Here is a 121,311-nt window from a genome sequence, read left to right on the forward strand (position 1 = left end):
GATTACAGGTTCTTAATTTTGTAAATATGAATCTTAAATCATTTGGAAGTTTCATAAGATAAATTTCCTGTCCAAAGCTTTTCTTAAAGATTCTGTAATTTAAACATTTGGGTGAAGTTTCTACATTCCTGAACCAATCTTGTAAAAACTGATTTATGAGCGTCTCTTTAACAATAGATTATAGCCATTTGATACTAGAAAAACTTATTCCAGACATAGGAAAGACCACATGAGTTAAGAATATCTCTAACATATTTCAACCATGGGTGCATAAACGAACCCTCAGAAAAACATTGATAAAAATAGCGATACATTATATACGTAAGTTTACAATCACGCGCTACTAAACGTTTAGCCCATAAGTTATTTGCCAATACTTAGATGTAAGATTTTACCCTTAGGCTACCCAGGTTCTTCCTGAATTGAGAGACGCAGCATAATATTACATCGCATTATGCTATGAAGCCATGAACGTAAAAGATCTTTACATGGGAACTTGTGCGATCAGGTATGCATACTCTCTCTCTCTCTCTCTCTCTCTCTCTCTCTCTCTCTCTCTCTCTAAAAATAACGTGGATAATCGGATTCGCATCCAACTTTTGTTGATTCAATTTAATAGCTGTTTTTAATTACTTAATATTATAACATTGAAAACACACGGACCATTTAAAGGGGCATGAACATGATTTTGGTCAAACTCAATTTTACTGTTTTTATTATTTACAATGCTTTAGGAATGTATTTCTAATAATCATGTGAAATTTGACACGTCAGGCGTAGAGTTTTGAGCCAGATCCAAGACTCACAATTCGTTGTCACGTAAACAAGGCTAACGTCCTGTTTTTTGTTTACGTAGGTACAATATACCTGTCAAAAAAAATTTGTCATGCTGATTTGTCTATCTTCTTTTTCATTTTAAGCAAAATTGAACAGTTCTTAACGTTTAACACAATCATTTCAGGTCTACATGTAAAACTGGAATTTTCACTTCAACATTCAAAATGTAAACAAAACGGTTGTTTACATAGCAAAGAATTGTAAGCTCTGTAACTCGCTTATAAATCAACGGATGATACTCAAATTTTAGTTGCCTATTAAAAATGCCTTACTGAAGAATTGTGAACATTAAAATCGGACAAATAATTTTTGACTAAAATCGTGACCATGCCCCTTTAAGTTAGCTGCGCTAATTTGAAGATTAGTATTAACATCGGCATGTTTTAAACGTTTTACAAGACAACAAATGATTAATTATATTGATAAATATACATAGTTGATAGGTTTTTTTTTATATTTTTTCAGTTACCTAGATAAGTGTCCTACTAACAGCATTTATCCCGCCTCATAGGTGTCGGAACCGGGGGGAGGGCCCCACTTTATTTGCAAAGTTAGACCTAACCATTATACACATAGCATCATAGAGGGTTCACCCCCCCCCCTTTTTTTCTCGCAGGAAAGATAATTGTTCCCAAATTTACCTTGAAAAGATTGAAGTCATAGGTGGAAAAAAAATTTAAGTAAGATTTTTTTTGGAGCTATAGATATACTCCCTACCCCCCCCCCTTGCTTATCAAGATTTCTGAGGATTAGTCTAGCCCCCCACCCCCACCCCCACCCTCACTTTCAATTTGACGCCACTGCGCCTACTCTTCGTTCATGTTCTTTAAGCACATATACACGGATGTTCAAAACATTTGTTAAAATACTATATTTACATTTATTGAGTATGATTCCTTCCATTTCTTACGGACAGTTATTGTAAATTCATAGGTACATGTATATAGAAACTGACATAACTGAAATCTACATGCCCCGATTATCGATTGGTCGAAACCAAGAGCGACCTAAAACAAGAGGCCCATGGGTCACATCGCTCACCTGAGCAACAATAGCAATAATGCAGTGCTCCAAGTTGCGACTAAAACGGCCATTTGCCAAATTTTTTACCAAACTCTCGGTCAACGTTACGTTTGAAAAAATAAACTCAGGTAGTAATAAAAGCGTCATTAGGATTAAGATTGAACAGTGACAGCATGGCGGAAAGAGGAAAACTTAATTTAATGCAATTTGGATAAACGAAGAAAGGAGATAATGTTGACAGCACTAAAAAAGATAAAAGAGAAGAGTAAGAAAAGTCATTTATTTGAATAAATACAGACCCCCAGTATTTATATGGCATTAGGAATTTTGTAGTTAACCTACATAGAGGAGACCCTTTTGTTTTTACTTTATGAGGTTTTTGTATTATCCACTTGCCTCTTTGGTAAACATGTGGGGTTTTGCTACAACTTGATGTACTTCTCACGAACATGAAACTGTCATAATGCACAAGAAAATTAAGGGCTTGTCATAATGCGAGACAATTTCTGATCACCAAGCAAAACATGATCGGGTCTTTCTTCATAATAATGATATAAATACAGAAGGTATACACGAGTTCATTCCTAAACTTCATAATAACTCTTGTCATTAACACATGCATTTATTATTATCGAGTGGAATATTTCGTGATGGAGACCAAAATTTTTGAAATGGTCATCAGAAATAAATTTTGGTCACCATTTAGCGACTAAATAGTAAGTGTGACTTTGAGCCATGTAATGATATCAGATTTATGGAGTCATATATTCAAATATCTGGACAAAGTAGTAGAATAAAGATGTAAAAAGACTTTCAAATTTTTCTTCAGATATTATGTTGAACATTGAGCAAATTTTGAACAGGATGATTTCAAAATCATATCACATAATGAGTATTACAGTTTTTAAGAGTGTTTACAGATCTATACAGATCTTTACAGATAAGCAAATGTCTATAAAAGCATACGTCAAACTTTAAGCCCCTGGTGGGCCACAAAAACTGTCCAGGTTCTAAGCAATTCTAAATAAATAATATGTCAAAATGCTTGCATTTTAGTAAAACCATGTACAATGGTTGATCCAAAAATAATGTCACACTATGCACCGCATTTACATTGGCGCTGTATTGTATAAAATAATACATCAAATTTTCCTTATCTAAATTTTAATTTTGAGTAAATTTCATTGAACACTTAACAAGATATTGATGTTCATACCATGATATATATCGCCGAGTCATGAATTTACGTCTATTTATGTAAAAATTACATGCTTCAAATTTTGAATAAAAACCCAAAAACACAATATTTTGAAACGATATAGACTTTTTCTGTTTTAAAAAATTAGAGAACGCAACCATTCATTTCGGATATCTACGTAATTACATAATGCCTTTTATCTCTAAGGAATAAAAAGACTGGACATGCGAATGGTGATTTTTTGCTTCGATGGATAGAAATCACCAGAAAATGTTCTGGAATTGACAGAACAGGGTACCCTTATAGTGGTTCCAATTTTAATAAAAGCTTATGTCCTGTTTATAAATAAATAAAATAGACAGGAGATACACGCTCTGAAGGAAAGTTAAACCTATCGTTCTTGCGTTAGAGCCAACCCGCGGGGGTCATGATTTGTTCAAACTTGAATCTAGACATCTAAGGATTCTTCCACACGAGCTACAGCTTTTTTGACGATTGGTTTTTCAGAGGAAGATTTTAAAAGATTTTTCTCTAAGTATTCTAATGCAAAATTCGACCCCCATTATGGCCCACCCTTTCCCCGGGGATCATGATTTCAGCAAATTTAAATTTACCCAACCTAAGGACCCTTCCTCACAAGTTACATCTTTTCTGGCCGATTGGTTTTTGAGAAGATTTTTAAATACTTTTTCTCAATATATTTTTATGTAAAAATGTTACTCCCCCCCCCCCCCAATTGTTTGTCCCACCCTATTCCAGGGATCATGATTTGAACAAACTTAAATCTACCCTACCTAAGAATGCTTCCACGCAAGTTACAGCTTTTCTAACCGATTGGTTTTCTGAGAAGATTTTCTTCTATATATTCCTACGTATAAATTCAACCCCACATTGTGGCCCCGCCCTACCCCCAGGAATCAGACTGTTTTCACACAAGTTACAGCTTTTCTGGCAAATTGCTTTTTGAAGAAGAAGATTTTCTAAGACTTTTCTCTATACATGTATATCGGTATTCCTGTGTAAAATTTAACCCCTACCATTATGGCCCACCCAGGGGATTATGATTTTTACTTTGAACTAACTTTTTGAACTTTGAATCTCCACTTCCTGAAAATGTTTCCACATCAGCAACTGCTTTTTTGGTCAATTGGTATTTAAGAAGAAGATTTTAAAAGATTTTTCTAAATATATTCCTATGTAAAAACTCCACTACGCCCCCCCCCCCCCCCCACATTGTGGCCCAACCCTCTCCTTTGGGATCATGGTTTTAGAACTTTGAATCCCAGAGAATGCTTCAACACACGTTACAGCTTTTCTGGCGAACTGGTTTTTGAAAGGAAAATTTTCTATGACTTTTCCTTATATATCACTATGTAAAATTTGACCCCCCCCCCCCCCCCAATGTGTTGCCTACCCTGTCCCCGGGGTCATGATTTTCACAACTTTGAATCTGCACTACCTGAAAAAGCTTCCACATAAGTTTCAGCTTTCCTGGTCAAATTTTCCTTGAGAAGGTTCATGAAAATTTCTCAAAAATTTTCAATTCCGAATTATTTCCCCTTGAAAATGAGCGTGATCCCTAATTTTCACAATTTTGAATTCCCTTTGCCTAAGAGTGCTTTGTGCCAAGTTTGGTTGAATTGGCCCAGTAGTTCTGGAGAAGATACTGAAAATGTAAAAGGTTTACGGACATAAAGACAGACTTACAGACATAATGTGATCAGAAAAGCTCATTTGAGCTTTCAGCTCAAGTGAACTAAAAATCACAGACTGCACGAAAAAAATGTGATGATGTCATACTCAGATTTCCATAGGATATGATTTGGCTGTTTCTTTTAGCTCTACTGATGTACATTAACAGTAATTTAGTTAATTTTATTTACTTTTTACAATCATTTTTTTTTAAAGTTCTTTAAATAGATGTAAATATGAACAATTAAATGCTTTCTTTGTTGGTTCTTGTGGGTAGTAAAGGTAGCAATCATTGCAGAAAAAAATTACATAACCCGATAACGAGGGTAAAGTATTTTTTCTGCAATGTCGCCAGCTGCATATCCCGCATGAATCACTAAAGAAAGCATTTAATTGTTTAAGTAACTGCAACTCATGACTGAAACTTTGCTTTTTCAGAAGAATAACTTCTCTCCGGACAGACATGAAATATTTGAGTGAACGGATCGATAATGCATGTATTTAAAGTCGACAGAGCAATAGATGCAATCTGTCTCATTATAAAATTCTAAATGTACCATTAGGAACACATATGCATTTATGCAAAAAGTAAAACAAAGATTGTAATCTATATATATTCATTTCTAGTTGTATGAATATTTTTCTCGTCATGGTGCGTGTCACTAAAAGTTAGGGAGGTGTTAACCCAGTGGCCAAAAAAGAGAAATAACATGAAATCAAAATGGAGGCGAAGTCTACTCGTTTGCATATTTATGTATCTCTCTTTGTTATGTATATTTAGAGATCATCTCTTACCAGAAAATATATTTGGGACACACAAAAAGCTCACTATTTCACCTGAACAAAACTTCAAGTGCATCTGGAGTGTCGTGGAAAACCGCGAAATATGTAAACCGGTGTGTAATCATGGCTTCTTTGGACTTTATGGAATGGCAAAATGTCACCCCTTACTCACTTGTGAGGATATTGAACAACTCAAATTCAGCGAGGAAATAGGACACATGGGATATGTGAAAGAGGTAAGATATTATTCTTGTATTCTTAAAAGGGTGCTTTTATTCATTTTCATTTGGATTTCCGTTTTGGATCTGAATATCGTAACGTAATATAATGTTACCTTTCTCAATCAATATTAGATTTAATAATGACCTATCGTGAATTTCTATCACTGCTTACTTTATGTTACACTGTGACGTGGTCAAACTTTTACAACACTGATATTTTCTATTTTTTCTTTGGTTTGTTTTTAGGTGTGGCATTCTTATTGGCAGAAGTTTCCTGTTGTAGTAAAGAAATTAAGGACATTTGATTTGGCGGGGGAGATTGCAGGCCCTGGTTATCTCCAGGGAATAAATCTAATGAAAAACTTCTATAAGCCCTCTGTCCTACTACAGCTTGTGGGCCATTGCAATGATACCATTGTCACAGAGGTTCACAGACTGCTTGATGCAAGGGATTTGGAGATTCGATTTAAGGAATATCCCCTCTATAACACTTTACAAACCAGGATGCAGTTATGTGTGAGCTATGTAGATATACTAAGAACCCTGCATTCTGGACACCATGGAAAAATATACGTCCAATGTGACGCAAAAAATCTCCAAAAATTAGCAGGACAATTTCTTTTTACTGAGGATTTCCGATTAGTTCTTAGTGACGTCGACTCCATGGAAACCATACTAGTGAACGGAACAAACAGAAAGTTGATTAAGTGCAGTGATTGGGGCGAGGTTAAAGGTTACTTTCCTGCTCCTGAGGAATTGTGGCCTTACAAAGGGGGATACGATGCTTCCAAATTGCCGCTATACGACGAAAAGATTGAAATCTGGAAGATTCCAGACATGTGTCTGTACTTTCTAGGTGATGATGGTTCTACACTTAAACTTAAACGTTCCTTAAATGACATCCACAACCAGTGCAAGAACCGCAACCCGAGGAAACGACCAACCGCTGAACAAGTGTATGAGACATACCTGACAATTTATCAAGATATTATAAAAAAGTAAATTTTCAAATAAATCAATTGACTAGAGAACAGTTGTAAGTTTATGTTAACTCTTCTTAGTTACCATAGTTGGTTTTGGGCGACAGAAAGGGTAAGAAAGACTTAAATGCAAAACGAACAATTTATTTTTTAAAACATAGCCTCAGTTGCAAAATCAACAGACACCGAATGAAAACGAATGATTACCGATGAAAAACCAACAGTCGTGCACTGAATAAACGCTGGATGGCGTGCAAAGAGGTATCAGAAGAAATCGTACCCTGGAAAAATCGTAACCAGGGGAAAACGTACGTATAGCCTTGAAATACAGGGTCTTTCTATGCGTGGATCCAGAATTCTTTTCCAGTGAGAAAGTAGAGTTCGAGGGATATTTAGGGGTATGGGGGGGGGGGGAGGGTCCGAGCCAAAAACCTGGATTCGCGCCTAAAAACGTTCCCTTTAGTTCAAGGGTATACGTTTTCTCTTGGTTACGATTTCTCCAGGGTACAATTTGTTCTGATACCTCTTTGCACGACATCTAACGTTTATTCAGTGCATGACTATTTGTTTGAATCTGTGGTCGTTTGTTTTTACATTTGTGTCTGTTGATTTTGTAAAATAGGCTGTTGGTTTTGTTCAAGCTTGTCTGTTTCGTATTTTAGCATGTTTTTAAAAATAAGTTGTTCGTTTTGCATTAACGTCTTTTTTTGCCTTTTCCGACGCCCATACTTTACAGTCCAATAAATTCCAATATTATATATTGTATAATTAGGGTGCAAGCGGGGTTTCCTTATTAATATTCAAATGTATGAAATCGTAAAATTGCTAAAAATTATATAAATATAAATAATAAGGAATCACTCTTTGAATATTATGAGATAATAATTCGGTCGGGGCGTGATCAAATCATTTTGATTTGATCACGCCCGACCAAAATTATAACCTCATAATACCCAAAGAAGGATTCCTTATTCCTTAATTGTAAGCATGCTTTGTTTGAGAACAAAAATCATTTAACTCTATGTTACTCGAGACAAGTGCACGTAGAAAATAATGCTGAGCAAAAACCACAGGTGCTTGAAGATAGGACCCCCTTTCCCCGAATTTAGACCCCGGAGTAAATTACTTAATTTTTTTTGTTTGAAATTCCATTAAAGTCAAGTACATATCATGTTTATATAAAACATCTAAAAATTGATTTAAAAATAAACGATTTATTCAAAACAACCCCAACCTCAATATATAATGAGGAAAGGTACGCCACTTCGCATAAGGTAACTGTGAGTCTGTGACGGAAGTAAACACCTGTCGGTCACTTAAGTATAATAACATCCGAGAAAATCGATTAATTTGTATTGACTCCTCGGATTTTATTCGTCAAGAGTATATATACCTTACGTCACCGAAAGATGTTGACTTCCGTCTCAGTTACAAAACTTGTCTTAGGAAAAGTCGTTTGAGAAGGTATAGTAGGATTACAGAAGAACGTACATTCATTTTAAAAGCATACAGTGGGTGAGATATATTTGCTGCGATAATATAATCCCGTGCTTGGATATATGTTAAAGCGGATACATGTGTTATAGTCCCAAAATGACGAAGGGGTTGTAATTTAATAAACTGGAGTGACATATCTTTCTTAAATTGTATGCAAAAGGAGGGGGAGGTGATTTTCTGATTTACTGTATTAAGTTTTTTATTTTCCGTTAAAGGTTTAATTTTTTGAAATGGAACATGATGTGAACATGACTGTAAAGAAATTTCTATTAAAAAGAAGTCATCTTCTTAGGACTTTTAACTCGGGAGGTGGGGGGTGGGGTAGGGGAGGACTGGCTCCTGTCCTCGAGCACCTGTAGGAAAAACTGATGCGTTTGCCATTCAAAAACAACTCTTGGAAATAGTACCATTGTGGGATAAGTATTGAAATATACATGTAGTACATTCTTCGGAAAGAACGTGTGCATTGGCGACATTATGGACGGATGGGCAAAAAAGCAATCGCAAAACAATGTTGCAAACAAATTATAGAAATAATCCAAACAAATGGTAGCTCCTTTTCTTTAAATAAAACTTCATTTGAATTTGGAAATGCTATTTGGGGGAAATAGAGTAACAAGAGTTTCCACAATAACTCAAAACTAACTTTTTTGAAATATTTAGCCTTCCGTATTCCGTTTAAAGTTCTGCATTTTTAAAGGGGCATGTCAAATTTCATTTGATCATTAGAAATGCATTTTCAAAGCATTGTAGATAATAAAAACGAAAAATAGAATTAACGAGGCTGGGGGGTGGCTGCCATATTAAAGCGTTTTTATCTCTACACAAAAAAGATTTTCACTTTAATGTTCTATAACTCTTACGTCGTACTGAAATTGTTTTTGTAAAAAATGGATATCATGGTACTGAAGCATTATTTAAAGAGTCAATTGATGGTAACCAAGGGATACAAGATGCCAAAAAATCATTTTAGCTGTTTTTCAGCATCTTTTTTACTATTCAAAGGGAGGAAACTTGTAAAACTCCCAATATTTTGTTCAAATATTTTCTTTCTTTTTATTTTTTTTTTTGATTTCACCATCAAAAATCTTTTTTAATGCTCTATCTTTATTACATATGTAATGATTATTATCATGTTAAAATTTGGAAGTAATTTTGTGGCTACTTTTTTTTCTTTACATATTTGCAGTTGTGTGTCAAATATATTTTTTGGTAAAATTGTAAAAATTTTCTTAATAACAAATAATGTTAAGTTTTTGTTATTGTGTTTATTTTTAGTGATGTTATTGGTATCTTTTTTTGGCCTTAAATATTTTTTCATATATGTTTCATGTTTTTTTTTTTACATAATGTGCAATTGTTTCAGATGCAAGAAATGATAAAACTAACGATGATTGTGTTGTGGTCTTTCACATTAAAATGTAAATTAAGAGTATATGAGACATTTCTGCAAATTTGGAGACAATTTTTTTGGACCCCCCAGCCTCCTTAAACAATCGTGACCATGCCCTTTTAAACAAACATAAGAGTATCCAAATCAACAAAGCTACATGTAGTAATCAAAATCAAGCACATTTTCGATAAGCACTTTCTAAACGGTGAAGATGGGTTTCTTCTTTCTTCTCAATTTTATCATAGGCCTGGTGGGAGTACCGATCTCTTTCAAATGTGTTGCTTGATATTTTGTAAGATGTTTAGGCCACTTTACACATAGTTAACTTTAAGTCAAGATAGACAAGTTCAAATTTGATACTTATTCTGCAATTTTCTCTTGAACCTAAACGTTATTACATTGCATGGCAAAAATTGTAAGCTGTGTGTTTGTATTTTAAACATACCGTAAGGGGACAGGCGAGGCATGTTCCTGTCTACAACTTTCAAAAGTGTCCCCTTCCCCTTCTTTATTTTTAGGCACTTAACTTATTGCATACTTGTCTGATACATTCTTTGTAATAAAAAGTTATAAATTTAATCTTTCCGCGATTCAGGCCAACTATAAATTGGCGTACTTTGGGTTGAGTCGTGCCTCTCCTCCATATCTACCTCCAGCCCTTCTCCGACTTCCTACTTATCATATTATGCCAATTTTTTTTTAAACATTGATTGCTATGGTTATTTAACTACTTTTGGGCTTGTCTTGTGACGACACCCTACCCTCTTTTTAAGATACAATGTACGGTTTCACCCCCTCCATTTAGGCATGTTCAGTCCATTTTTGGTGTTTGACTATAAACCACTTTTTATAATCAATTGCAACGGAAAGAAATTTTCCTAGGAAACATATCACCTGACTTTGGAGGAAGGGAGTTGAACTGACAGTTCATGTATCCATAAAAGTATCCTCCGTACTTTTTGTTTAAGTTTACATTCCAGCGTGCTAGATATTGAACGAATGGTCTCGTTATTAACCTGTAAGATCATCTTGCGTGACGAAGGGTCATACAAAAGATTGTTGTTTTTTTAAATCGGCATAAACATACATAACACTGGCACTTCAAGGGACGGGTCCTTTGCTATTTTAAGAAGTTGAGAGCCTACATATAGAGGTCCGATCAGCACCAAGACCGAGTGACAAGCAAGGTAAATACGCAATACACAAGTGGGACTGTTGTGTTACATAATGTGTGCAGTTTCTCTATCAAACATTTTATAAAATGTAAATCAGCTTTGATTCACGTCTTTTGGAAATCAAACTTATTTTAGGCATTCCCAATACATGTATACCATTTCAGTTACAATCCCGCTCCCGTTTGCCCATCTCAAAATAGATTTATATGTTTTGGTTTTTTTTATTGACGTGGTAAAACAGATTAATCTTCCATGCATCTACAAATTCATCCTATTGCAATTGTATTTACTGTGTCATTCCTAATGAGCTGAAACTGATCATTAACAAGACGGGTGGGATAGACTTTTTGGAATTTTTGAATTGTACATTATTTGACAGTTGAAGTAATTTTCAAATAATAATTCGCTTATCTGTAGACGACGTAATTAACTTTTATGTAGACGTCGAACTACTGTAAAAAAGACAGAAAAATGTGAATAAGCAAACTGGATGGTAAACATGTTAACCATCAGATGTACTTAAACGTTTTGGATATGATTTTAAGCCAAAAACTATTACATGTATTTTGTTGAGAATAAAAATTTTCTATAAGATTTAATTATACTAGTATTTTTATATCTCCGTATAAAGCTCATCTTATAAAGGTAATAAAGTCTAAATATGGCAACGGCCATCCACTCCTCCAAAGTAACTGATTATTTCTCTTTATTTCAGAAGAAACTTCAAGAGAGTAACTTGTATGGTTAGATCTTGATTTCTTGATTAAGCTTTTTTAGTGGTACATGTGTCTAAAAAGATCGAATTTCTTCCAAATTGAGAGAAATACTGCGCAGTAGATACATGTATCATATGCTACTTATTTCGCAATATTTCAAACTAGGTTGGAAAATGGAAATGCAACATACTTACGTGATACAAATATATACCCGGGTCATTAAACAAGTGTAAAGGAGATACGGGTTTAAAAGCTCCGACTGCATGTAGTCCCATTGTAATCTGGCCTTGTCAGCGGACAGTGAGTTACATCTGGGCCTCGGAACAACAGTGCTAGCTTTTGTAGTGAATGATGAGACTGTTGGACTAGGAAACAGAAGCAATAAGGTACATATATTCAAGAGGCCGGCCATATTTTACTCAGGTTTGTTTGTGTTTTTCCCCAAAACTATAAATGCAACTTCGATCAATTTTGAGAGATAAAGTCAATAGTTTAATATTAGACTACACTCGTTTATTTATTTATGGACCAAGGGATTTTGAAGAGCTTTTTGACTATCAAATTGCTAATTGCTTACTGATCTAAATAGAAAGTATTTCATATTAAAACTAGATCTACTAGAAGAATTGAATTGAAGAAAGTTTATTTGTTTCTGTTATATTGTGGATCTCCTCCTTTTTGTTGTATATTTGTGTAATGTTTGTTAATGTTTTATTATGTTTTGTGTGTGTGGTTTGAGAGTTGTTTGTTAGTTTGGGATTTTTATTTTTCATTTTTTTCTTATTTTGTTTGTTTTTTGTGCCCCCCCCCTTTCAAAGAAGGGAGGGCATATTGCTTTGATGCTGTCTGTCGGTCGGTCGGTCCACCAACAGTTTCCGTTCATTTTCTTCGCAAAGAATGCACATATTGAAATGAAATTTTGTATACAGGTTTATCATATTAATATCTAGATCAAGATCGATTTTCGGCGCGTTCAATCAATTTTCGACAGAGTTATGCCCCTTTGACGTAGAAAAATTCCAATTATTTGTAGTTTCCGTTCATTTTCTTCGCAGTTTTTTTTCAAGGGAGGGGGGCATTAGTGTTTAACAAACATCTCTTGTTTTATATTTGGTTGGGGTTTTTTTTTGGGGGGGGGGGGGTGTTTTGAGGGAATTTTTTGGTAGGAGACGTAATCAAACTCAACTTCTGATATATCGTGGCTTTTTTATGTTTTTTTTAGGAAACTCAAGGGGGTACAACGTATAAACAATAAATAGTTTCTTTTAGACTATGAACATAAACACGACGCTATTATTGTAATACTATACAGTGTAAACGATTACTTTATTTCGCCCACTATTGATCTTGGTTTTTTTTTACGGAAAGTAACTTTAATATAACTCTCTAAAAAGGTTACCCGATGTTTTTTACTGAAGTAACTTAAATTTTTAAACTTCTGTATTGCTTTCAAAATGGTATTTATGAATTCTAATCTTGCAAAGATTCAGAAAGTTAGCATCGAAAAATAGTTCTATATGTAAGTTTTCAAAGTCAATTGAGTTGAAATCTTATACCATGAAATGACGATGCAATCAGGTTTAAACTGAGAGTAAGATACTATTGACGAGGGTGACAGTTGGTTTTCTTTGCGTACATTCTGTTAATAATAACCTTTTCCCTTGTTTATGTATATATTTCCGGGGGCCAAATTGATATGACTAGTTATGAAAAACTTCTTGGAAAATTACAAAGTCATCACTGTAATTTCTACATGCCATGTATCTTTGAGTTACTGCTATATATATTGTAGAATGAATTTTCATATTTTGGAAGCCATTGTACTGTTCGCCATTCCTTACATGGGCCGAGCTTTGACCCCATTCTGCTATCCAGGGGACCCCTGTTTTCCCAAAACAACTACCATCAATGCATTTGCAGCCTCTCTTCCTAACGGGTTTGTAGTGTTTCCCGCAGACACACAAACATACCCCACTGTGACAAGAATGCGAAATCTTGTCAGAACCAGTTATCCTTTTGCCGTTGTGATGGCCAAGTCACGTGAGGATGTCAAGGACACAGTAGCTTTTGCCAGTAAATATAACCTCCATTTGACAGTCTATGGTACTGGCCACGATTTCAATGGACGTTCCACTGGGAACAATACATTTCAGGTTACTCATTTCAACCTCAATGAATTCAATCTTTTTAGCAATTCTGATAAATATGTGTTTGATATGGGGTTTTTTCTTGAGTTGTATGTTATTATTTTTTGCAGTTGAACTTAAGTCTGATGAAAGACAGGGTAGTTGATCTGAATTCCTGGAGACATGAAAACGGAACAATATCTGTAGGACCAGGAAACACGTGGATAGAAGTGTACAGAGAGGTAAACTGACAAACAAACAAGAAAACAAACAAGAAATGTCCACTTGAACAGAAAATACAGTAGGCATTAACACAGGAGGAGGATGTTCGATATGCAAAGTGTATTGTAGCACAGCGCGATAACGCTTTGAACAATTTCGTTTACGAGGTTATTCTTGAATAGCTCTTTTCATTAACATTCAAACAATATACACATTAGCCTTTAGCTACACTAAGTTTTAAACTTGAATCAGCCAGTCAGTGACTACTGTTGTTAAAATGGTTTGGAAACGGGTTGGGAATATTGAAAAAACTAGATACGATCTCGTTACGAGTAACGAGTAGGTCTTCCTTGCGATTTCTGTTTTAAATCATACCATGAATAATCCATACAATTCTAGAATTATCCCCCCCCCTACTTTCAGATAATGTATACAAATCCATTATTACGTAATAAATGGGTGTGGCAATGAGTTTTCCAGATAGATATTGCTACAATTAACAACTTTGCTTTTATAATGCATTACGAAATCTTAATCGTTTTTATGTAATTTGTAATAGACTTTACGAGTTTCTTGCCCTCCCCCCCCCCCCCAAAAAAAAGGGGCCAGCCCCTTTTTCTTGATTTCTTTGAAAAGGTCTTAAGAATATTATCAATTTCTGTTCTTACACCCATCTAAAATTGTTGATCATTTTTGAGATACAAATGTATGAATATTTTAGGGGCCAGCCCTCTAGATCCTTAATGGGGACAGAAATTCGTGCTTTGATAAGTGGAATCGATTTAAATCATAAATTCAAACATTTTCTCTTCTATGATGTCTAACAAAATATGTCTACTTCTCTAGTTATATTGAGTCAAAGTTTAAGTACTCTGGCCCCTAAAAATCCCTAATTACGTAATAAATGGGCGTGGCAATAATTTTTTCTAATAGATATTGGTACGATCAACAACTTTGCTTCTATAATGCATTACAAAATCTTTATCGTTTTTAAGTTATTTGTAATAGGGTTAACGAGTGCCTTGGCCCCTAATTTAAGGGGCCAGCCCCTTTTTCTTTATTTGTTTGAAAAGGTCTTGAGAATACAAATATTTTTTGTTCTTACACCCATGTAATATTGTTGATCATTTCTGAGATACAAATGTTTGAATATTTTAGGGGCCAGCCCTCTAGATCCTTAATGGGGACGGAAATTCGTGTTTTGATAAGTGGAATCGATTTAAATCATAAATTCAAACATTTTCTCTTCTATGATGTCTAACAAAATATTTCTACTTTTCTAGTTATTTTTCGTCAAAGTTTAAATACTCTGGCCCCTAAAAATCCCTAATTACGTAATAAATGGGCGTGGCAATGATTTTTTCTTATAGATATTATAAGAATTTGCTTCTATAATGCATTACAAAATCTTTATCGATTTTAAGTTATTTGTATTAGAGTTTTTAAGTGTTTTGGCCCCTAAATAAAGGGGCCAGCCCCTTTTTCTTAAATTTGTTGGAAAGAACTTTTGATTATCTACCACTTTTGTTATATATGTCTTAACAAAATATTAACTGATAAAAAGATACAGATCAAAATGTATGAAGTTTTTGATGCAAAATTCGTATCAAATTTTCGAGCCTCGGCGAGCTCAAAGGAATGGCGCCACTGGCGCAAAAAAAATACGTTCTGCACATCTTCAAACTATGGTCTACCTATCCTGAAAATTTCATATTTATATCTCTTATAGTCTCTGAGTTTATGTCTGCACAAAATGGGTCGTAAAAACTTACAAAATCGGCCGTAAATCGGAACCGGAAGTGACGATTTCAAAATTTCAAAAAACTTCTAGAATTATGACCACTGGCAATCATCTGTAAAAAAAGGTTGAAATCGGCCGAATAGTTTTCAAGATATCGCGTGCACAAATTTTGTGGAAAAAAATAATAATAACTAGATACGATCTCGTTACAAGTAACGAGTAGGTCTTCCGTTCAATTTTTAAACGATACGATTAAAATATAAATGAAATTTCAAATTTCCCCCTCAACCATTCCCTTTCAGATAATGCATACGATTGTCAATATCCCTTGAAATGCTTAACAAAGACGTTTACTTTTTCACATACAGCACATTAAAGGTTTAAGATTTTAGTCCCTAAAATCCCTAATTACGTTATTAATTGGTTTAGAAATTAGTTTTATAAAGTGATATTGTTACGACCAACAACTTTGTTTCTATAATGCATTAAAAAATGTTGATGGTTTTTAAGATATGTGTAATAGACTTTCCGAGTATCTTGGCCCCTAATTTAAGGGGCCAGTCCTATTTTCTTGAGTTCATTTGAAAGGTCTCACGAATACTAACATTTTTTGTTCTTACACTTATCTAGAATTGTTGTTCATTTTTTAGATACAAGTGATTGAATATCTTAGGGGCCAGCCCTCTAGATCCTTGATGGGGACAGACATTGGTGTTTTGATTAATGGAATCGATTAAAATCATTAATGCAAGCATTTTCTCTTCAACAATGCTTAACAAAATATGTGTATTTTTCTAGATAAATTGCGTCAAAGTTTTAGTACTTTGGCCCCTAAAAATCCCTAATTACGTAATAAATGGGCGTGGCAACGATCTTGCCTGATAGATATTGCTTCGGTCAACAACTTTGCTTCTGTAATGCATTACAAAATCTTTATCGTTTTTAAGTTATTTGTAATAGAGTTTATGAGTGTCCTGGCCCCTCATTTAAGGGGCCAGCCCCTATTTCTTGATTTTGTTGAAAAGGACTTTTGATTATCTACTAATTTTGTTATATATCTTTTAACAAAATATCAACTCATAAAAAGATACAGATCAAAACGTATGAAAAATTTGATTCGAAATTCGTACCCAATTTTCGAGCCTAGGCGAGCTCATAGAAATGGCGCCACTAGCGCAAAACAACACAATAGTGCACAACTTCAAACTATAGACTACTTATCCGGAAAATTTCATAGTCATATCTCTGATAGTTTCTGAGATCAACTCTGCACAAAATAGGTCGTAAAAATGTGCAAAATGGCCGATAAATCGGTACCGGAAGTGACAACAGGAAAAATCTCAAAAATGTATGAAGTTTATATCAAGTCTCATCCTCTGTAAAAAAATGGTTGAAATCGGTCGAATAGTTTTCGAGAAATCTCGTGCACAAAATTCGTGGAAAAAAATAATAATAATAACTAGAGCAAAGCTCGTTGCAAAGCAACGAGTGGGTCTTCCAGTGGTGTCGAGAGTAAAGATAGAAGTTCCTGTAAGAAGCAGAGTTCTAAAACCAACTACAAAGAAAATTTAAAAAATATTTTTAAAAAATCGAATAATTCTTAGTACGACTTAACAATGTCTGAATGATTTCAAGAACGAATTAACAAAAACCTTTACAATTTCTTGAACGACTTAATAAAAAAAAGTCCCGAATGGCTTCAAGTACGAATTAACTATTTCCGAATTATTATAGGTACGAGTTAATCTAACTTTTAACAGAACACTATTTTCTTTACCAAGAAGGTGGAATTAAAATGTCCGGAAAACTCAAATTTTCAATCCCAATATTTTTGTAATGCATCGTCCGATTTTAAAACGGATTTCAGCTTTAAATTAAGCTTAATAAAAGCGCCTTTGTTGCTTTATTATTTATATCAGATTATTGGTCAGAAAAGAGTTATTATAAAAAGACTTAATAGCCCTTCTGGCCCCTAATGTGAGGGGTCAGCCCCTTTTTCTTGATATCAAATAAAAGGTCTTGCAAATATAAACATATTTTGTTCAACAAGTGTTCACGAAATGTTAACCGTTCTTAGGATATCTTTATAAATGTGTTTTAGGGGCCGGCCCTTTATCTCCTAAATGGGGTCATGAACAAAAAAAAATTAAGGTGGCATATTGTACAGAACATTATTTAAGCAACTTTTGTTCTACAATGCTTTTCAAAATATTTCTCCTTTTTCGTATATTAATGATCGAAATTTTGAATTTCTGGCCCCTTGAAACCCCTAATTACGTAACATATGACTTAAGTATGGAACTGTATAGATAAACAGCCCAACATTGAACATTTTTGCTTCTATAATTAATAGCAAATTATTATTCAGTAAAGAGTTATTGTAAAAAGACTTTACAGCCCTCTTGGCCCCTAATTTGAGGGGCCAGCCCCTTTTTTTGATACTAAACGAAAGCCCGTGTAATTTGAAACAACTTTTGCATTACATGTTTTAACAAATTATTTATACATCAAAAGATATCACAGAAAATGTGTAAAAATTTCGTGAAAAAATTTGGTGCCAATTTTCAGGTTCAGGCGAGCTTTGAGGCCTTTACAAATTTTCATCATTGGAAGCATGGGGGTACATCTACAAACATTCATCTACAATCCCTGAAAATTTTAAGCTTCTATCTTGATTAATTTTGGAGAAGTTGCGTGGACAAAATGACCCTTAAAAATTTACAAAATCGTCAATATCTGAAACCGGAAGTGACGTCATCAATTAAAAATTTTATAATATGTAGCACCGATCATGCTCTATCCGTCCTGTAAATTTTGTGCGAATCGGTTGGATAGTTTTTGAGAAATAGCGCTCCAAAGAAGTCAGAAAAAGAAAAAAAAGAATAACTAGAGCAAAGCTCGTTGCAAAGCAACGAGTTGGTCTTCCATTAATGTCGGAAGTAAAGCTGGAAGTTCCTGTAAGAAGCAGAGCTCTTAAACCAATAACAAGAGTAACGATAATAAAAAGATGAAAAAAATCGAATTATTCCTGGTACGACATAACAAAATCCGAATGATTATAAGTACGAATTAACAAAAACCTTTCTGTTTTCAAGAACGACTTAACCAAAAAATCCGAATGTGTTCAAGTACAACTTAACAATTATTTTTGGTACGAGTTAATTTTACTTTGAACATAACGCTATTTTCTTAACCAAGAACGTGGAATCAAAATTTCCGGAAAACTCAATTTTTAAATCCCAATATTATTGTAATGCATCGTCCGATTTTAAAACGGATTTTAGTTTAAAATTAAGCATAAAAAAGCTTCGTTGTTGCTTTATGATTAATATCAAATTATTGGTGAGAAAAGAGTTATTTTAAAAAGACTTAATAGCCTTTTAAGCCCCTAATTTGAGGGGTCAGCCCCTTTTTCTTGATATCAAATAAAAGGTCTCGCTAATATAAACATATTTTGTTCTACAAGTGTTCACAAATTGTAAAACTTTATCGAGATATCTAAACAACTGTGTTTTAGGGGCTGACCCTTTAACCCCTTATCGGGGCCACTAACAACAACATTTTTGGTATCATTTTGTTAAGAACATTATTTTGAACAACTTTTGTTCTATAGTGCTATTCAAAATATTTCTCCTTTTTCTGATATTAATGATCAAATTTTTCAACTTTTGGCCCCTTGAAACCCCTAATTACGTAACATATGACTAAGGTATTGTGCTGTATAGATAAACAGCTGTACAATGAGCATTTTTGCTTCTATAATTAATAACAAAATATTGTTCAGTAAAGAGTTATTGTAAGAATACTTTAGAGCCATCTTGGCCCCTAATTTGAGGGGCCAGCCCCTTTATCTTGATATCAAATTAAAGGTCTTGCAAATATAAACATATGTTGTTCAACAAGTGTTTAGGAATCGTTAACCTTTCTCAAGATATCTGTATAAATATGTTTTAGGGGCCGACCCTTAAACTCCATTCCGGGGCCACCAACAACAAAATTTTAGTATTCGTAATGTTGAGAACATTATTTTAAACAACTTTTGTTCTACAGTGCTATTCAAAATATTTCTCCTTTTTCTGATATTAATGATCAAATTTTTCAACTTCTGGCCCCTTGAAACCCCTAATTACGTAACATATGACTAATGTATTGTACTGAATAGATAAACAGCTGTACAGTGAACTTTTTTGCTTCTATAATTAATAACAAAATATTGTTCAGTAAAGAGTAATTGTAAGAATACTTTAGAGACATCTTGGCCCTTAATTTGAGGGGCCAGTCCCTTTTTCTTGATATCAAATTAAAGGTCTTGCAAAATTAAACAACTTTTGCATTACATGTTTTAACAAAATATTTATACATCAAAAGATATTACAGAAAATGTGCGAAAATTTCGTGAAAAAATTTAGTGCTAATTTTTAGGTTCAGGCGAGCTTCGAGGCCTTGAGCAATTTTCATAATTGGAAGCATGGGGGTACATCTACATACATTCATCTACAATCCCTGAAAATGTCAAGCTTCTATCTTGATTAGTTTTGGAGGAGATGCGTGGACAAAATGACCCTTAAAAATTTACAAAATCGTCAATATCTGAAACCGGAAGTGACGTCATCATTTGAAAATTTAATATTATGTAGCACCGATCATGCTTTATCAGTCCTGAAAATTTTGTGCATATCGGTTGTGTAGTTTTTGAGAAATAGCGCTCCAAAAAAGTCAGAAAAAGAAAAAAAAGAATAATAAAGAAAAAGAAACCGTAGAATAACAAGAGGGTCTTCCGTTGGAAACGGAAGACCCTAACTAGATACGACCTCGTTACGAGTAACGAGTAGGTCTTCCGTCCGATTTTTTTTTTTTTTAGATAAAATGATACCATGAGATATCGATACAATTTCAAAATTCCCCCCCCCCCCCCCCCCAAAAAAAAAAAAAATTTGAAGATAAAGAATAAAAACTCTAATTACGTCAGACATGGGCCTGACAATGACTCTTTCAAACCGATAATGTAGAGATCAACAACTTTGATTTTTATAATGCATAACAAAATATTTATCGTTTTCAAGTTATTCGTAATAGAATTTACGAGTCTCTTGGTCCCTAATTAAAGGTGCCAGCCCCTTTTTCTTGATTTTATTGGATAGAACTTTTGATTCTCTACTACTTTTGTTCTATATGTCTTGTCAAAATATCAACTGATAAAAAGATACTGATCAAAACATATGGAAATTTTGATTCGAAATCTGTACCCCATTTTTGTGCCTAAGCGAGCTCCAAGGAATAGCGCCACTGGTGCAAAACAACTAAATAGTGCACAACTTCAAACCATGCTCTACCTATCCTGAAAATTTCAAAGTCATATCTCTTATAGTTTCTGAGATCAACTCTGCACAAAATTGGTCGTAAAAAATTACAAAATCGACCGTAAATCCGGACCGGAAGTGACGACGACAAAAAATTCAAAAACATATAAAATTTAGATAATTTCCCATCATCTGTGAAAAAATTGTTCAGATCGGTTGAGTAGTTTTCGAGAAATCGCGTGCACAAAATTTGGAGAAAAAAAATAATAACTAGATACGATCTCGTTACGAGTAACGAGTAGGTCTTCCGTTCAATTTTTAAACGATACGATTTAAATATCAATGAAATTTCAGAATTCCCCCTCAGCCTAATGCATACAATTGTCAATATCCCTTCAGATATTTAGAAAAGAGTTTTGCTTTTTCACATACAGCACATTCAAGGTTTAAGATTTTTGACCCCATAAATCCCTAATAACATCATCAATTGGTTTAGAAAAAAGTTTTACAAACTGATATTGTTACGACCAACAACTTTGCTTCTATAATGCATTACAAAATTTTTATTGTTTTTAAGTTATTTGTAATAGAGTTTACGAGTGTCTTGGCCCCTTATTTAGGGGTCAGCCCCTTTTTCTTGATTTCTTTGAAAAGGTCTTAAGAATACTAACATTTATTGTTCTTACACCCATCTAAAATTGTTGATCATTTTGAGACACAAATGATTGAATATTTTAGGGGCCAGCCCTCTAGATCCTTAATGGGGACAGAAATTCGTGTTTTGATATGTGGAATCGATTTAAATAATTAATTCAAACATTTTCTCTTCTATGATGTCTGACAAAATATTTCTACTTCTCTAGTTATATTGCGTCAAAGTTTAAGTTCTTTGGCTCTTAAAAATCCCTAATTACATAATAAATGGGCGTGGCAATTTTTTTTTAATAGATATTGGTACGATCAATAACTTTGCTTCTATAATGCATTACAAAATCTTTATCGTTTTTAAGGTATTTGTAATAGAGTTTACGAGTGTTCTGGCCCCTAATTTAAGGGGCCAGCCCCTTTTTCTTCATTTCTTTGAAAACGTCTCAAGAATACTAACAAATTTTGTTCTTACGCCTATTTAAAATTGTTGATCATTTTTGAGATACAAATGTTTGAATATCTTAGGGGCCAGCCCTCTAGATCCTTATTGGGGACAGAAATTCGTTTTTTGATATGTGGAATCGATTTAAATCATTAATTCAAACATTTTTTCTTTGATGATGTCTAACAAAACATTTCTACTTCTCTAGTTATATTGCGTCAAAGTTTAAGTATTTTGGCCCCTAAAAATCCCTAATTACGTAATAAATGGGCGTGGTAATAATTTTTTCTAATAGATATTGGTACGATCAACAACTTTGCTTCTATAATACATTACAAAATCTTTATCGTTTTTAAGTTATTTGTAATAGAGTTTACGAGTGCTTTGGCCCCTAAATAAAGGGGCCAGCCCCTTTTTCTTGATTTTGTTGGAAAGAACTTTTGATTCTCTACCTCTTTTGTTATATATGTCTTAACAAAATATCAACTGATAAAAAGATATAAATCAAAACGTGTGAAAATTTTGAATGAAAATTCGCACCCAATTTTCCTGCCCAGGCGAGCTCCAAGAAATGGCGCAACAGGCATTAAACAACTACAAGCTGCACAACTCCAAACTATCGTCTACCTTTCCTGAAAATTTGATATTCATATCTCTTATGGTTTCCGAGTTTATAGCTGCACAAAATTGGTCGTCAAAAATTACAAAATGGCCCACAATTCGGTACCGGAAGTGACTACGAAAAAATTAAGAAAAATGTATTAAGTTTAGATCACGCCCTAACATCTGTGAAAAAATGGTTGAGATCGGTCGAATAGATTCGGAGAAATCGCGTGCACAAAATTTGGAAAAAAACTAGATACGATCTCGTTACGAGTAACGAGTAGGTCTTCCGTTCAATTTTTAAACGATACGATTAAAATATCAATGAAAATTTAGAATTCCCCTCTTAACCACTCCCTCTCAGATAATGCATACCATTGTCAATATCCCTTGAAATGCTTAACAAAGAGTTTTGCTTTTTCACATACAGCACATTTAAGGTTTAAGATTTTAGTCCCCTAATTACGTCATCAATTGGTTTGGAAATGAGTTTCACAAACTGATATTGTTACGACCAACAACTTTGTTTCAATAATGCATTACAAAATCTTGATCGTTTTTAAGATATGTGTAATAGACTTAACGAGTGTCTTGGCCCCTAATTTAAGGGGCCAGCCCTTTTTTCTTGAATTCATTTAAAAGGTCCCACGACTACTAACATTTTTTGTTCTTACACTTATCTAGAATTGTTGTTCGTTTTTTAGATATAAATGATTGAATATTTTAGGGGCCAGCCCTCTAGATCCTTAATGGGGACATACATTGGTGTTTGATTAATGGAATCGATTAAATTCATCAATGAAAACATTTCCTCTTCTACGATGCTTAACAAAATATGTCTCCTTTTCTAGATATATTGCGTCAAAGTTTAAGTACTTTGGCCCCTAAAAATCCCTTTTTACGTGATAAATGGGCGTGGCAATGATTTTTCCTGATATATATTGTTACGATCAACAACTTTGCTTCTATAATGCATTACAAAATCTTTATCATTTTAAAGTTATTTGTAATAGAGTTTATGACTGTCTTGGCCCCTAATTTAAGGGGCCAGCCCCTTTTTCTTGAGTTCATTGCAAGGTCTCACGAATAATAACATTTTTTGTTCTAACACCTATCTAAAATTGTTTTTCATTTTTGAGATACAAATGACTGAATATTTTAGGGGCCAGCCCTATAGATCCTTAATGGGGACAGAGATTGGTGTTTTGATTAGTGGAATTGATTATTATTATTAAGACAGACATTTTATCTTCTACAATACTTAAGAAAATATGACTCCTTCTCTAGTTATGTCGTGACAAAGTTTAAGTACTCTGGCCCCTAAAAAACCCTAATTACGTCATAAATGGGCGTGGCAATGATTTTTTCTGATAGATATTGTAACGATCAACAACTTTGCTTCTATAATGCATTACAAAATCTTTATCATTTTTAAGTTATTCGTAATAGAGTTTACGAGTGTCTTGGCCCCTAATTTAAGGGGCCAGCCCCTTTTTCTTGATTTCGTTGAAAAGAACTTTTGATTTTCTACCACTTTTGTTATATATGTCTTAACAAAATACCAACTGATAAAAAGATACAGATCAAAACGTATAAAAATTTTGGATAAAAATTCGTACCCAATTTTCGTGCCCAGGCGAGCTCCAAGAAATGGCGCCACTGGCGTAAAACAAAATAATAGTGCACAACTTCAGACTATAGACTAACTATCCTGAAAATTTCAGAGTCATATCTCTGATAGTTTCTGAGATCAGCTCTGCACAAAATAGGTCGTAAAAAACTACAAAATGGCCGATAAATCGGTACCGGAAGTGACGACAACAAAAATTTCAAAAACATATAAAATTCAGATCATGACTCATCATCTCTGAAAAAATGACTGAAATCGGCTGAATAGTTTTTGAGAAATCGCGTGCACAAAATTTGGAAAAAAAAATAATAATAACTAGAGCAAAGCTCGTTGCAAAGCAACGAGTGGGTCTTCCGTTAATGTAGGAAGTAAAGCTGGAAGTTCCTGTAAGAAGCAGAGCTCTTAAACCAATAACAAGAGTAACGATAATAAAAAAATAAAAATAGAATTATTCCTGGTACGACTTAACAAAATCCGAATGATTTTAAATACGAATTAACAAAATCCTTTCTGATTTCAAGAACGACTTAACAAAAAAATCCGAATGTGTTCAAGTACGACTTAACAATTATTTTTGGTATGAGTAAATTTTACTTTGAACATAACGCTATTTTCTTAACCAAAAAACGTGGAATCAAAATTTCCGGAAAACTAAATTTTTAAATCCCAATATTATTGTAATGCATCGTCCGATTTTAAAACGGATTTCAGTTTAAAATTAAGCATAAAAAAGCTTCTTTTTTTGCTTTATGATTAATATCAAATTATTGGTGAGAAAAGAGTTATTATAAAAAGACTTAATAGCCCTTCTGGCCCCTAATTTGAGGGGTCAGCCCCTTTTTCTTGATATCAAATAAAAGGTCTCGCTAATTTAAACATATTTTGTTCTACAAGTGTTCACAAACTGTAAAACGTTATCGAGATATCTAAACAACTGTGTTTTAGGGGCTGACCCTTTTACCCCTTATCGGGGCCACTAACAACAACATTTTTGGTATCATTTTGTTAAGAACATTATTTTGAACAACTTTTGTTCTACATTGCTTTTCAAAATATTTCTCCTTTTTCAGATATTAATGATCAAAGTTTTCAACTTCTGGCCCCCTGAAACCCCTAATTACGTAACATATGACTTAGGTATGATACTGTATAGATAAACAGCTGAACAATGAGCATTTTTGCTTCTATAAATAATAACGAAATATTGTTCAGTAAAGAGTTATTATAAAAAGATTTTAGAGCCCCCTTGGCCCCTGATATGAGGGGCCAGCCCCTTTTTCTTGATATCAAATTAAAGGTCTTGCAAATATAAACATATTTTGTTCAACAAGTGTTTAGGAATTTTTAACCTTTCTCAAGATATCTGTATAAATGTGTTTTATGGGCCGACCCTTAAACTCCTTACCGGGGCCAACAACAAAATTTTAGTTTTCGTATTGTTGAGAACATTATTTTAAACAACTTTTGTTCTACAGTGCTATTCAAAATATTTCTCCTTTTTCTGATATTAATGATCAAATTTTTCAACTTCTGGCCCCTTGAAACCCCTAATTACGTAACATATGACTAAGGTATTGTACTGAATAGATAAACAGCTGTACAGTGAACATTTTTGCTTCTATAATTAATAACAAAATATTCTTCAGTAAAGAGTTATTGTAAGAAGACTTTAGAGCCATCTTGGCCCCTAATTTGAGGGGCAGCCCCTTTTTCTTGAAATCAAATTAAAGGTCTTGCAAAATTAAACAACTTTTGCATTATATGTTTTAACAAAATATTTATACATCAAAAGATATTACAGAAAATGTGCGAAAATTTCGTGAAAAAAATTGGTGCTAATTTTCAGGTTCAGGCGAGCTTCGAGGCCTTGAGCAATTTTCATAACTGGAAGCATGGAGGTACATCTACAGACATTCATCTACAATCCCTGAAAATTTCAGGCTTCTATCTTGATTAGTTTTGGAGGAGATGCGTGGACAAAATGACCCTTAAAAATTTACAAAATCGTCAATATCCGAAACCGGAAGTGACGTCATCATTTGAAAATTTAATAATATGTAGCACCGATCATGCTTTATCAGTCCTAAAAATTTTGTGCATATCGGTTGTATAGTTTTTGAGAAATAGCGCTTCAAAAAAGTCAGAAAAAGAAAAAAAAGAATAATAAAGAAAAAGAAACCGTAGAATAACAAGAGGGTCTTCCGTTGGAAACGGAAGACCCTAATAATAATAAGAAACAGTACGAAAACTATAAGGTCTTCCGTTGGAAACGGAAGACCTTAATAATAATAATAATAAATAATAATAATAAGAAACAATACGAAAACAATAAGGTCTTCCGTTGGAAACGGAAGACCTTAATAATAATAAGAAACAGTACGAAAACAATAAGGTCTTCCGTTGGAAACGGAAGACCTTAATTAGAGCTTAAATGAAAGTTTGCACAAATCTCGGTCTTTCGGTAATGCAGATTGAAAATTCGTGGAAATAATTGAAAGTGGTGACAGATACACGATTTGTGAAATTGCTTAAACTGTCATGTAGATGGGTGAACCGTCAGAAATTTCATTTTAAAATTTACATGAACATAATTAAAACTTTACTTAATTGGTAACTTTGGTTTTATTGTGGCCAGTTTACTAATATTTACAATTTCTAGCACTGCTTTGTATATGAATCGAGATAAAACTTGGTAATCAAAGGATATAAACAAATTAAAATACAGGGTTAATTTTGTTGTTTTATCGATGATCACATTGCTTCGACTTACTGTTTATGACACTGCATTTTGACAGGTGGACAAGTATGGGAGAGTCATTGTTGGAGGTAGCACCCACACAGTAGGGATGGCGGGCTATACACTCGGGGGAGGACACAGTCCAATCTGTCGATACTACGGAATGGCCATTGATAATTTACTGGAGGTAGAAATGGTCATGGCAGACGGAAGAATCGTCACGGCCACACAAGAGTACGTCCACACACTCTACAACAATGGAAGCACCTCTAACGTCAGTGATGCGGATTTCTTCTGGGCAGTGGCAGGTGGTGGGGGTGGTACTTTTGGTATCTCCACCCGACTGTTATTCAAGCTCCATCCACCGCCAGAGAAAGTTATCAAAGTTATCATCATTTATCCGATATATACGTTTTTTAAGGAGGATGTCTTCTCGCAGGTGTCCAAAAAGATTGAGTTACTGTTTACCAACAATTTGCCAAATGAATGGGGAGGGTACTTGCTGCGAGAGCTCATAGACTGCGGTACTGCGAGAGCTCATAGACTTCCTTCCAGACAAGAGATATTTTAGTTACGAGGAGTACGATACATTCTTGGGATACGAGGAGACAATCATCGAAACCTATCCTTATTATCTGACCTTTATATTCAATTCCCTGATTCCCACCACTAGCTTTACGTCAACAGATTTCTTTGAATTTGTACGCTCGGCAGTTCTCAGTAAACCAACGGAAAACTCTGTAGTCTCTTTCACAGCTACCTTAATTGGTGGTAGGTTTATCTTTGCATATATCTACTGAATCTTAGCTGTATTCTATACCTTACAGCCACCATGCCCATTATACTGAAAAAATAATTGTTTATAAAGTAAATAAACGAATAATTCTTAACTATACCCACCTCAAAACGATAATAACTAGTAGAGCATACTGTATGTTTAAAAAATCTTAACGGCTAGGTAATGATATGTTTTTTTCTTGCATTATCACCGGTGTTAGATCGGTTTGTCCAGTGTGAGACAGCAGTGTGAGATTTTTCTGTCTCTCACTGTGTATTACTACGCCGTTTTAAAACGTAAACAAACGTTGTCTGCTGTAGGGAAAGGCAAAATGGTGGATTGAGATTATCCACTAAGTAATTGTTTTGCTTAATTAATTGCAATTTATCATACTTTAATTTTAAAAAAAATGTCGTTTGCTGTTAGTTTGACTTGCACTATTTGAAGCACGCGGAGGGATAAACCGAAAGTAATCTTTTGAACGTTGTCAAACATCATTTTTAAGGTAAAATATATACTCGTGTTGGATAGTGAAATTCCACCTCGGGGCTATATTCACGGTCTAGGTCTCGGCGGCAAAGCCTCGTCCTAGACCGTGAATCTTGGCCCCGAGGTGGAATTTCACTATCCAACACGAGTAATAATGAATGATTCTATTAATCCCAATTTTTAACTTTTATTGTAATATGTTTTCTTGGTTATATTTCAGGGAAAATGCGTGAGATTGGATCAAATGACACCTCCGTACACCCTGGATTTAGGAAGACTCTCTTTTCAATGTCTGGCGGTGTTTCATTCGGTGAGGCCGGGATACCTGAGGCAACAACACTCTTCGTAAAAACTATGGAACTTAATGACAAATTTGCACAGTATGGTGACGGAATGTACCCGAACGAAGCCGCCCAGGCAACCCCAGATTGGCAATCCCACTTCTGGGGATCGAACTACAATCGACTGTACCAGGTCAAACTCCGGGAGGACCCCGACGATTTCTTCACATGTGATCAGTGTGTGGGGTCTGAGGCGAGGCTGACTTCCTTTGCCACAGAACCGGGAAGTTTCTCTTTATTACCGGTCATCTTATTTTGTATTGTCAGTTTCTATAGCAAATCTTATTGATGAATTGAAACTATCAACCATTGAAGGAAAGAACCACCGAATCGTATGAATTGAACATATTTTATTGATTTAATCAAATGGATTTGATAGAAGTTCTAGAAACTTACGTAGTCTTCTCCCAGTTTGTTATCTTCGTTGTGTACAGAAACAAACATTTCACTTGTATTCTTTATGACAGAAACAATTGATAGTGCAATATCTTCCATTTGGTATGCAGGTTTATTCTATATTGATTTGTTTGAATGACATTATTATATTATAGAGTATAACAGTTAGCTCTATTACTGTAAAATTGTTTCCTTGGTATATTTAGGTATTAACAAAGTATAGCCAGTCCCAAGTTGATAGTGTTGTTAAGGTTTGTTAAGCCAATTCTAATGACAAATTCAAAGAAACAATTATCTATGAAGATACTAAACAAGTTAAAGGTGTGTATATATATATATATATATATATATATATATATATATATATATATATATATATATATATATATATATATATATATATATATATATATATATATATATATATATTCTGACAATTAACAAATTCTTAATAATAGATAAATTATTGTTAATATTTTTATTGACAAAGACAGTTTTTAATGTATGGGCGTGTTTGCAAGTTAAGTTAAAATGCCCAATAACTTTATGCTTTGTATTCTGTGCACTTTATCCAGTTTTATCATTTAAAGTTTGAATTTTAAAGAAATCTTGACCTTTTAATATATAATGTAAATAAAATAAAATGATAAAATTTCTAGAAGAATAAAATTTTTAATGAATGTTTGTTCAGCATTCAAAAACTTCTACAGACTTTTTTCTATATTTTTTGCAAAAAATACAAGTCCTGCATTTTCATAAAACTGTCAATTAGATGTGTCGTAATGAAAAAGACAAATTTTCAAAAGTGCACTTGGTCTTCTATGTACGTTGAAATTATAACTGTAAAAAAACTAGCTTGTTTGCATGGCATACCGATAATGATTGGCAAATCCATGAAGCTTAACAGAGATTCCGCCATGGTTAAAGCCCTTCTGTGGAGGAAACCCATTGGTTAGTGCGAGTCTGGCGGAGTATCCTGGGTAGCACAGGGAAAAACAGCCTATAAAAATGCATCTTTGATCAAAGAAATTTTTTTCCACTGAAACGGTCAAATGTAAGGCAAGTTAGAGAAGTCTTTCCTAGACCAAACGCTGCGACAAAATCTATGAAAATTTATATAAACTAGGCTGGATGAGGAAATCCTTTAAAGAGAATTGATTTCGAAGAACAGTATGTCCTTTAAACTGTGTCATTTTTTTTATTATTTCAATTTCATGGTTTTTTTTTCTATATGTATTAATTTCAAATAAATTTTGGAAGTTGCAGTCTTCTCATACGAAGTGTGTTTGGTGGGGAAAAAGGGGAATGAACTTGTATTTGTAAAACGAAAAAGAGAATTTTAGAACAAAATTGAATTCTACTAAAACTGAACAAATATTTCCTGCCTAGTGAGGTATCAAACACTCGTAATTAATTATTTTCATTCAATTTGCCCAAACATTAAGCATTTCTTATCGCTTTACAGTCTTAAGTAATTTTAAAAGCATTAATTCACCTTCGTTTATCTTAGTAAATGGTCTTGACTGATTCAAAACTCATTTCTTACTTCATAAATTATAGCACTTCACATTTCTGGTAAACGAATATGCCTCTCTGTGTTAATTTCAGACATCAGAAACTATTTTAGGATGATGCGCCATCACAAAAAGAAGTGAGTAATATGTCGTTCACACCAAATTTCTGTCACCGCCGCAAGTCTTACATTTTACAGGTATCGGTGCATTAACAATCGTCGCTGCTGTAAGGGGTCGAATCTTATTGACTGTTTGTATGTCGGTCGGTGTTGAGTGATTTAAAACTGATATGGAGTGTCTGAGGTTCTAAAGTAATTGAAACACTCGTACTAAAATCGGGAGTACATTTTTGTGTATAGAATTATTCCATAATATATATTATCTCCTCACATATTACAATTAGTATAGATATAACAATTTAAAATTTAATTGTGCCGCTATTGTGTAATTTGTGAAAAATACAAGTTGTTCAATGAAGTTTTTTAAAGTATTGATCATCAAACATCAGGTCATATATATCGTAACATTTTTAAAAATAGCTGTTTGGTCTAACTTATTTATCTTTTTTGTAGAGTAATATATCTGTACTTGAAAAAACCTCAAGGAAATTGTAATGAAGGTATTTTAAAAAGTTGTAAATACTGCTGAAAAATACAATAATCCTTCTATTTTTCAAAACGTTTGAATTCTATTACAGAAAGAAAAGACACATATCCTACATTTATTTTACGCTAGTAATCAAAGTAAAACCGTATTTTATTTCCATATAAGTTTTGGACTTTATTGGTTATAATCCATATCAAAATCGTCTTTGTGCGACAAAGATCTAGTGAGCGTCAAAATTACAACCATTGCGAACTCTCACAAACCCAAATTAAAAGCGGTTCACAATTTCTAAATTTTGGTATGAAAACTTTCACATTTTTTTTTTCATCAGAATTAATAGAAATAGATCAATTTAATTGCCCATCCCCTCCCCCTAGACCATGACCCATCTGAGTTAAAATACCAATTATAATAGATTACTTACGTATTATTTTTAAAATTCCTGTACTCTTTCTTACTTTGCTATGCAATTGTACATTTGTAAAAAAAAAATTTGTACCTCATGTACCATTGATATGGTTTGAGAAAAATAATCATTCATTCAAATATTTAGAATAAACAAATCATTTATCATTGTGACTGAATGAACCCAATGTAAAGTGTCAATCTATATTACTTTTCATTCAATTTTTTTCACCGATGACCTCCTAGTTAAGATTATGATTATTGTGTATAACCAATTTGTAGAAAGAATCATACATTATTAAATATTAAGCCAAGTCATTATGCTCCCTGTTAAATTATGACTTTTAACTCTACAACTCTCTCATTACACATAGATTACAAAAGAATTATACTGCGTAAGCATACTATGCCGAAAAAGTGCACGGCGAATGTTTTGTAGGAAAATCTAAGAGTCCATAGCGGGTATTGTGTTGTAAATGAAGAACACTTTTATATAAATATATCTTGATAGGTCTATACATAGATAATATGAGTGCGGTTTTGTTGGGGTTTTTTTTTTGGGGGGGGGGATGTTTTGTTTTGTTTGTTTGTTTGTTTGTTTGTTTGTTTGTTTGTTTTGTTTTTGGGTTTTTTTTAAAATGAATACAGGTCAGTAATTTTGTTCTCAAGTTGACAATATTTAGATCAGAAATCATATAACGTTTTTATCCATTCAAGTGAAAGAATTATAAATTCTCAAAATATTAGTTACCAGTATGAAATCATTAGTAAAATCACTCTCAAATGGTTAACTTTTGACATCTGGTTAAACTCTGTCTCACCCGGGTACAGCTTACACAAGATTTGAGACAGAGTTACCTTAACTCACCTATTTAATTGAGTCTACCTGAGCTTCGGGTATGCAGCTTGAAAATAAATTTTATGTTAATATTCTCTTGATACCCAACGTTTGTTAATCTTTATTCATTTTTATATCTATTAATCATTCACATTAATCCTTCCCAAAAATATTAAAGCTTTCGTGTTGAAGGTATCTTTACATCTGATTTGGACTTCATGTTTTGACCACTTCCCCGTCCAAGACATTTCCATGTCACGTGACATTGAGACACCCATCCCCCCCACCCCCCCACCCCCCCCCCCCCCAATGATTAGGTAGCTCATCATTGAAAAGTAATATTCTTATATACTACCCACTTAGGTCGGTTAGGTCAATCAAAGTATGACGTATCAGCATGAAAAATTAGGTGACATATTATATTACATATATCGTTCATATCAAAATTCTGTCAACGCCGTAAGTCGTACATTTTACAGGTATCAGTGCACGTTGCTGTAAGGGGTCGACTGCTATTGGGTGTCTGTATGTCGTTCTGTAGTGAACAGCTCAATACTGATGTGGAATGTAAAAATCATTAGATTCACGAACGTCCTCAAGTATGTGAAACTCTTGCACAAAAAATGTATGTATATCTTTGTGTAAAAATAATACTTTATTGCAGAATATATAAATTTTCATCACACATAATTATTAGTAAAGATCTATATAACAATTTTTAAATTTCATTGAAAAGCAAGTGTGTCATATGCAGGAAAGATGTATCCTTATATAAGTAGTTAATTGAAGATTTTTTTTAAATGAAAAGTACGCCCTATATATCATATATAACATAAAGGTTTAATTTTATTTTAATTCTTAAAGGATTATTAGAATGAGAGAATCTAATTGAAATTGCGATTTAGGATAAATATAAAAGACCTATATTAATTGGTTAATAATGAAACAATCCCTCTGTTTCTTTCTTTGCACGCTGAAAGTCAACATAAAAAGTAAAGTATAGAATGTGCGATTCAAAAAAGTGCTTAATTTGGATCACTAGATATATTACTTTTGGTACTCTTGTGTATCTTTGAAAATGCAGAACATCAAATTGAGTAAGGAAGGATAAGGTATTTAGGAAGATTAGTTTTTTGTTATTATGAAACGCCTTGTTACTCAATTTTCCCGAGAAGCATAACTACACGACTAAAAAATGGTGGTGGTATAGTTGGGGGGGGGTGGCTTCTTTGTCCAACAAAAAAATGAATGTAGTTTTATTTTTTTCCTTATTTTCTTTATTTTATTTTATTTTAAACTTGTATATGTGAAGATAAATTTCGTGTGAAAAACTCTAATCAAAAAAGGGATTCATTTGAATTACTAGATGTGTTGCTTTTGGTACTTTTGTGTATGTTTGAAAATGCAGATCATCAAATTGGATCAGGAAGGATAAAGTTTTTAGACTATTTAGTTTTTGCTGTTATGAAACGAGCTTAAACTTCCTTGAGTTAATGCTATAGTTTATTTGCGATTGCCATGCCTTTTGGCATCCAGATAACAAGTAATGAAGTTTTATTTATTATATTACGGGTATTATATATTTATAGTAGCGAGACATTTATTTGTTGGAAAATTGTAAAAACAGTGTAAAAATTGTAGAATTTTATTCCATGGCCTATCATTGTTGGTGTTATTTATGCTTTTGTTATAATGGTTGAGTCAGGTTTAAACTGAAATGTAACGCTTATTTGTATCAGTGTGTTATTTGGTTCAATGTGTTATTTTAGTTATTCAAGGAGAGACATGATGCTGATCACGTGGCTTCAATTGATCCTGACATTTATTATAGAATATATAGTAATAGCTGTTAAAACATAGCAGATATTGTTTGAATCGTATATAAAATGTATGGATATATATTTACGGAAGACATCCTCATTTTTAGTTTTACATAATCTCTGAAAGTTTCATTGAAATCAGTTAAAAAACTTTTTGAGTTATGAAGCCCCCTTTAAGGTTAAGTTTTAAACCCTGTATTGTTTTTATTAGTTATCAATTATTAACCCCAATTTTCAGTTCTTTTTTTTTAAGTAGACTGGCACATTCTGATCAGTTGTGTGACAGAACATTTTCTAATTTTAAAAGTACATAAGTTGGAGGTTTAACGTTTATGATTTTTTGTAATGTAATTTTGTTAGTAATGAAATTAATAATTGATAGATATATAGTCTCATTATTATCAAAGTTAATTAAAAATTACACAAATGATACAGTTTTAATTAAAGTTAATTAAAAGGGTTTTAAATGGCACTTTTGTCTAAATGTGGAGACAGTTAATTCGAGTTACCCAACAGAAGCATAGCCAGTGATCCTAATCAAGCACATGTTCGATTAGCACTTCTCATGCAATGTAATCTATGTCGGACAAGTCTGTGTGCGACGAAGATTTAGTGAGCATTACATTCACAGCTTTTAATCTTCTTAATTTTAAAAAAGGAATGGTTCATCTTCATTTTTATGTGGATTTTTTTTTCCAAAATGATCAATAATGTAATTTTTCTTTATCTTACCGTATTGCTCAGTTTAATCGTCACTTGTGGTAAAGAGTTAATAGAATTTTTTTAAGGAATAACAAATTGCAAAAACGGAACCTAAGTGGAAAATTGTCTTCATGTGTTTCTTGTTGTTTTGAGCAGAGAATACACTGAAGAATCTGAAGTCATGATTATGGCAATAAGAACGTCATGCGCCTATGTCGGGTTCTTTGTCTTTCTCCTATGCATCACCTCAACTAAATTCTACTCATACAAGTATAACGTCACATGGAATCAGATGGCAAATCGAAAACCAGATTTTAGATGTATATGGAGTGTTGTCGACAATAAAACGAAGTGTAAACCAGTGTGTGACCACGGCTACTTCGGACTTTATGGAATGAAAACTTGTCACCAATGGTTAAACTGCACTGATATTAAGAGTATAAAGGGATTTGAAAAAATAAAAACAGATACTATTGGCTACGTAAAGAAAGTAAGGGTCATTTCAAAAACTCTTGCTAAACTGATCTTTGACATAAATAAACACTTGTAGACGACTCAAAGCAGCTTCATTGATTTCTTGTATTTCAGGTTTGGATCAGTAAATGGGATGGTTATGAAGTTGTTGTAAAAAAGATCAGACAAAACCTTAATGGACCAACTTCTCACGATGAATTCCACAGTGGTGTACAGTTTCTACAGGACTTCAGTAATCATCCGGACGTTCTACAAATTGTAGGCCACTGTAATGAAACATTGGTGACAGAGCTGCACGCCATGGCAGATGCCACCAATCTTGAAAAACACCTTCGACATAATAAAGAATTTGATAATGTCTTTGTAAGATTTCAACTGTGCATTGACTTTGTTCGTATAATGACTACCCTTCATTCTGGTCATGGCGGGAAAGTTTTCGCGCATTGTGATGCTGGTAATGTGAATATCATGCTCCAACAGTACCTTTTGACAGACGACTTTAGACTAGTCATCAGTGACGTTGACTCACTCCTTGGTTTTGAAATACGTGATGGCGTGTCGCAAAAAAGAATGTGTCCATTCAAATCTGATCGTAATTACTCTCAACCATTTAATGCTCCGGAACAATATTTCAATCACAAGCTCAAAACATTCCCCTACGACGAAAAAATTGATATTTGGAAAATTCCGAATATATGCGATAGACTCCTGTATCGTAATTCAATTAAAAGGGAGGTGTTACCACATTTGACGGCTTTACACAAAAGGTGTGAAAGCAGTGATCCAAAAGGAAGACCTACTGCGTTAGAAGTACTAAAAATATACGAATATACCTACAAGATTTTGAAAAAAGACTCGCAAATTTATTGATTTTTTTTTCTTCAAAATAAAGATTATTGATGAATTTACAATTTCCACACTTTAATTTTTTTAGTTTGGGTTTCATGAATACTCGATTGCAAGAAAAAAGTTCATATGTGTGTGTGAGTGTGGGGGGAGGATATCATTTACACAACATTTAAGGAAACTAGATAGCACTTTATTTCCTGTTGCTACTGATAAAAACCATGCATATTTCTGATTTCAAGTCTAGACATATAAAAAGCCCCCGGGCTGCAGTATTAACCTGAACAATACTGTTAATAATGTGAATCTAGTTTGCTGTATACATGTATAACACAAAAAATGTTAGATTGGACACGTAAATCAAATGCACATGTGAACTTTAATATATCCAAACACTGTTCATACTTTTGATGATCAATTTTGCATATCTGCGAGAAATCTTTTTTTCGATACGTATCTTTACACCAAGTTTGACCTTTTTGTACACTTCTCATATCATTTGTGGTTTATTCTACATGTAGTATTTTAAAAATCGTCTTGATTTTGATATATACATGAACATGTGCTAGCAAGTCTAGACTTAGTCCATACCTATTTTAAAAACTACGGTGTCCACTCTTTTTGTTCACATATTTAAGGAATAAGGAAACATTTTGGGGGTATTATCAGAGGATAATTTTGGTCGGAGCGTGGTCAGATCCAACTAACATGATAGACTTGATCACGCCCCGATCGAAATTATCACCTCATAATATTCAAAGAATGATTCCTTATTACTTATATTTATATAATTTTCAGCAATTATGCGATTAAAACATAGAATATTGACATATTTTTGTGATTTTCATTTCTTTTAATTATGTCAAACCCCGTTTGCGCCCCAACAATACGTCGTTTGAGTTTATTGGACTGTATAATACAAAATCGATTTTTAGTGTTACCACAGACAAAGACACTGAAAAATGTAAATATTATTGTTTATATGCTGCATATCTATGTGAAAATCTATGGTTCCCCTGTTATGGGACCTGTCTAACCATTGGAAAACATACTCAAATGCTCTTAAATAGTAATTCATACCAAGTCTTAGTTTTCATGTAAGAATCGTAAGTTAGAAATGTAGATTGGAAGCAATACATTATATTTACGTAGATTATTAGCAAGAATTGGAGCGTTACTTTTTAACTCTATGTGAAACTGTACATAAAGGCTAAGTAACGACAGTCATGTAGTCTCAAACGAGAGAGAGAGAGAGAGAGAGAGAGAGAGAGAGAGAGAGAGAGAGAGAGAGAGAGAGAGAGAGAAAGAGAGAGAGAGAGAGAGAGAGATCTGTAAAATAGTTTGGGTCGGTAATAAAGTTTACAAGCGTTAATTAATAGTAAGTATATCGTAACTATTTTGACCGAAGAAAGGTAGGAGCAAAGCCGGGGAATTAAATTTTCTAAATTAGTTGTAAAGATTTTGATAATCTAAATAAAAGTCCATATCTTACGAATATCATCCGTTTTCTAGATTTAAGACTATTTGCATATATTTACATTAACGTAACATTTCGTCAAAAGAAAGTGGAAATGGGAAACCTACTTAAAAATTTGTACCACCCTTTCCTCTAAATTTTAGATATAAAAAATATTATGCTCTGCATTCTCTGATTTATACTCTGTCCCAAGATATCCTGGATTTACATTTGGCTTAATTGCTTGATATTTATAAATACCTCAAGGTTCAAACGATGCTCATTCAAAAGTATGAACAATTTCCAAGATTTCTCAGTCGAAACGCCCCTGTTAGCTTATCAAATTTCAATACAATACTAAAAAATGCGATGTCTACGGAGATTTTGTAATGCAGCAAGCCCGGATGATAACGTTGAAAAATTGCGCGATGTATTCCGAGTGTATTCCGAATGAAAGAAAGATGTAAACATTTCCCATTATAAATCTCCGTAAGGAATCTGTTTTCGTACCTGTGAATTTTTCCGAGTGAAAGATGATAATGTGTCAATGAAATTATCTTGGAAAATATCCCTTTCAACTATTTCAATTGCACTTCTTTCACAGGTATGTGTATTTTTATTAAAAATCGTCCAAATGTGCTGCATAAATATCTTGGGACAGACTATAGAGTAAGAGGGCAAAATTGGGCTTTTTAAATTTAATACCTTGAATAGCAACAAAACAAATCTCTATAATTTAAAAAAAAAAAAAAAAGAACGTTTTTATAATACAAAAGCAAAATTTAGAAGTATTGTTTTTTACAGGCCAATGCTATACAGGGGTACACGGGAGGCCTTATAACTTCGAATTCATAGTAAAGATATGCTTTTTTTAATCTCTGTATTATTTTCATGCTCTCCAAAATTGCTTTTTCAGAAATGTAAGCTACTAGTTTTAGCTTTAGAAGTCTAAATTTGATTTTTAAGTGATTGTTATCACTAAATAAGTGGAACGAGTTAAAAATAAATGACGTCGTACTCACGACGTCAAATACGAAAAATACGGCAATTTTCAGTAAAATTATCAAAAATAAAGATAAAATAGCAAAAAATCTAGCGAGAACACATATAATTTTTTTTACATTAATTTATTTTAAATCACTTTTTCTTTACGCACAGAAACAGTTGATAAATTTGTCTAAATTGTTTTAAAGTTACTCGCAATTTTAAAAAAACCTCAATCTCAAAAAATGCTTATTTTCCTATGTAATCATTAGAAAAGCGTCAAAACAGCACCATCAACAAAACCAAGTTCAAGGCGGTATTGCATAAAAATGGCGTAGGCAAATTTGATGAATATTTTATATAATAAACTGTAAATACTACAGAATGATTTGACAAATTTTTAGGGTATGTTTTCTCGTGAGATTTTTTATGGGGTAAACCCGCAACCCGCCTTAAGTTGCTTGTACATCATTTTCGCACGTCTTTGCCTCGGTATCCCTGACAGGGTCATTTTCTTATACATTTCTGCTTACAACTACAGAGATCTGAATCCTCATGGTGGCCAATTTCTTGCCAATCTCCTTCCCCTAGACCATGATCCACATGAGTTAAAATACCAATTATACTCGATTGCTTACATATTAATTTAACAAGATATTAATAAGCTTCTAATGTTTGAACCTATTACCAAGAGTATACTTACTAATATTTAAACAGGTTAAAATAAATCAATTATTGTGACAGACTGAACCCAAAATATTGTGGTCAACATAAAAGAAGTTTCAATCTATAGATTTTACCTCTCCCGATCGTATTTGATCACCTCATAATACTCAAAAATTGATTATTTCTTAATTACTTCTAATTCATGGTTTACCCATTACCTGCTCGTGCAACCTCGTAATAGCGGCGAGTCCTCGTAAGATACGAGTCTCATTTGGGCGCTGGTAGAAATTCAGATCGTTTGCGGGTTATGCATTTTTTCGGCAATGACGCCACTTTCATATCCCGCACAAATTACCAAAGAAAGCATTTTCTTGTTTAAATAATCTACAGCTATCTTAAATTAAACTGCTAACAACGCTTGCGTCCCAACGGAACGTCCTTTGCGTCACTGATGACTGGTGTTGGACAATGCGTTACAATTTTTATTTTTATTACAACGATAGAGACACTGGAAAATGTACAAACAAAATTTCTATGTAGAACAAAGAACCATACATTTTTAATTACGCCAAATTATTCTGCTTCCCGACAGATTATAACTATAAACTCAATAACAATCTTATTACACAGAGAATAGTCTTATTAAGAATTTATTCAGCATAATATAAAGCCGAAATAATGCATGGCGAGTGTTGTGTGGGAAAAATTAGAATAGCAGGTATCCTTGTGATGTACGTGCACAATACAACACTGTCATACAAGTATATCTGATAAAATAAAACGGTATAGATAATATGAATGTTTTTAATAAAGATTGGTCATTTTGTTCACAAGAATACAATATTTAGATCAGAGATCTTATGACCTTTAACATGTACAAGAAGTTGACATATTGAATAATAAATGAATAATAAATTCTCAAAATGTTGCATGGCTATCTAGCCATAAAAATCCCTTGTCGAATGGTTAAACTGTTGACCACTGTTCAGACTATGTTGCTTTTAAACAAGAGGCCCAGGGGCCACATCGCTCACCTGAGCAACAATTGCCTTAATTCTGATCGAATTAGCATTACAGTATCAAAATATCTTGACAACTGAGTACAGTAGATCTTGCTAAAAAAAAATTGAAAATCTGCCAATTTTTATCCACCTCTTATTTTTTGGTAAATACCAAGCTCCTTTTGTTGTTGTACCTCTAAGATTTTTCTCTATTCCTATATACCCCCCCCCCCCCCCATTTCGTGGTCCCACTTTTCTTTAGGGAATCATGGTTTCATCAAACTTAAATCTACATTTAATCTCATAACCTGTTCTTTCACACTAAGTACTGAGTTTTGGACCAAAAACTTTCCCAGAATATTTTTAAAGATTTTCTCTATATATTCCTATGTAAAAATTCAAACCGCCATCACGGTCCCGCCCTACCACTAGTGATTTTGCAAACTTGAATTTACACTACCCGAAGATGCCTCTACACAAGTTTAAGCTTTTCTGGCCAAATAGTCTTTAAAAAGATTTTGAAAGATTTTCTCTATATATTCCTATGTAAAATTTCATCCCCCATTGTGGCCTCACCCTACCCCTGGACTATTATTTAAACAAACTTGAATCTATATGATCTGGGGATGCCTCCACTCAAATTTGGGCTTTCCTGGCCTAATACTTTTGAGAAGAAGACTTTTAAAGATTTTCTCTATATATAAAAATGTATACCCCATTGTGGCCCCGCCCTACCCCCAGGGATCATTATTTGAACAAACTTGAATCTACATTATCTGAGGATGGTTACATGCCAATTTGAGATTTCTTGGCCAAATAGTTATTAAAAGAAATTTTTTAAAAGATTTTCTCTATATACTCTTATGTAAAAATTGATCCCCCAATTGTGGCCCCACCCTACCCCCGGGGACTATGATTTGAAGAAAAGTGAATCTACACAACCTGAGGATGCTTCCATTTTAATTTGAGCTTATCTGGCCTAATAGATTTTGAGAATAAGATTTTTAAAGATTTTCTCTATATATATTCCTATGTAAAACCTGATCCCCTAAATTGTGGCCCCACCCTACCCTCGGGGATCATGATTTGAACAGACTTAAATCTACACTACCTGAGGATGCTTCCATTTTAATTTGAGCTTTTCTGGCCAAATTGTTTTTGAGAAGAGGATTTTAAAAGATTTTCTCTATATATTCCTATTTAAAACATGACCCCCCTATTGTGGCCCCGCCCTACCCCCAAGGACCATGATTTAAACAAACTTAAATCTACACTACCTGCGGATGCTTCCACTCAAAGTTGAGCTTTACTGGCCTAGTAGTTTTTGAGAAGAAGATTTTTAAAGATTTTCTTTATATATTCCTATGTAAAACATGATCCCCCTATTGTGGCCCCGCTCTACCCCCAAGGACCATGATTTAAACAAACTTGAATCTACACTACCTGCGGATGCTTCCACTCAAAGTTGAGCTTTCCTGGCCTAGTAGTTTTTGAGAAGAAGATTTTTAAAGATTTTCTCTATATATTCCTATGTAAAACTTGATTCCCCAATTGTGGCCCCATCCTACCCCCGGGAACCATGATTTGAACAAACTTAAATCTACATTTCCTGAGCATGCTTCCAATTTAATTTGAGCTTTTCTGGCCTAATAGTTTTTGAGAAGAAGATTCTTAAAGATTTTCTCTATATATTCCCATGTAAAACTTGATCCCCCAATTGTGGCCCCATCCTACCCCCAAGGACCATGATTTGAACAATTTTGAATCTACACTTCCTGAGGATGCTGCCATTTAAATTTGACCTTTTTTGGCCAAATAGTTTTTGAGAAGAAGATTTTTAAAGATTTTCTCCATATATTCCTATGTAAAACTTGATCCCCCAATTGTGGCCCCACCCTACCCCCAAGGACCATGATTTGAACAATTTTGAATCTACACTTCCTGAGAATGCTTCCATTTAAATTTGACCTTTTTTGGCCTAATAGTTCTTGAGAAGAAGATTTTTAAAGATTTTCTCTATATATTCCTTTGAAAAACTTGATCCCCCTCTTGTGGCCCCTCCCTACCCCCGGGGACCATGATTTGAACAAACGTGAATCTACACTACCTGAGGATGCCTCCACACAAGTTAAAGCTTTTCCGGCTGAATAGTTTTTGAGAAGAAGATTTTTGAAAAATACCAACAAATTTTTAATAATTCTCAATTATCTCCCCTTTAAAAAGGGCGTGGCACTTCATTTGAACAAACTTGAATCCCCTTCACCTAGTGGTGCTTTGTGCCAAATTTGGTTGAAATCTGTCCAGTGGTTCTTGAGAAGAAGATGAAAATGTGAAAAGTTAACAACGACAACGACGACAACGACAACAACGACAGACAACGGACAAATTGTGATCAGAAAAGCTCACTTGAGCCTTTGGCTCAGGTGAGCTAAAAAGTTGACAATTGGTTACATTGTTAAGTTTTGGTTATAGAATAGATATCAATTCTTCATATTAAGTATTATTTATACTAAATACTGTGGAATCATTAGAATTTGTGGTGGCTCAATTTTCGTGGGTAGCCCACCCCCACAAATTCAAATCCTCAACGAAAACAATTTTAGAGTTATCTTTGTTATTGAAACAGTAACCGACACATCCACGAAATTACATCTCCTTAAATGAACATAAAAAATTCACAATCCATGAAAATTGGCCCCCACAAATTTAAATGATTCCATAGTATCCTTGTAAATGTTCCTTGATCCACCTTATTTACAACCATCAGGTAAAGTACTAGTACTTTAAATTAAGATCTGGTTTTCCAGAGAAAGGTTTTCAAGTTTTTGAAAATAATGACAAAGCATTCATTCTTTTTTTTAAACTTTATTTTGTACTGCTAACACTTATATCTGTGATGGATACAGCATCTACAATGACAAATATACCAAGATGAAGCAAAAGAATGGGTTTTTTTTTTTCAATTTAAACAGACTGAAAATATCATGATTGATATATACACAGGTCTATCTATTTCTAATATTGAGAATTAAGGATACGCAAGTATAACAATATTGTGTGACAAAGATATCTATTTATGCCAGTTGATAAATTGTATGCATGTGATACAATGTACAGCAGTCTCACAAGTAAAGCATAGGTACAGTAAAATCATTAATAAAATCTTATAATAGTTATTAGTACATATTTCAGACAAATGCCTCAGTAGCCTCATAAAATGCAAAGTCAGACCGATACACAGAACAAAAACTGCTCTGCGAAGGGACATAACTCTCTATCAGACTCGTCATCTGGTGTCATCATCAATATAACGCAGTGTCAGGTAGAACTGATCTGAAAGGTCCTCATTCTACCTTAAACTTTTTATTGAGAGTATGTCACAATACAGGGAGACAGGACTGTTTAATGAACCTATGTGGATAGAGCTTGAGACCAAGGACACATTCAGATAAGTTCAATAGAAGAGGGACTTTTATTTTCTCTAGTATGCAAATAATCTGTACATTTTGAGGTTTTTAATTTAAGGCTTCTATCTTTTTTTGGCTATTTCTAAATCCTACACACATAAAAATATGTATGTGTAAGGAATGAAGCAGTTTGTACAGATTTGAAAACCTTTTTTTATTTAACATGTGAAAGACTCATGAAAGAATTAAACAGAAAAAGAATTAAGTTGTCAACTTGAATATTATCAGGGCCATAAAAAACCATGAAATATAAGTATTTTATCCAGACTATAAATCTAAATCAAAACTTACAACTCTGATTCTTTTTCCCATTGCTGTTGAGGGGAGATTTTTCCTGAATTTGGCCCGAACAGCACCACTGTTTCCATGTGATCGGGTTATCTTGCCCCAGATAACTCTAATGCGACTAGCTTTGTCATGTCCAGGGCATGCTGTCTTCCTGTAATCAAAACAAAATAAAACTGAAGCTGTTTTCAAATTTCTATAACAATAAATGAAAAGTTTTGGAATGATGCACACTTACTTGGTATTAATTAAATGAAGTAAACATTAGAATCATTGTGTGTATTATAACCGTCATACCTAAAATTAATCTGGTTAAATATAGATTTGATAATAAAAGACTTGTGCTCTGTCAAGAATCATTCAATGTCGATAGACACCTAGACTTTTAGAATACTACTCCATACTGGCATAGACTCAACAAAAAATTTCATGAATAAGATATTTTGCAACTTAGACGCCCTACTCATCAGCATTATGAGTATATACACCTCCCTATATAACTGTCATACACTACTTAACATGGATATCACAATAAAACCGATGAACCTTGTTCTTTTGAAAACCAACAGGAGTAATTTACTTGCATAACCAATACTTGAATAAAGATTGAAGACCTTTTATAAAATTGTGCCCAAGATGTTGGCTGATCAACATCTGATCTTCTGCAAACACCTGCGTACTAAAAAGTATTTCAGACAAATGCCTCAATTAGCCTCATATTGACACAGAATTCTACTCAGTAGACTCAACAAAAACTGTTCAGTCCACAAGTGAATCTGTAGGTCAGACTCGTCATCAGTGTCATCATCAATACCGTTACACAACATCAGTAAAACTTCATTTAACCATTGTATCTCATAGTTCAGAGAATTTTCTTCCTGTTCGAAATATGAAAGCACAGATAAAACTTATCTCCACTATAAAAAGAAAAGACCAAAACTTGCATTCAACAGATGCATATCAGGGCCATAACTAATCACTTAACTAACCATTGCTAATATTTTCATTTGAAGATATCAATGGTCTTTTTACAAAGTGTGTTTATGGCAAGGAAAAATTCAAGACCAGGGAATGTAATGCAAACTTTCTTTCCCCACATATCAAGATTCAACAACACCACAATTTCAAATAAGCAAACTTATCCCAAGTTTAACGGCACTGACTGATTGGTTAAGGTAGTCACTATGGCAAAGAGATGACCAAAATCAATGATCAAAGAGTTAAGATTGTATTTCAGACAAATGCCTCAATTAGCCTCACATGGACACAGAATTCTACTCAATAGACTCAACAAAAACTGTTCAGTCCATGAGGGAATCTGTAAGTCAGACTCGTCATCAAGTGTCATCATCAATACAACATCTCAACATTAGTAAAGATTTTCTGTTAAAAAAACTCAATAAATTATATTCTGACTCTGAAACATTGCTTAAAGGGTCATAGACATCATGGACAACTATGAGGGGAAAAAACTGGGTCAAAACGTTCATCATAATCTCTCGGAGACAATTCTTTGATAAGTTGGCCTAATACCATTAACAATCAACATCTCTGGCTTAGAACAAACACTAGTTGAGTGCTAACTAAGTAGGAAACTATGAAGACCCTAGAGACTACGAAGGTGGATAGGGCACATATATGCATGCTACATAGCAACATTACTCAGCAAGTCATATTTTGAAATCCTGTTGTGAACCTAAGAGGATTAGGCCAAGAAACACCTGGAGGAGAGAGCTGGAGGCTGACACCAAAAGTATAGGGATGTCATGGCACCAGCTGGAACAAATAAAACAGAAAAGAGAAGCCTGGAGAATTTTGTAAGTGACTTATGTCCGATACTGAGTTGTAAAACATAGGTAACTTCCCAAAGTAAGGGGCACAGAATAGTTGGGTTTTTTATGAAACAATATCACATAGTATGATAGGAAGTAGTAAGACTGTATTTCAGACAAATGCCTCGATTAGCCTCATATTGACACAGAATTCTACTCAATAGACTCAACAAAAACTGTTCAGTCCACAAGTGAATCTGTAAGTCAGACTCGTCATCAGTGTCATCATCAATACCAAATTAGTAAACTTTCATCTCAACAAGAATAGAATTCCTGGGTCCCCCGCTGGTCAAGCAGTATACTAGTATCGACCAAGGCTGATTTAGGAACTTGATCAAGGTATTAGTGGTATAAACATTTAGTATAAATTTAATGAAAATCCGTCAAAATTTGTAGGCATGAGAGCGCTTACAAGGTCAATTTTTGGATAAAATGGAGTCATTATTGTGGTCAAAGTCCCATAACTCCAACAAAAAGTATCGACCAATGCTGATTTTCGAACTTGATCAAAGTATTGGTGGTATAAACATTTGGTATAAATTTAATGAAAATCCGTCAAAATTTGTAGGCATGAGAGCGCTTACAAGGTCAATTTTTGGATAAAAGGGAGTCATTATTGTGGTCAAAGTCCCATAACTCCAACAAAAAGTATCGACCAATGCTGATTTTCGAACTTGACCAAGGTAATAGTGGTATAAACATTTGGTATAAATTTAATGAAAATCCGTCAAAATTTGTAGGCATGAGAGCGCTTACAAAAAAAGTGTGACGGACGGAAACACGGACGCACAGACACACGGACGGACGCCCGGCCTTTCTATGTCCCCGCTCCGCGTTGCGGAGGGGGACAAAAACACAAAAATTTACAAGTTACACAAGATCACAGTATTGACAATGGTACCTCTTAGCTTTGTATACATATGCACATCTTTTGCCATAGTAGAATGGAGTTTCTGATTTTGAGCCAACACCATCAATCTTTAACAGTGCAGTATTTTCATGCTGGTTTCTAAGTCCTCTCTTGTATCCAGTGAAAACAGCTTTACAATACAACCTGCAAAAAAAAAAAAAAATTGATTTACCTTCCAATACAATGTATTGAAAAGTTTCATCACTTTTATAGACAACTAGTGTTAGGTGCATTGGAAGTTCAGGATATTTGGAGTAAATCAATGATAAAAAATATTGTACTTCACCTTCCCAGCTTCTTCGGTGGATTAGCTGTACTTGTTGCCTCCGCCATTGTCCTTGTTACCTAAAAGATAGAAAACATTATTAGCATGGTTGTTTCACAACTAATCTAATTAATTTACATGTTTGATGTACTCAGACCCAAAGTTTTCAAGTATGTGGGTACCTTTCCCTTTCGAATTCAAATTCAAAATGCTGAATTAAATTACTGGATAGGGCCAATTTTGATTGATCAGACAGAGTATATCTAACAACTCGATTTTTAATTTAGGCCCGAGAAGTGCAAATTTTATAACATGACTCATCCAAGACCAATATGAAATATTGCCCACTACCTCATACAATAGTAATCCGAGATTCCTCTGACTCTAACTCCCACTTTCCACGCACACATATATATATCTATAAGGGGTGTTTGAGTCAGAGGCATCTCGGAAGTGCGATGATACTCCAACGAGTCCTGCACTTTATCGGAAGAAGAAGAAGGATCAATTGAATGGGTACTTGGCATGAATTGTCCTTGAATACCACTCATTTCAGTGTATTTCAATTGTGGCGTTCTCTTGCAATGATGAGAACTATAGTACTTGGTGAGAACAAATACTAAATTTTAAGCCAGGATCATTTGTTGCATCTTCAAATATTCTGAGTTTAAGATGTTTGTCTATTTATGTTTCAGATTAAGAAGAAACACGCCCCGTGACATTCTTCTCTAAATGTTCAGTCGTCTAGCAAGTACAAGACTGTCAATGTTGTCACTTAAAAATATAACGTTTAAACAGCTGAGAAAAAGTTGAAAAATTTTATTGAAAATTTCACATGTCCTGTTTATCTCCTCTATGTCAACAATTTTTCACAACATTGATAAAAAATTCAAAATTGCAAAGGTTTTAAGTCTTTCAACATGGTATATACTACACATTTAAAACTAGTGTTGCCGACAATCTTCCAAAAATCTATCAAAAGGATGTCCATCGGGTGATTTGATCATAAAGGGGGGGTTTGATCTAGAAGACATATTCTGTGTGTGCATTGTAATTGATTTAAACTATGCTTTAATGCTCTAATATGCGCAAAAATGTGAGAAGAATAATCATGTATTACCAAAACAACAACGGAAAGTAGAAAAAGGAAGCGGATCTAGAATTCAGTTCCGGTTACCATTTTCCACCTAAATGTTCAAAATATGCGGTTTGATAATTTTGATTATGATTATGCCGTGATATATTTTAAATTTTTAAAAATTCAATGAGATTACTTTTACAAAATATCCGAATTTACAAACCTATAAACCGGAAGTACATCAAAGAATAAGGTCCATAGAAACACTAACAACATGGACGTTAGCTGTAAGAGCGATTCCCGTTAAATAATTTGTCAATTCAGATATCCAACCTAAAGGTAAAGTGCAAGAATGATAAATTGGCATGTTTTAAGATTATTTGTAAATATGGTCCACATAACATTGTACAATGTCAATTATAGATGAGTTGTGTACCATAATATTTATTTTCCGAAGACGTTTACAATTACAGTACTGGTATATGAGTAAAGATCGGGATGGGATGTAGGGTATGAATTGATCAAAGGAACTTTTTTTTGCAATAATGTTTACTCCATTACTTTGGATTAATCCCTTGGAAAGTTGTAAATGGTGTTTAGGGGTAATAAACGTCGACAAGCGTCAGTCATTTAACATGATGGAGTTATAACTTTGTCGAACAAAATGGCTGACGATATTAGGGCGCCCAGGGCTGGACGAAATTTTTTTAGGCCCTTGTCCCCCTGATTCAACTTTAGTTTTCACTCATTTTCTTATGAATATATATTATACATGTTACCATAAAGCCTCACTTCATTAGACGGGCTTTACAGCCTCTCGCTGCACTTGGTATAGTCTGTCCCAAATTATTGCTTCCATCACTTTTTGATGATTTTTATTAAAAATACACATACCTGTGAAAGAAGAACAGTTGAAATCGATGAAAGGGAAAATATCAAAAATATCTTCATTGACAAATTATCCCTTTTCACTCATCAAAGTTTACAGGAACAAATACAAATTTCTTACGGAGATTTATAATGGGAATTGTTTACAACTTTTCTCCATTTGGAAGTACTCGGGACACCTCGTTCAATTTTTAATGTTATCATCTGGCCTTATTAATGGCTGATGCAATGTAAAATCCCCGTAGACTTTGTATTTTGGGATGTGTATTGAAACCTAAAGTGGTAGAGGGGGCGTTTCAAAACAGATAATCTGGACATTTTTTATATTAGCTAGTGGATGAACGTAGTTTCAGCACACAGGTATTTATTATTATCGAAATATCAAGCAAAAAGTGGTGGAAGCAAAAACTCGGGACAGAGTATAGTAAAATACTTGGTCCCCAGTTTCTGTTTCCACCACTTTTAGTTTCAGTCCTATTTTGATACCTGTAATCATGAATACCTTTAAAATACAGTGTACCTATATATAACTACGCCTTGTAATGACCAATTTTCAGTAACCATATACACTTAATTTGTACGTGTTAGTATGTTGATACTATCAGCATACTCTGGAATGCAAAAACAAGTGTCTGTGGGTGTGATGTAAGAGAGCATGCTGAGAAGTTTGTAATTTACCGTAGAAGCACATATTTTCGTTGGGTCAAAATTTCATTGTTTTTGAAACAAAATAAAATTCCATTGGCATTTAATTTCGTCATATTGTAATCTCTTTGTATTCTTTAATACTTCGGTTAAAAATTTGTCATGGATTTAATTTCATCGATTTATACCACCAACGAAAATAAGGAAATTAAATGCTCAACGAATATTTCTGCTTCTCAGGTACATTAATTTTAACAGAGTTTAATATAACTATCAAAATATCAGGTCAGAATTTAGAATAAATATTTCTGAAACTGTAATTTTTATATTTATCAAAAGTAGAGTTAGAGTTTTCTTATGTTTGACCACTGAACAAACACTGTTTATCATCACACCATATCATCCACAATGACACTGCCTATAAATATATAAGCTAAAACCCATGGAATGATCAAGATTCACATATCTGACTCTCTGCTTCTTCAATAGAGAAAAAAAAATTATTAAGGAAAAAAATTGAGAAGTTCTTTGTAATTGAGTTTTTTCTTACTTTAAATGAACTATACCTGCTCTTAATAGGGACTTAGACCAGAACCATGGGCAAAGGACAACAAGGTATGCTGTTAGTCTTGTATGAGTATTTGTGTGGGAATGGTGTGAATTAGCAGCATGCTTGGGGTCAACAACCTAACCTCCATCATTCAAAACCCTGGTCCGTCTGTACCAGGTGTTTTTCTGCTATAGATTAGAGAGGTTTAGCAAACCAACGTGTACGCGTACGTGTACATGTAGAAAGGAAAATATGTGCGTTATGTCATCAGTTTTTGTAATGATTAATTTCTACACGTATGTACCAGAATGAACATACGTGTAAATTGCAAAGTACCCATAAGGTCGAACTTTTAGCTTCTGTTTCCCTGTTGGCTATTTATTTTAACAAATAATATGTTTATTTTTCTTAAGCCTGAATATTAAATGCGAATACTGATATCAACAAATATAAATTTTCATTGAAATTTAATATGTACCGGTAATTGGAGTTTTAATACACGTATCTCTTCCTTCAAAATATGCAATGGCTCTGTTATTTTATTCATCTGTGATAAATAAAAATATACTTATGTAAACAATAAAGTATAATAAAATTAACACATGCAGAATTCTCAATTTTTGACTGTAACTAAAATTCTCAGCTTAGTAGGAGAGGATATCTACAATTACATTAAAACATTTACACATACAGGTACCCCTTTACAACTGCAAAACAAGAAAAGTAATGTGAGCCGGTACGCGTAGATCTAACTTGTAACCTACATGTACAAGTACGTGTACTCGTTGGTCTGCATGCTAAACCTCGATCTCTATTAAATTATTTGATAGTATAAACACAGATTTATAAAATACATGCATATGCTTTTCTCCCATTTTTTTTAGTTTAATATTCCAACCTACCTGGGTTAGTATTCTAAATGGCAAGACTATATAAAATGAAGAAAGGGGAACATGTAATTTTTAAAAGAAAAGAAGTATTGTCTTTTTACTAGAACTGTAGAGTCATAGAAGGGACCTAGATGTTTGGTTTTTGAGTAGCTTATTAAAAATATCATATTCCCTTGCTTATTTTAATTTCTGAAAATGATCTTATCATTTTTTTTTTTCAGAAGTTAAATATAAAGTAAAATGTTTGTGATAAATATAATTAAATATATATAACAGTACTGGCACTTGTCAGAATGTGTACCAGTGGAATAAGAAGTTACTGTAGATCCCTAATTAAAAGCAAGAAATTGATATTTGTGTAAAAAATTAGGAGAATTGTTAATTCTTGCTTTTGTTTATATATATATATATTTTTTGTATACTTTATGGAATTATCATTTCATCAGATCAGCACTCCCAATTTCATGTTCTAATGAATTGATACAGTGCAATTGCAGAATTAACTACTCGCATGATAAAAGGAATTTACAGTACATGTACTATTGATTTATAAGAAAATTATTGCTCAAATTAAATGCATATATTCAAGCATATCTTTGAACCAACAGGTTGTTTTGATCGTTTCAGCGGCAGGGATGTTGAGTGGAACGGATGCTATCCACATTGCCACGGTCCTTGAGGACTGTGTGGATCAGCTGGCGGTCCTCGGGCGGATCATGCCTGCTTCATTCGAGGCGCGATCAGATGCGGTAGAGGTTAGTACGCATTCACTTACAACTAATCCTTGATCTTGGAAATAACTCATGTACTTTACTCAGCATCACTGCAAACTATATATTTGTCATTCCACAAGCTGAGTCATCATTAAAATAGAATATAATTGAAAAAAAATTGATTACAATAATACATGTATTAAGTTTATCTGCTGATGCAGATATTTGTGTTTATTCCAAAATATATCCATTTACTTCTATGGATAATGATTTCATTTTACTGTGTATTCTAAACTTGCTTTAAGATGTAAAATCACAAATATTGGCAAAAAATGACATACCCCAAAACAATTTATGCAGTTTCATGGCACTTATACAAGTGTAATCTTTCATAGCTGTAATAATTAGAGTATATACTGTAGGTACATGTATTTGTACATGTATTATGTTGAGTATACACTAAGTGATACATCTTATTGATGACAAGGACATTTTTATCTTTTCATTAGATGGTCAGTAATGAGCTGAATCAGCTAGTATCAGGACAGAAAGAGCTGGAGCTGCGATATCAGACAATTCTTGCCAAGAAACTGGATCTGATGAGTAGTACCAAAAACCAGGACCGTCTCACCGAGGTGGAGAAGGAGGTCATTGAGGCTGGGGCTGACCTCAAGAACAGCACTCACGTGTTTGGACGAAGCCTACGTCAGAATCCATTAACTGGAGACAACATGGTCAAAGTTCAGGAAGACAGGTATTCTATGTGTTGTCAAAAAGAGGACCCCTGGCAGGTCATTCAGCCCAGACCATTAAAAGGGGAATTTTGAAGTTTATGTACCAACTTTCTTATTTGATTATAGTGATAGATTCAGTCCTTTCTTTATAGCATGAAAGTGATCAGTTTGTTGATTGATATGTACTCTACACTTTATGTATTGTTTTCTCAAGATCCCTGGAAAAATCTTCAATCAGCATTTCATATTTTCATATACTTATATAACATTTCTTGAAAACGATTGATATCACATTTGATGAACAAGTGTAGAAAAAAATTTTTGGTAGATTTTTTAATTTTAATGGTTTAAAATCCATTGCAGTATAATTAGCTATCAATACATTAATGTAATATGAGTTGTGTTTCTGTAACAGGATGTTTGTTGAGAGATGTATGTCGGACACTCTGTCCGAATGTATACAGAACTGTAGCTTCCAGGCCCTGGCCGAGACGGTCCGCACACAGAAAGAAAGGAAGGCGCGGCTACAGGAGACCATCCTTAAGTAAGCACTGGCCCTCCCACAACCACTAAACTTTTGTTCTTTTTCCTCCTGAGGAAACATTTTAGTTGATTTATTAATATGCGTCGTTTTATTTGAAAAAGTGGGGGTTAATATAGCGTTGCACAACTTGTTATTTACACCTGTCATCCTTTTGTATGCTTCCAGACATGTTAGAGCCATTTTAACTTTATAGATGTCTGTGTTGATGTCTTAATTAAAATTAAGATTGTGTTAGCCATTTCTGCAAAGTTTTGGCTGTAGCATGTGTAAATGTAAAACACACCAAGATTATAAATACATTTAGTGGTAAAATAAACTAAAACTTATCAAATTAATACTGCTTTGTACAGAGAAGAAAATGGCAGAAAGCATGTGAAGATGCTACATAAGAAGCTGATAGACATTCAGAAGGAGAAGGAGATAGAGCTTCAACAGAGGAACAACATGATCGCTCACTTCAAGGACCAGCTGCAGGAGATGAAGGCCAAGACGGACATGGAGGGCAAGTACCTGAAGAAGAGCGCCGAGGTTACGGTTGCACAGACCCAGAAAAAGTGCACTCTCTCCGAGAAGGCCATGCAAGATGAAATTGAGGTCAGTATGATGGTCAAACAGACAAAATAATTGTCTTCTTCAAAAATCTTTAAATAATGAAGGTACTACATGTACTGGTGGATTTTTTTTCAATTTCTGATGAAGCAAGACCTCTTGGCAATTCAAATACTTCATATAGGTTTTAATCAACATATATGATGTAAAAAAAAGAAAGATCTTTAAAATAAAGGATCTGATTTTCTGTTGGTGTGTTGATAATATTTTAGTTATTGACTAGGTGTGAGGGCAGCATTTGATTGCTGGCTGGATAATACAGAATTAGATTGGTTACATATAATTTGCATACAACGTCTCATTTTTTTAAACATCTTTCTTCTATCAGAGTTTGAAGCACCAGATTGAGGAGGAAAACAGGTGTAACCAGGAGATAGAGAACTACCTGAGGGCTCATCAAGAGGTTAGAGCGTTCATGTCAACTTACAGAAACACCCTTTACTTCTAGAGAACAATCTACGTACTACTGCAACCAGAGTGAAAAAGAAAACATGCACATTAAGTGCATGTTTTCTTTTGTGTTCGATATGCAAATGCACAAATCTTGAGGGGAATTTATGGGAGTCCAGACCCCTTCCTCTGCAAAATTAAAATTTCTATAAATTAACCTTATAAAATTACAAAAAAAATGCTCCAGACACCCCGGCAAGCCTCGCAAATATATACACCATTTCAACTCGATGGATAAAGCAAATATCAAATCACACAATATAGATATCCTCTATATATCTGTTTGTCTGTTATGACACATCTTGTACACTTCTATATGACCTTTGACAGGAGCTGGAGAAGAAGGTGGATTTCTGGATGGAGAAGTATGAGAAGGATGTAGAGGCCAAACAGCATGAACTGGATGTCCTGAAAGCCTCCAAAGCCAAGGACCTGGACAAGCTGCAGGAACTCACCAAACTTGTAAGCACCTGTCTGCTGCCCCCAAAGATTAGAAAGTTTAATACTATAGAAAAATATTCACTAGCTATTCCCCTCCCTCTCTTTCTCTGGTATTATCCATTTCTCTGTTAATGAGAAACCTATCTTTCATGGAACATATTTTTATTTTCCAGTATAAGGAGTATGAGCAAGTTGTTGTAGAAGACAGAATAGAGAAAGAGAAAGCCCGAAGAAAGGCAGACCAAGAGGCCATTGAGCTTAGAGCAGCAATCAGGGTAAGACAACTCAGTAAACAAAATCATTGATTACTGCTGTTGAGCTTGTGACTTTTGATGAGAATGGTTTTGAAGATTTCACCTTGATCATATCCAAAAAAAAAAAAATTCGAAGCTGAATTCAAAATTGTGATATGCCCCCAAATTTGCATTAAAGGACTCCAGTTGTTACTTACCCTAACGGTGTCATAAAAGTGGAGTAGCCTTTTGAATTGCATTAAAATTAATTTTGATCTTGAACTAGGCATTCACATCCTATCCATATGTCTTGAATTGCTTCTTTGCTCTCATTACAAGTTGTTTAATTTGATTGCTTACACCTCATCAGTCCTGCTGTAGAAGGAGACAGTGTTATTGCTGCATTTTTTTTAATACATCCTTTTATCTTTTTAAATTAGGTTCAGTCCTGGTGGCGTGGTGTCATGGTTAGAAAAGGATTTGGACCATACAGTAAGAAAAAGAAAGGAAAGAAGGGCAAAAAGGGAAAGAAAGGCAAAAAGAAGAAGTGAAATCCCTGACTGTGGTTTATTTTTGTTACCAATTATTACATGTACTCTTTGATTTATTGTTCCGTCCAAGATTTGAGAGAAGTCACAAGGAAATGACATTGATGAACTTTAAGAGTTTTTTCTAATCAATGCTGAAATGTTTAACTAAGGATACAAGCGTGGTTAAACATTTTTTTTTTTTTCCTTTTGCATATCAAATTTTGATGCACTGAAGAGTATTTATACATGTTTATATATGTTTATGATATTTTGAATAAAATTTTAACTCTTAAACTCAGTCTTTCTTTGGACATGTTTTTGTTTGGGGGGGCTTTCTCATTCAGTGATATCCCTGTTATGAAATTTTATGTATTTGTTAAATACAATTAAGATCAACAATATTTTCTCATGTGTCAGGATGGTTTATCCCCACTTAACCAACATTCTGAAATGTTTTAATTGGATGTATATAATATATATACATAAATATGATCAATCAGCAGTTTTTAAAAAATAGACTAGAAATATGTATTATAGTTTTGTAATATAATATAATAAGACCTTTGACATTACAATTTAACGCAAATAACACAATTTTGTTCCTCATGTTCATGTGTATTTTAATAGTTTGAGAGAATAAACAAATTGAAATTGAGAAGCATTATTATGGCCATTAATTTACAGAATTGAAAGCTTGAAAATTATGAGTTCTTAATTGTTTTATGGACTGCTAGTTGAAAGACTTAAAAAATCAAAATGCCCAATCTTCAGGTGCAGGCCAACTTTATAGAAAATGACAATGGAGGATTTTATTTTCATAACTAATGATGTATTGATCATCATAAAATGAATCTTATTAAATATGAAATATACACCATTAAAAATATAAGCACTTTACTCTAGCGTTTTTGTGTTTTGTTAATTTCATATTCTGTAGATTGGAATTAATCAAAATAATCATAGAAACCAAAGAAAATTGTAAAAAAATAAAAATTGATATATGACCCATATGATGTATAGTTAAAATTTCAAGCGTGATTCTTACACATGTCATTACAATATTTTTTCAATGCCAAGTTAAAGTTATGTCAGCTTATATAATTATCTCAATTTATGATGAAAATAGACAAACCATGACATTTGTATTCTCATTAAGGGCATGAATTATTGGGAAATATGTAACAGTTCATTTTTTTTAAATAACATTTTCATCTGAATTTATCTAATAAAAAAAAAATACTGGGACAAAAGCTCAATTCATATGTATTCTTCTGTAGGCTAACAAATACATATTATTTCTCCTACTTTCATTTGAAAACGGACTATAGCTTACCTGTAATTAAATTCTTTTGTTCTCCACCTGCACCCCATTCCCACTTAGCCAACACAAATCTACTTGTATTTTACCTGTATTTTTCAAAATGTTGGCTAAGTGGGAAGACACCGTCATGATTTTATAATTCAATTTCCAAATATCTTTCTTATTATACAGCAAAACTCAAATATAGCGAACACGGGCATAACGAATTTATGGCTATAATGTATTATTATGCATGTCTCGACAAATCTCTAATATATTAACTTAAAAGAAATTGCAGTATATAACGAACACGGTTAAAGCGAATTTACAACTATAACGAAGTAATTTCAGACCCCTGCTGGCAAAATTTTAAGGTACTTCATCATTTATATAACGAATATTTTCCATTACAAATTTCATTGAAGATACATTAAACTTTAAGATGCATAGAAAAAAAATAAAACTTATAGTCACATATTATTTTTATTGAAAAGAAGAGATTATATTGACATTTTTGTAAGTGACATTAATATTGATTATATAACTTACGGTGATTTGGGGCCAATTATTTTATACCGAATCCCCTAGAAATTTTCTTACGAATTTGCTTTAACCCTATAAAGAATAACGTCTATAAAAAGTCATTTCTATGGTCCATTTTAATTTTGCTATAATCGAGTTCTGTTGTATCAGCATTCATAGAAGCAAAATGATTCATTTCTGTGTGAATTTTTCTATATATAGGGCCAAGAGTTCATAGATTTGTCACCACAGTGATAAGCTTATAGTTTGATGCTGTAGAGATATTGCAAGGATTGTCATTCTATATCTTACTGTAAACCAACTTTTATTTGTGACGACAATGTATATTTTCACGATTTACTTTCAATAAACTGTTTGTGACCAAGCCTTTTCTATACCCATTATATTATAGCAACAATACGACAATGATTAGTTCGCGATGAGAAATATTTGCGACGATGTGGCATTCGCTAGTATCGCGAAAATTTCTCGCACGCGAATTGAAGTTGGTTAACAGTATTTGTCTTTATGTAAATATACATGTATAAACAATAAGATAACAATGTTGAAAAAATCAAAGGGGTATTAATTTGGTTGGTCAAATGATAAAATCTGAGGATTCCCAGGGTTTGATCATGTGACCTGGTCACCAACAAAGTTCATTTACAGGTTAACTTTATAGCATTGCTATTTGTTATCTTATATATATATATATATGCATTTTTATTTGGCAAAATGATTCATCTAAGACAAAGTTTTTCAAGCCAAAATTCCAAATTAAATATAGAAAAAAACCACAATAAATTACTTTCTTTGGTGATTAATGCGAGATATGAAGGTGGCGACATTGCAGAAAAAATACATAACCCGCGTTCGATCGCTATACCCCTTCTAACCCGCAAAAATCACCAAAGAAAGCATGCATTTTATTGTTTATATTTACATCTTTCTTTTAACAAATTAATAAATTGATTGTAAACAGTAAGTTAAATTATATACGTACGTACATTAATTATCAAATTAAAAACAATAAAATGCTTTATTTGGTGATTCATGCGGGATATGAAGGTGGCGACATCATGTTGCAGAAAAAATACATAATCCGCGCTAGCGAGATATGTATTTTTTCTGCAATGATCGATACCTTGTTATGAATCATTACCCGCATGAAAGCATTTACATATATAGTTGTTTAAATATTTACATCTTTCTGTTAACAAATTAATAAATTTATTGTAAAATTAAGTAGCTAAAGTTATATGTTTCTGTGAAGATGGCATGCATGTTGTTCTTCAAAATTATTTAAAAAAAAATCAATACCAATATACGAAAAATAAAATGTTAGAATCAAAACTCGCGAATTCTGCAAAAAAATTATGTCTCTGACACCATAACTCTGGGACAATATCGATCTATTGTTTTGTTTCTATTTAATTCTACTAGGGGTGGTCATACACCAGGCACGTAGGTAGCATCGTTTTTTGAGAGCGAAAAAAAAAGGGCAAGTTTGAAAATCATGATCATGAAAATCTTTTAAACCGTGGGGGAGGGGGGTGGGGTGGGGGGTGTACTGTTAATCTCCTTGTCTGATTTTCACTTCAAATTTTACATGCTCCAAAAAAAGTGATGTCGATTTTCTACATATGTAAATTTGTGAAAACTGTTTGCTGCGAGAAAAAGTTACCCCCCCCCCTCCCCCTTTGCTATGGTGAATAAAAGTAACCTTGACCTTCCACGCGCCGGTGTGTATGGGAAAATGTGATTCGCAAGCACGTGTTAGTTCTAATTCAGGTTAATTTGCATATTATCCTGACTTTTCAATGCTTGTATATTGATAGCAGCATATATTTTTCAATGTTGATTTTTCAAGTTTATTAACAAAAACAGAAACTTTTTTTACCAGTCTTTTAATGATAAAGCCTCTTTCAACGTGAATGATCGGCTCGTGTTCACTTCACCGTCATGATCAATACACGTGACACGTGACCAAACATGGACGATAGGAAAACAAACTTGTGCACCTCGAGCTCAACCGCTGCTTAAAACGATGGAAGAATCAGCTACAGGTACATTTTTTTAAAATAATGTGTTTGTTTCAATCAAATTAAGCTTTGATTTTTTTTTACAAGTACAAATTTTGCCCGTGTGGCTAGTGTTGACAGTGTGTATTGTTGACTATGTACTCTTTAGTAAATTGTTATGTAACATTGTGAGGTCAGGCTTGATTACGATGCAGACTTCTCTTTAAATATTATACCCCTTTCAGTGTTTAATGATTTATAATAGTGTCCCTTTAAACAGCTGTTCAAGGTTTGATAATATATTCTTTGCGTAGAAAAGTGCCCTTTTCACCACCCCATCCTTTTCAAATCCTATAGTATAGTCGATTTAACACGGTAACAATGTATGTTACCGACAATGGACATATTGATATCATAGGAGCAATACAATCAGCTGTTAATACTTTAGATAAAAAATTGTACTAACAATTAAGTTGTGCCTATTCTGGGATTTCGATATAATCAGGGACATTATATCCCAGAGTAATCAAACTCCGTCACCATAAGCAGAAAACCTCCGGCGTTTCTCTGTAAATTATTTTTTGTGGTTTTTATCATTTGCAATCACTAAATATAATCTGAAACAATATAATTTATAGAATTATTAACAAAAATATTTTTATTCAAATAAGTCCTCTGAATACGACGTTTATCACGCGTGCTTATAATATCTTATGAACCTAACTCCGTCACCCACATGCTCTATGATATGACAGGGAATGAAGACACCTAAACAATTTAGTTAAAACTCCATTTGTATCAAGGCCAAGTTATGATAAGTAAAAATGGTGCATACAATTTAAATTGTATTTAATTTCATCGAAATGAAATGATCTCCAGAATAAAAAATGGGTCCATGTAACAACAATCACAATGGCCTTTTCAGAATGTATGGATGCCGTTTGATTTATGTCCTTACATATTTCAAATATTTTATATCATTAATTAATATATTACTTATTACATTATTTATTTATTACATTTTTAGAAATGTAGCATATTCTAAATAGCGATATACCGGATATATCTATACCCTGTATAAGGCAAAAGTATCGGCATGAGCGATTTGACGTTATCATCAGGAGTAGTGCACAAAGGCTATTGCGAACAGAAAAAATAAATATGTGTCTCTGATATAATCGAACATAGTTTGATTTTGGCTATTCTCTATTATCACTTCTCAGTGAACATCTATTCTGTTTGCCGAAACATTGGATATTTGGGTTTAACTTTTGAGCATGACGGATAAGAATACTGGTAATTCCATCCCAAAACAAACTGTCATTTTGTCAATCTGTCTCCTATATTCTGGCTTATATATCCCCAACATTTAGTCAAACCGTTCGTTCCCTTGTAGAATTATAATGAAATAAGCTTTGTCCTAATTAAAGTGTCCTCTTTTGCTAATCTATCGCCTAATTTTGGTCAAACTATCCTGATCTAATATGTAGGATTTGTGACATATTTGGTTGAACTGTTCCCATGCTACGGTCAGTCTGTGCACTGACAAAATTATTTAGTTCTTTTTTGTTTAGGGGGGGGGGGGGGGGGGGGGGGCAGATCCCTGCTGGAGGTACCAGAAGGTCAAAGAAATGTCTTACTTCAGCTATAAGTTCTAAATAAACGAAAACTTGTTTTATTTAACAATAGATAAGTACAACTCTTGATAAATTCAAGAACAAACAAAACACCAAAACAAAATTTTCCTATTTAATTCACATACCTGTAGCTAGCAGCTGGTTATAGTATCGTATGATTAAATAATATGAACAAAAAAAGAAATCATGCGTCATACATGTGCATGGGAAATCACAGATATAAAGCAGTAATGTGCATCTTGGTTTAATACATAACAGGTATTATTGTCTTTTTTGTAATCTTTAACAGTATTGGACAACTAACTCTTTATTCCATTTATTCAATTTGAACATATTTTATTATATATATATATATGACATACATAAACAAATGGTAAGGACACAAGTCCTAACAACTTACGAGGTCTTCACCATGTATTCCATTATGCATCTTCAAATACAGGGATAAGTTGAAGATCCTGTGTTTGTGAGTGTTTTATTTAGACCGAGTATTGATTGGGGTATGCATAACTGTCTCAGCCACTATCACTTTTCATCCTTCTTTTAAAATCATCAACAAAAGATGGATTTGCTAGTAAACGTGGATATACAGCATTGGATGGATTTACCAGTACTAATGAACTGATATAATTGGAGTTGATGCAGTAGTATAAATGAATAGTATGTCCAGGAATGTAGTACTGTTAGCAGTACCGCTCGGCCACACTTGGGGGCCACATCAATTGTTTAAAAATGAGAAAATGGGGCCACCAAATTCAACCATAGAATTTTGAGTTAATTTTGTTGACGTATAGTCAGTTGAAGGATAGTTGCTGCCACAGGGGACAATAAACATGACCAATAATGGTCAGTAAATAGAGGAATAATTATGTTTCTCAGGTTTTGATTGTTTAATGTTTATTATTTAGAACAGTAACTTCCTACACTATATTATCACTTACCTGTGTATTTAAAGTTCATGTAGTTGCTGCTTAGTAATCAGGTAAATCAATTATATTTACTTCATGTACCCATCTTTTAGTGGATCATATTATATAGGGTACAAGATACAAGATATTTTAATAACCAATAATCATGATTATAGTATATACTTCCCTATTTATCAGAGATATTAGATCATATTTGGCTAGAACCGTCAAATAGGTCACATGAGGGGGTGGTTGGGTTAAAACATGTCATAATTAGGTATATCTGCATTTTTATTTTTTTTTGGCAGGATATATTTTGCAGAAAATTAAAAAAAACAAAAACCCATGAAAACCTATTTTAGTTTGAGGCAGAAAAGTAGACAAAATCTTACAATTTGATTTATACAGTGCCCATTGTGAGTCAGAAAGGACAACAATTCACTACTTAACATTCAGTGTTTCCCTTTATTTCAAATTTAAGGGTTAAAGGTCAGTTGTTACAGGGTAAGGGTTGATGTCTACATTGATCTTCTATTTAGCCTTTCACTTCACTATTCATTGTTTTGTGCTTGGCTTGGATTTCAAGACTCTTTTTAAAAATGTCAAAACAAAAGAACATATTAGTGAATACCATTAACAATTACAAATTTCTGACCTTAACATTTATATGACCTTCACACCACTATTTATTGTTTTGAGTTTTGCTAAGTTTTTAAGACATTGTTCAATATTCTTAAAAAGAAACTTTATAATAACTTTACTATTCTTTACCTTGCATTTAATTAATTCAGTTTCTTAGAAAAAGGGATGTGATTTTAACACCAAAACAAAGATTTCCGCCAATTTAAAAGTCAAATTTGTCAATTTTGGGGCCAATGCAGACCCCTGACTGATTTGACTTCCTCCCTTTTCTCTTTCTATGCCAACCTCAACCTTGAAAAAAATGTTCAAGACAATTTCAATTTTCACCAAAATTCACTTGCCAGTAAAATAAATCAATAATATTTCTTCATCTGTCATCATATTTTACTGTGAACTCTGAATTCACTATTCTTGAAGTTGCATTTAACCCCCCAAGAAACTGTTCAAGACAGTTTTGTCAAACTTCATTTAATTAAAAAGATTAATAAAATTTTTCCTTCTGTCAACATATTTTTCTGTGAACTGAAAGACTTGAGTAAAGATATCTTATGTATATTTAATACATGTAATGCAATGTACTAACAGCCCAGCTAGGTGGGGCATGAATGCCCTTGGTATGGACATATTTTTATTATTGTTTCTAACAAAACACACAGGAGGGTATGAGAAATTGAACAATTTGAAGTTGACAGTAAGAGTCAAACCGCCATAGATGTGTGTATTAAAACATCTTATATTGTAAAGTTCACAGGTACTTTAAATAAGTAGCTCTGACCTTTAGCTGCCAATACTGTCCAGTATATGTACATATTGTAAATTTTTACAAAAGGCATTGCCTTAATTTGTATTTCCTATTCAAATATTGGTTTTTTATTTTTCAATCATACGATAAACTATTTCAAATTTGTATGTGCATTTGTATCTTGACATATTTATGTATGGTGTTTAACATAATTATATAGAAGACACTATTTTGAATGTATGGAAACATACATAATTATACATATATATATACTTATATACTATTTAATTGTTCATGTCTGTCATAGTTCTTTAAATCATCCAGCTCTTTCCCTCTTGTATATGTTTATTGAATGTTTTATGTTCATTGGATGTTGTATGTCAACAGTCTTCATGTTGCCCCTTGAGGGCCCTTAATTGGTTAATAAAGAAATTGTAATTGTAATTGTAATTGTAATTGTATTAAACCAACTTTGCACATGATCCTTGACCTTGTATATGTCAAGGTTATCCAGGAATTCCGTTTGTTAAAATAAGAAGAAAAAAACTTCATTATTTTTTGTTCTTGATCTTCGATCTCTTAACACTTGCCAATTAAGATAAAGAAAATGTTAAAGTCTTTGGTTTTTTTCATTGTCTTTTCTGTACAAATTAAATGATGTGTGGATCAATTTATGTTCCCTGTAAAAAAAAAATAGATGTTCAAAGTGAGGGAAGTTTGACATTAATTGAATTTTACTATAAATAAAATGTAAAACATGGGGGGTGGGGTGGGGGTGTCTATGTGCATTAAAATAGCTATATACATGTATTAGTTTTTCAATAAAGAATTACCTTGTAACCTAAGTAACAATATTTAGTTTTCAGTTATTATTTTTTCCTGAGAATGAATGCTTATTGAAGTTTTGTTTGGAGGTGGGAATGAAGGGCATTATTAGGCATCTTGCATTGTTCATTGTTTTATTTGACTTAGAGATTTTGAGTCATTATTTACCGTACATTTTTTTTTTCAGATACCTAGAACAAAGTTCATCAACTTGGAAACAATTATGAATATGTGATTACCAGTAAGGAACCTCCATAACTTAAGAAACTACAAGGTAAAATAAAAAAGTTTTTATTGTTGCTTATTAGTCCCCTACTGGTTTCACGGGAGCTTTCCTCTGCGTCTGTCTGTCTATTCCACTTCAGTTTTCCACACTTTTTTCTTTATGCGTTTGAGGAATAATATGAAATTTGCTGAACAGCTTCCAAATGTCAAACTACAGATCAAGTTTACACTTTAACAGCGTCTGGTTGAAATATTTTCAAGAAAATTAATTTTTTTATATTCCAATTTTTTAATGTTCGAGTTCGTTATCGGGATCGGTGTGTATTGAATAAACGGGGAAAGTATGTAGTCAGTAATAATATCGTGCATTACTTGTACCATTCCTTTTATTAGCTCACCTGAGCTGAAAGCTCAAGTGAGCTATTCTGATCACTTTTTGTCCGTCGTCCGTCCGTCCGTCTGTCCGTCCGTCTGTCCGTCTGTCTCCGTCTGTAAACTTTTTACATTTTGAACTTCTTCTCTAAAACCGCTTATCCAATTTCAACCAAATTTGGCACAAAGCATCCTTATGGGAGGGCGAATATAAATTGCAGAAATAAAAGTCCGATCTGTATTCAAAGCTGAGAAAACCTTGAAACTGTAGAAAAAGGGGGGTGCATTTTAAAAAATCTTCTTCTCAAGAACTACTGATTCCAATTCAACGTAGTTTAGCATAAATTATCCTTATGGGAAGGAAGATATAAATTGCAAAAATTAAGGTCTAATTCTGTTTCAAATCTGAGTTATTACGAAAATAATAATAAAGGAAAGGCGTGTTTCAATCAGTTTAATAGCTTCGGATTCGGCATCCGGTAAAATGGGTAGACAAGACTTGGCCTGGGCAAAACAAAAGATTGACAGTTATTAATCTGCCAATCTCATTAAAATTTCAGGATATATGATGGACCAGTATATTTGTATTTGCTGTAAATATTGCTGCAAAATAATGCGTATTTGGAATTGACGATTGCCGATCTGCCCCGGCTTTTATTTTGCCACGGCCCGGGTTTGCGTACCCATTTTACCAAGTCTCGTATTCCATACATCTAAAACGAGGTTCTTTGTTTAAAGCAGCCATGACATTATACGAAAAAGGGTCGATCTGACTATGATGAATTTTCTTGTTGTGCAACAGTTCGCGAATGATGGGAAATTTTTGAAACATGCAAAATATATTGGTGCCGATTTTGTGTAGTAAATTGAGGCTAAATATTTCAACGCGTTGAAAGTTTTCACACATGACGTTGGTGTTAGCTTGTTCTGATTTTCGTTTCGTTTTCATTATTTATGCTTTGTAACCTGGGAACTATCGTCTGTATTTCGTGATTTTTACGTATCAAATCAAACAGAGACTATATGATTCATTTCGAAAAAATAAATTGTGTTCTTTATTTGTTATAGTGCATGTTTCTTGTGTTTTAATTGTGTACAATTTCTATTTACTAACCATATCTTGCTTCGAATTATAAGCAAGATACAGAGATTTGCTCACAATTCTATGTTTGTACACAGATCTTAAAAACTAAAGATTAAAAAAGTAAAAAAAATTGTCAATATTTATTAAGAAAATTTTCAAAGTCTCTTCTTCCAGAAACTTATTGTATTGTAAACTTAACCTTTTTTAGCTCACCTGAGCCAGTCTTCTTCTCAAAAACTATTAGGCCAGGAAAGCTCAAATTTGAGTGGAAGCATCCTCAGAAAGTGTAGATTCAAGTTTGTTCAAATCATGGTCACCTGGGGTAGGGTGGGGCCACAAAAGGGGGATCATGTTTTACATAAGAATATATAGAGAAAATCTTTAAAAATCTTCTTCTCAAAAACTATTAGGCCAGGAAAGCTCAAATTAAAATGGAAGCATCCTCAGGTAGTGTAGATTCAAGTTTGTCAAATCATAGTTCCCATGGGTAGGGTGGGGCCACAATTGGGGGATCAAGTTTTACATAGGAATATATTGAGAAAATCTTTAAAAATCTTCTTCTCAAAAACTATTAGGCCAGAAAAGCTCAAATTTGAGTGGAAGCATCCTCAGATAGTATAGATTCAAGGTTGTTCAAATCATGGTCCCCGGGGATAGGGTGGGGCCACAATTGGGGGATCAAGTTTTATATAGGAATATATAGAGGAAATCTTTTAAAAATCTTCTTCTCAAAAATATTTGGCCAAGAAATCTCAAATTAGCATGTAACCATCCTTATGGAAGTGTAGATTCAAGTTTGTTCAAATCATGGTCCCTGGGGGTAGGGCGGGTCACAATGGGGGATGAATTTTTATAGATAAAGAAAATCTTTAAAAGTCTTCTCCTCAAAACTATTAGGCCTGGAAAGGCCATATTTGAGTGGAAGCATCCCCAGATCATATAGATTCAAGTTTGTTTAAATAATAGTCCAGGGGTAGGGTGAGGCCACAATGGGGGATGAATTTTTACTTAGGAATATATAGAGAAAATCTTTAAAATCTTCTTTTTAAAGAATTTTTGGCCAGAAAGGGTTTAAACATGTGTAGAGGCATCCTTGGGTAGTGTAAATTCAAGTTTGCAAAATCACAGTCATTAGTGGTAGGGCGGGACCGTGATGGTGGTTTGAATTTTTACATAGGAATATAAAGAGAAAATCTTTAAAACTATTCTGGGAAAGTGTTCAGTTCAAAACTCAGTACTTAGTGTGAAAGCAAAGGTTATGCAGATTTAAGTCTGATGAAACCATGATTCCCTACAGAAAAATGGGGCCATGAAATGGGGGGGGGGGGGGGGTATATAGGAATAGAGAAAAATCTTCTTACAGGTACAACAACAAAAGGGGCTTGGTATTTACCAAAAAATAAGAGGTTGATAAAAATTGGCAGATTTTCAATTTTTTTTAGCAAGATCTACTGTACTCAGTTTTCAATATATTTTGATACTGTAATGCTAATTTGATCAGAATTAAGGCAATTGTTGCTCAGGTGAGCGATGTGGCCCCTGGGCCTCTTGTTGTTTCTTACAAACAAATAAGTTCTGTACAATAGTGTCAAACATTGTGTTGTAAATTTTAATCAACAGGGTTTTTTGTATTATTACAATCGGGTTCGTTATCGAGTTAGTCTGTTTATTTGGGGTATATACAGAAGACGGTAAGAAATGATACTCTGCATAACAGTGCATTGTTTTCGCAAATTTCTACCATCAAATATTTAATGGACTTGGCGAAATTACAGGAGATAAAACAAAAGGTATTTTACCCATTTTTTATTTCATTTCCATATCAACGATGTAGTTTGAATTTCCTCTGTTCTTTTATCTCTGATTAAAGCATAACATCTCGTTTATAATAGCTTTCATTGAATAATACAGACCGGTAGGGGACGTGTATTGCATATGCAATACTCTCAGAATGCTTGCTCAAAATGGTACTGGTACCTATTCATTTGGGGAAAATAGTGTTGAAGTACTATCATATGAATTCGAAGAAGTGACTTTTCTTTTTCTAAATTTAATACCTTACTATTGATGAAAGTTTTAAAGTAAACAAGTAATTATTGAATGAAAATTTTACCATACAAATTAGGATTTATCTATCATATGAAGAATTGACATTTCTTTTTCTAAAATTAACACCTTTAATACTATTGATAAATTAAAGTTTTAAAGTGAGCAAGTAATTTTAGCATTTTGTTATCACCAAAGTTACGTAACATGCACTAGTGGCATGATGCAAAGGGTGAACAACCATTGATTATTACCATGCTATTGTGCCTGCAATAATTTACATGAACACATGTTGGTACTTATGGACATATTAAGAAATTGCAAGTTGAAGACAATCCTTTTGCTGAGAGCGATGCAATATGTCAAAGAGTCTTGGTCAGTGAATCTGTTGGACAGGTTGAAATGACACTGATCAAATGTATGCTAATCAGACAGTAGTTCCCAAGATTGACATATTCTGATAATGCAGAATGAATATATGAAAACTAGTATACCGTGTACTATAGTCTGTCCACTTGTGGCAAGCTTGACCACACAGGTCAAACGCAGGCTAGCTGGTATTGACAGGATAGATAAAAGCTACAAGGCAGTGACAGCTTATCTAAGTTCTACTGACAAGTCTTGGTGCTGGAGACATGTGGAAGTACTCGCACGTGTTGCTATCTTTACATTCCTAATGTTTCAATACACACTGTTATCTGCGATATGTGTACAGAGGTGGTAATGGATTTAAATTCAAAATTACAGATAATAACACAAATGTCTATAATCACAAAATGTTTTTAATGAAAAACATAATTATCAGTTTTATGATGTAGAAAAACATGAATTTTTGCAGGTGGGAAGACGGTTTGAATTTAATGTGAAGAAAGAATTGAAAAAAATTATTTATACTTAACATAGACATTGTTGATTTGATATTGTATGTGTAACAAGAAAATAAAAAAAAAATTGCTCTATAGTTTCTTTGGGAGTTGATTTTAATCAACTCTCCTATGCAGTTACTCTGGCAAACCAGAAAAGAAAGAGTGTTTGGACCTAAGCACAAATCATCACCGCTGACAAGACTTAGTTCCTGAAAATAATAGAAAATTCAATGTAATGTATGCTGAAGCATTGTTTTTCAAGGAAACTTATCTATAAACACTTTGAAAATTGTCAGATTTTATATAATACGAACAATTTAGATATTTATGTAGTCTCATTTGTTCCTATGCCAGAGTTGAATAAAGTCTTGTTCGACCAGACGCTCGGCTGTCTCCGTAAATCTCCGACAAGCAGAGAGGCTCTCTTGCTTGTCGGAGATACAGGGAGACAGCCGAGCATCTGGTTGAACGAGACTAGAGTTCGATATCAATAATGCCTGGCTCCATACGATTCTTAGAATTGTTTCGATTACTAATACATAGTTTGAAATCTATCTTTAAATATTACACAACATGATTCATATGGGGTTTCTCGAAATTCTTGTCGGAAAAGTAAAAAAATTCATATAATAAAAAAAAGCGTAATTCAAATACAGACTAGAAACAAATTGCCATGCAAGATAAGTTGATTTTAAAATAAATGATAATCGATGAAATCAACTCCCGTCAGTACTTCAGTACTTTGATATTAATACGATATATTTTTTTATTTTCATGAGGAAAATAGAAATGTAATGCCTTTTCTTTTAAAGATAATAAAGAGTTTTAGCCAGGCAAAGATCAAGTGTTATACAATATAATTTGCTATTTTAATGTTAAATAGTGTTATTATCAGTGAACTGACAACAGCAAATATGACATTCTGTAAGAGAAATTTTGCCTGCTCTGAGATGTTGTCTTTGAAATTTCCCTGGTGTCGGGTCAAAATCTCACAGTACAGCAGCAATTTTGAAATTATGTATTTCATCAGACTGGTGCTATACCAACTAAAATCAGACTTCCAGATATTTAGTTTGCAAGAACAAAGGTATTACATCTCAGCACTTTTTCATACTTAAGTTTTTTCAATTTTAGGTCAACTGAGTCATTCGGTTACCAATTGCAATTGGTCTTAAAGTGTCCGTTGCCATGCATGAACAATTTTACATTTTTAACTTTTTCTTGAAAATGCAATATCACAAATTAATGGCTTTACCACTCCCAAGGGTCTCATAAGTTGGACCAAATATGTAAAAAATGCCAAATTTTCAAGAAGAAAAATATTAAATGCATGGTTATGATGTCCAGGGTGCCCTTTACCATAGCTCCGAAATTCATGGCCCCTAGGTCAGGGGTTTAGGCTTGGGGGGGGGGGGGGGGGGGCAAATATGGCCACAAAGTACATTGTAAAAATGTATTGGTTTAAAAAAGATTTCTTCTGTACTATCACAATCATGGGAGATTAAGTCATGCATTGTGTTATTACCACATATTTATAGTGTCCTGATGTCCAATTGTGAAATCACTGCCTAGGCCTCCATTTTATTGGGGAGGTGGGGTCGGGGATAAATATGGTCATTTATGGAACATAATTTTACTTACTAGGGTAATTGCTTTTGTCATCCATTAACAATTTTAATATCATCTTGAAAACTACATGGTAAATTTTCACTTAAATTTGGCAATATTGAATTTAAGATGTGTTCTATTTTTTTATTAGGAAAAATATATTTAAGTTAATAAATACCTTGTGCATAATGTATGTATTTGTATGCATTATAAATAAAACTGAATATTATAAAATATTGACCATTAAAGGAATGCAGGTGTCTTATTACCAAAAATTGACAATTTTTGTATAATTTCTTTGTACATTTTTACTGGCTTTTGTATGTGTTGCTATTGTACAATATCATTGGGCCAGCACCATCTAAATTAAAATATAATGATATTTAAATGAATCCTTCATGTTACGAAGTTTTATATATTCTTAAACAAAGATTCGTCTAATTTATGATCCCCTCAAGTTATTATACAGTAATTAAAGGTGCTATATTTAGTAGAAGATTCTTAGTTCTTAAGAATAGAATATCATTCAGTTTTGAATATCTTTTGTTATTACTTTCATATTTTGTGTTTTGCAGATTAGCAGAGATTTGAACGACAACTGAAGCAGCCACCATGGAGTGGCATATAATGAATGTTGGGGGGGTGAGCAGCCTGGGCAGTAACCTGGGCTGTCTGGAGGAATCTCAGTACATACCCTCTGACGAATGTAAAGGTAAAACAGCTGTTTCTTTCTTGTTTTGATTTTAACATATTTAATTTTTGTAAATATATGTATATTACCGGTACATAGATGAAATAGGCAGTTTATTCCTTGTTTTCTTTCTGATGATAAGTAGCAGTTCATTTTGTGTGATGTGGTGGGAGCATCTCTGGGCTCTGGAAAATTTTAATTCATATGATAAGTATCAATTCATATTTTATTTGGGAGGGGAGCGACTCCAGGCTTGAGTTAGGGGATTTTGTTCATAATAAGTATCTTTTTATTCTTAAAGGGGGCATGTGGCATGTTATTTCTCTGTTTCATCTGTCACAAACAAGGCATAGGAGTAGACCTACCCTAAATCTTTCTTTTTTTTGGGGGGGGGGGGGGGGGGGGGGTGTGATACGTCGTCTCTTGAAATTTTTATCTTTATGTTTAAGCTTACTAACATACACTGTCCAAAAAAGTACATAAAATACACAAGTAACTTTTGATAATTGACATTTTACTTAAGTACATGAAAAAGTATTAAAAACAAATGTATTAGTATCATAATTGTCAATAATATTTCTTGGACAAATGATGAAAATCAATAATCTTTATATGAATTAGTCACAAACACGCCTAAATTCACCACTAGCTATTAGATAAGCTTATAGTGATGTGGTTCGTCAGAGAATCAAGTGGGCTAGGTTAATTAAGGAACTATATTATATATGACGTAGGTTAGAGAAAGAGAGAAAAGTCAATAACAAGTACCCTACTTAGGTGAGGTCGATCAATAAAAGATAATTTTAGAAACTGATTGTGATTGGAAAAAATTCATAGAAATAAAAATCTGTCTAGTTTTTTGACAGATGCTGCAATTATCTACTATTTTTCTCAATTTATGGAGTAAATGACACCAGATATATTGTACGACGGGTGACTAAGTAAAACTGTTCAAATAGTCTCTGAAGGTGTGAACTGTTTGAAAGTGCGAGTAACATATTTTTTTAATACATGTATTAAGGTCGATCCTGTTTATAGGGCAATGGAGCCAATTTTTAGCAATAAAATAAAAAAAAAGTATAAATAGGTTGACTTAAAAGAATTTGTTGAAAAATTACTGCTAGTTTGAATGAATAATAAATGGTTTAAATCAATAACGTTATCATAGTAGACTTTTATCTTATTATATCGTAAAAGGGGAATAAAACACATTCCTTAAATGTTCACATCGTAATAAAATATCTGAAAAATACGCTATTATTTTGTTAGAAAAAAGTGTCAAAACTTACAATAAAAATTCTAAAAGTATAGTAACATTACATGTTATTACATGAAAATTGAGTAATATTTACAGGGTTTGTTTAGATAAATTATAAGCAAGTCATTCCATCGGAAAACATAGAGTTGGAAAATGGTGTAATTTTGTACTATTGCATTTTTTAAAAGTTCATCTCCAAGGGCAATTGTACTAAAATGTCAAAGGGTGGTTTTTCAAAATTAAGAAAAATTCTGTTTCTTTATATCACTATAATCACATGATTTTACAAGTACAGGTGCTTGTACATTATACTCCCATGCAATTCGACACGTACTATTGTACCAATTAATGATTATTTCCTGAACAACATACCCATAATGCATTGTGTCACGTACCAGTTCGTGATCAATTACAAGTAGTGATGAGGTTCCCAAACAAGACACTGGAAAAATTGTGTCCCTTTGTCACACTATTTACAAAGATTACTTATAAAAAAAAATATGTTATGTTAAAGGTTTAAAAAAGGACTCAATACATGTATTATGATTTTTTTTTCAAATGAAAGATGACTACTGCACTGCTGACAGGAAACTTTTTTTTTAAAGATGAAGTATTGAATTTCATAGATTAAATCATTGAACAATATGATGGGCAGACAAATCAATCTATCTGACATGCAGAATTCTCAATATCACATTTTTTGCCCGAAAATTACATAAAATACATTTATTGTGTCAAATAAGATCACCATAGCTGTTTAAAAGGCTTAAATTTCAAGTGTGAAAATCATAACAAAGTTAAATTAGAAAGGTGGAAAAATTGTATTACTAATGACCAATTTTTACAACTATCCTTTTATTAATAATTGAGTTTTCCAGTTGCCAACTGCAATAAGAAAGTTTTTAAAGTACCCAAATTTCTAGAATTTGATTTCAAAGATTAAAGATTTGCTTTTCATGAACTTGTAGTAATTTTGACTATGTAATGAATAAAACAGAGTTGGTTACCAGTCGTGAGAAATAAATGTTCTTTATGTTGACAGGAGAGTCAATTATAAGACAGTCTAATGCGCATTACATTTTGCACTACTGTGATGCCATTTTTTGTGGGATATTTTTGCTTTGCATTTGCATAAAGTAAATATTAATGATAATATCAATGTTCAGTTCATTAGAATTCAATAGATTAGTTACCTGGTAGGATTAGAAACACTCACTGCACTTAGAAAGGATTTTATGTTAATTTTTACACTGTCTTATTTAAATTCAAATTTTAAATTAATTTTAACAGTATGAAAAATATACATTAATTTAACATTCAGACTAAACTTCGAACAGGGCATAAATTGTTTATACATAATGTGCACCTACTATCAAACTTTGTATATTGTCAGGGATGATATCAGGAATATATAAGGTTGGAAACTTGCACTATCTAAAACAGTGCAGGCAATGAACGCAAGCAATATCAATATATGTTCTTCATAAAAAGATAACATGATGTGTGTTTAATGTATAAATTTTTAAATCTGTAATTGAAAAGTTATTTGAGATGTAATAAGCAACAGTAAGCAAGAGTTTTCAAGAAAAGAGATGTTCACCATGCACATATGTGATCCTGATTTAAAAATAGATAGAGCCGTTTGGGGGGGGGGGGGGGGGTGACCTTACGTCCACTATGGTTGAATGTTTGACTGTATGTCATGAGTTATAATTTAATTTAATTTGATATATTTAAGTTTGTCTAATGAACCTAGGAGAGAAAGTAAGGAAAAGGTCCTGCATATATGATATGTAGCAAAATACCTTAGAAGTTAAGCACAACTGGTTTTGGTAAAAGTTATCCAATTGGTGTCCCTTCTTATTCTTTAGTTGGTATTAACCAGTGTTAACATTTTGAAGGCAAATGCCACCAGATCTTGGCCTAAATGATTAATACAGCACTGATTTTATAGTCTTGGATGATATTATACATTAATTGCATGACAGTGAGAGAGATATGAAGATTTACTTCCCAAAGAGAAATACATGTATGGTTTTTTGTAGGGATGAAATCTTCACATCTCCCTCACTGTCATACAATAAATTGTTCATTATACGGGCCAACAGATGATAATTAGAATACATGGGGTTCTAATCGTTTTTCAACTGTAATTAGAAGCAAAAATGTAGTGAATGGTATTGGTTTCTTTTTATGTTAGATTTTTGATTTATAAAGGATTTGAAATGTTGATACTGTATAATCCAGTGAAATTTTAGAAGTATCATATGATTACATCGTATCCTCATCCTTAGAACTTTTCATACGCATCAAATACTTAGAACTTTTCATACGCAACAAATAAAAATTCATGTGGCTTCCGAAGGGGTGGGATATGATGAACAATAGGATGATGGCGGGGAAGTATTAAGTTTTATTGAATTATTATAATGAGGTATAATGATATATTTTATCTTATCCTCAGTTAATTTCATGTTTTTCCAGATGTTCTTTTGGAAATCATGCAACAACTAAAAGATGAGGACCCTAGGTTACGAAATGTTCGGCGGCAAATTTTCTACAACCATCTCGTGGAAAAGGTGTGTATTTGATGGAACACATCAAAATCCCAAAACACCAACATTTCATTTGCATACTGTTCTATCATAATTGTTCATTGAATGACAATTTTTATTCTTTAGCAAGTTCATGAAATCAAATCAAATGAAGAAACATGACAGCAATGGTCTTGGATAAGACCATGTCAACTGCTTGAAAAAAATGAATTCTACATAATGGACAAAACTAATTGACAAAATTATTGAAAACACAACCTACTGATTGAATTAGTGTGAAGAAAAAATGAATTTTCAACTTTTTAAAATTTCTAGTTGACTATGATAATCAGTTTTATGATTATTGAATGAATTGTTGTCAGTTGGCAAGATGTAGTGTCCAATCTTCTTACATATCAATATTTTGCAGGATCTTTGTGTAATGATCCAGTTCTTGAGAGACGACCCAGAAATATTTGGTCTTGTTGTAAGGTAATTATGAACTGTTAAAATTAAAAACAAGGACATGAAAATGAAAGCTTATGAATGTTTCATAAATGAGGCATACTTGTTTGATTAATAGAAATAATCAAGTGATTTAAAAGTTCTGTATACGAAAGCTTACCATTATATGGTAGGAGATGATTATAACTAAGTGAAGACTGAGACGATATTGTGCATACATTTTGTAGAATACTGGCAAATTTGACACTTCCTGTGGAAAGTTTAATAGAGTCGACTGGATATTCTATGGCAGAGGCAAGTCAGACTGGAATGTCATGGCAACAGGGAGTGGAGAGCTCCCTCCACCACTACAGGACTGTGTTCACTGATAAGTCAGTTTTGCTTAGTCTATTGGAGGAAATCCACACTCTTGTGGAAGAGGTAAAGTCAACCATCAATACTAAAATGTTTGGTTTTGACAATAAAATCCTTCAAAATGGCAAAATATCTTATATATCCTGAAACAAACCTATCATCGGCACAGATGACTAGAATCTCCTTCAAGCATTTCTGTCTATCTGATGACATCCCCTACATAGCAACTTACAATTCTTGACATGCTTATTTCAACAACCACTGAGAGTTTTTCTGTCATTTTGGTGCTATATAGCTTTAAGAAATCAAAATTCATTCAAGAAACTGAGTACCGGTATAAGCTTTCGGCAATCCAATACACCAAATTATTTTCCTACCTGTGTTTATTGCAAAAGACAAATATTATTTGGCTGAATATGATACATGAACAGAGCACTTTTATGCACAGATGGAAAGTTTTTGCTGATATTTAATCAGTAATTGGTAGCTTGCTGAATATTAAAACATCAATAGCACTTTTCATCTAGACATGTAGCTGTTGTAGAGAGTTGATTTCCCTTTAGAAATCAGTCGACTTAATAATTGCCTTGTTTTCAGAGTGAAGGATACCCACTGCCAGAAGAGAGTTGTGATGTCATCAATCAGATTCTGCTGTTGCTGCGGAATCTCCTACACTTCCCAAGCAGTTCTGAGGACAACAGCTCAAGGGAGCATGAAATGTTTCTCAGGTTGGTCTCTTGATGGATTGATGGATCAACCAAAATTATGTCAGATGTGAAAACTTCCTCATACAGTTTGTACATGTATTATAGGTTTAACTTGCTCTTTTATGCATGTACTTTTATTTTAGAATCCTTTTTGAGTGTGATTTCACAGGGAGATTTATTAAGCTTCTTCAGCTAATACAAAGGGTAAGTCAGTGTATCAAAAGTAAATTCAGTGTAAGGATTACGATGCATACACAGTGCAAAGTAGTTAATGCAAAGAAATCGATGTTTAATGCAGAAAATAGATAAACCTACATTCAATGCTAACATACTACATCGAACCCAACCTATCCTACAAAAACCCTGTCGAAATAAAAATTCAAGAAGTTTTATTAAACACATTACTAATTAGATTGGACTGGAAAGTATTAATCTTTAGAATTCCTTAATTTCTGTGGCACATATTTAGTAATTCCAAATCGGTGTTGTTTTCCAAAACATATTTTACCTACCAAAGAGCAAAGGCAAGATGACACATTGCATCATGTATTATTATAACCCTGCTTTGAAGAAGGGGGGGGGGTGTGGTAATAGACAAATAGTGCCTGTTTGGGAGGGTAACAGTTGACACCCCAAGAAAACCATTGTCAACCGATGTGAAGCGAGATTTTATTACTGCTTTTTATAGGAATGACATGAATTCTGTATTTTATGATAATTAAGCCAACAACAATTTATTTGGTTGTCTGTAAATTATTGCTTTGTATATCATGTATTGTAGGAATACTGGACCGTAACAGCAGTACAATTGGTAACACTCATCTTTAAAGGACATGTAAGTTTATTTTTTGTTAATCTTATTTGGAGAAAATTTCTTCAGGGAATATGTTGTATGATTTTGTGGATTGTACATGTACTTTATAAAGGTTTATTTTACAAGATGCATGTACATATGAATTCAAGATGTGCATGGTGTAGTTCAGTTAATTATTGATCTGTTGTTTGTCATGAAATTTTTCTTTTTACAAAATTTAACAATCGATTATATCATAAAGAAATTTTGAAACAAATTTGAACTTTCAGACAGGGGAGATGTTTCTTCAGAATGTGACTGACATTGAATCTGTGACTTTTATCATGGAGCAGTCGGAGGACTCTGATCGTGAATGTCTGATGTGTGGTTACCAGCACAGTGACAAAGACTTTCAGTGCATTAATTACCTCGAGGAAAGTATCTCTAAAAATCTGCGACTACGACATGGATCTAGCCAGGACAGCCGCAGTTCCTCCCCGAACGGCTCAAGTCTGGAGGTCTCCAGTCAGGAACAGGAGAAATTACAGTGAGTGAACGAGCCAGCAGCCTGCAGGGGCTTATGTTTCTTTTTTACCTCCATGACAAGTACTTGTTTGGAAGTTGAATTAAAGAATTAAAAAATGTATGGTTTTATCACAGATTAATTGTTTTGTTGTAGTAAATATTTGGAAGTTTTTGCTGTACAGTTTCTGACCAAAGCTTTCTGTAACACGGTTCATGTTCTCAGGGTAAGAGTTTTAGTTTGTCTGGATCCACAAATGTTATCGTAGATAATGCATGTAATAATATTGATTATGTAATACTGTAGAAGCAGATTTAATTTTATTCTCGTTGGCAGAAAAAATCAACGAAATAAAATCCAAGACAATTTTTTTACCCAAGTATTAAACAGAGTTACCGTATTTTCCCGACGACTCGTCGATGCGGACGACTCGTCGAATTGCTCATTTTTAGCCAAAATTTTAACAAAATCCTACGATACGTCGATTCAGAGGACACGTCGAACTTATTGCTTCAAAATGGTGTATAAAACTGCAGTAACATTATTAGTGTATGATGCCACGATGTCCCCGATATTGCTACCAATTATTATTAATGATTAACATTTAAACAATTACTCTTTATACTTATGCATCATATTTTCAAATACCGACAACATCTACAAAGTCGCTTGCATTGTAAACAATTCCCGATATCGCGTGTTATGCAAAATTAAACTTACTTTGACAGAAATATTTTATTCCCATGCATTAAAATAATCACCCACTCTGATCATCGCCAGTGTATTCGCCATTACGTAACCAGCCACCTGTTGACTCGGCGCGTGGTCAATGTTTGTTTAACAATTTCCAGTGTCAGAAGCATGCACCTGTCTCGTGACGGACTTCAAAGGGGGATCTCAAGTGCAGAAAGCTTAGCAATTACTATGATTTGATGAAACTTGTTTACTTTGTATCCATGCAGTAATACAGTTACACGCTATTATTTTAAAGAGACACTGTTAGAATAGATCGATCCTTTGTACGACTTGATAATGACGATATACAACATACATACGTTTCCTAAATTTTTTATTTAACAATAATCAAAGAATTGGACAATAATTAATTAATGAACTATAATCACTCTTATAACGGTACTCTTTATGTACACAGTGAGTGAAATTGCCGTATAGATTTCAGCCTTAGCAAGATTATTAACACAACCGGGATCAGTCTACCGTATAAACAATAGAGTTGATGATTGCCGATTACGTATTTTAAGATTGATTTTGACCATAAAATATTTCTTATTTATACTTTCCACTAACAACTCTTTACTAATAAAATAATAAAACTTTAAAACATTCCCCGGACCTACTGCAATATTTTTTCCCATCCAAGTCTGGTTTCAATTTTACTGCGCAATATTATCTTCCCACTATAGTGATATATGGAATCATGTGACAATGTGTTTATAAAAACGGAACGGTAAAACTTTTAATTGATTAAAAAAATACACCATTGTTCAATAACTGTTATTAATATGTATTCTGGTGTTAACAGATGAGTGAAAATGATAATAATTAAAGATGAACATTGAATTCAACAACGTAATTTTCAATAACACAGCCAGCTCAAGATGATTAAAACCAAGATTTTTTTTTCCACAATTTTCCAACCTCAAGCCTTAGACAAGTCGATCAGGACGATAAGTCGAGTGCTCTGCTTCATAGAAAAAAAATACTGAATTATCGTCGGGAAAATACGGTAAAACAACGAAATTTTAACCCAACAAAAATATGTGCTTCTACAGTAGTATCTTGCTGGTGAGTAGCACTGAAGCCCCTCTCTTCCTTGGCCTCTCTTTAGCATGCTCCTCTGGTTTTGCATGGAGGTTAATAGAAGTAATGTTTATCCATTACTTCACACTTTAAATTATAGTCATTCATTACTGATAGTTCAATATAGTGTTTGCTATTGCTTTAATGTTCTGCAAAGCTAAGGAGCAATTTGAATTTATTAATTATTTCAGTTCTAGTAGTGTCTTACTTTCTTATATATGACATGGTCATAAAATTATGCACAAATTCAGAAGTAGATAGATGCTTCAAAAATCATGAGAAAACCTTTACCTCTGTATTGTGCAATTCTATTGTAGAATATTCTCACATCTCAATACAAAGCAATGATAGATGAAGTGTATATACTATGGCTCCTGGCATTTTTCCTGAAATATGCGCGACATCAGCGAGTGGAATTCCATTACATCAGGTAAGAACCATTATTGTTTAATCACAACATGTTATTCTGATGATTCTAAGAAAAAATATATAACTTCAACCAAAAATAGATTATGTTCATTATATAAACCCCTTATGTTTAATGCTGTGCCTTATAACACACGTGCCAAGACAACAAATTAATAAGTAAGTGTATGATTTATAGATTGGAGATAAAACGTGGCTTGATTTTGTGTTTCAGGGGAATCTTCTCCACAGACATGTTTGCATTTCTGGTTTACAAAACAGTGGTGAATTCTGAGGAGCTAGTGGTAGCACAGAGAAACAAACAGGACACCACTCATCACCTCAGAAGGTACGTGCCTGGACCGGCTCTTATTGGATGGTTCTTGTGGAAATCAGAAGTGGACTGGTTCTTTTTGACCAATTCTATCTTGTTCAAGTTGTGCTATATTAAGGCATTGACCACAGAGTGAATGCTTGCCAAAACTTGAATGCATGTAACACAAACTTTGGCATGTTCCCTACCTTCTGAACAGGCGACTGGTTCTATATTGTTTGAGTTGTTATTAGACTAGTTCTCATTCAGTCATATCTAGTCTGGTTCTTATTTGAGTTGTAGCTTGGCTTGTTCTTAGTCTGTCATAGACACTGGGTCCATTTGTCAAGATTGTCTGTTTCTCTTTGACAATATGAGTTATAATAATTCGACTGTTTGTTTTCCAGAATTCATCTGACTGTTGGTGCTATGCGGGAAATGTTACAAGGTCTGAAGCTATATTGCGAAGATCAGAGTCTAGATAAAGCCAACATAGCTTACCTAGAGAATTTACAAAGTAAGAACTCTCTTTTTCTAATTATGATTAATGTGAATATTCCAACCTTTCTGAACTGCTGTCATGATAATTTCTTGAACCTTTTGTACCTTTATTCTAAAATCTGCATCTTTTTTCAAATTTGGTCAGGAACTGTAAAGATTATCTTAATTAAGAGGCCATATACAGCTATCAGTCCTGATTCTTGAGTACCGGCATACATTATAAAACAGTAGCCAGATGCATTGCGGTTTACACCCTGTACTGATTCTGTTTGTAGAAGACTTGGCCAACTCTGTAGACCTGCCCCAGATGTTCCTCCTCCTGATCCGGAACTTCCAGATGCACACACACAGTCTGAGATTCCTTCAGGACGTGATCATCACCAACCACCTGCTGCTACTGCTGGTGGACGTGTGGAGGTCCCAGTCCATCAGCAAGACAGAGTTCCACATGCTGAACCACATCAAACAGTAAGTGCTTAGTGTAAGGGGAAAACGATATCAACCAGTGAGTGTATAGTGTAGGGGAAAACCATATAAACCAGTGGGTGTATAATGTAGGGGAAAACTTTATCAACTAGTGAGTGTATAATGTAGGGGAAAACCATATCAAGCAGTGGGTGTATAATGTAGGGGGAAAACCATGTCAACCAGTGAGTGTATAATGTAGGGAAAAACCATATCAATCAGTGGGTGTATAATGTAGGGAAAAACCATATCAATTAGTGAGTGTAATGTAGGGGGAAAACCATATCAACCAGTGAGTGTATAATGTAGGGGAAAACCATATCAATCAGTGGGTGTATAATGTAGGGAAAAACCATTTCAATTAGTGAGTGTAATGTAGGGGGAAAACCATATCAACCAGTGAGTGTATAATGTAGGGGAAAACCATATAAACCAGTGGGTGTATAATGAAGGGGGAAAAACCTTATCAACCAGTGAGTGTATAATGTAGGGGAAAACCATATCAGTGAGTGTAATGTAGGGGAAAACCAAATCAACCAGTGAGTTTATAATGTAGGGGAAAACCATATAAACCAGTGGGTGTATAATGTAGGGGAACCATATCAATTAGTGAGTGTAATGTAGGGTGAAAACCATATCAACCAGTGAGTGTATAATGTAGGGGAAAACCATATAAACCAGTGGGTGTATAATGAAGGGGAAAAAACCTTATCAACCAGTGAGTGTATAATGTAGGGGAAAACCGTATCAGTGAGTGTAATGTAGGGGAAAACCATATCAACCAGTGAGTGTATAATGTAGGGGAAAACCATATAAACCAGTGGGTGTATAATGAAGGGGGAAAAACCTTATCAACCAGTGAGTGTATAATGTAGGGGAAAACCGTATCAGTGAGTGTAATGTAGGGGAAAACCATATCAACCAGTGAGTGTATAATGTAGGGGAAAACCATATAAACCAGTGGGTGTATAATGTAGGGGGAAAAACCTTATCAACCAGTGAGTGTATAATGTAGGGGGAAAACCAGATAAACCAGTGGGTGTATAATGTAGGGGGAAAAACCTTATCAATTAGTGAGTGTAATGTAGGGGGAAAACCATATCAACCAGTGAGTGTATAATGTTGGGGAAAAAGTATATATATCAACTAGTAAGTGTATAATGTAGGGGAAAAACCATATCAACCAGTTAGTGTTTGGTAGGGGAGTAACCTTATCAACTAGTGAGTGTATAATGTAGGGGGAAAACCATATCAAAGAATAAATGTGTATATAGGGGAAAGCCAAACATGTACCTGTCACTAAGTGTAATAAGTTTGTTTTGTAACAGGAGAAAGCAAATATTTAAACCAAATACATGTAATTTATAATGTATGAGATCAAGTGTATTGTATATTAGAATCAAATTATGAAGTTGACAACTCTAAAGTTACATGTCTTAAGAGAAATATTTAATATCTAAGTATGTTTGCCTTTGTAGATTTGCCACAACAGAAGTGATGCAGAAGTATGGCCGGTTGTTAGAGAACTTTGAGTATAACAATGCCGTAGTAAACAACTGTATATTTACCATGATGCACCATGTTGCTGGAGATTGCGAGAAACCCAATGCCTTGCTGCAGGTGCAAATATTGCGGACCTTCCTAGAGATTTTGGACAGCAATACCCCTTTAACTCAGGTAATTACAGATATTTAACCAGTAACAGCACAACGTTGGACAAGATTTGTAGTATCATTTATAGGAGACAGTCTTTTACACTATTAATTGCAAGCTCAGAAATTGAGTTATTTTGGATAGAAAAAGAGTGTTCATTTTATAACCATGTAAACCTTTTTGTAAAGCCATTAGATTTCTAATGGCTTTGATTGATTTCATAATACATGTACATTGTTGAAAAAAGTTTCTGCAAGCTTCGCTTGATAGTGCATATCAGTTTAACAGATTTGAAGGTTGTAAAATGACCATCAACTAATATTTTGTAGGAGAAGACAGATTTGATTGAGTTCATCCTACAGAAATTCATGGTTGAGGCAGAGAACAATCCATTTTCCTGTGCTCTACAGCTGTTTGGGGAAATGCCAGTCAAATCTAAACATGGGTAATTATTAATAACAATTTATTATATATAATATTAATAGTACATTTACCTTTCATCTACATTGTATGAAGTAAAACCAAAACCTCTTTTCTATATGAAGAATTCAGTGTTCAGTTGATACAATTGTCTTTAAATAGAACAGTTCAATGTACAGGTTTAAAAAGAAAAAGAAAAGGCAGGGTTTTCAATGTAATAATGTACAACTTTTTCATTGATTTTTCTGCGAGGTATTAATTATGGGAAAATGTTGTTTATTAATCATTATTGGGATATTCAAAACATGTAGATATTATTTCTATGAAATAAATACAGTAAAACTTGTTTAGTATGAACACGTATATAACAAATTTTCAGATATAGCAAAGTCGTTTTTAGTCCCCAGTAAAATTCTTAAGAAATCTTTGCAAAATTAAACGGTTATAAAAAATTCGGATAAAACGAATTTACGGATATAGCAAACTGATTTAGATTCCCGTAAAGGTGAATAATAACTAAATTTAACACTTTTATAACTAATTTGTTTACAGTCAAAAAAGTTTGCACTACCATTTAAGATAATAGCTTGAATGAATTTATTTTTGCATAAATTCTTCAATTTACAATCTGATTTTGAAATTAAAGGCATCAGAAGAATGCATTTTTCATTCTAAGTCTCAATTAGCAAAAATGGTTAAAGAAAACATGTACATGTACATACAGTGAATTTGCTATAGTTATTATTACGAATTCTTTATACAGATATAACGAATTACAGTTATAACGAAGTAAATCCATTGGTCCTTAGGACTTCGCTATAACGGAGTTTTACTGTATGTTTATCTCTTTACATATGTGTTAGCTAATTGGTGTTAATTTCAGTGAATCACCAATGCCAAGTCTCTCATGTTGTTAATAATGTGAAAGCAAAACACTTGAATGTTTTTTCATGAAAGAAATAAGTTTCTTAAGAAATTATTTGTTAGCTGATTGGTGGTAATTTCAGCGAATCTAGCATATCTAAGGTAAATTACTGTAAATGTACTGTATTTAGCGTATACGATATTAAATGGAATATGATTTTTCAACAAGTAGCATGGATTTGACTTAATGTATTTCTGAATGTACTTATTTATCTACTAATATATTTCACATTTACACTTGATTTAGCGGATGCCGTTATCCCTCAAAAACACCAAATAGAATACACAGCCAAATGCAATATGTTTTCTGTACCCTCGCACAGAAATTTATTCGTTTCAACCAGCGTTACAATCTCTCCCTCAAAAGCACCAACAAATAGTGTACCTATCTTCTTTGCTACAGGAAAATTGAAGAGGAGGAGGATGAGGTTGCAGATGATGCTGAAGATGAAGAAGAGGATGAGAATGCTGAGGAAATGAAGAAGGAGAAGGACATTCTTCTGATGCTGTACACGGAGTTGATGGGACAGCCTGGGGCTCTTAGTGCTATCTCCACCAAACTGGGCGAGTTTGGGATCAAGAAAACAGAGCAACAGGTAACTTGGAGACACTCTTGTTGTTATATTGCATAGTAAAACATCTCTTCACAATTAGAAGGGGTTGTGAAGTTGTTTGCAGTGCAGCATGAAAACCTTAAAAATCAAATGAGAGGTCTCTTTTATTAAACCCCCCCCCCCCCCCCCACCAAAGAACTTGGTAAAATTCAGTTCAAACACATTGCATATACAGTTGAACTTCGATATCTCGAACACTGATATCTCAAATACAATGGATATGTAGAAGTGATTTGTAAATCCCAACTACTTTTTAAAAGTATTTTACTCTCGATATCTTGTATACTCAGATATCTCGAAGTTTTTAAACAGTCCCATCATGTTTGAGATAACGAAGTTTTACTGTATTTAAGACAAGTGGTCACAGGCATGCTGGTATGCTGGTTCAAACCCAACTGTGGTCACTTGATGTTGTGTGTTGTGCACTAAGACATTGTGTCAGTCCACCCAGCTGAAATTTGGTACTGGCCTATGCTGCTAGAGTTAACCTGCGATGAACTGGTGTCCCATCCAGGGGGAGTCAATGACTCTCTTCTGCTTAGCACCAATATTACCACGGGCCTTATATTTTTAATGGCAAAGAGAAGGATTAAAATTTTAACTTTACATGTACATTGCATGTATTTAAGATGAGGGTTTTTGTAAATTTGACTATAATTTTGAATACAGTGAAGAGCTCTTTGTTTCAGATTTCTGAAGACCTCAAAGAATTTGATTGGTTGGTCGATGAAAGAAACACAGAAGGGTCAGAGGTCAGTGTGAGTATTAGGGTCAAGGACCTTTAAGGTCAAGGTGAACCCTGGCTTAATCCCTATATGTATCTGTTAAGGTCAGTTGAAGAGTAGAAGCTGCTATGATATCATTCATTTTATAAAAATTGCAATTTTTTACGCATCAAATGAGCATGCATGATGAAAGGAACTCTCTGGGCCTTCTATCAAACTAAAAAAGCTTGTCTATGGTACACATAGCAACATGTTAAAATCATAAAAAGGAGAGATCTAAATCTTTGGTACATGAAGCACCATGTTTGACAGAAATTTATGATAACAAAATGTAATTGTAGAAGACGAGATCTGTGGAATCGGACATGGAACAGAGCAACTCCTCCTCGTCCTTCGCTGATGACTTAGAAGACCTAGATGACTCGGAGATAGTCACTTACTGTATCACAAAGCTAAAGGAAATGAAGTGTGAGGACCATCTGAAGTGGCTCCAACAACAGTTCTGTGATGTTGCCTATGCCAAGTGTGGTAAGATTTGAATTGCAGTCTTCATACCTTACTTACTACCTGTACTTTATTATCTAAATTGTGGTAAGGTTTGACTTGCAGTCTTTATACATCTGAATTTTACTACTTAACTTTATCAATTATAATGCGTATTACTAACTGTTTTAGGCTCACCTTAAATATTTCCAGTAGGGTCTTTCCGTAGCTTGGTTAATCTGAACAGAATTCTCTGTATCTGAATAAAAGATATATTCTTAACATAGCTTAAGGTGGTTAGGAAAATGTCGATATTAATGTGGATGAGAAAAAGTTAAAATTGAATTCTTTCACCGTTTTAGAATTTTCAAATGTTTGACCAAAAATATGTTTTAAAATTTTTTGGAAAGGTAAAAATTATAAAAAGCCCTATTGGGATTCAAACTCATGACTTACAGATTCGTATATGTACTCAAGCTCTAAACCATTGGGCTACACTGTTAGTTAACAATTTTGGGAAAGAAAAATTTATACAGGTACATTCCAAATGCACTCAAATGTACTTATAATAAATTGAAGGGACACCAGGATAGAGGCCTCTCATAAAGACTTAGTATGTACAATGCACTGATCATAATGCAAAATGCAGTGTAATGTAATTCAAAAGTTTACTTCATGTCATGTTGTACATTTAGGAAGTTAGAAACTAAAAAGAAAAAATTCCAAAATATTTGATAACTCATTGTTGTCTTTGATAAGAAGTACCTCACAATATGGAGAAGCCATACCACCTTAAATAAACTTTGAAATCTGGTATGTTTATCTACAGTGTTTACTGTTCATCTATTGTAGCAATGTCTATGAGTAGTTTGGACAAAATTGAAACAGAAGGATTTGTAGCCGGATTACACGTCAGTAAGTATCATTCAGGGCATAATATTCCTTGCATGCGGGTCTTGTAATAGGACCCTTTCCCAATTGTAAATTGACTGTTTTTTCCCTTATTGAAAAATTCCCAACATACATGTAACTGTGTTGTATTGTGTTATAAGAGATAAATGCTGAATTTGTAACTATGCTGAGTGTTTTTAGCTAACTTTATCACCTTTAGAAGTAAGCTTCCCTCAATGTCTCTTGTTTTTAGCACCTCAAGGTGATTATATGATCAAGCTGACTACGCTCATCACATGATTGATTAATTTTCAGCTCTCTTGATTGGCTGATAATAACATTCTAGAAACAATAAAACTATACCACTGTGTTTGATTTTTAATTATAAAATAATTGCATAGGTAATTACAATCATAATGCAACAAACAAAGTTTACTGCTACGTATGTATTTGATCGTGGTTATCGAAACTCGTATATAAATTGGCTGGTAAAATTTGATTTCCCTGGTGTTTAATTTCACAACTTTTCATGTCTTATCCGGGTCACTGTGTTTAAATGTAAAGTCCAATAACTCAACTTTGTTACCAACAACAAACACACGAAGAGTACTGATGTATGACAAAAGCAAGATAATTGTCCTCATCGTTGGTTCACCTGTTTACGCGAGTTAGAATCAAATCCTCTGTGTTCACACGCTTTGGTGAACACGGAATGAAATTTAGGCTTTGATCAAACAAGAACATTTAATATCATTTATTTAGAAATAGAAAGTGTGTGCAATAAAATTTATTTGCGCCAAAGTATTAGCACTTGCGTTTGCATTAAAATATTTATTCGCCAAATTTTCTCGTTTTTACAATATTTGTTAACCTTTTTTTTCCTAAAAGAGCAATTTTTTACGAAAAAATTCAAATTGAAAGGGGACTGGACCCTGTACCATAAAAGGGTCAATTAAGCCCTTTTATTTATACATTTCTTTTTACAACTCACAGTCCGTGCACGTGGCAATTGAACTGTCCTCGACAATACATGTATTATATGCAATCGTGTTTTTGTTAGTGTATTAAATTGTATATTTATTTTAATAAAAAAAGAAATTATATAACATTCCATGTTAATAGTACATGTAGGTAATGACTTTGCCAATTTAATATGATTCAAAAATTGTAGCTCAAATTTGAATCTGAAATACCCTGCAAGTTTTATTGCAAGTAAATTTAACTTTTATTTTAATCTTTTACATGCTTGAATTTTAATTTTCAGTTCAGAATAAGTCTGTACCGCTGATTCTCTACAACGAAGAACAGGAACAACTGATGCACAACCCGTACTTTATCACCCTGCTTCAGTTCCTGGGGTTACACATGCCAGAGGATGTGGGATTGGTGTTTCCCAGAATTCCTCACTTCTGGACCATTCAGAATCTGGTTGAGAAGGCTAGCCAGTTTGGTGATCTCACCATTGGTAGATATATAGATATATAAATAGATTTATATCAAAACTAAGCTCATGCAAGAAATTCAAAGGAACAGTTTGAGATGAATAGGTTCTTTGGTGCACAAGACTCTTAATAAGTCTTCAAAATATAATTATTAATAAAAAAAAATAAAGAAATATTCACTTTAGATTCCTTTTTGCTGGGATTAAAGGCTAGGAATTAATATATGTGGTAAATAAGGAGAAACAGATTTTGAAATTTTGCTTTAAATTTTCTGACAGTTATGAACTTTATAATGCTAGGGTTTTTCATCTTATTTCTTGCAATTTCCATAAAGAAATAATAAATGCATACTAGGTTGATGGGAAATAACTCCCGGGAATCAATGTTTTTTTGCTTTATTCAGCATGTGTCTAATGAAGTAATTGTAAGTTCATGAAACAATTATGTTGATTTACAACTTGACATTATTTGTGTTTAGATCAACTAAAGTTTGACCCAGTGAAGTTGAAAGAAGGAAGGGAAATGACGGAGATAATGCTACCCTTCAAACTGGAGAAAAAGGAGGACATCACATTTGAGTGTGTATATTTTAAATCTTGGAGAAGCTTTGCTTTTGGTTATCTTTTTTTAATCTTGATATAGATTTAATATGAAAACAATTATCAACTCACAATGAATTCCAAATATTGATAATTTCGTAAAAGCTGCTTGGTCCGATTGTAGGGCATAAATTATGGATGGTTTAATTAAATGCATATTATTGACAGACAGTGCTGAAGTTATCTTTATTATTAATAATTAAAGCAGTATTTCTGTAAATAAAACATCCAAATCTCAATTAAAAAGGGTAACAGGATTTACAAATGTACCAGTATGCAATATTTTTATAAAAAAAATAATATTATCCAAAATGTGTTTAAATACAAAACAAAACGTCCTGACAGAAATTTTTGAATATTAAAAAGATGCTCAGATTGGTATATATATGCAAGACACTGGCAACTGTCATCAGTAATGCGATGAACTTTAAAAAGTGTTTAAGCTAATTAAACATATATACAAGAAAAAAGAATCTACTTCTTTGAAGTTTGGATTGGTAATTTCTGCCTTATTCTATCTTAAATAATTGGGGAACAAAACTAAATATATTTACACTCATTGCATAGGCACTTTAAATATCTGTGTAATCCAATGGAAATTCAAATACTCATGGCTTTGAAACAAAAGAGGCTGGTTCTGGGGTTATAATTAGATGAAAGTATTGAACATTTTAAAACAATTGTTTTGCATAAAGATTCTGCCAAAAAATTAGACCAGGCAGCTTAAATAATTGACAATATTAATTAGCATTTAGCTATAATTATGTATCCACTAAACTCTAAATAGGATTGGGCAGTATCAGGCCTGGCCTGCATCACCCCTCTCCACCTTCTCGCCATAGCTTTGACATTAAAATTAACTGAGTGCTCTTCCAGGATTAACGGACGAATTATTTTACTTCACATCCACTCAGCAGCAAAGGGGTTGGCAAATCTGTCCAAAGGGACAAAAACATAAAGATAATCCTCTGTGTTGAGGTTGGACCGGTAACATTTGTGAACTGTCCCTTTAAAATGGAAATTCTTACCATTGCTTATTCTGCTTTGCTGCCTTCTTTGATAGTATTATAGGTACTGTTAATGTGTATTGCTTTTTCTTGTACTATTTACCATATGTGCTATTAAGATGTAATGCTGTTTATCAAAGGCGTTTCGCTGCTTCACAGTCCAGCTTTATTAAGTTTTTGGGTGATGAGGCCGCCTGCACACAAATACATGTATCTTTATTACCGTACTCAATGGGTAAAGGTATACAAATTTCAATTTATGTCCTCAACTGAAAAATTCATTTATGTTTGGTCAAATAGAAATCCTCTTCTTTTTTTTTTAGATTTTACGTACTTATAACTCTGCAACACATGCATAAAAATTTAAACAGAAACAAAGTTTTTGAAAATACATGTTATTCCCTTGTCGAAGTCTAGGCCTATGTTGTCTATATGTGTGAGTGAAATTATTCAGAGAGCTTGGTGGATATTGGGATTATCATGAAGGTTGGGACTGTGTGTCTTAAATAGCGTCCATTTAATCTAATTTCTTGTCGCAAATCACTATGAATGACCTTGTGTTGAGTATATATTTCCATGTATCAAATATTGGAACAGAGTAATCAAATCAATTTTACAGCACTGGGTTGGTATCAATTCACTTTTGTGTTACAGTATTGAAAGTCTGATGCAAGGTATAATTTTCAGAACAAAATACACGCATTGAACCTGCAAAATAGATTTTACCTGGATTATTATAGCTTTTCTAGTGAACAGGACATATCTATTTATCTTGAAATATTGCTGCTGTAAACTCTGCTTTTTCTCTATGCTCTCATAAGAAGTAAGGTTACGGTATATCAATATTATGATCGAAAAATACAAATGTACTTATGTGTATACATGTACATAAACTTTGATTAGAAGTTTTTAACTTTGGCCCACCAACTTAAACTTTATTTCAACTGCACCCATGCTTTGCAAGCCATATTTTATGGTGTGGGTTTTTTGTGGCCAGGTCAGACCTGAGCAGTATAATGTCTATCACAATCAAACTTACCTAGTCAGCTGATGCATCTCTGGACAGCAGGGTGTAATGCATCTCAAATGGAGGTCACAAAAACCTCAATTTCTGGATCATATCTTTAACATTGTGAGGGATATTTTGTAAAAAAGTAGGTCATGAGGACAAGTTTTTGAAATTTAATGTCTACTTAAAGCTTGTGTACCTGAAGCTTGTTACTAAGAGTATGCCAATATGCATCGTACATGTATAGCGTAAGAAGGGGAACAAGTGCTCTTTAATACAATTTTATAATAAATACCGGTAGTTAAATGATAAGTGAATGTATCACATACTTTGTTATGCAGTCTTATACAAAGAGGAGTTATCCTTATGTAAACTATGCAACCCTCCACCTAAATATTAAAATTTCTGAAAAATTATTTTTAAAATGTAATACTGAACTGTTATTGTTTGATTTTGCAAAGAATTATCATCTTGTTGACCAACTTAATGTAAAGTATATAGATTTACAATTAAGAACATCAATCTTCTAAGTGGATACTCAAAAAGAAATATCTAAAAAAAATAATTAAAAAACGCCTCTATTATTGATCTGTGTGTGACCGATGTGATACGTGTATGTAAATGACAGTAGACCACTCACTAACAGCTTATATAGCCTAGCTAACACAAGAATGGCCACCACAGTGCCTGTAATGTTACAAGAATACAATGTGTTTGTACATATATGTAACAATCAGAAATATAGGATAATGTCACCATTGGCATTAAACACTGTTGAAGAGGCAAAGTAAAAAAAAAAAAACAGTGGAAGTATACATTGAGGTAAAGTACAGCTGAAATATCTTGATCTAATGTAATTCCCATTAGAACTGTTAACAACTTTGAGATAAATAACCTTTTTAATTTAATTTTTTTACTATATATCTTTTATGTATATCTACCTGTCTGCTGTCATTTTGCTGTATCATTTCAGGGTACATCTTTGCTAGCCAAGGGTTTTATTTGCTGTCTATAAATTTATATGGGGAGCAGAGTGGACTGAAAACCCTTAGCTAGTGAAGATGTTCAGAGTACAAATTACCAGTAAGTTTAATTTCTTTTTTTTAACCAGCATTTTTATGTTTTTTATGCAATCTACTTGTAGGAAAATGAAAAAGATCCCGGACACAGTATGGATGACAATGATCCAGCAATACAACAAAAATTCTGGAAAGGATGGGAAACAAGGAATGCAAGTCAGGAACGAGTTCCAGAGCCAGGCTTGTCCTTGACCTTCAACCCATTCTGACCGAGTCTGTGTCGGGGGAGGACCTCCCATTACTCCCTGAATTGTCAAAGGAAATGCTGCAAAATGCTGGCATTGAACAGTGTTTCCATTCCAATACAATAAGTGCTGGAAACATGGAAAAGGTGTTATAATTTATTTGATTTTTTCATTGTGTGTGAATCCCTTTGGAAAACTTGGATACAAATTCGTGAAAACAATCTCTGCAGAGAAAAACTTGGAAGTGAATTAATTAAAACACTTGTGTCATTGTGAATTTAATCTGCAGATTTATTTCCCTGTGTACAGTATATGTACAGTTTTAGTTATACAAGTACAAAAAAGGAAATATATAACATGATTGCTCCAAATGAGACGGCACCAAACTTTAAGCAAATCATGAAATATTCGCAACCCAGTGTAATTTGTACAGCAATTGAACAATGTGGTACATGTAATTATGGTAGCTCTATAATGATTATGTAAGATGGAGATGGACCATGCTGTATCTTGTGAATTGTAAATGATTTGAAGTGATTGAGCATTCTTTGTTTTGAAGAATGTGCCCCTGATCGGTAATCTTTCCTACCTGGAGCAGCTGTAGACCAAGTGGTCATTTACCTAGTATTTTTCATCTTTTTGTCTTCATCTCCACACAGACTTCAGTATTGTACAGTATTTAAATGTGATAATCGTTTCATTTAATGTTGTCTTCTCTGGTAGTTAAATACTCCCAAAAAGCTTGGGGTCAAAAATTATTGTTGGTCATCTAGTGCCAATTTTCCTTCGTTTATGTATTTTAGAGCTCAGTTGAAAAAAATATGATCAATAAATCTTGTTCAACTGAATATAGTGTGCAATTTCTTATACATTTATGTGTAAATAACACAATTGTACAAATCAACATTGGTTTTAACAGAATTTAATGTATACTATTTATATAGTTTCGGTTTTAAATATATTGCTGAAAATTTATTACTGAGCATGTTTGCATCAGGTAACGTGTATATATTACAGGTAATGCCACTGTAGTAAAATCATCAAATACATGTAAATGTTTTTATTTTGTTGTAACTTAATTGAATGGTTTTTAATAAATTTGTTGAAATGTACTTTTATTTGATTTTGTGTTTATAAATAAGGAATGTTGCAGATCTCTGAAGATTTTAACAAGAGCTTGGACTTTGGTAGTTGTGTCAAACAGCAATGTGACGCAAGTCTATTTCATTGCTGGCCATTCAGTCATGGCTCTTTGAGATCAACATAATTTGGCTTGTTTTTGAGCTGAGACTACCAGTCTAAGCATATTTATTCAAAACTATCATAATTTTTAATGTTTTAATCAAAGAAATAGACTTATAGTTACATCTTGCCAAAAGTCCAAGGTCTTGTTAAATTTGTTTAATCATCAAAGTGATGATTACCAATACAGGATTTGAACATTGCTCATGTAAGAATTCTTATAACCTTCAAGAATAAAGAAGTAGGTATTTCATACATTTGTAATTTTCCAGGTATTTTACATGTATCAATTCATTCAAAAACCAACAATAAACAGAACAGCTCTACAAGATGTTCTAACTGGGCAACGGGAGGAGAATCAACACATACCTGTGTTACCTTCACTGCCTGTTCTTTTTCTTACAAGAAGTAAATGATCAAGAAAAGTAACTATAACTTAGGAATACATTGAATCACTCTGAGCATTATTAGGCCGGGGGTGGACTAATAGATTTGATCACACCTGACCACATCTGATCTCATTATATTCAAAGAAAGATTTCTTGAATAGATTACTCCTATATAATTTTCAGCACTAGTGCAAATATTGAAATGGCCATTGATGAAATTTATAATACTATCCATTACAAAATCAATTTGTAGTTTTATCCCAAAGACAGTGAAAAAAATTGGATATTTAATAGTACTATAGACTAGTAACTGGGCTAGCTCACATGATGGGGAGTTTAACAACCCAGGAAAGCAATGTTATGCAGTCCAATAGTAAACATTGGTATGATTAAGGGTATAGTTTTTGTACTCCATCATGAAATGGTCATACATGTACTCTGAAGTACACCACAGTTGGAGTGTTTGGTTTGCTGAGCTATTATTTTCCTATCTTTATAGTTGGATGAGCATGTAGGCCTTTGACACTTCTCCAAATCTTGGTATATTTAATCCAGTGGAAAAGTTTATTTCCCCTGGGATTTCATTACAAGATACATACAAGGGTCTTATTGTTAGAGGATTTCCGAAAGAAACAATGGTAAATAATCTTGGAGGATTTTAAACCATATACTGAGGTGCTTTTTACATGCTTTTGTGGTATCATATCAACAACAACAACCCCCCCCCCCCCCCCCCCCCCACACACACACACCCAAAAAAATGTTAAAAATTTTCTTTCAAATTTCCATCTGATACAATATCAGTCCTAAATTCAGAAATCACAGGAAAATAATAAATAAATCTATTTTAAATAAATACATTTGGAATATTTTAGAATTAAAATTTGATGTTAAGTGTAAGACAGGTATTTTAAAAAATATAATAGATGTGTGAATTCCTGAACTATAAATAGAACCAAATTAATATTATAAAGTACATGTATATATAAACTTATCAATACTAAAAGATGAAGAATACATGTTTTCCAATACATTAAATTCTTTATTTAAAAATAAGCAAAAATCCATTCCTATTCAGCCTCAATACAATCTTTCATATATTCTAACGATCATAGGATTAATCTTCAATTCATAATTAGTGGGTTTTTTTTTAAATGTTTGAACTGGTCATTAAAAACATAAAATTAGAGAAAAACAAATTCTTAACTGATTCACACATTACAACTGTTACAAATACACATGGTCCTAGAAAAATTGAGTTGCATCCTAAAAATAACTGCAATGATATGAAGTTGGATGGATTATGAACACAATGTACATATATGGGAACAAACAAAGTGAAGGTTCTTGGGGTTCATTTTAATTGTACAAAATTTAAAATTCAATGTATTCCATCCTAAATTTCAACACATAATGTGCAACATCATCTTTAAAACTCGACACTTGTATTCAAAAGACATAAACTCAAGAAATCAAAAAAAACTTGAGCTTTTTTAATAATCTTATGTCACTATAAAACTTTAATCTTGTAGCCATTATGGCCTTTCAATTTCTCTTATTAACATTTTTAAAAGTTATTGTTTGCAGCGGCCTGCATTTTTTTCTGTCTCAGCTGCTCAAGAAATGTCTCCATCATTTCCAGGGAGCCCTTTCCCTCGGTGGTCACTGGAGCATTGTCCGAGGAAGGGACATTGCCCCCTGGGATTCCTCCATCAACTGGTTTACCTGGTTTATCCTTAGCCCGGGGACCATAATAACCACTTCCTTGACCTATGGGTGGGGACCAGCTACCCCTCTTTTTGTTGGGAGATTTACTTTTAGGTGGTCGATTCTTTGGAGATCTTGATCTGTGTTTGGATCTGGATCTTGATCTAGATCGATGTCCTGACCGCGACCTACTTCTGGACCTTGAACGACCTCTTGACCTACTTCTGGACCTTGAACGACCTTTTGACCTTGATCGACTTCTGGACCTTGAGTCAGATCGACCTCTTGATCTATGTTTAGAGTAGTGAGAATGGCCCCTAAAATTGCCCCCTCTCCCCCTTCTTCCAGCTTGGAACTGTCTGCGTCCCCGGAAAACACCCCTACCTCGAGGAATAAATTTTCCTCTACCCTCAACAAACTTTGAGTCCCCTCTCCCCATTGCTCCACCCCTAATCCCTCCTCTCATTCCACTATTACCTCCCCTCATTCCAACACCCCTAGCACCTCTTCCCCGAGAATCAATCTCTAATTTTATAAATGGTTTTATAGTTACGGATTTCCCATCTGCCTTGAATCTGTTTTTATTGTATCGATTGATCTCGTACAATTTCTTGCCAATGGGATTCTTATCTCCTACGTGATGTGGGGACCTAGATCTCTTTCTCTCAGACTGTGAATACCGGGAACCTGGAGAATGGCTTTTGCTCTCCTTTGATCTTGACCTTTTATCGTGCCTTACTGCCTTCCGTCTCTGATCTTTGTCGCGAGATGGAGAGCGGCTCTTACTAGAAGATGAGGAGGAGGATGACCGTCTTTGTCTATAGTTTGACTTTGGTCTTTCATAAGTTGGACTATCTTCCCTCTTTAATTTCACCTCAAACATCTCTTCTTGGAACACTGGCTCAGGTTTGGGAGCATAGATCTGGTCTGTGTGGAGGGCACTCACAATGCTGACCGGGTCTTCTTCTACACTATCAAATGGCCGGACCCCAAGTTTACCAGTGGGTGCTTTTGGTTCTTCAACAGCATTGTATTTGTCATTTCGTATGTGAATGCGAATGCCTTCAAATTCTCTGTCCAGTTCCTCTTTTGATGGGAGAGCAAACTTTTTTGTCTCAGCTTTAGGGTAACTGTTGTCCCTCTCTCGAGAAGATGACTTGTATGGATTTGATGTTGGTGGTCCTACAGGCTCTTCTTTAACTTTAGAGAAATCTTTCTTGTCCATAGTTTCTTGGAATGTATTGCTGAATTTTGATGCTGTTTCTTGTTTTGGCTTTTGCAATTTGTCTCGAGGTTTATCATCTGCATCAAACCGTGATTTTCTCTCAGAATTTAAACTTTTGTAATATTTCTCATCGCTTGGACTATCCCATCTGGATTTCACAACTTCTTCCAAAGATCCCCCTTTTACTTGTTTCTTTTTCTCTACCTCTTTGTCTGTTGAATACTCTCTTCTTTTCTTATACTTTTTATCAAGCTTAGGTTTTAAATCTGCTTCAAAACTATCCTTGTCTTTAAATTCTGTTTTACGATCTTTACCGTAGCTACCCTGTGACTCCCAGTCATCCTTTTTCCTGTCTTCTCCGTCCTCTTTTGGGTACCTCTTATCTGAGGGAGAGACACTTCCCTTGTTTTTCCGTTTTCTTTTCTCTCCTTTACTGTCTTTGTTTTTCATTTTCTTGGACTTCTTCTTCTTTACTGGCGATTCACTGTCAGTGTTGCCTTTATCGCTGCTGGTAAACTCATTCTCTCTCTTTTCTTCCTTTGAATACATTCCTTCCCTGGTCTTCTGTCCACCTTTCCTATCTCTGGGTGACACACTCCTCCTAGTTGGGGATGCCGGGCGATTCTCATTCCTGTCCTTTATTTGCAATGATCGATCAGACTTTGGTCTGATGTTCATCAGATTTTCAGTGAAACTTGGGTTTCCTTTTTCTTGTCTGTCTCTCTGAGATTCTCCAATATCTCCATACAGAAAGTCTATGTCATTCTTGTCCTGTCTCTCTTTGTGAGAATCAGGGATCCCTATATTCCTCCAATCCTGACTTCTTTCCAGACTTCCTCTTTCAGGATTTCTCTGCAGTCCCCTGCTTCCTTCAGCATACTTATCTTTCCTTCTGATTTCCCTATCAGGATTTCTGCCCTGGTTTTGTTTGTCTGCGTTTCTATCCAAACTCCTTTCTCTACTTCCTTCCAGGCTACGACGATCTTGATCTCTTCCATATTCACGCTCTCTACTAAATTCCCGATCTCTATCTCTACTATAATCTCGATTATCTCTATATTCTCCTTCATGTGTCCCTTTTCTATCAGAATAGTCCTTCAAGTCTTTAAAAAAGTCACTTCCTTTGGACATGAATGAAGACTGGTGGTCAACATTGTACATGCGGCTGGGTGATTCATCCGGCGATTTTGACCGATATCTTTGCCTGGGTGGCGAGTTATTCCTTCTGTCTGAGGCCTCTTGTCCAAGATCTAGTCCTGGAATGCTGTCATATTTATTACTTCCAAATAAATCTCTGTGACCTTCAGATCTTGGTGATCTTGATCTTGACCTTCGTGACTTTGAACCTTGAGGAGACCTGTCTCTTCTCTTTTTTCCACTTCTGAAAAAAAATATCAAAAATGTATAGATCAGATTTTATTTAATAGAATTTTCTTACATAATGTGAAATCATCAAATTTGCGGAATCTTGATTTTTGTAGATTTCATAGGTACTCCTTACAGACAAATTAGCATCTTTTAGGAATTAAGAAATTTGTTCTTCATTCATTGAACATAGAAGCAAATCAGTAAAATTACATTTCAATGAACATTTAAAAAATGCCAATCCCTAAAGTTTGCCCCATGAATTTAAATGATTCTGAAGAAATCATAAAACTACAACTTTACAAACCTGCTTTTGTCTTCATTAATCAATTTTTTAAGTGTGGCAGTGGTGCGACCCATAAACATATCCTCGTCTGAATCTTGGTGTTCATCGTGTCGAGACGGTTTTCTGTAGCGATCACTGGAGTGGTGCCGTTCCTATGAAAGAGGTTAAAACATCAATACCTCACAATACACAAATTAAATCACACACAGTGCAGTGCACCTGGTACATGAAAACCATCTCTAAAAACTTCTTGATACAGAAAAACAAATGCCCTAATTTCTAGTTTCCAGGTAAAAAATTACCTGGGTTAGGTCATGGCACCCTACATATATTAACCGTCCTCCACATTAGAATGATACCTTTTTGTAGAGTAGAAATCTGAGGGCCTCCCTTGCTTCCACAGACTGAGGCTCTATATCCAGGGCTTTCTTTACATACATCTCAGCTTCTTCATAAGCCTCCAGATCCTCCTTCCTAAAAGTCAATTAATAAAAATCCAGGAGTTGTATTTATCATATCAATGTAATAAACTGGCAACTTCAAGACATGAGAAAAATCTATGCCAAAATATGAGTTGTCCAAGCAAGTAAGTTATTTACTGTGGAATCATTAGATTTCGTGGTGGCTCAATTTTCGTGGCTGCCTCTCATCCACAAATTAACATTCTCCATGAATTATTGAATATGGGTTATAAAGTCATAAATCCTTTTATAAGTATAAGATAATACACGAAATTACGTCCCCACTAACCTGTAAAACTTAAGCAATCCACGGAATTTGGCCCCCACCAAATTTAATGATTCTGCAGTATACGTCTTCTTGAACATGCTGATATAGGTACTTGACGTATTTTCTGACTAACTATTGTTTTATATGCTTTAATGTTCTCTATCATGCGTTTATGTTCTGTATCCTCTAACGAGCACTTTCCTGACCAATTTCCAGTTTTTACAGGTATGTGTACAAACAAGGGATTAATTATTCAACATGTACTTACACACGAGCCACGGCTAACAGTGTCTCATACATATACTTCTTGGCATTTTGATGGGTGGGGTTTATCCTCAATGCTTCTTCAAAGTCTTCCATTGCTTTGTTGTAGCTTTCATTGTTTGCATACCTATAGAATAATGCTCTTAATTAAGAAATTCATCAAGATTTTCATCATTATCTATCCGTAAGAGGATTCGCATATAAAATTTGCATTTCTCTTCAAACACCCACAAAACTTTATTTTACCAAAAATGTTTTAAAATGAATCAGATTTTATGTTTTAGCAGAGATGAAATGAGATATAAATAATGAACAGAAATGTGTTGAGAGATCACAATCTGGAGGTTTTTAAAGGTAAAACCCCTGTTTACGAGATATCTCTGATGGAGGTAAGTATAGATATCGATGTACACATACAGTGCTCCCCTGGCTGTCAGCGCCTCCACATTGGTCTCATCAATCTGTAGAGCTTTGTTCAGGTACTGAATGGCCTCTGTCTGTCGGCCCATCTTGAAGTACTTAATTCCATCGGCCACACTGACAAAAGAGAATAATATTAAATCAAAGTATTACACCCTGTGTGAAATAACATGATAGATTTGTCTTATATATAGAAATGATACCAGCAGAATAACTAATCAATTACCATTGGTGTGCCCATTTCTGAGACTGCTGTTTTCTCAAACCTTCCGACATCTCCTTCTCAGGAACTTGTTTCCTGAAAAAGAAAAGTATATTAATTTTTTGCCTATAAATGAGCAATATAAATTATTCACAAATTCAATGTCTTAAAGCAAAAAAAAAAAATGCCATAATTTTTAGAAAATAATCATAATCCTTTACATAGTGATATAATAAACCACCATCATATTTAGCCCCCATGTACAGTATTGGTGTGATGCTAATTGTTTCACAGATAAATGCCGAAATGACCACATACTTGTGAAGGCCTCTCATGTAGGATGATGTCTCGTCTAGCTTCAAAGTATCCAGCAGAAATGACACATTCCCTTGATTGTTAAATCCCACTATGGAGTGCAGGAGCTCATCAAAGGTCAACCCGCGTATGTGTAACTTGCGTCTGAAAAAAATTGAACCAAAATTTTTAAATGTCAATCAACTGGTACAGGTTGTTGAAATTTTGACTGCATACAACGGCAATATATAACTTAAAGCTACCTGTACTGGACAGGAAAATCATCAGCATTTATAAGACCCTGAAATCAGAGAAAGCACAAGGATGCTAATGAGAAAATCACAGGTGTTGAATGGTCTCAAATTTCAACTTTTTAAAGTAGGTTTACAGTGCATTTGATGTGTAAAATTAAAAGCCTTACATCTGAAAAATGTTTTTCAGGGTGTAAGAATTTATCCAAAACTGATAAAGTAAACATACAAGTTCTAAAGTACATGTATAAGTGTACTATAGATGATTAAGAAGAATTACTTTCATAAAATAATTGCTACAATAACAAAATGAAAAATGATCATTTATATAAACTGTTGTACACAAATTAGATCATGTTTTACTAAATACAAAAGTAGTCTGTATTAACTAGGGATGTCAAATCGGTCAATTTTAAGTACTCGGTTACTCGGACGTTTTTCCGATCGATTACCCGGGTACTCGGTAAAAGTATAAATAAATATGAACAAGTACATTGAAACTTTTTGTTGCGTTTGATGTCCAAGTATCAGTCGTCAGAGCTACAGTATCAACTCTTATCAAGTTCTCTTAACAGAGCGGATTTACGATCTTCGTACACTTTTTCGATCCTAGATTTTTTAGTATTACGGGACGGTATGTTGTAGTTTGGTGCGACGATGGACATCAGTTTTTTAAAGCCTTTGCCTTCGACCATTTGTAACGGCATATAATCAAACACAACCATATCAACAATCACACGTGTAATATCATCCGTCTCTTTTCCCGAGAATTTACGGTTTATTGGAAATTGACAAAATTCGATAAAGTCGGTTGTTTTTCTGGAGTTTCTGGCCTGTCAAATTCCTCCTTATGTTTAAGACGAATTTGATTTAACATGTTTGTCGTTACCCCCGCATAGGATAAGTTTACTTCGCACAGCTGACATTTTACGTTTTTTGAATCTTTAGTTCTTTTAAAATATTTCCAGACCTTTGAAGTCGGTGGCGGCATTTTAGGTCTGTTCAATTTATAATAGACTATCTAAACGATTTTCACTGAAAACAAATCATTAAAGTAAGCCAAAAATAAAGGTAGAAGACAGCCAAAGGTGAGAAAAGCTAGGTAACAGGTGCTTGGTCACGATAATTACTATATAAACACTGCCACAGGCGATAACGGTCATTTAGCATATTTAGCAGTTTAGAGGCGTAGGGAATCCTAATTGCTGTATGTACAAATGCAATGGACATTTTAAGTTTTAAAACCAATGTTTTAATGCATTATTAAATAAACTTAGAAATATTAAAAAATATACATCCGAGTACCGATTTTAGTATTTGATACTCGGACGTTCGATCGAGTACCCGGTTAACCGGGTACTCGTTGACATCCCTAGTATTAACTGATCCTATAGTAATGTTATAAAGAGTGTAAAATGGGGACCATACAAGTTTGACCGTCTCCTGCTCCTCCGACAAAGCTCGCTCGTTCAGGGACACTATGATCCGCTCAGACTCGGAATTCACATTCACTACAACTCCTACAAAATGAAACAACAGCAATGCATTTCACCGACAATTGTTCTGACAGGGTATTTATCATTTTATTTTACAGTGCAGATTTTAGTCTATTTATCAGCTGACCTCTGACTTTGTCCTTAACAGCAAACCCCTCCAGGGGGCTCTGATAGGGGACTCTGGGGAGCTCCTTTGCTGGACAGAATGCTGTTATTTTCATCTCATCAATATCCCGAGCTTTGTCATTGTCCAGACACAGAAGAGTAAGAACCAGTCCACTCTCTAGGGCCGTCGTCACTACTCCAATCACAATGTCGTATCTCTCTAAACTCTAAAAATAGTAACCAATCACACGTTGTATCTCTCTTAACTCTAAAAATAGTAACCAATCACACGTTGTATCTCTCTTAACTCTAAAAATAGTAGCCAATCACAAAGTTGTATCTCTATAAACTCTCAAAATAGTAGCCAATCACAATGTTGTTTCTCTCTAACCTCTAAAAATAGTAACCAATCACACGTTGTATCTCTCTAAACTCTAAAAATAGTAACCAATCACACGTTGTATCTCTCTTAACTCTAAAAATAGTAGCCAATCACAATGTTGTTTCTCTCTAACCTCTAAAAATAGTATCCAATATCAATGTTGTATCTCTCCCCCCCCCCCCCCCCCTCAAAAAAAATTCATGCTTACTGTATTTACACCCTTTAAACAGTCACAGCATTTTTTCAATCATCCTTGTAAACGTTTTGAAATTCACTCACATTAAAGAAATGTCTTCTAGCTGCAGTCCAGTCTACTCCCATAAAGGACTCAATTGGTGGCATTTTTGCATAAGTATCTGTAAACAAATCATCATAAGAAATACTTCAATATAACCTGAACAAGAATTTTTTTTTGAAATTTCTTGTCTTCATACTAGATTTAGGTTATATACATTTACATGAAATTTATCAAATTCTTTATCCTTAGTCAATTATAAAAAACAACCTCAACTTAAGAACTTAAGTTCATAATGTGTGAGAGAAGAAAGAGGTTACCATCATCACTGGAAGAGGCTGGATGTCCCGATGCATCTTCTACAGAATTAAACAGATAATCTGCTTTCTTGGCAACAAAGCTGTGGATACGCTGGGAGATATCTCTTCGAAGCCTGCAATAGACACATTAAAATATAAAACACCAAACACAGGTCTCTTACAAATATTTCAAAGTAAAGAAATTCCCTCATAAAATACTACTAGGTATTACACTATCTTTTAAGCAGTTATTTTGAAATGAATTCTCAAGAATTGTTCAGACCTTGAGGTATTGGGTTGCCTCTGGCGGTACTTATTCAGATGGTCAGTCAAACTGACAGGTACTTGCTGCTGTTCTATCTGCAGACATCTTACTAGTTCTGGACCATGGTACTGCACAGCCTGACCCAGTAGTCCAGAGTCCATTGTACTGATAAATCAACCTACAATACACAAAAACATGTCACTCTGCCATTCTAATCCACCTCTCCAAAAAAACTTCCCCAACCTTTTATAAGTTGCCATTTATCCTTTGCATTATTTTTTTCCACAACAATTTTAAAGGATCAATCTTTTCCCCCTACTACATGGATATCCAAATAAATATATAATTCCTTCAAACCAGCAAAATAAGTAACACTCTGAAATTGTGATAAACACAAGAGAAAACAAACCTTGTCATTTCCAAGACAATCAATAACATTTAACATCTCTTTTAATAGCAAGAAATCTTAAGCATAAAATAGGATGTCATCTTTTTTTTGAGAGAGAGAGCCTTATGTCTCTGACGGTCTTTGAGATAAATGACAACTCATATTCTTCATATTCATCATTTCCTATCTCTGTCCACTGACGGTGGTCCATCATCATAATTTGCTATCTTAGTCCACTGTTTGTGAGTCCAATGTTTGGACTATGGTCCATCAACATCATCATTTTCTATCATAGTTCACTGTCTCCGAGTCCATTGTCTGAGAGTCCACTAACTGTGGTCCACTGACTGTGGTCCATCTTCATAATTTGCTATCTTAGTCCACTGTCTGTGAGTCCACTGTTTGTGAGTCCAATGATCGTGGTCCATCATCATCATCATCATTTCCTATCTTAGTTTACTGTTTCTGAGTCCAACATCTGAGAGTCCACAGACTATGGTCCATCATCATCATCATCATCATCATCATCATCATTTCCTATCTTAGTTTACTGTCTCTGAGTCCAACGTCTGAGAGTCCACTGACTGTGGTCCATCATCATCATCTTCTATCTTAGTCCACTGTCTGTGAGTCCATTGTTTGTGAGTCCAATGACTGTGGTCCATCATCATCATCATCATTTGCTATCTTAGTTCACTGTCTATGATTCAGTATCATCTTTTTTCTTCTTTTTCCTCTGTCATCTTTTCCATCATCCTCATAATTGTTAAGGTCTTCATTTTTCTGAATAAACATCAGTTTTGTAGCTCAGGCTGTTTTAAGAAGAATAACTCTTCTAATACAATACTGAACACATGCAATGTCCTCTTCAAAATTTTAATGAGTCATCTCTAGTTAACTTCCCACACTATCCCTCTGTTTTAGATTGGCAGTTTGGCAGTTTACCTCAAGCATATAATTATATTATCAATATTTCTTTAATATCTTGAATAAATACTGGCTTCATCAGCTGACTTCAGTTCCTCATCAAACAAAATCAAAAGGTATGATCTAATTTCTAGTTACAACAAAAAACGTCCAATAAAATCATATACTGGTTAACAGACGACTAATTTTATTTCCAAAATTGAAACTCTTGAACCATGTAACAAATGCTTGATATTGAAAAACTCATTCTGCCCATTTATCAAAATTACTATAATCATTAGGCCGATTTAACAACATTTGATCAGTGTCAATCAGAAAGTTATCCCACCTTGTCCTTCAGGACTTTATAAAAAGTAAACCTCACTTTAATTCAGTCACAATTTTTGTGTACTGAAATGTCAATTAGTTATTGAATTCCTTTCATTTCTTTCAATTTTGTTTTCCTTAAAATAAAAAGACACAGGCAGCCTGAAAATGAACAAAATAACAGTCATTATTTGATATTATGGTGAGCTTTACAATACGGTCTTATTAATGCCATAAAAAATTTACACATACCTTGAATTAAATAATGGTGTAGATCTTCTCATAAACGACAGATTACTTATATTGATTCTCTTAATAACTATTCTTTCCTGAGACAAAAAAGCCTCTTTTGGACTAAAATCTCAAAAACAGCTGCATAAGAATCAAACATGTTTTGTGAAATGCTGTGCAAGGCTTCTGAGAATGCAATTGGTTCATAATTGTTTACTTGACACCAGTACCACATACGACAAAACGTCTTAGCGATACAATATTAACCATAAACGAATAACGTGCACACCCATAAGTGCATCGGATTCCAACTTTCTTTTTACATTTGTACGATCGAAATTCGGACAAAAAAGAGAGACCATTAACTAAGCATTAGGGAGAACATTTTCCATTATACATAAACTTTCATAGAAATCGAAGATTTTACTCTAATTAACTATCGAGTATATGCAAACCTTTACGCAAATCCTACATAAAGCATCATATTTTATTTTGTAGGGGAAAAATGCCGTACAAATCGATGGTGGAAACTTTGCAAGAATTCACAATTTTTAGAATTCCTAACCCGATTCAAATAATTCTAGCATTCAAATTTTTGCACTTCTTTCGCAGGAAAAGCAAGTATATAGATAAATAAATAAATAAAATTTAATAAACATGATATTTTTCATCAAAGTTTTTTTATTCAACTAAGGGAAATATTCGATTTGGAAATGAATGGTACACTGAACAGAAATAGTTTTGTAGAAGTCGGTTTTATTCATAAGCTACTTATATATAAAGTCATAACTCTTATTTTTATAGATAGTGTCTGAATTTATATTACATTAATATGATATGTTATTTGACGTTTCCTGATATAAAAAAAACTAATTGGCCTATAAAAATATACATGGACTTTGTTCAGAACAGGCATTGTTGTTAGTGTGCTTTCTCGTCGAAATAGCTTGCTGTTTATGTATCTACCCCTCCTCCCAACGAAATAAAAAAAATCTTTGCTAAAATTTTCTAAATTACAATTTCTAAGACATGTATGTGTTCAATGGAATTTTTTTCCACGGAGGATGTTTTAAATGTCATAGTTTTAATTTGATCCAAACTACTAGTACTGTCTTCTCTAGTTCTCTTCGTTAAACAGATTAAATGTAATATTTTATATTACGTATATTTTGTTAATTAAAATAATTTATAATATTATGATCATAATAAATTGAATAAGAATTTGTCCGAAGATATAGCCTACAACTTCCGTTAGACAACTTTAAAAATGATGGCCAGTGTTCGTTTCCAATCCCCGCCTTATTCCCGGGACGCACATTTATGTTTTATTCTTCTTTGTAAGTCTTACATGTAGTTGTATCATTTAATTATGTAAGGAATATAAAATATATTGTGTTATGTTTGTTTTGGGGCCGATTTGCTGTTTTATGTTTGTTTTGAGGACATGAACCCCTTCCCCTTCCTCGGGGGGGGGGGGGGGTATGATCTAAGGTACCTGTTGTTTTTTGAGAGGGTTCTTTTTTTTGGGGGGGGGGGGGGATAGGAAGAGTTTCTATGATATCTACCATGCATCATATACTAGATTCAATTCTCAATAATTTAATTTGATTGTCGGTAGGCCAAAATAATGACCAATGGAGAGGTAAACTGTCTATGATGTTATTTTTGTAAATGTTAAATTTAAGTCAAAATCAACATGTTATTCTTTTGTTTAATATTCTAAAAATATAACAAATACGTACACAGTACTATGATATATTTGGTATTGTTCATGATTTTGTAAATAGCGCTCCAGTTTAAAGTATAAATTAGTATAATCTTTTTTCAATACAGTTTTTGTTTCTCAGTCAATCTAATTAGAATTATACCTTTACGACATGTAACATACATATACGCCAGGGATGTATTCGGCAAGAGGAACGGTTTAACAAGTTCGGTTATCAATAAAATCGCTTCTCAACCGATTATTGCATCGGGATCGGTAATTGAATCAAGAGCAATCCCACGTGCGTGACGTCAAGGATGGCGAAGAAAGGAAATTACGTTTTACATATTAATACGCCAACCGCAAATATAGTTCGCCAATTTCTACTCATAGTTGATTTGATATAAGCAACAAAAATGTACAGTGTTTACAAAAATCAAATTAAAGAAACTATATTAGTTTAAAACATATTTAAAATAATCGATCGAAAAACATTTAACTGAACAATTTCAGAAATTGCGGAAGGATAATCGGTCCTTTATTCGCGGTACCTAGCGAGAACATGTCATATAACTCTGAAGATGGTGATAGGTAAGAAATTATTTAGAAATAAAGGATCAGTTTTGTATGAAACTCGATTTATGGAACCTTTAAGATGTTAGCTTGAACTTCTCTGAATTATATACCCGTATATTGAGAACTGTACTAGTAATACGAATTTAATTACTGGTTGCGATTCGAAGGTAGTGTCATGGCGGACACCGGTTCGCACGTGTGCGATCCATATGGAACTGGCTAAAGTTAACGAATCAGGTTAACAAGATAATAGCGACGAGTAAACACAAAATCCTCATATACGAATCTTCTGAGAAACTTATTGTCGTGATATTGATTCTACGATTGTCCATTTGCGACGTTACATTTAAGTCATTCATTGATCACGTGGTCTCGACACTTCATGTTCCTGGAAGGAGGGAACGCGTTGTATTGGTATGTTATATTACTTATGTGCTCCATATTCTAAATTTCAGGTCTCGAAATGAGAGACCACAAAGTGGAGACCGTGGTGATACCAAAGAGGAGTACATCCCAGAAGCTGGTGGTCTCATTGAGGTTTGTCATATGCTACTGCACACAAATTGGCATATTAGTTTCATGATTTTTCATTGAATCATCTTAAAATATATTTCATTTATCAGAGCAACTGGGATGAGGTTGTGGACAACTTTGATGACATGAACCTCAGAGAAGAGCTATTGAGAGGAATCTATGCCTATGGATTTGAGAAACCCTCTGCTATTCAACAGAGAGCCATTATTCCTTGTATTAAAGGTAATTGTAATGTGAAGTTTATGACATGCCTTCCCAAAAGCACCACACTGTCTTTCTGTGACAGTGCTGGCCGTCAAGTGGAAGAATATTAAATTCTGTTCTATGTGGGTGAGGTGTTCCTCAGCTGAAGAAAATCTCAAACTGGAGCTGTACATTATTTTTATGTATACAATAGATGCTTATATCAAAACTGTAATAATAAGGGTGACACCTCAACCAAAGGATGAATGTTTCTTAATATAAAAAAATCTGAAAATGTATGGCGCAAAATAGTAACACTTGCAGATCAACCTGTGACTGATTGATATCCTCAAAGACTATTCAGTAATTACCAATCAATTCAGTAATGTTTTTACGAGACAAGATTCTTGTCAAAGCAAGCATTTTTGTAATGGAAAATATTTATGACACAAATGTTCCTAAAACCATGAGTTTGTGGATTAATGTTCTTGGAAATTCAGATTAAGCTGTTCAGACCCTAAAGATAATGCTTCACTTAGAGAGGATCTTATGATTTTAAGTTGTATCATCATTATTTGGTATTCCATTAAAAATAAGAGTTCCCAATGACTGGTTAAAGTGATAAGAATAAGAGTTCCCAATGACTGGTTAAAGTGATAAGACATTGTTCAGGGGTATTGAATTGATAACGGGAATTAAGAATCTTGGTGTAGAAAAACCTTTTTGCCATATTTATTGTCCTGTATATATATAATATGGTTTGTCTGGTGGCGAAACGTTCTGAAATGACAGGGAGTAGGGTAAACAAAATATTTGAAACATTTGCATCACTTACTTCCCAAAAGCACCACACTGTCTTTCTGTGGCAGTGCTGGCCGTCAAGTGGAAGAATATGAAATTCTGTTCTACGTGGGTGAGGTGTTTTTTAACATAAAGAAAATCTCAAACTAGAGCTGTACATTATAAATTATAATCTCTGCATTGTTTGAAAAATTCATTTAGTCTACATAGTCTATAAAAAGAGTTTCTAGTAAGTTCTTCCTCCTCTTCGATCCCATCTTCTGAGGGGAAACCCTGTATTAGTTTAATAAATCAACCAAATTAATAAAACTCTCAATTAGTGCATTGTTGTGAAAAAGTTCAGGGTATAGGTTTTGACACTGAAGTACAATTTCTATTTGAATTACAGGACGAGATGTGATTGCTCAGGCCCAGTCTGGAACTGGCAAGACAGCAACTTTCTCCATCGCTATTTTACAGCAACTCAACATAGAGGAGAAAGATTGCCAGGCTCTTGTACTGGCCCCAACCAGGGAACTGGCTCAGCAGGTCAGCACTAAACCAAATCCAAAATTAACATGTTTTGATTTATACAGTGAATCACATTATTTCCTTATTTCTCAAATGAAGCACTTTAAATGACAACTTTATGGATAATGTTAATGTAACACTGTGAAAAGTGAGTGATAATGTACAAGAAATACAAACAGTTATTGATAATCTGCAAACCTTCCTTATAAATGTTTTCAGATCCAGAAAGTTGTGATAGCCCTTGGAGATTACATGGGAGCCTCCTGTCACGCCTGCATTGGTGGAACCAATGTCAGGGAAGACATCCATCGCCTGCAGGCTGGTGTCAACATTGTTGTGGGAACACCAGGCCGTGTTTATGACATGATCAGCAGAAGGGCACTAAGTAAGCAAAAGTTTAGGTGTAATATGACCAGTCAGCAAAGAATCCCTAAAAATATATAGATGATAAAGTATTAAACACTTGTTTAAATAAATAAACTTGATTGTAGACCCCAGAAACATCCAGCTGTTTGTTTTGGATGAGGCTGACGAGATGTTGTCCAGAGGATTCAAAGATCAAATCTATGATGTCTTCAGGTTTATGCCCCAGTCCATACAGGTATTGACATTTTCTGTTTATTTTTACTTTTTAAAAAAAAATTGTTTTTTACAATTTTAAGTTTCTTACAATAAACATGTAGTTAATGGTTTCATGAATATGTTAAATTCTGTAGGTGATCCTGTTGTCTGCCACCATGCCTGTCGAAGTCCTTGATGTCACCAAGAAGTTCATGAGGGATCCTATCCGAATCTTGGTCAAGAAGGAAGAATTGACCCTTGAGGGTATCAGGCAGTTCTACATTCAAGTGGAAAGAGAGGTTAATAGATAATTTATAATTGATGCAATGACAGAAGTTATTTACACAAACCAGTGTTCTTTATACAAGTGTTTCAAAAATTGTTTGACTAACTGTGATGACTGTGTTGCCTTGTAGGAGTGGAAGCTTGACACCCTGTGTGATCTGTACGAGACACTGACCATCACACAGGCTGTCATCTTCTGTAACACCAGGAGGAAGGTGGACTGGCTCACTGACAAGATGCTTAGCCGTGACTTCACTGTGTCGGCTATGGTAAGGCCTTTGTATTTTAAAATGGGGGTGTATATTTAATTTTTCACAGATATTAGATGAAACATTAAGCTAATTTACATTAGACTGATTTTTGTAAGTCAGGGATAAGTTTAATGATGAAGAAACCTAAATTGACTTTCGTTCTCCTGAAGTCTTGTGTTGAATATTAAAATCTGAGAACTTATCCCTCTTCAACATATTTATGGTGGACATTACATGTACACCACAACTATGTTTATTTAGAGCAGGGTTGGTAGTTTAAACTTCTTGTTGTATATTTTATGAAGCATGGTGACATGGATCAGAAGGAGAGAGACGTTATCATGAGAGAATTCCGCACCGGTTCCAGTCGTGTCCTGATCACCACTGATCTGCTAGCTCGGGGCATTGATGTACAACAAGTTTCCTTAGTCATTAACTTTGATCTTCCCGCCAACCGAGAAAACTACATTCACAGGTACACTTTTTATTTAAATCAGACTAAATTCTATTGCCAATCCATCTAAAACCCTTCTTTTACAAACAAAATCGCCCAAGTGAAAGCCTTTGAATACATTGAAATAGTTACCTGTGTATGATGATGATGTAATCTTTCTCTCCATTATTTTTCTGCACAAACATTTCATTCTTCCAGGATTGGTCGTGGAGGACGATTTGGTAGAAAGGGAGTAGCCATAAATTTTGTCACTGCAGAGGATGTACGGACTTTGCGTGATATTGAACAATTTTACAATACACAGATTGAAGAAATGCCCATGAATGTAGCTGATCTGATCTAAGCGTTTGCCACACTTCGGAGTTCTTGTCTTATTTGCTAGTGAATTCAGAAAACATTTTCAGTGCAATTTATCTGGAAATAAAATAAATTTAACAGTTGTCTATGAAATGTGAGTTGTGGACAAGAAGAATCGAATATCGTGGTATCAGAGAGCAGAAACTCTCCCCCTTTTTATGTAATCTGTGACTTTGTATGGGAAAGTGCTGTAATATTGCTGCTTTTGTAACTGTTTAATTTATATTTCTAGAAATCTGAAGCAGCTCTTGCTCTTTCTTTATTGAGAAAGATTTGTCAGAATTTAATACATTATTGTAACAGGAATATTTTTTTTTTCATATGAAGTGCAACGTTCTGGTGCATTATTGGAATAGTTCTAAATATTTTGTTTTAACTGTATGGTTATTGGAACCATTCTCTTGCTGTTTTGTACCAGGAGATTTAGTAAAGCTGGCAATGCACTGGACGTTCTCGTACCGCCATCTATTGCTGTGGAACATCAGCTTTCCACATCACGAGTGGAAAGGAGTGAAATCACATGAGACAGTAAAACCCCTGACTTTTATCAGGAATGTTTATATTACATGTCATGTGAAAATAAGCAATAGATGTATTAAAAAATTCTATAATTATAAACAGACTTGTTTTCTATTTTGAATTTCAAAATGAGTTGTGACATTCTGTGAATCATTCATGGTTCAAAGTATTCCTAGCAAGTGTAATCTCAGGGAATTTTTTTTTTTAAAGATTTGAAGTGTGTTTTAGTCAAATCTGACGGCTCCTGAATAAGTGTAAACTTGGGACGGGAGATTAAAAGATGGTCTGAATTCATCTACAGAAAGTTATGATACAAATCAAGTTCCATATAAAGCTAGCTAATCAAGTGAAGAAAAGTTGAAAATTATAAACCGGGGCACGTGTAACAGACAGGGACCGCAAAGGATATAGAATGGAGATTGTACATGTAATTGTTTTAGTAAATATAGGGATGTAATGGTAATGTAATGCATTACTTCAAGAAAATCAAGTAATGGTAATTTAATGCCCAAATTCATGATGTAATGCATTACTTTACAATGTAATTCGCCCAAGCCTGATAGGGAACGCAGTGGGATCCATTCACAAAATATCAGTAGAAATTGTTTCGATGGTAGCAATAGCAAACATACCAGAACCGTTCATTATATAAACTCTGTTACACTTTCCTTTTGTTTTATCAAATTGCTTTTAGTGCATTCTGATGGCTTACCGAATATTTCAGAGTGAGTGCCAACAATTTCAAAATTTATTATAATATATACGTTAAGCTTTTTGCAACTCCTACAGGTATACTGAAAAGAACTCCGTCTGGGATTAAGATTTTTAGTAGGTTCATTTTAATCAATGTAGTACTTAGTACTTAATTAACACAATTTAAATGTGTAGGATTAGATATGATAATTTCATTGATAAAGAAATATATATTTAAAGCGTCCAGAAATAATGTATCAGCATGTAGGATCCATTTTAGTTAGTCATGTTTTTTCATACCCTGTATGATTGCTATACAATGGAACAAAAAAACTATCATAATGAATGCTTTGATAAAAGATGGTCAAAATGTTAATAATGTTATGAATTATTAAAGTTATTTCAAGTATCTAATTTCTATTTATACATGTATATATCCCTTTATTCGAAATAAGGTAATTTTTGTCTTGGTGTGAGTGTGTGCGCTGTCATGGAAGTATGTATTATAATAGTTCATTGAAAAAAAATTATCAACAGGAAATATATAGATATACGAAAAAGTATGGTCAAGTGCTCATGATTTTTACTTTTTTAGTTATGATATTAGGGTCGTTTTTCTCTGTGTGGGGTTGGGGTGGGGACCTGAACATTCATTAAAATTTGTCAAACTAACCTTATCCACTGTATACTTTATATAAATGTATATATTTATATAACCTGCCACCTGTACCCACACTTATTGTAAAGTACTGTTAAATGTATGCTATGGCAATGTATGTAATGTATACGCCAAGAAACTACTACTAAAAAATCAAATTTAATTTATCTATCATACCTCGAGTTCCAAATCTCGCCGAGAATATATCAACTTTGTAACATACTGTAAGATGGGCCCTGTGGAAAATTGAATTTTGTAAAATAGTGTACATCTATATTTCATTGACTAAACTTAATGTGGTATGGGAACCTGTCGATATTAATGTGGATAGAAGTACTTTATATGTATAATACTTACACCGGTTTAGAATTTTCAAATTTTACAGTATTAAACCAAAAGATATGTTTTAAAATTTTTTTTTGAAAGGCACAAAATATAAAAGCCCCATGCAGCGGGATTACCTACAATCCATTGCGCTATGCTGTTTGGTAACAATTTTGGGAAAGAAAACATTGTAAAATTATACTTGATTTTATTAAACTTTTAACCGGTGACTGTCGTGGACACGGAGTTTAAATTTCCCACCTTTAATTTCCTGGCATCGATCCATCGATTACCTACGAGTTATTTATAGCTATTATACCTCATCTATTTCCTAACATTTCGCTGTTCCCATTGGCCAGAATCTTATAAAATCCTGGTACATTTCTCAATACCAGTAGGTGTGTGGGTATATATATAAAGTGCTGCCAAGGAATAAACTACAGAAACCAAGTTCACAACAAATGAAAACCACTTATTTGCTTTTTTTTGCGCCCATTTTCAATGAGCTTATCGAGATCTAAGGTAACCCTCGGTCACAACCCAGAAAGCGGCGAGGACAGCGGCTGGACCAATCGGGGAGGGGAGGGACCCCAGGGGCAAAGCGAGGAAGTACAGACCCAGATCAACGACTGGTAAGGAAAGCAGTTGATATTTTTTTTTTTAAGATTGAGAGAATCGATTATAATCTATGAACACTGTGGTGTCAAGAATTTTGTATTTTTTATTTTCTTCTCCTTTCTATATAATTTATTTTTCTAAAATTGTTTCAAAGTCACTTCACAATTCACAATTCTGACCTGATTTTGAAAAGATTGGTATTGATAAATACAGAATATCTTATGATAACTACTTTTTTATTTTGGCTTGGTATTGAAATAAATTTCTAACCTTCAATTTCTGAGAAGTGAAAGATTTTCGGCTTGAATATAAGCTGTCAGGAAAAAAAATTCAACATATTTAAACATACTTATGTCAAAATGAGAAATTAAATCTGCCTTAATCAATCTTATTTTCTTAAAAAATTCGACAAAAATTGAATGTAAACAACTTTTGAAGATAAGGTAAGTTGTTTTTTTTTTAATATTAAGGGGGGGGGGAATACACGCGTTTTGCACGTGAGCGTACGTCTTATTCGTGTCCTATTGAAGTTTATTGATTCCATTCAGTGAAATATAATATGATACAAACAATTCGTCTGAAGTTGCTCAAGCGGATTTATGATATTGATGAAGAATATTGATTGTTAATCTGCAAATTAAAAATTCTCGCTGGACATATAATCGTTGATCGACTTTTGTACAAAAAAAGCTATATTTAAAAGATATAAATAACGAAAATTTGATAACAAAGAGGTAAATCAACTATTAACTCATATTGCATTTATATTTCGTTAGAAAATCCCTGTAAACTAATCTTAATTCAACGAATTCCTATTTCATCTCAATGTTTTATAAAGTGTTCCATATTGATCTCTAGAGGATTCCGGCTTTCATGCCGGTTAATTTGTATAAGGAATGGACATTGTTGAAGTTCAGACTTTGACCCGGTGACAGTATACCGGTATATACACCGGTATATATTATGGTGTACCAGGATGTGTTACGGGAAGCTACACAGTACCCAGTATACTAATACTCATTACACGGAATGCTAACATCCTTATTTACTCTATCAAACAGGTCACAGTCAGACTACAAGGACAGTCATGACCCGACGACCCCTAACAATGGGGGCACAGGAGCGGATCCACAGGTACATTTCCAATTCATACACAAAAACGTCTACAGTTTATGATAGCTTTCTTGTACATAATTGTAACGTTGTTATGATTATTGGGTGTGTCTTTATGACCCGCGTTATGACCTTGACATTGTGTGTGCACAGGCCGAGGACGAGGTGGAGGGGGTGGACGACTTTGATGACATGGGTCTGTGTGACCAACTCCTGAGAGGGATCTACGGCTTTGGATTTGAGAAGCCATCTATGATTCAACAGAAAGCCATTCCAATAGCCCTTAAAGGTACCCTCTCTCTCTCTCTCTCTCTCTCTCTCTCTCTCTCTCCCTCTCTCTCTCTCTCTCTCTCTCTCTTCATTTTTTTCTACCCTTTATTAATATCGATGAAGATTTTTTGAAGAAGTTTTCACCTTTTTTCCAGGATCTGACATGATTGCCCAAGCCCAGAGTGGGACTGGGAAAACAGGGACCTTTTCCATTGCCATCCTCCAACAGTTAGATCCTGGACTTAAACGATGCCAGGCCCTGGTTCTGGCCCCCACCCGCGAGCTAGCATCGCAATCACAGCGCGTGATGACGGCCCTTGGTGACTATATGGGTGTCGTCTGCCAGGACATGGTTGGCGGGAACCATGTGGCCAATGATGTAAACAGACTTCGCGAGGGTGTGCATGTTGTCATAGGAACGCCAGGTCGGATTCTTCATCTGCTGAGAAAAGGGTATTTGGGTAAGTTTGAGTTAATGACTAGTAATTTGATATATGTCGTCATAAAGATTTACATTTATATAAAATGTATTCAGTATCATTAGTCTTTAGAATGATTGTGTGTCCTCTTAGATTTGAGTGCCGTCCGGCATTTCGTCCTGGATGAAGCGGACCAGATGTTGTCGAGAGGATTTCTGGACCAGATCAACGACACTTTCCAGTACCTACCAAGAGATGCACAGGTATACAGTAAAACACGCTTAAAGCGAAGTCCCAGGAACGGGCGATTTTGCTTCGTTATAAGCGTAATCCATCAAGTTTACAACAAGTAATAAGGTAACGGGGAATGAAAATCACTTCGCTGTAAGCGTCAATTCATTATGTAGTTATGAACGCTCTCTCATTCAAGGAATAAAGCAATTGTCCGCACATCATACAGGAACCCCAGTGTCTGATTAAAATCACCCTTTTCCTTACGGTAAGGAGAGGGGTGGTTTAATCATACTGACAAGAATCCAAGAGTCATGGTCCTGCTGTCATGTTGTAAATTTTTTTTAATTTACTGGGTGGGTGTAAATACAAAATTTACAACATGACAACTGGTGTCATGTTGTAAATTTTGTATTTACACCCACCCAGTAAATTCAAAATTTACAACATGACACTGCTTTAATTTTGCAGATCATACTCGTCTCTGCCACCCTACCACCAGAGGTCCTGGACATTACTCACGAGTTTATGAGAAATCCTAGACGTATTCTGGTAAAGAGAGAGGAGCTGACTCTACAAGGGATCCAGCAGTTCTATGTCAATGTGGAAAGAGAGGCAAGCATCATTATATCCACGCCATCAAAGTGGCCATAAATTCATGGATGCAGAAGGTCTGATAAGATACCGTTTGTTTTCAATTCATTCTTTTTATTTGCTAATTAAGTGCTTGGTTTGAATTTCACAGGACTGGAAGCTGGACACGCTGTGCGATATTTATGACACCATCACTGTGGAGAAGACTATCATCTTCTGTAATATGCGCGGCAAAGTGGAATGGTTGGAGAGGGAGATGAACAGACGAGATTTTACAGTGTCGGCCATGGTAGGATCAAGAAACACTTATAACACTTTAAAATACTGGACTTTTGGCGTGAAAAATCTCCTTTTTTCCGTATTTTTTTTTTCATTTAAATTCTAAGCTGAAGTTTTGACAAAATATTGATTGAAATATTGTTTTGATTTTATTTCTCCAGCACGCAGGATTGTCCCAGAAAGAGCGGGAACTGATCTTGCGCAGCTTCCGGACCGGCTCCAGTCGTGTCCTTATCTCAACCGACCTCCTGAGCCGAGGGATTGACGTCCAACAAGTGTCGCTGGTCATTAACTTTGATTTACCTATGGAAAGGGAGAGCTACATTCACAGGTATAAATATGTACACTTAGCCACATGTAGTTTTAACCCCGTAGATGGCTTCAGTCGTTTCGCTTACTTTGAAAAAATATATTATCTAGAATCGGACGTGGCGGACGTTTCGGACGAAAGGGGACAGCTATCAACTTTGTGACGTCAGACGACTTCCGGAAAATGGAGGATCTTCAGAAATTCTACAACACGGAGATCCTGGAGATGCCGAGCAACATCGCCAGTCTCTTGTAAAGAATGGACGTTAACACTGGCCAACTGACAAATACAAAACATAACATCATGTGATTGAAAAGAAAACTGTTTGGCCATTATAATAAATCCATTAAAAATATGGTTGCGGTTGCTATTTGTTTCTTACTTCCTTACCAAGTTTGAGACGATAATACTATGTTTAGAACCATTTTAACATAAGCTTGGACTTGGGTAGTTGTGTCAAAAAGCAATGTGACGTAGACCTATCTTTTTCATTGCTGGCCACTCAGCCATTGCTCTTTGAAATCAACAAGATTTGTCTGGCTTTTGAGCAAGACTACACAATCTGTGTATATTTCACTTGAAACTAGCGTCATTTTTAACTTGTTTTGACGCAAGAAAAAGATAGTTACATCCTAACGAAAGTCCAAGGTCTTCTTAAAATGGTTCTATTTACAAAAAAAAATTAAAACCGTAGCATGTATGAATTCTCATTCTCACAGAGGCGGTCAGTGGTCAAGCCCATGTCTACATTGTATGGTTGTACATAAAATTACACATGTAGTTATCAGCTCAATATTGAGTTTTGTGATATTAATCAGGAATACTCAACTTGAGTATTCTAAAGTTACTCGGAGAGACTAGTCGATTAACAATCTGATTAAAATCAGATCCTCGATGCTCCCGTTTTAATGAAAAGGGAGCACCGAGGATCTGATTTTAATTAGATTGGTCGATTAATTGGGGCCTTTAGTTGTGCGATAGTCGAGTACTCGTTTATTTATTTGAAACTGTGTGTTCCTTTTAAATAAAATAATGCTGCTGTCACATACAACAGAGGCGGGTCCAGCAATTTGGAAAAGGGGGGTTCCATTTGATGAAAACCAATATGTGCAATATTCATTATTTGTCAATAAACAAGGACTTTTTGAACGTTTTCCGTGCGTTTACAATTGTATTTAATAAACATTTATCTCATCACTATCATTTTCACATCTATTTTAACAGCAGAGTGCACTGCATTATTGAACGTTTTGCCGTTTTTGGTGTAGGTAAGGAAAATTTGCATATCTAGCCTCAAGAAACCCAAGTATCCAGCAATGAGAAAGTACGTTTAGCTTCAGCCTTGATAGAAAAAAAAACACTAAGAAACAAAAAATAACTCAGACTAATTACGACAAACTATTATAAAAATGGATATTTTGGTAACTTTTTATGTATATTTGATGTTTTTAAATTCTGAATTATTTATCGATTTTGATTTCTATCGATTGCCTTTTTAAATAAAGGTCTAAATAATAGAATATGACAAAAGAGAGGGGATAATTTATCTGCTGAATAAATGGTACGTGTGTAATACAGTGGTAAAAGAAATTGTCGTCCCAGGGAACTTGATGTGACCTCTGTAATGGGTGCGCTACATCATCCGGCACTAGTGCAGATGCGATCATATTTAGAAAAGTTTTGAAAAGTTGGGCATTTTCATAATAATTTACATATAAACCCTTTACACGGTGCTTTTGTTACAGAATTTCCGATTCTTGGAAACAAAAAATGGCTTTCTTTTGTGTTTCATGTGGGTATGAAGGTAACTAGCATTCCAGAAAAATAGCATAACCCGCATAAGCGGATCATGTAATTTTCTTTGTACAGTATTTTTCGTATGAAACGAAGTAAAACTCATCTATTATAATTACTTTAGTTAATTAACTAAATAATACATTTGAAAGAGGCTTTTTAAAGTAAAACAAATGCGTGTACTCGTACTTGAACGTCGTTTTACTTGATGGCTTGTCAGTTCAAAACTGTATGAACTATAATCAATTTTTTAAAACAAGAAATAGAGTAGAAAATACATTGTAGCTGTTATTATAAATCTATGTTTTTGGCGATACTGCTTAATTTTGTGTAGTTTTATCTTTGATTTTCAACATGTTTACTCAGTGTAGTAAACACCAGATGCTGAAGGGTAGTACAATGTACTTTATTTCGATAAAAAATCGATAGGGTATTTTGATATAAGAACAAAATTATGGGACGCAGTACGAAATTCTTTAAATAAACAATTTTAAAAGCATTTCTTTGAGATAATTACAGTATTTCTATTAAAAATAGGAAAATTGCCTTTAACGTTTTCAAAAAAATTCATATGTCCCAGAGAAAGGGGGGGGGGGGTCCGACCCCCGGAACCCCCCCTCTGGATCCGCCAATGTACAATATGTCTTTAAATCTAAAACAGTTTTAAAAAATTATAATATGTAGCAAATGAATTTGATTTATTTAATCTTAACATACGTTGACAAACGTCCTGCCTTCCTTTTTCCATGTGGCTCGTACACATCAAGGATCAATTCAAATGTCATTAAAAAAGCAAAAACCAAAAGACTGTTCAGAGAAAAAATGTTAATGCATTTCTGATAAATTACGATTAATATCCATATGATTCTTCATGGAAAGCTATATTTTTATATTTTACTTTTTGGAACATCAATCTCTATCTGCTGTCTCTCCTTGTGTCCCTTCCTGTATATTTCTGTCGTTTAATTTATTTCACCCGTCATAAAAGCACTTTCACGTGTACCAATAGTTTTTTTTTTTTTTCTAAAACCTCAACACATGCTTTTTAGGGAGTAATATTAACATTTTATCTAAAAATCTAATGTAAATTCAATTGAATACATGTAAAGTAATGTACATATATTAACTGTATTAATTAAATACTTATATGAAAAAAGTCCAGTTTATAACGAGTACATAAAAACATGTACAAGGGGTTGTCAAACAACATTTTTTTTCTTTCCACTATATCAATGAATTTCTTAAGCGAACCGGCTCACTTTCAAAAATTAAGGGGGGGAGGTGGTTAATTAATTCGTGTAATCCGTTCATAATGGGGCGCCGTTTTAATATTTTCGAGGTATTTTCTGATATCAGAAAATTATTTTAGATATCAGAAAATTGAATTCTTGATATCAGAAAGTATCAATTTTTTTAATATCAAAAAATCGTTTTTCTGATATCAAAAATCATTTTTTGATATCAGAAATTCGTTTTGTGATATCAGATAATGATTTTTTTATATCAGAAAATCATTTAATATTTATTCATTTGATGAGATATCGGCGCTTTTGATTGGTCGAAAAATTTCTTTGATACCTGCATCAATAAAATTTTTTGCCGGATCTACTTTTCTCAACTGTTCTGATCTAACACTATTTATAGAACGGGAATTTCCAAGATAAACACTGTCAACAAAGTGTAAAGTTGTGTCTGTTTTATTGTCAGCAAACAAAATGCAACCTTGTGAATATAAAAAATTGAAAGTTTAACCTTCAACAATTAACAAAACACATTATTTGATTCACGAAATAGAAAATTAAGCGTCTTCTCACGATTTCGTCTGCTTGAGATCAATCAACATCTAGGCCTACAGCGAGGCTGGCTGTTCCTTTTCCAGGAATATTATAACGAACATATAGGCCTATAAACTTTCACGGTAACACTGCTGTTCAAATTTGGTAACGATAATGTTTAAATTTACACACGTACATGATCGGTCATCAGAATAAGCGTCGTAAAGAAAAGCTATGAGTGATGCATCAACTCCTTCTGCGTATTCCAAGCGGCTGATATATCATTTAAGTACATCACCGGCTATCTAGTTACCACAACGTTTACAAAAGTCGCTTATACATACTATTCTCTGTCGACATATCAGCTATTTTCATCCACGATCGCCTTTCCTTGGATGGTTTTGTCCAGTTGCATATTCCAGCGATCTCACATGAAAACTAGTTTTATTACGAGTTTTTCGGCACAGGGAATAATATCACAAGTTA

The 121,311-nt window shown here is 33.9% G+C and overlaps 9 protein-coding genes across 21 annotated transcripts; 7 read left to right on the top strand and 2 right to left on the bottom strand.

Annotated features, from left to right (window-relative positions):
- The first annotated feature begins 361 nt into the window (after window positions 1-361).
- LOC105333838 (protein O-mannose kinase) lies at window positions 362-6,785 on the top strand. Of its 3 annotated transcripts, none has more exons than XM_066069763.1 (3): window positions 362-508; window positions 5,532-5,769; window positions 6,001-6,785. In XM_066069763.1, the coding sequence occupies exons 1-3, from the start codon at window positions 468-470 to the stop codon at window positions 6,754-6,756; spliced, it is 1,035 nt and encodes a 344-aa protein (XP_065925835.1). In that variant the 5' UTR covers window positions 362-467; the 3' UTR covers window positions 6,757-6,785. The 3 variants fall into 3 exon arrangements, with proteins under 3 accessions (XP_065925835.1, XP_034330106.2, XP_011435345.4); XM_034474215.2 differs by having other exon boundaries at window positions 368-508; window positions 5,189-5,769; XM_011437043.4 differs by lacking the exon at window positions 362-508 and having other exon boundaries at window positions 3,792-5,769.
- A 4,767-nt stretch (window positions 6,786-11,552) lies between these two features.
- On the top strand, window positions 11,553-29,153 carry LOC105333468 (uncharacterized). Its single transcript, XM_066068958.1, has 6 exons — window positions 11,553-11,901; window positions 13,308-13,668; window positions 13,773-13,883; window positions 27,023-27,466; window positions 27,498-27,735; window positions 28,452-29,153. The coding sequence occupies exons 2-6, from the start codon at window positions 13,309-13,311 to the stop codon at window positions 28,859-28,861; spliced, it is 1,563 nt and encodes a 520-aa protein (XP_065925030.1). The 5' UTR covers window positions 11,553-11,901; window position 13,308; the 3' UTR covers window positions 28,862-29,153.
- Window positions 29,154-29,368: 215 nt separating this feature from the next.
- On the top strand, window positions 29,369-36,295 carry LOC105333495 (protein O-mannose kinase). 2 transcript variants are annotated; one of them, XM_066069665.1, is made up of 5 exons: window positions 29,369-30,138; window positions 30,577-30,619; window positions 32,811-32,930; window positions 35,010-35,343; window positions 35,442-36,295. In XM_066069665.1, exons 3-5 carry the CDS (start codon window positions 32,890-32,892, stop codon window positions 36,195-36,197), a joined length of 1,131 nt encoding a protein of 376 aa, XP_065925737.1. In that variant the 5' UTR covers window positions 29,369-30,138; window positions 30,577-30,619; window positions 32,811-32,889; the 3' UTR covers window positions 36,198-36,295. The 2 variants fall into 2 exon arrangements, with proteins under 2 accessions (XP_065925737.1, XP_034330104.2); XM_034474213.2 differs by lacking the exons at window positions 29,369-30,138; window positions 30,577-30,619 and having other exon boundaries at window positions 32,814-32,956; window positions 35,442-36,293.
- A 6,834-nt stretch (window positions 36,296-43,129) lies between these two features.
- LOC105333469 (large ribosomal subunit protein eL33) lies at window positions 43,130-48,215 on the bottom strand. Its single transcript, XM_020069400.3, has 5 exons — window positions 48,160-48,215; window positions 47,061-47,119; window positions 46,766-46,918; window positions 44,039-44,186; window positions 43,130-43,189 (listed from the first exon to the last, which is right to left on the bottom strand). The coding sequence occupies exons 2-5, from the start codon at window positions 47,105-47,107 to the stop codon at window positions 43,166-43,168; spliced, it is 372 nt and encodes a 123-aa protein (XP_019924959.1). The 5' UTR covers window positions 47,108-47,119; window positions 48,160-48,215; the 3' UTR covers window positions 43,130-43,165.
- Window positions 48,216-48,316: 101 nt separating this feature from the next.
- Window positions 48,317-55,642, top strand: LOC105333470 (dynein regulatory complex protein 9). Of its 2 annotated transcripts, XM_011436464.4 has the most exons (10): window positions 48,342-48,456; window positions 50,230-50,265; window positions 51,718-51,845; window positions 52,313-52,557; window positions 52,953-53,081; window positions 53,432-53,675; window positions 54,019-54,093; window positions 54,471-54,602; window positions 54,755-54,856; window positions 55,255-55,642. In XM_011436464.4, exons 2-10 carry the CDS (start codon window positions 50,247-50,249, stop codon window positions 55,363-55,365), a joined length of 1,185 nt encoding a protein of 394 aa, XP_011434766.1. In that variant the 5' UTR covers window positions 48,342-48,456; window positions 50,230-50,246; the 3' UTR covers window positions 55,366-55,642. The 2 variants fall into 2 exon arrangements, with proteins under 2 accessions (XP_011434767.1, XP_011434766.1); XM_011436465.4 differs by lacking the exon at window positions 50,230-50,265 and having other exon boundaries at window positions 48,317-48,456.
- A 3,277-nt stretch (window positions 55,643-58,919) lies between these two features.
- Window positions 58,920-93,115, top strand: LOC105333471 (protein timeless). Of its 4 annotated transcripts, none has more exons than XM_066068176.1 (25): window positions 58,920-59,232; window positions 64,129-64,215; window positions 70,718-70,854; window positions 74,576-74,670; window positions 75,056-75,117; window positions 75,318-75,510; window positions 76,042-76,172; window positions 76,295-76,355; window positions 76,933-76,986; window positions 77,235-77,491; window positions 77,624-77,693; window positions 79,606-79,718; window positions 79,929-80,042; window positions 80,414-80,523; window positions 80,783-80,975; window positions 82,451-82,649; window positions 82,955-83,070; window positions 84,373-84,565; window positions 85,273-85,341; window positions 85,650-85,836; window positions 86,644-86,706; window positions 87,947-88,147; window positions 88,603-88,702; window positions 89,600-89,710; window positions 91,884-93,115. In XM_066068176.1, the coding sequence occupies exons 3-24, from the start codon at window positions 70,755-70,757 to the stop codon at window positions 89,679-89,681; spliced, it is 2,763 nt and encodes a 920-aa protein (XP_065924248.1). In that variant the 5' UTR covers window positions 58,920-59,232; window positions 64,129-64,215; window positions 70,718-70,754; the 3' UTR covers window positions 89,682-89,710; window positions 91,884-93,115. The 4 variants fall into 4 exon arrangements, with proteins under 4 accessions (XP_065924248.1, XP_011434768.3, XP_011434769.3 ...); XM_066068175.1 differs by lacking the exon at window positions 89,600-89,710 and adding an exon at window positions 68,670-68,766 and having other exon boundaries at window positions 58,931-59,232; XM_011436466.4 differs by lacking the exon at window positions 89,600-89,710.
- Window positions 93,116-94,655: 1,540 nt separating this feature from the next.
- Window positions 94,656-105,558, bottom strand: LOC105333472 (tetratricopeptide repeat protein 14 homolog). Of its 6 annotated transcripts, none has more exons than XM_066068132.1 (15): window positions 105,467-105,485; window positions 103,569-104,330; window positions 103,178-103,337; window positions 102,916-103,031; window positions 102,640-102,716; window positions 102,001-102,205; window positions 101,806-101,897; window positions 100,390-100,427; window positions 100,151-100,291; window positions 99,857-99,928; window positions 99,628-99,747; window positions 99,215-99,337; window positions 98,577-98,691; window positions 98,239-98,369; window positions 94,656-97,947 (listed from the first exon to the last, which is right to left on the bottom strand). In XM_066068132.1, exons 3-15 carry the CDS (start codon window positions 103,318-103,320, stop codon window positions 95,202-95,204), a joined length of 4,119 nt encoding a protein of 1,372 aa, XP_065924204.1. In that variant the 5' UTR covers window positions 103,321-103,337; window positions 103,569-104,330; window positions 105,467-105,485; the 3' UTR covers window positions 94,656-95,201. The 6 variants fall into 6 exon arrangements, with proteins under 6 accessions (XP_065924204.1, XP_065924200.1, XP_065924203.1 ...); XM_066068128.1 differs by lacking the exon at window positions 105,467-105,485 and adding an exon at window positions 105,033-105,448 and having other exon boundaries at window positions 103,569-104,942; XM_066068131.1 differs by lacking the exon at window positions 105,467-105,485 and adding an exon at window positions 104,803-105,448.
- A 1,599-nt stretch (window positions 105,559-107,157) lies between these two features.
- On the top strand, window positions 107,158-111,846 carry LOC105323723 (eukaryotic initiation factor 4A-I). The gene is made up of 10 exons (XM_034474202.2): window positions 107,158-107,307; window positions 107,748-107,829; window positions 107,916-108,048; window positions 109,199-109,338; window positions 109,540-109,705; window positions 109,812-109,921; window positions 110,037-110,180; window positions 110,298-110,435; window positions 110,723-110,892; window positions 111,070-111,846. The coding sequence occupies exons 1-10, from the start codon at window positions 107,279-107,281 to the stop codon at window positions 111,212-111,214; spliced, it is 1,257 nt and encodes a 418-aa protein (XP_034330093.1). The 5' UTR covers window positions 107,158-107,278; the 3' UTR covers window positions 111,215-111,846.
- Window positions 111,847-113,843: 1,997 nt separating this feature from the next.
- On the top strand, window positions 113,844-117,611 carry LOC105324495 (uncharacterized). Its single transcript, XM_011423587.4, has 9 exons — window positions 113,844-114,054; window positions 115,102-115,174; window positions 115,307-115,442; window positions 115,579-115,884; window positions 115,996-116,105; window positions 116,545-116,688; window positions 116,819-116,956; window positions 117,108-117,277; window positions 117,367-117,611. Exons 1-9 carry the CDS (start codon window positions 113,924-113,926, stop codon window positions 117,509-117,511), a joined length of 1,353 nt encoding a protein of 450 aa, XP_011421889.3. The 5' UTR covers window positions 113,844-113,923; the 3' UTR covers window positions 117,512-117,611.
- Window positions 117,612-121,311: the final 3,700 nt, after the last annotated feature.

This window comes from Magallana gigas, chromosome 8, assembly GCF_963853765.1.
Source record: "Magallana gigas chromosome 8, xbMagGiga1.1, whole genome shotgun sequence".
NCBI classification, from domain to species: Eukaryota; Metazoa; Mollusca; class Bivalvia; order Ostreida; family Ostreidae; genus Magallana; species Magallana gigas.

Excerpts from the sequence above, each read along its gene's own strand:
- LOC105333838 (XM_034474215.2), top strand. The coding sequence starts at position 5,461 with ATGAAATCAAAATGGAGGCGAAGTCTACTCGTTTGCATATTTATGTAT. Across the intron at positions 5,770-6,000 it reads ACATGGGATATGTGAAAGAG|GTGTGGCATTCTTATTGGCA; the intron begins GTAAGATATTAT and ends GTTTGTTTTTAG.
- LOC105333468 (XM_066068958.1), top strand. The coding sequence starts at position 13,309 with ATGAATTTTCATATTTTGGAAGCCATTGTACTGTTCGCCATTCCTTAC. Across the intron at positions 13,884-27,022 it reads GGATAGAAGTGTACAGAGAG|GTGGACAAGTATGGGAGAGT; the intron begins GTAAACTGACAA and ends GCATTTTGACAG. Across the intron at positions 27,467-27,497 it reads ATGAATGGGGAGGGTACTTG|GAGCTCATAGACTTCCTTCC; the intron begins CTGCGAGAGCTC and ends GCGGTACTGCGA.
- LOC105333495 (XM_066069665.1), top strand. The coding sequence starts at position 32,890 with ATGTGGAATGTAAAAATCATTAGATTCACGAACGTCCTCAA. Across the intron at positions 32,931-35,009 it reads AGATTCACGAACGTCCTCAA|AGAATACACTGAAGAATCTG; the intron begins GTATGTGAAACT and ends TGTTTTGAGCAG. Across the intron at positions 35,344-35,441 it reads CTATTGGCTACGTAAAGAAA|GTTTGGATCAGTAAATGGGA; the intron begins GTAAGGGTCATT and ends CTTGTATTTCAG.
- LOC105333469 (XM_020069400.3), bottom strand. The coding sequence starts at position 47,107 with ATGGCGGAGGCAACAAGTACAGCTAATCCACCGAAGAAGCTGGGAAG. Across the intron at positions 46,919-47,060 it reads CCACCGAAGAAGCTGGGAAG|GTTGTATTGTAAAGCTGTTT; the intron begins GTGAAGTACAAT and ends TTTTTTTTGCAG. Across the intron at positions 44,187-46,765 it reads TATGTATACAAAGCTAAGAG|GAAGACAGCATGCCCTGGAC; the intron begins GTACCATTGTCA and ends TTTTGATTACAG.
- LOC105333470 (XM_011436464.4), top strand. Across the intron at positions 52,558-52,952 it reads GTCAAAGTTCAGGAAGACAG|GATGTTTGTTGAGAGATGTA; the intron begins GTATTCTATGTG and ends TTTCTGTAACAG. Across the intron at positions 53,082-53,431 it reads CTACAGGAGACCATCCTTAA|AGAAGAAAATGGCAGAAAGC; the intron begins GTAAGCACTGGC and ends TGCTTTGTACAG.
- LOC105333471 (XM_011436466.4), top strand. The coding sequence starts at position 70,755 with ATGGAGTGGCATATAATGAATGTTGGGGGGGTGAGCAGCCTGGGCAGT. Across the intron at positions 80,524-80,782 it reads TTACCTAGAGAATTTACAAA|AAGACTTGGCCAACTCTGTA; the intron begins GTAAGAACTCTC and ends TTCTGTTTGTAG. Across the intron at positions 83,071-84,372 it reads CCAGTCAAATCTAAACATGG|GAAAATTGAAGAGGAGGAGG; the intron begins GTAATTATTAAT and ends TCTTTGCTACAG.
- LOC105333472 (XM_066068129.1), bottom strand. The coding sequence starts at position 103,320 with ATGGACTCTGGACTACTGGGTCAGGCTGTGCAGTACCATGGTCCAGAA. Across the intron at positions 103,032-103,177 it reads AGGCAACCCAATACCTCAAG|CAGGCTTCGAAGAGATATCT; the intron begins GTCTGAACAATT and ends ATGTGTCTATTG. Across the intron at positions 98,692-99,214 it reads CTGTTAGCCGTGGCTCGTGT|GAAGGAGGATCTGGAGGCTT; the intron begins GTAAGTACATGT and ends ATTGACTTTTAG.
- LOC105323723 (XM_034474202.2), top strand. The coding sequence starts at position 107,279 with ATGTCATATAACTCTGAAGATGGTGATAG. Across the intron at positions 108,049-109,198 it reads CATTATTCCTTGTATTAAAG|GACGAGATGTGATTGCTCAG; the intron begins GTAATTGTAATG and ends TTTGAATTACAG. Across the intron at positions 110,893-111,069 it reads CGAGAAAACTACATTCACAG|GATTGGTCGTGGAGGACGAT; the intron begins GTACACTTTTTA and ends TCATTCTTCCAG.
- LOC105324495 (XM_011423587.4), top strand. The coding sequence starts at position 113,924 with ATGAGCTTATCGAGATCTAAGGTAACCCTCGGTCACAACCCAGAAAGC. Across the intron at positions 114,055-115,101 it reads CAGACCCAGATCAACGACTG|GTCACAGTCAGACTACAAGG; the intron begins GTAAGGAAAGCA and ends TCTATCAAACAG. Across the intron at positions 116,957-117,107 it reads ATTTTACAGTGTCGGCCATG|CACGCAGGATTGTCCCAGAA; the intron begins GTAGGATCAAGA and ends TTATTTCTCCAG.